This window comes from Protomyctophum parallelum, assembly GCF_964188405.1.
Source record: "Protomyctophum parallelum genome assembly, chromosome: 8".
Taxonomy (NCBI): domain Eukaryota; kingdom Metazoa; phylum Chordata; class Actinopteri; order Myctophiformes; family Myctophidae; genus Protomyctophum; species Protomyctophum parallelum.
The window spans coordinates 15,413,952-15,535,847 of NC_139703.1; the positions used below are offsets into that span (position 1 = coordinate 15,413,952).

General features: G+C 40.2%; 7 protein-coding genes across 10 annotated transcripts in view; 5 read left to right on the forward strand and 2 right to left on the reverse strand.

Moving 5' to 3' along the window:
• The window catches only part of fkbp5 (FKBP prolyl isomerase 5), a 15,565-nt gene extending 889 nt beyond the window's left edge, over positions 1-14,676 (forward strand). The window contains exons 2-11 of the mRNA XM_083771793.1: positions 7,801-7,942; positions 8,125-8,269; positions 8,498-8,640; positions 9,202-9,316; positions 10,081-10,237; positions 12,404-12,494; positions 12,662-12,745; positions 12,853-13,038; positions 13,362-13,601; positions 14,251-14,676. Coding sequence (XP_083627919.1) covers positions 7,838-7,942; positions 8,125-8,269; positions 8,498-8,640; positions 9,202-9,316; positions 10,081-10,237; positions 12,404-12,494; positions 12,662-12,745; positions 12,853-13,038; positions 13,362-13,601; positions 14,251-14,349 — 1,365 coding nt within the window. The 5' untranslated portion in view covers positions 7,801-7,837 and the 3' untranslated portion in view covers positions 14,350-14,676. The remainder of the gene's footprint in view (positions 1-7,800; positions 7,943-8,124; positions 8,270-8,497; positions 8,641-9,201; positions 9,317-10,080; positions 10,238-12,403; positions 12,495-12,661; positions 12,746-12,852; positions 13,039-13,361; positions 13,602-14,250) is intronic.
• Positions 14,677-16,193: 1,517 nt separating this feature from the next.
• slc6a22.1 (solute carrier family 6 member 22, tandem duplicate 1) lies at positions 16,194-34,274 on the reverse strand. 4 transcript variants are annotated; one of them, XM_083771790.1, is made up of 15 exons: positions 34,097-34,274; positions 28,278-28,468; positions 27,814-27,883; positions 26,275-26,318; positions 25,319-25,406; positions 24,703-24,835; positions 23,307-23,441; positions 21,496-21,599; positions 20,745-20,869; positions 20,196-20,308; positions 19,702-19,839; positions 19,503-19,605; positions 19,273-19,373; positions 18,918-19,088; positions 16,194-18,415 (listed from the first exon to the last, which is right to left on the reverse strand). In XM_083771790.1, the coding sequence occupies exons 2-15, from the start codon at positions 28,465-28,467 to the stop codon at positions 18,290-18,292; spliced, it is 1,641 nt and encodes a 546-aa protein (XP_083627916.1). In that variant the 5' UTR covers position 28,468; positions 34,097-34,274; the 3' UTR covers positions 16,194-18,289. The 4 variants fall into 4 exon arrangements, with proteins under 4 accessions (XP_083627916.1, XP_083627917.1, XP_083627915.1 ...); XM_083771791.1 differs by having other exon boundaries at positions 27,814-27,948; XM_083771789.1 differs by having other exon boundaries at positions 26,275-26,415; positions 27,814-27,948.
• A 16,980-nt stretch (positions 34,275-51,254) lies between these two features.
• Positions 51,255-58,939, forward strand: slc6a22.2 (solute carrier family 6 member 22, tandem duplicate 2; the record flags this gene model as incomplete). Its single annotated transcript, XM_083771040.1, has 14 exons — positions 51,255-51,450; positions 52,247-52,381; positions 52,529-52,669; positions 53,202-53,301; positions 53,408-53,540; positions 53,827-53,961; positions 54,536-54,639; positions 54,795-54,919; positions 55,331-55,443; positions 56,901-57,038; positions 57,473-57,575; positions 57,737-57,837; positions 58,136-58,306; positions 58,796-58,939. The coding sequence occupies 14 exons, from the start codon at positions 51,255-51,257 to the stop codon at positions 58,937-58,939; spliced, it is 1,839 nt and encodes a 612-aa protein (XP_083627166.1).
• Positions 58,940-70,630: 11,691 nt separating this feature from the next.
• Positions 70,631-73,213, forward strand: LOC310862920 (green-sensitive opsin-like; the record flags this gene model as incomplete). The annotated part of the gene is made up of 5 exons (XM_083771041.1): positions 70,631-70,994; positions 71,261-71,429; positions 71,531-71,696; positions 71,925-72,164; positions 73,106-73,213. 5 exons carry the CDS (start codon positions 70,631-70,633, stop codon positions 73,211-73,213), a joined length of 1,047 nt encoding a protein of 348 aa, XP_083627167.1.
• A 4,285-nt stretch (positions 73,214-77,498) lies between these two features.
• On the forward strand, positions 77,499-80,205 carry LOC310862921 (green-sensitive opsin-like; the record flags this gene model as incomplete). Its single annotated transcript, XM_083771042.1, has 5 exons — positions 77,499-77,865; positions 78,147-78,315; positions 78,422-78,587; positions 78,737-78,976; positions 80,098-80,205. 5 exons carry the CDS (start codon positions 77,499-77,501, stop codon positions 80,203-80,205), a joined length of 1,050 nt encoding a protein of 349 aa, XP_083627168.1.
• Positions 80,206-90,881: 10,676 nt separating this feature from the next.
• Positions 90,882-93,250, forward strand: LOC310862922 (green-sensitive opsin-like; the record flags this gene model as incomplete). The annotated part of the gene is made up of 5 exons (XM_083771043.1): positions 90,882-91,245; positions 91,530-91,698; positions 91,800-91,965; positions 92,157-92,396; positions 93,152-93,250. 5 exons carry the CDS (start codon positions 90,882-90,884, stop codon positions 93,248-93,250), a joined length of 1,038 nt encoding a protein of 345 aa, XP_083627169.1.
• Positions 93,251-104,719: 11,469 nt separating this feature from the next.
• synprb (synaptoporin b) lies at positions 104,720-107,988 on the reverse strand (the record flags this gene model as incomplete). Its single annotated transcript, XM_083771045.1, has 5 exons — positions 104,720-105,061; positions 105,181-105,372; positions 105,545-105,743; positions 106,821-106,945; positions 107,965-107,988. 5 exons carry the CDS (start codon positions 107,986-107,988, stop codon positions 104,720-104,722), a joined length of 882 nt encoding a protein of 293 aa, XP_083627171.1.
• Positions 107,989-121,896: the final 13,908 nt, after the last annotated feature.

Consider the following 121,896-nt stretch of genomic DNA (forward strand, 5'->3'; position numbering starts at 1 on the left):
TGGACATTTAAGAGGGACTTGAAGTGATCTCAAGCAATCTCAGAGATGGATTAGAAATGGTAAGGGCCATCATTTCATTCATTATATAACCTCTGCCGGAGTACTTTTGGCCAGTATGCCTTCAAATGGGGGGACACTGGACAAAAAGGCAAACCTTTATGTTTTGATATCCCTTAAAATACCCTCAAAATGAACTAGAGACCTAATTTCATTTAAACTCATGTTATCATTATGTTAGTATAATGCACATCCTCAAGGTAAAACATGAGAAATTACTGAGATGTGTTGCTACAAATTTCAGTTTAATGAAGGAGTAGAACTAATAAGCATTAATACGATGTTGCAGCTTCATAGTTACGCCTGTGTTTATCTTCACACTCACTAATTCTAGGCTACAACAAAATTGTCTAGAACACGCATAGTCAGGAGGATAAGAGACAATAGTTATTTCAGACAATGTGTCATTGTCTCTGCCATGCCAGCCTGGTTGTCAGTCTGTTATACACACAGTGTGTCTGAACATTTGCTCACGTGTAGATCATCACTAAAGCATTGACTGGTAATTGAGACGGTGGAAGAACGGAAGTAATTGTGGAGTAACCATGAATGTCGTTTTGTTTAGTTCTGTTCCTGCATTTCATGGTCTATGTCAGGGTAGGGTATTTTAATTCATCTTGTATTGTAAAAATAAATACAAAATAAAGGTAAAAACCTGTAATACACACACACACACACACACACACACACACACACACACACACACACACACACACACACACACACACACACACACACACACACACACACACGTATGTATACGTACTTATTATGTATTATATTTTTTCTCAGTGTAAAAAGACCTATAGATCCCCTGTTGTTTCATATTTAATTTTCATGGCAGTTTTTATAGGGCAAAACCGTCTTATTCTGGAACATTTGTTTTATTTATCATCACAAAATTACTACACTGCCAAAACATGAATATGAATAGAAAGGAACACAGTGAACTTTCATTAAGTTATTAATAATTTAAGAGAATAGTTTATGGGGGTGATATATGTGCTTATTATATACACCAAAGATGCTTGTGTCGTAACTAAGTGGGTTTGAGAATGGTGAACACCATCGGGCTGTGCCAGGAAACGGAACAGAAGGAACACAGTGTTCACACACACACACACACACACACACACACACACACACACACACACACACACACACACACACACACACACACACACACACACACACACACACACACACACACACACACACACGTCACACACACACACACACACACACACACACACACACACACACACACACACACACACACGCACATGCACACGCACATAAATAAATACAATTCTACAAATAACATAGTGCGCCCTATCTAATCGGAAGTTCCATTTATTAATATTTTACTTAATTTAAGTGACAAATATAGAAAAACAGACGTTTTTGCTAAATCAGACTCTGGCAGGGATGCATGGCTCATGGAGATTATATTTAGTACAGCTGAATATACTACATTTAGTTACCGCCAGTCAGTAAGGTGTGTGTGCAACCCTCACCCACGCTGTCTCACGCTATTACAGAAAATACAGTCTTTCTTCACTCAATTTGGTAAATTGAATGCTAAATACCAAGCTCCTATACTCAGTAGAAAATATGTGATTATGCTCTCTGTAACATCATTTTAGTCTTCTGTTATTCTGCTTTGCAAATATACAGTATATATGCACATTATGGCCTACTGTTACACACAATATTCAATAATAAGAAATGCAGCAATTACTATTTCATTTCTTAGTAGTTCTCAGATCTGTCTGTCTGTCTATCTACTGGTTCGTGAACATGGATATTTGGGGTAGCTAGTAGGAGTGTGCTGTGTGTAAACTGCACTTCATGATTCATAGCGACATATTCTAATAAAGGCTTTAGATGCCAAAGATCAGATATTCTTTGGACCTACAAAATCCATCGTGCATTCATTAACTGTATTTGAAATGAGTGACAAAAAGATAATTTGGGTTTTCTTTTCATCAAATTGCTAAACATTTTTCTCAACAGAATATTATATCTGTTGTTCTTTTTACAATTGCAGCGTGGATTTCAAGATTATTATTATTTTTTATGGACAAAGCTGTAAATGTAACCAAATTTGGATACATTTGTACACTCTAAGAGTTAAAGTAACACTCAGTCAGAGCTTTACACTATACCTTTGATAGGCACTAGGCAGACGTGTCATGAAGAATTTCCATGCAGTGCTGTGTATCCATAAAGATGCGTTGCCTAGTTTGCATCTATTGGATTCAGACCAGTCTGAAGTAGAATTTGACAAATGTTGACCAATCATAAATTATATTGATCAGTATACATAAATTGTTATTTTAGACCACATTGTAAGACTTAAGACTGTTCCTCCGTTGGTCCTCTAGTGGTAGTATTGACTTAGTTACCATCTTTCAAATGTTTATGTACGGACTCACTTTCTTTCATGCTACTGTGATAAACAACCATTGTTAACAAAATACTTATTGAACATGTTATGTTGGAATGGAAATGTTCACTGGACTTTAATTTACTGTCCTGTTTTCTCATTCACTGTTTTGGTTACATGTTTCTTGCTAACTTGTTGGCCAGACAAATATTGAATTAGGATTATTAGTAATATGGTATGATATCTGGCCAACATGATAACACCTGTGAGCAGATTTTATACCAATAAGACCTGCTGTCATTGCCCATGGCTAATCAGTAAATGGGTTTTGACAGTATGTTTAACATTGATAGCAGCTAGATTTTTACATTATTTATGATATTAGTATTTCATAGTTTGTCATTATCCATTAAAGTGTGATGTCTATTAATGTACACAGTATCAGGCCCCTGTCAGTGTCAATTTATAGTTTAATAATGAACACAGTTAAGTTCTGCAATTTATGTATTGCTATAATATCCAATTTACATTATATTTGAATGTTCATATAACACGTTGTAAATGTTGTATACAGACTGTAACATGTTATTGTTTATTGTTGTTAGATAATCTCATAGTTATCAGTTTATCTGGATGATTATATCAGTATCTTTAAACACTATTCCTGTGGTTTCGCTTTATTTGATTGGCAGAATTCCAAGAAAAATAGGAGAGTTTGGTTATAGCCTATCATGTGATAAGTGAACAGCCAGATTTGAACCCCTGACATCACAAATATCACATGCACCATAACAGATACTGTACCACACTCATCTACAGTGAAATCATACAATGCTGTTTTGTTTACGCTGTTTGCCAGTGTTCCCAGGCTGACTTTGTGTGTGTGTGTGTGTGTGTGTGTGTGTGTGTGTGCGCGCGCGTGCGTGCGCACTTACATTATGATCCTTGCAAAATAAATGTCTGAGTGTCTATGAAGTATTATAATACTTGGCCGTATAAGCCATTATAAAATGTGTTAAGATTATTGTTATGAAGAATGGTTATCGTTATGGTTATTTATGAATTCTTACTATATTTATACTGTACAATAAGCATATTATAAGTTTAATGCATTATAGACATGGGATACGTAGCAAGTGTAGTTTTTCCAATTTGTTCCAACTTTGAGGAAGACTTGCTTGGAGTGACATATTGTCCCATGTATAGCATATCCTTCCTCACAGTCTCTGTAAAGTCCACACACATCCAATATTTGCCTTCCATGTGCTACTGTACATTCTCCTTTTTGCAATGCACCTCACGAGGTCCCTCATGAGGTGGATCTTTCTAACCATGCTTCAGAAGGTAATGAATATAAACAGGAGAGGTACTTTGCAGGCAAGATGAAATGATTACACTGTATTATTTAGAGCTATTAAATGTCAAACACTATGCTTACCACTGAGTCATCCACAACAACTTGTGTGTCAAGCAAGCGTTTGACCACAGAGCAGTTTTGTAAAATGAACTAGTCGTGTTTTCTTCCACGTGTGGGGGGGGGGGGGGGGGGGGGGGGGGGGCACACGCGCATACACACACACACACACACACACACACACACACACACACACACACACACACACACACACACACTGCCTCACCCCCAGAACTTACTTGACACTCAAGTTCATGCTGCTCACTCCAATCCTGCACTTTGTATTAAGTCGCTCTGAATAAGGCGTCTGATAGATGCCTAAAGTATGAATTGTAACTCAACCACACAATGGAGATTGCTATCTGGCATTACTTGATAGAGCACTTAATGTGCACATGAGAACAATTTGTGGCACCTGTTGCATTAGGAGGTCTGGCCATTAGGGAAAATGTCAACATGCCACAGATTTGGGGACGAGTCCGAGCGACTATACAATCTAATGTGCAGTTATACCACATTTGTAGGCCTGTAGCAAGGAGGCATCACATAATCTAGAGTGGTCCCCAATTTCCCTTTAGAAAGGTGCTAGTTGCCAAAAAGTCCCGACAGTACTCGAATGGTATGCTTTTTTTTCTTGTCAAGTCTGGCTGTGAAATGTTCTACAGTGCAAGAGAAGGCTGCCATGCATTGTCCAAGAAAAGTCGACCCCCAGTGCAGATTTGCCGAATGGTGGTGGTGGTGGGGTGTGTTGTCTAACAACATGCCGGTTCAAAATCTCCCATCTGTCTTCAATTGTATTGAGATCTGGTGACTGCAAAGGCATAGCATATATAATACTCATTAAAGCATTCAGTCAGTGACCCCTTGTGGCCTGTAGAAGGGGTTTTGTCATTCTCTAAGAGATCATTCCCACTGGGATACAAGTGTTTAATCATAGGATAGAGGCAATCACTTTGTATTGATTTGCAGTGACCCAGAGTCTATGGGGACAAGTGGACGCCCCTCCCCCCACCCCAACAGCCCACTTCTCAGGAATATGGTGAAGGATGACTCATCTAATCTAACCATGTTCACTTTTTTCCTCAAATCTCTGCCTACGGTTTTACTGCATTTTTACTATAACATCCCTCTCTTAAGTCCTTGTCAACAGACTGTTGAATCGTATGTCGTAAAATCTAATTATCTTTTCCCCTGGATTCCTTGGGTCATGACGCATCTCCCTATATAGGCCACGCCCATTTCCGTCAGTGTAGATTTTCCGCAATTTTTAATTTTTATTGAAAACACACTTTTCGCTCCTCCTACATATTTTGTACAAATCTCACAGAAATCGGTACACATGATCTCCGGACCTATCCGATTAAAACAATACAGGTAGGCCCAGGCCGTAGCGTAACGGTCTGGGCACCGGACTGGTGATCCAGTCGCGGTGTGCCGCGGGTTCGACTCCCGGACCCGACACGGCCCCTACCGCATGTCATCCCCCATCCCGTTTCCTGTCAGCCTACTTTCTATCCCTTAAAAAATCAATAAAGGCGTAAGCCGCAAAAAAATATCTTAAAAAAACGAACAAAAAAAAACACTACAGGTAGAATTTTGATAGTGCGTATCGTTGGTTAGGCCATAATCGGCTTCCGAATTTAGTGGGATGGGCCTATTTCACAAAAAACGCCACAAATCACGAACGGAATGTCCAGTCCATCCCAAATTTTAATCACCTGTCGCGGGTGGATTAATCAACCCAGAGCCAAAAGCAATTCCATTTTCATCCATAGGGGCGCCGTAAATGCAAAACATTTAACCGTTTGTTGCAGAAAAATGATTTTCGGGGGGATAAAACTTACACATGATCACAGGGGTGACGTGACAATGTAACTGGCTAGCCAGATTTGTGAGAGGGGCCAATATAAGTGATTGCGGCAACCACACTGCAATTTTTCAAAATGTGCGACTTTTCTAGTCTTTTCCACAGATCGAAATAAAGATGACACTTTAGTCACTGTTATTACTTCCTACTAAACAGGAGCAATAACATGACACACTGAGTGGAAGAACAAATGAAATACACTCTACAACCAAATATGCGCATAATCCTGTTTAGGGACATCTGTTTAGGTTTAGGCATGTCAGATGCAACAAGACATGACATCAAACATAAAGTGCCCTGTTGGTAAGCATTTAAAACAGATTGAATGTGTGATCGAGTGAAACATTGTCTGAAAACAGTTACTTAACCTATTAAATCCTCTGTACTATATATATACAATCATACAAATATACAGTATGCATCTGACCTATGTTGGCTCTGTACCCCCCTCTACATCAGTCTTCTTCTTACGTATATCATCAGATGGCCAACTCAGTGTCATACAACCACGCCCTCATCTCCGGTCCGAAGTCGAAAAGGCCAGCTTCTGAGGGTGGACTGTATAGGGGGAAGTCAGTGATTATGTGTTCGGCAGTCTGTTCAGGCTCACCACACTCGCATTCCGCACTGATAGCCCCCACTTCTTCATAGATGACTTAAAGCGTCCAATGCCAGAGCGCAGAAGGTTCAGCGAGGTCCCTAGATGGCGTGGCATGTCTTCTCCTTTAACACCACCTGCTGGGTCCCAGATGTATCGTTGGATGCGGGAGGGTCCAACCGTCTCCCACGACTGTTTCCAGGATGCTGCCAGCCAGGCGTCTCTGGACAAGTCCTCAGGAATAGACTGTAGCATCTCTTGTGCTGCCTTGTTGTAGGGATGGCGAGACTTGAGCCTGCCTGGTGGTGATGCTGTTGTGGTTTTGTGCAGGATGTGCCAGTCGTACTTCTGGGCTTTTCTTGCCAGGGCGGGGGTAGCCGCATCCCGTCGGAGACTGGCTGGGGTGATTCCAGCTAGGACTGGCAGGGTCCAGACAACCAGTTACTATCTGGAGGGCGCTGTTAATGACAGTAACTACCTTGTGCACATGTGGACTTCTGCTTTGGGCAGGGGCACAGTATTCTGCTACGGGTAGGACCCGTGCATATGCGTAGGGTCTGGGGGTGAAACACCCCAAGTCGAATCCACCAGGCGGCGAGACTCTTGTCTGTTGTCTTGGCCTTCACTTCATCCAGGTGTTGCTTGTAGGACAGTGTCAGGTCCAAGCATATGCCAAGGTACTTTGGGACTTGCTGGAAGTTGGAACTCCAGGCGGTTGTTGCCAACATTCACGTCCAGTTCCCTTCTAGCTTCCCGGTTGTTGAGATGGTAAGCAGACACTGTTTTCAGTATTTGCCCATGTTGAGCTGAAGGTGCCACTTCTGGAGGTAGTCTGTCAGGATGCCCATGTCTCGGTTGAGGCCATCTTCCATCGCCTCCCGTGTTTTTGCGTCGAAGCATGATGGCCAAGTTGTCCGCATAGCCGTACTTGGTTGATGTTGTATCCGGCAGGTCCTGAATGTAGATGTTAAACAACATTTGTGAGAAGACGGAGCCTTGTAGGGCACCATTCTTCAATCTTCTGAGTCTACTGGTCTGGCCGTCACTGGTCTGTAGGATGAAACTACGGTCGTCTCCATGATGAACCTCACCATGTGCCAGTCTGACATCAGTCTGATGTTTCGTCATCACCCCTACAAAATAATGGGCACTTCAGAGAGACTACCTAAATAAAATACTGGCACACTCGTCTTTTTCACAGTCAAACAGGTTTGACTCTAAGGAAGACGCAAATGCATTATTTTTGCAGGGGTGACTGACGTTTTGTTACTGCAAAATAATGAATACGTGCAAACCACTCGAGTGCTTCGATATCTTATTTGGTAGTCTCTCCTGAAGTGCCCAGGTATTTTTCTTTCTTATACTGGAATAGCATTCATTCATAGTCTATCTATATGTAACTTGTTAAACGCTTCGTTTACATTGATGCTTACATGACATTAAATACCAACTTGAGTATTTTTCTGTGTTTGCAGATTGCACAGCAGTAGTGTGTGATGCCCAGATGCGGACATGACCACTGATAAAGACTTGTCTATGGATGGCCATGCAGCTGTAGCTGTGTTTTCTGCAAAAGGCGTGGACATAACACCTAATAAAGACCAAGGCGTATTCAAGGTATGTATTCACATATCAGAAAGCAAGTTCTATAGGAAGGGAATATATGCAGTACTATATTGTATTGTGTGTATATTGCACATGCTAACACACACACACACACACACACACACACACACACACACACACACACACACACACACACACACACACACACACACACGTCGTCTCTGACTCTGCAGGTTGTGAAACGTCAGGGTTTGGATGGAGACAGACCTATGATCGGGGACAGGGTGACTGTCCACTACACTGGCAAGCTGCTCAATGGGAAGAAGTTTGACTCCAGTCTAGATCGCAAAGAGCCTTTTTGCTTCAACTTGGGAAAAGGTGGGTATCTGTTTCTACAGCTCATCCTGTGCCACTGATACATTTGATATATTTTCATTTCTTGAACTTTAATAGCTGAAGAATTGCTAAAGAGTTGTTCCATTGTTCTCTGAGCACCATGTCACTGAAGATGTACTGTATATCTATGTAGGCCTATCTATGGTTAATAATACCCACACCCATAACAATCCCTCCAACCATTGAATATCCCTTTTTTATTTTTCACAGGACAAGTCATCAAGGCCTGGGATATGAGTGTGATGTCTATGCAGAGGGGAGAGGTCTGCATGCTACTCTGTAAACCTGAATATGCCTATGGGGCAGCTGGGAACCCCCCCAAAATCCCCCCTAACTCTTCACTACTGTTTGAGGTGGGTATATCATGATGCTGCTGTGTTTTGGGTGAGAATGACATGCATGTCTCTCCCCTTCTCTCTCCCCCTCTTTCCTGTCTATCTTCACTTGATACTATCAATAAAGGCAGAAAAGCCAAAAACAAATCTTTAAAAAAAAGAGAATGACATGACATGACATATCTTTTATGTACACTACTAACTAGGACTAATACACATAATTACTGTACGCTTCTTTTTTAAATTTATTGTTGCTATTATGCTATATTTTTCTAGCACACAGCTAACTCAACAGACTGGCTGAGTAAACAGGCACTAGTCTCTGTCAGGAAATTGACAATTGAAATTGAGAAGTTGTTCAAATTATTAAACAGTTTTAATTAAAATGTGTCTATGATTTTCATGTTGCCATATTTGTAACTGTTCTAGAAAAGCAATAAGCCACGTGAGGTCTCAGTTTACCTCTGTTGTATAATGGCTGACAGCAGGGGCGCTGATTTGTGATTTTGCCGGTGGGTGCTCAACCAAACGATTCCGTATGAATGAAGGCGTGTTCGGTAAATGTATCCTTATCTTCAGGTGGAGCTGCTCAATTTCGAAGGAGAGTTGCTTACAGATGATGGCGGCATCATGAGAAGAATCAAGGTCAGAGGGGATGGTTATTCCAACCCCAATGATGGAGCAACTGTTGAGGGTAACTTCCTCCTTTCCTTATGTTTCTGTGGTTTATTACTGTCTGCCAATGTAATTAATTACTAGAATCTCGCGCTCGTGTCTAACACCAGGTGGTCCGAGTTGTTGTTGTTTCTCCGTGAATATTGTGTGTCCGAGTGAGAGACACACACAAACCGTACATTTTGAACGAAGGCAGACAGCGATGTGTGTTTGACCACAGACCGTGTTCTGTGTTGTTGTTTTTTCTCTGTGAATAAGAGAGAGAAAGAGAGATAATCCAAGTGCGTCCGTGGTGGTGTTGTTTCATCGTAGTTGTGGGAAAGCCCTGCGGTGGCCACTGACCGTCTTTTGTCCGTGCTGGGTACCTTTCCCTTGTTCGATGCGATACAGAAAAGGGCTTTTTACTTTCACTTTCAACACCGAGTGACAGATTGCTGCTTGTAGGAAAGCCTGATTGGCCAGTAGTCGCACACCCACCCAGCTGCGTAGAGGTAACGTCAGTGACGTATCACGGGCAGAAAGCACAGGCATAAATGGCACTTTCGCACATACGTCACGGCCTATGACTTTGCTATCTGAACTGGTGCACAAAGTTGTGCACTCCATGGGCACAACATCGTGGGTGTGGAATTCTCTCAAATGTAATAATAGATTGTGAGAAATAACTGAAATGAGCAGGGATTTGACATTTTGTGAAAATCTGCCCAAAATAGGGATGCCAGGGTTTTTGTGGTTAACTTATGTTCAGTTTTGAAGTTCTATATTGTTCTATGCATATTTCAGTGCACCTGGAGGGCCGCTGTGGGGATCGTTTGTTTGACTCCAGGGATGTCCGTTTCATCGTTGGTGAGGGAGAGGATAAGGGGATTCCTCTGGGAGTTGATCGGGCCATGGAGAAGATGCAGAAAGGAGAGTGCTGCATAATTTACTTAAAATCCAAGTAAGTGTTTTTGCCAATCCTTATGCCAACTCACTTGACAGGGACTACCCCTGTCTTCGATATCCCACGCTGTAGGGGATATCACGAACAGGGACTACCCCTGTCCTCGATATCCCCTACGCTGTAGGCAGTGCAGAAACCCGTCCACCAGTGACATCATCGATGGGGAATCCAAGCAAATAGAAACTGCAGGCTTTCTAGTCCCTTGTTGCAATGCGAAAATGGAAGCCATCGTTAAAAAGATTCTGCCTAACAATGATGTCACTGGTGCTGCAAATGAATATTCCATATTCGAAGGAATATTTGAATATAAAATATAATAGAATAATCAACTTTTTGAAATTAAGGTTTGAACAAAAGAAATATCAATAAAAGTGGAAGGGTTTCTGAACTGCCCACAGCTCTCCTATGAGACACAGACTGAGTAGAATTATTTTTGGCATTTTATCATGTTTATTAATGAGGACCTATTATATGAAGATAGGTTGAAAAGTGGTCCTTTAATAATAGAATGAATTAATACAATTTTATGAATTCTAATTATGCAGCTACTGTATAAACACATTCATGTTGTAGACAGTAACCCAGATGGATCTTCATATAGTCAAGCAGAAGGCTGTTGGCAGTTGGTGAAAACATTTGTGGGCCAAATGGTGACTTCCACACAATGGAGCCCTGAGTGTTCATTTAACTCTGATGTACAAATGGAACCAGTTGGCCCATAGGTGTCCATTTGTTTCCATTTGTACATTCTTGGGAGTTAAAGTAACACTCGGGATTTCACTGTGCATAGGCCAATTTGGCAACTGTTGTTGACGACTACATGGAGTGCAGCAAAAATTTAAATAAAGGGGAAAAAGCCCCTAAAAGACCATGCTGCTTCTTACACTCACTGACTGGATGAAAGTGGTTTGAACCGACATTGCCATCCTTAGAGCTCTGCGGTCTCAGTAGTGGGGCTAAAATTAAAACAAACAAAAAAACATTACATGAAATGTATTTAGATTGTATTGATAGAGCATTGTTCCCCAAACAGTGGGTCAAGACACATCTTTGGGTCGCAGGCCAAATGTTATGGGTCGCGACTCGCGAGTAAATATGCCCTTTATTTTTTCCGTTTCCTACATAACAAAAGTTTAAACAAAAAATCGATTAAAATAAATCCATAAATGTGCTTTATAAATAAAATGTACTTAACTTGAGAATTTCGGGGTAAGCTATATATCGCATTTTCACTCGAGATAGAGTAAAGGTCAAGGGGTCCCCAAAATCAGTAGGGTTCTTTTTTTAACCACAGGGTGGTACTATAGGAAAGGTCATGCAGTTACTCAAATGGTTAAGGTTCATCCCAGGGGGACAGTGAAGCCAATAGTGTCCGAAGCCAGTAGGAAATCCTGACTTCCTGAAAGTTCATATAATGGCCTGTTGTTTGGGCCCAAAAAAACACATAGAGGTCCATGTATTTGGGCCCAACTTCACCTAGAGTCCTAGACTGTATTACCTTAATAAACATGGTCATGAATACTTGAATGCTTCCAGTCACTAGTTTAAAGTCTAATTTCTCATGTCATAATATTCTTTTTGGAAAATGATGGTCCCATTTATTAAAAGAATGACCATAAAGTCGATTATGTTCTGAGTGGCGTGGCTACCTTTACAGTCTATGATCGGGATCCACCCCCCGCTCGAGTCAAAATAAAAACCAACGAAGAAGAAGGAGGGAAGTCCCGCCTCGTTAGAAAGATGGCGATTTACAATTCAAGGACTGACAGGCTTCATCTTACGTCCATATCAGACCCGGATACAGACAAACGCTTTGTCCATATTTCTTTTACAGTCTATGGTTCATCCTCAAATTCAAAATGTATGTCCAGTTCCTGCCATTACATTTTCAGATACCTTGTGTGCAAATGGAGATTTTGGCCCAAACCTTCATGCCCAGGGAGCATGAAGGTGCACAGTAAATTGCATGCCAATTGAGCCTGTAGCGTTTGAGATGTCTAATGTCTTGTGTGAGACCAAAGTATTGGCATGACTGACCGAGGGACCAGCTGATCCACCCTCAGAAAAAACTAAACAAATTAAACATTACTTTTTGTGTTTTGGTGATTCTTGATATCTGTTTGAAAATGCTCATGCTCAGTCACTCGGTCTCTGTTTTTGTAGGTATGGCTTTGGAAAAGAGGGCAAACCAGAGTACAAGATTGGACCAAACACAGAGCTTGTATATGAAGTCACCCTTAAAGATTTTCAGAAGGTGAGTTTCACCTCAGTTTAGAAATTTACAACCCAAATAAAAGATTACTAAGGCTGTTGATAAGCAGCTCAGCTGAAATATAGGAAAAAGTTTCCATGTGTCAGCCTTTCTGAAAATGAAGAAACATAATTTCAAATCTTATGACACTAACTGAATCTTTCCTTAAGGCCAAAGAATCCTGGGAAATGGAATTGAATGAAAAGCTGGATTTGTCTGCTAGAGTTAAGCACAAAGGGAATCAATATTTCAAGGTACATTTGAGTTGACCCTTATCTATTCGCATCCTCTTATCATGTTAAGATAATGAAAACAAGTAGCTGTTAATTAAAGCATGCAATCATTATTGTTTTCCTTCTAGGCAGGACAGTTCTTTCAGGCAGTCATCCAGTACCAACGAATTGTTTCCTGGCTGGAGATGGAGTGTGGCGCTGGGATGGAGCAGCAGAAAAGGATCCAAGAATTACTTCTGATGTCCCAGCTCAATCTAGCTCTGTGTTTCTTGCGACTAAAGGAACTTTCACATGTAGTAGAGAACTGCAACAAGGTTAGTAGCACACACACACATGAGTACACTTACTGTGTATGTGTGATTGTGTGAAAGATACTAAATCTGTAGGCACATAAAGATTTCTAATTCCATGTTTCCACGTTGAGTCAAATGATATTCTGCACCTGCATACTTTTCATAGTGATGTTCTAAGATTCATCCTGGTGGAACATCTGAGAGCCTTTATTCTGCAAATAATAGTGCACTGCTTACCAGTGCAATACATACAGACTGAATGTACATGTTGTATTTGTTCCATTTCTCTGGATGAGTGCATCTGCAACCAGTTACAATGTGTGTACTGTATGTCTGTCTGTCAGGTGATTGAGCTTGATGGGAAGAATGAGAAGGCTTTGTATCGGCGAGGAGAAGCCCATCTCCTTCGAAATGAGTTTAGCCTTGCCATGGCGGACTTTAGGCATGTGCTGCAAGTCAACTCCTCAAACCGAGCAGCCCGTGCTCAGATCTCCATATGCCAGCTCAAAATGAGGGAGCATCATGAACGAGACAAAAGGATCTATGCCAACATGTTCCAGAAATTTGCGGAACATGATGCAAAGGTCTGTAAATTGTGTTGCTTCAACGAACCACTTGAGCCTTATACTTTGTCTTGCATCGCTGAGAAAATCGGTGATCTACAGGCTCACAACATGGTACGGTGCAGCGCGTTATGAGTTTGTAGATCAGCTATTTTCGCAATGTGAGAATATTCTTTAAGGTTTCGTCCATAATGGCATGCCTAAAATACGGATGCCAGGTTGAAAGTTGATTAATGTGTAAAAACATGGAATGTTTCTCAACTGTTATGTGGAAAACTAATTGTGTGATTTCATATTGATCCTATGCATTCGTCATTTGTCTTGTGATCACCATCTTTATTATTATTATTGCACATTACTGTGTTAAAACTGTGTGAATATTCATGATAGAACTCCCTCTCATGTCATAGGTTTTAGATTAACTTGTTGTGATGTCATACTGCCACCTAATGGCCATTGTGTTTATGGCGTCATGCTGGTATCCCTTTAACTTGCATTAAATTATGGCTATTAAAAACTTCTTCATATATAGGTAAACACCAATCATACATTTGTAATGGTTTAATCTATGGAAAGACATTTAGTAAATGTTTCCATACCGATGGTTCACAGTCTATTTCCGAACATTGCATTTCTAAAGTTTGTATTTCATCTCATGGTTGCTATCCAGGTTGGGAAGATGAAGAGGAGAAGGGATGAGAGCTTGAAGAGCAACATGAACGGTGAAGTGGGAATTAAACGACGACGGAGGAGTCAGGATTTTCCCTGATGAAAATGACATCTGAACGGCGGGAAAGGAAGGCAGGCCTCCCTTTGCTTCCAAAACAGACCCCAGGGGTCGAGGCAGGAATGGAGTTGTACAAACCCCACGCACTTATCCAAACCTCATTAGCCCCCCAAGCACTGTTTCTGAAAAAGAAACAGCATGTGAGCAAGGACGATTGCAAGCCAAAAAGCATCGCTTCTGTCACATGGACTGTGCATCAGCCACACAATGCACCTTCAAATACAGCCAGTGCTGCAGCCTGTGTTCTGTTCTTTGTAAAACAGAATGAATCCCAGTGTGATGCGTGATTAAATTATGATAGTTCTGTGATCAGTTTTGGCCACTTCTTTTTGGAAAGATGTCATTACTTCATTTTAGTTCAAAATGAGTGTAATTGGATTTCCAATGTCCTTAGGCTTCTATTCAGAGTGGAACACAGGTAAGCCAGGACAGATGGTATTCAGTTCCAAAAGTGCACATGTTGGTACTGAGACCTCAGAGTTGTCTTTGCTGTAACTTTTTTTTTTCTTTTTTTGTATCCAGACTTGAAATTTAACGTATTTTCATAATGTGCAGTGCAATATCTACTATGGATAAAAGGTGGAATAACTCTTGTGAACCTAGTGGTATTTTGAAGAAAACCCAATAAGAAATCTACTTGTACGTGTGTCAATAAACCAAGACAACTTGACCATAACTAATTTGAATCATTAAATACAATACTCTGAATGTCAGTAAATGTTTCTTCAGTTTATATTATATTTTCCAGATTACACACCACCCCATTTTAGAGCTCTGCACCTGTAAAACAGGACTAAGCATAGTTAACAGTTTGCATGTTGCTTTGTCTGAAGAACACATGGCTTAGGTAAGCCAGCTCTGAATAGGAGCCTAGTTTTCATGCAAAGTACAGCAAAGTAGTGGAGCACAACGTATTATGACTGGCAAAGCAGCTAAGGTTGGCAAAGTCCATCACAGTACTACTGAAGTGAACCGTATAATAACCTCAACCAAATCACCCCATATCACAGCTGTGTATTGGTACTAATTCTTGTATGCTACTCTACACTGTGAGTACCACCCTCTTAAAAACAGGAAGTCAATCACAGGAAAAGTCAATGAAGCTTTAAGTATGAATCATCAAAACAGCTGTCCCCTCTAAATCGTCCCTGTAATCTTTGTATTTTCCACAACATTTTTAGAAAATCTGGTTATGTGACTAAAGCAATTTACTGTTTTTGCTTGCCTTTTTAGTCCAGCAACAGTCAACTCTTTAGGCCACTGAATTTAATTTCTTATGTGTGTTAAATTGTGGACAATAATGCACTTTTGCTAAGATTGTAAAACCACCGCTATTGTCTTTAAACACAGTTTTGTCAAGTAAACCACATCAATCCAAGCCTGGATAAGATCTTGGCTATACATTTTTCATTTTCTTAAACCCTTAGTTGGTTTTCACACCTTTGGTGTCTTACATACTTTGTGTAAAAAGGCCTGTACGTTCAACAACGAATTGTGGTTGTTTGTGTATGGGTGTGTGTGTGCGTGTGTATGGTAACATTTGTCAAAGAATTTAAATATACAGTAGTTTCTGTTGGGAATTGTAAACCTGTATCTTTTTTAAGGGACTATCAATAAGTGTTTTAAATGTTGCTGTAAAATAAGATTCAATACTTTTTTACAGTATGACAATATGTGTGAAATACTTAGCAAAACACATCATTTCACAATTACCGGTACATTTCACCATTCTAAACAGGAATGTTGTATTCATGGTTAAATAATGAATAGCTTGCTTTGTGAGCAGGTTTAAATTAAAAGCCCAATTATGTCACATTCACTCTCACTTTGTCAAAAAAAATATTTATTTGAAAATCAGTCACAAAACATATTAAAATACTAATTACATGTGAACATGTTGATACATCTTTTGAAGGCTGACAACTTTGATCTCATAACAAAAAATAAGTGTGTTCAAATTATTCCATCCAGATCTATGTGGAAAATCCAGTAATAAGCCTTTATTTATGTAAAGCCTAATTTATGCTACTAGAGCGGTGCCGTTAGGCGTTAGGCATTTGGAACAATGCAAGTTGGAAATGAATGCCCCACCCAGTTATTATGTCTGTCCCTTTTATGCCCATATATGGAGTTCTTTGTCAGGCATGCCCAAATATGGAGTCTATGCCGATGTCAGAACAAACATTGTGATGCCAGAACAAGGGTGAACAGGTCCATAGCCCGGGCAGAGGCTTTTGTGCTGGTTCCTGACAAGGCTATACGACAGACTCGACACCAGGCAGGGCACTTGGAACGTGTGTGTCGAATTTGAAGTCTGTGGGGCGAACGGTTCTCAAGTTACGTGGACACACAGACTTGGTGCATTTATAGATAGATGACAAAAAAGGGAGAGACATGTTACTCAAGTTACTTTTTCACTAAAGCATAAATTTGCCTTAGAGCTCTTCACCCATTTATTGCCGTATTTTAGGTAGGGTAAGTGATATTCCTTTGTTAAAATAAGTGCTAAATAACTATATTCTGAGACTAATCATTGCTAGAGTGTTTGTGCAGTAACGGGTCTCCCTGTCTCTCCAGCTCTTAAACAGAACATGTATTTTATACACTATACACTACAGGTTTAATGTTTGTCTTGTCTAGACAAACATAAAAAACGCCATTGACAATGGACAGAGTCTAATGTTTGTTTTGTCACTAACACAAACATTAAATGCCATTAACAATGCACAGCGTTTGTTTTGTCTGTCACTGAGCAAATCGGCATATGATGTTATGTTATGATATCGCGATGATGTAAGATGATAAGTCTTGGTAAAGCTCACTTCACTTCAGAGCTGGAGAGGTGGGTAGACCACCATTATTGAACAAACACTATAGCAATGAATACTATCAGAATATATGCTTTAACCTTTTAACAAATATCACTTACCCTACCTTTAATATAATAGTTCCTCACTAATGTTCATTATGAGATGTCACAATTCCCATCTTCTCACTTAGCATTTCATTGTTGGGCTATGAACAGTTAAGAAACCTGAGTGCCTACCAATGACAACCAATTACTTAATTTTTTCAAGCCAATAGAAACTACAGTTTTTTGTCTAACTGGAAAGTAGCATGATGAAAAAAAAGCTATTGTTATTGCATACAAATATTAAAACAAAATCACCACCAATTACCAAAGAATTAAAATGTTGAACTTGTTTCAACTGTACAAAGACGTCTAAGACACAGAGTGAGTAGATAGGAATTATGCCATCTTATGAGCACCAGTAAGGACCAAATATACTGTAGCCTATATGAAGATAGGTGCTTTAAGAGCCAACGGTATAGTTTATATCCCACGCACACTGTTAAGCTCACATTATTAATGCATTGTGTAGTATTTTCTTGTGGAAAGGAAAGTGATTTGACCATCATTTTATTGCATGTCCCCTCTACATCTGGTCCGAGGACAAAGACTTCAGTGTCAATCAAGCATCAACTGAGTCCCCAGACCTTAAATTCATTGATACTCCTTGGAGACAGGTGATGTGTGTTGATTTAGCCTGATGAAAATAATGTCAGCATTGTTGAGGTACTATGGTGTTTGGTCCCACAGGCTTTCTGTCTTAAACCTAATAGTAGTAAAATATATACGTTGTTCTTTATTAGCTTTAATTCATGTCAGTTAGATTTTAGACACAATTATCACTTTACTGAAAACAAATCCCTTTTAGCCAGGTTATTTTCCAACCTCCAAAAAACTAAAAATGTATTGACAAAAAAAAAACACATCCTGGTCTGGTATCACCGTTCATTCATTTGGCACCTTCACATAATAATCATGTGTTTAAAGATTGTAACTGTACAAAATATCATACCTAAGAATCAATATAAACTTTATCATCAATGGGTTGGCAAGAAACATACACTTGAGGCCTTATGGTTTCAGGGATCCTGTGTCTTTGTGGTTCATCCATACTTCCATTTCATGCTGTTCGAGAGCTTTCTTCTGAGCTTTGGTCAAAGGAAGGTCAATGGCAGGAGTGCACAGGGTTGAGATTCGCTAACAAAGAAGAGAAGGTTTAGATGACCAAAGAGCAGTGGTGTAAAGTTACCAAGTACATTACTCAAGTACTGTACTTAAGTTCAATTTTGAGGTGCTTTTACTACTGTATTCCACTGTATTCCAATATACTTTTTCTTCTACTCCACTACATCTCAGAGACAAATATTGTACTTTTACTCCACTACAATTATTTGAAAACTTTAGTTACTAGTTGCTTTGTTTTTTGATTATTACGGTATTACAAAACATACATTAACCACAGTCCTATTTAAACCTTGAGTTTACCTACTTTTGGTACTTTAAGTACATTTTATTACCAATACTTTTGTACTTTTACTCAAGTAACTTAATTTTACTTTGTAACATATTATTTCTACATTGCAGTATCGATACTTTTACTTAGTAAAAATGTATGTACTTTTTCCACCACTGCCAAAGAGTATTATTTAAAGACGGCATGTTTTAGTTTTTAGTTTTTTACACAAACAGCATACCGTACCTGTCTCAGAGAACCAGGAGTAACAATGACATTGTACAACATCCAAAGAGGAACCATGAGTGTAGAGGAGAGAGTGAACCACCAACCAAGTGTGTAGCCCCACCATGGATATTCAATGGTGTTGTTGAACTTCAGAGGGGTAAATTTGACCAAGGAGAACACAAACGTTGCCTGAAATTAGTTGTGAGAACAACAGTTTAATCCATGAATAATAAAAAAATCTTGTAAAAGATTTTGTATGTTTCCTTAGAGTGTTCACAAGCAATTGTTTGCAATTCAAATTCCTCAAACTGAGGTTTCTATTTTTTTTTATCAAGTGAATTGATTGGTGAATATTTTGACTTAAATTACTCACCATACATATTATTGGAGTTATGTACTTCAAACAGTACTTAATCAAGGGGAACGGACGATATCCAATCATGTCCTCTATGTTATCGTAGAAGCGGTCTGCACCTATGGGATGGATATCGACATTCAGGGAATTCAATGTGATTGATGATTTGAGTGTCATCACAAGTACAGTATTCTCCAGTGAACCATACCATTAACAAAGACACCTACATTCCTTTTTACGTAACTTACCATAAACCCAGCCAATACCCACAGACTGCAGTATAGCAAAGAGGAGGAGGGTCATCCCACTACAGGCATAGTAATCAAACACCTGGAAGATGTACAGTCCACCCTATGTTTGGGAGTAGGTATTAGTTGTATAAGAGATGAGGAACCATTTTGATCATGAATAAAGGATGCAGTATCAGAGTTTGGTACTTGATCTTACTTCTGTAACCATCACCAGGCCTATGAAGAAGCAGAACACACTAATGCCAAGCAGAAGAAGTTTACGTCGATGTCCAACTTGAAAGAACTCAGGATACATGTCGGAAATTGCTGTCATGAGAGCTTCCAGACCTACAAACTGAAACAGTGTCATTTCAGTTTATATGACGACACAGTAAAATCATCAGTGTTAATTTAACTCAGACATGGTAAAGTGGGTGGTTAGATCACAGCATTGAATGGCCGAACTGTTTGATACCACTGACAAGGCAGTAATTTTTACAAAGGTCATAGTATAAAGATTATGATCACACGAGTTACCAGAAATTGGATTGTCTTTCATGGATTGTCTTTGACCACAGAAAGAAGTTACATGATGACACATTCTGAGCTTTTTGATAGTCTAGTCTTGTTATTTTCTTATGTCAAAGTATAAAAATAGATAAATCGTTAACATGTCTTTATTTTGCACATTTAGGAAAAGGGTAAACCTACCTGACTGTCCAAGCCAAGTAAGATGACCATAACGAAGAAGAAGATAGCCCAGATCTGAGGCAGAGGCATCATGGCCACTGCGCGAGGATAAGCGATAAAAGCCAGACCAGGACCTGCATGGATAGAGAGAAAGTAAAGACCACACCAAAGGGTCGAGACAGTTTTAACGTTGTCCCAGCGGTGTGATATGTCCTGTTGCACGTTGATGCACGTTGACGCACGTTGTCCTTAGTGATTCAACGCATGGAATTCAATGGCCCAAACCACACCAAAGGGTCACCATGCAACTCCTCGCAACCGTTTGGACCAAAGGAGTTGCATGGCGACCCTTTGGTGTGGTTAGGGCTTTACACACTGGGAGCGGGACGAATTAACAGAGGTAGAATTTGAGGTACCGGTAATCTTATGTCAACATGGGGTGTAAAATATTCTTAAAAATAAATAATAGAGCTGGACTTTGGTCAACCCATTCCTGGGATATGTGACAATGGTCCAGTGAAGTCACAGTCTAATTACATCAACTGACCTCTTTATTATTCCAATTCTCACCTGACTCAGCCACTTTTGATATGTCCATGTTCTGCTCATAAGCCATGAAACCAAGTGCAGAGAAGATGGCGAAGCCAGCTACAAAACTGGTCCCACTGTTCAGTAGGCATAGGTACACACAGTCCCTAAAAGACACATATTTGGTCACAGTAGTATCGGTTTTGGTTGTGCAAAGTTTCACATAACAGAATTCAAAATGTGTTTCATTAGGAACAATTGCTTGGTATACATGTCTACATGCATAGAACATGATCAATGTTAAACAGTTTCCCTTGAACTGTCCTATAGCTATAATAGATACTCCTAATAAACACTCCTATAGAGTATGTCATATACACTATGGGGAGTTTAGCATGTCTTTAGTTTGTATTTGGAATGATAACCCATCAATCTCAAAATAAGATTGTTATGCAAAGAAAATGTCACATTAGTGTGACACTCAATGTGATACAATAAATGATTCCAGTACAGTAATTGTATTATAATACTGCAGGATGCAAGCCTTTGTAGGTTTTTACATAACATGACACAAATTAAACTTGGTCCTGCTGTCTTTAATAGCGATCAACCTTTTGATTATATAACAATCTTCATCAGTACGATCAGATCAGCTCTAAACGTACAAAGAAATAAATACAAACATCTTAATTCTATGTCTGTCCTGCATCTGTTTACCAGGTCAGATGTGCCCATTGTACATTTTTACAATCCACCAGTCATGCACCTACAGTACAGTACATTGCAGACTTACTTGTAACAGTTGTTGTTGTATTTGTTGTAACTGCCAAGTGCAGTTAAGCAGCCAATACAAATGGCATAGGAATAGAATATTTGTGTCCCAGCATCCATCCACACCTGCAACAGAGAGAGTACAAAGTACTCACATTTCCATTTCTTTATTGGCACACACCAAAAAGGAACGCTTACACATTTTGGCTATGAGGCTTCATCAGAGCCATTTATACAGGGATGTGCTACCTTGGATTTCTTTTTTATTCCTATTTTTTATATGAATACATATATTCATTTATGCGCACGTATGCTCGTATGCACACGTACGTATGAGTATACACACCTTTACTATATAATTAGTAATATGATTAATAAAATAATCATACAATTATAATTCATTACAGTGATGATCTATATTTGATCTAGTTGGTTTTCAGTGACCCTAGGGTCCCTGTTTTATGGGGGGGGGGGGGTGATGACCCCTAACATTGCCGCTTGCTAGGGCTGATTGGCAGGGTGGAGTTGGATCATCAGTGAGATTGGATCCTGAGTCTTTTCTCCTCTCTACTGGTTTGTTTGTTTGTTTGTTTGTGTGTGTGTGCCAATTGGTTTACACCTTACAACATTCCCACTGCACATACTGTACACTCACACGCATGAGTGTTTACACACTGATGATCATTCATATTTACTGACATCTTATATATTTATCTTATATGTTTTTTTATACACTTTTAAGTTAACTGTGCCTGTGTCTCCCTTTTGTTGCAATCCTGAGTCAGGTTTATATGATCTGAATATTTTTGATGGAGTGGCTACATTTTAGTTCGTTATCCAGTTTATTACATAGGTTTACCCCAACTGAATTCGTATCAAATTTCACAGCCTTCTAATACCTTATCATGAGGAAACAAAATAATTGTGTGAAAACTGTTTTGTTTTTCAGTTGGCGCCAGAACAAAAACTAAAACAGAACAAATATAAAACAACTGCATGAGAGCAACAAGAATAATCAGGCCTAGGGACCGAATAGAGAGCAAGGACAGTGAGTATCATGAAAAAAGTGTAGGTAAGATTTCTCTTGTACGTCAGCTGCACTAATTAGGCCATTTGTCCAGTAGTTCATTGCACTAGAGCGGTGCCCGTGGGGCCTCTACAGCGTTAGAGCGGTGCCCGTGGGGCCTCTACAGCGTTAGAGCGGTGCCCGTGGGGCCTCTACAGCGGTGCCCCTTCTGGACAGCAGTGGGTCTAACCGGCTCGACACCTGGCACTGCACTCCCTGCGGTGGTGTGGAACACGTGTGTTGAATTTGAAGTCTTTGGGGCGAACGGTTCTCTAGTTATGTGGATTACACACAGACTTGGAGCATTGATAGATTGATAGATTGATTGATTGATTGATAGATGATAGATTGATAGATTGATAGATTGATAGATTGATAGATTGATAGATTGATAGATTGATAGATTGATAGATTGATAGATATCTTATTATTGACTAATAAATGCCAAGACATTGTGTAGATGATGAACAGGCCATTTCTTGCACTCATATTGGAATAAAGGACGCAACTCAAAATTATTTAAGATAATCATAAACGACCTATTTGTAAGCAAAATGTAAAAAAGAAAATCATTCTGCTTTAAGTAGCATGTGACGGGTCTAACTAGGGGGTTTTCATGATTCTGAATCCATTGCAAGCATTTGTTTTGCACGAAAAACACTCATTGGGCTAAAAACAGAGATGGCTGTCATCACAAATGTGATGAGGCCATTTGTTAGCCCTAGTTTTTTGTGCAAAACAGAAAACACATCAACACATCATCCTACCTGAGGATCAGAAAGGCGGGATGGGTCTGGGTAGAGGTAGAACTTGATTCCATCTATAGCCCCGGGCAACGTGCACCCTCGGACAAGCAACACCACCAGCATCACATATGGGAAAGTAGCAGTGAAGTAAACCACCTATGAGAGAACCAGTGTGCATTAGTTGTCTCTGCATGGAATATTAGTGTTCTTTTTGATATTACCAAGATGTTTTACATATTTCAGTGAGACACTTGCTTTAGGACATTTTGAAGTACCATTTATGACAGATTGACAAATGATGCAAGCTACTACAGTCACCACTGTCTTCATCCTAAATCTTGACAAAATAAATTAAACAATCGATCCCTGAATCCAGTATATTCTCATAAACTGAATTTCCCTTGCGGGATCAATAAAGGTCTTGTGGCCTGGGCCATGGCTCAATGGTCCAGGCACCTTGGCTGGTAATCCAGTCTGGTAGTGTGCCGTGGGTTCGACTCCTGATCCCGACGGCCCCCACCGCATGCCCCCCCCATCCCTCCCCCCACCCCCATAAAATAAAGGCGAAAGCCACAAAAAAAACATTTAAAAAATAAAGGTCTTGTGTTATAAAGAACCCAGCAGTTATAAATATTGAGTAAATTCAATATGACAGTGTCTTGTCTTTGTTACTAACAGAAAGTATACTATTAGTATTAATAAACGAGCTACAATTCTCTGTACGTATGGGACTGGCAGTTGACTGAATTGAGGATAAATTATTTGAAATACCAAATATTACACTTGCGCTCCCATGTTCACACATCATGGTCAGGTTATTTGTGTCCGGGTAGCTCAGTCAGTAGAGCTCTAACCTTTGGACCACAAATTCATGGGTTCGATCCAGGGCACCTCCTACTCTGCATATGAGTAGCACGGCTTGGGTGCGGTAGGTAAGTGGGATCTGATAGTGGTTGTGGTGCTCCACTTCAGCATCTATCTCCCAGGGGACTACCGCATTGTAACAGGGACAGACTCCTGCGTGTTACCGGCTGATACTGTCTCTCAAGTCAGACACTCTTCCACAATCTCTGAATGCTTGCCTGCCAATATTTAGATATTTACTTAAAATCATACTGTGTAGTAGTCTGTTTTAGCAAGTCTAGCTACACACCTGTACTGTATATCTCCACTGTCTTTACAGTGATTGTCTACATGAAAGGAACGCTGAAAAAGGAATGCTGCAAAGAGGATATTTTGGAAAGCTACAACACCTCATCACAAGCTGTAATTATTAATTATAATAAATACAGGGTGCTCAGCTATCTCTGTGGGAGTGCACCCACGGGATCGGCGCATATGACACAATTGACACACTATGTGACTTTAGCACTTGGATATCACAACAACAATGAAAAAAGCAGAGATGGTGTCTTACCTTACCTGTGGACTTCACTCCTTTCCAGACACAAAAGTAACATATAATCCAGGATAATGCCAGACATAATGCCAGCTCCCATCGTACACTGCCCAATTCATCAATGTTTCCAGTTATATTTAAAACTCTTCTCCTGCAAAACAAAATTTCAGTCACAAATCGTACGTTCCAATCCTTTCAGATTATTATATTAGCATTTCCATTTCCTATTCCATAAATTATGGAAAACCTCCCTGTCAATCTGCAAATCTGATTTCCATATTTATAAATACAATATATATTTTAAGCAATTCACTTGACATTTTGATGGCCTATCTTTTATAACTTTGGATAATTTTTGTAAACTGATTTGTATTTATTGTAATGTATATGCGGACTATGCGCACATGCGCGTGAGTGGATGTCAATAGTTTTCTGGTCCATTTGTAGTGACAATAATAGGTATTGTATTTTATGGCTTCTAGTCACCTGCCGCCGACATACATTATGGAAACTAGCTAGTGACTAAATACAAAGCATGTTTTCAGTTTTGATTCATGTATTTTGTATCTGGTCCCCAAAACAACTAAAACAAAACAAATGGCATTTTGAGATAGGCTGCAGTTTGTCTACTCACTCCCAGAATTCCCTTACTGGCGATGTCGCATTTTCTGATACAGTCCAATTGACGAGGTCAGTCTTTCGATGAAACTCCACACAGGTCTCTGTTGAAATAATGAAATACACATAGTATTGTTGATCGAGGCAGCTTTCAAGAACATTCAGGGGTCCTTGAGATGAAAATATTTGAGAACGACTACTTTTTTCCCCCCCTGTTGACATTTTTATGTTTCAATTTCGTATTTGTATTTCTTTGGTCATGTTTGGTCATACATTTGGCCACATATCCCAATTTGAAAATACTGGGATCCGGTATAGACCCACAAGAGGACATTTTCTTTTTAAGTAACAGATCTACATGCTCATAACACGTCACGGTGCAATGTTGTGAACATGTGTTTATCTTCATTAGCATTCTAGACAAAACAAAAAGATAAAACTGAATGCTATGTTTGGGCAATAGGTCAAAGTTTATCCATGGCCTTACTGTAATTGGACAGAAGGTGGTACTATGGGCATTGACATTAACAAGATCGAAAAGCGACTTACCAAATCATCTTTAAACTTGCTACATTTATCGACACTTAACAGTTAATGGGGAATTCTTTCCTGTCCGGTGAGAGGAGGGACTTTGAGTTGTGGTCTTTGTGTGTATATAACACTAACTTGGATTATTTGTGAAGGGGGCTGTCCAACTGAGACTCACATTGGCTCCGGAGACTTGGTTGAATCAGACAACTTTGCGTGTACCTTTCTTACATGCTGCTTTGTAACGATTTCATCTCGTGTTTTACCAAATAAGTGCTGATATTCGGAGAACATTATCACGTGCATCCTCTTTCCTTCCTTTTCCTACACTTCCTTCCGAGGCGACACATCAGGGATTTTAAACCACATTATATATGCTGATGCAACCGTATATGGAAATTCAAAGCATGAATGATCAGTTGTGCATTTAAAACTTCAACGTACCTGTGTTCCAAAAGTTTCTACAACTTGACCAGGGCAGCTCTGAGCTGAAAGAAGAGAAGAGGTAGAAGAACGCCCATGCCAGTATGATGATGTAATAAATACTGGAGTATAACACCACCACCTGACTTCCATAACCGATTCCTGAAAGGAAATAAATAAATCATGTGTTACTCAGTGTTAACCCATTTTGGACTGAGGCCGACTGAAACCCTGACCTAAATCTTCTGAAAAACTTCAACTATTTATATAGCAGCATCAATGTTTTTAAATTTTTTGAATACTGTACATAGGCTACTGTACAGAACCCCAAAAGAGGTTCCCGTCCAGAAGGGTTAAAACACCGAAAGGGGTTCCCGCCCAGAATGGGAATTACACTAATTTACCTAATGTTTCTACAAGGAAAATAAAGTCAATTCAAAAAAAGATTTTGGATTATATCAGTTATTCATCTTGCCCACTATGGTATGGTGAAAATGAAGGACATGAAAGTTAACTTTGTCCAGCTGTTGGAAAAATAACCTCTTTAATTCTTAACTTCTTTTCACCGGACTGGTTGGACGTAGCGTGTGGAAGGAACACATTATTCCAACCAGTTCCATTCCCCTCCATCAGGTGCCTCTGGCCAGGGGGAGGCAGTATAGAGACCAGGATTACTGCATGTTTTTTGTGAGGGTACCTACCCTAGTGGACATGGGGAGAACATGCAAACTCCACACAGAAAGGCCCTTTTGCCAACCCCACCTAGGGGTTTCTTTTTCATTCTGTAACATATTAATTTCAGGGCGACACAGTGTGTTAATATTGTGCACATACTAGGAAAGTTGGAATCTCGTGAGCACAGGTTTGTCAGATAGGAATAACCATTAACTTTTGTAACTCATGCAAACATGTGCCAGGTCACACACAGGAGGGAAAAACACATTAATTATTGCTTTACAACCAACATTTACAATACTAACTTAAAGGGAGTAGTTCACCCTAAAACACCCTAAAACAAATGTTTCTATCAATTACATACGAACATACCCCATGAAGCCTTGAATTCATGGAGATTATTTTGTTTGTGTTGCATTCCTATGCCAATAATTGGTTTAGGAATTGGTGGGGTGAGCACGCAGCAGGCGTTTGGGCAGATTCAATTCTCTCCTGGAAGAATAACGATAGACTTGGTCTGTGCTGGTAGCCATGAGGTTATGCAATGACGCACATGGTTGCTCCACTTGGTCCATAATAACATCCATCCTGAGTACAATACCGCACTGATCCTGAGCCTGCCGTTCACACGGATACTGAATTCTCTTTTTTTCAGTGTATTATACAGTACAGTTACTGTAGATTGTTGATACTGTATCTATATTGTCATTGTACTGAAAATTGCTTTTTTAATGCCTGCGTGCATGCGTGCGTGCATGCATGCCTGCGTCTGTGTGTAATTCTACTGTAAGCTTCATTGGACATAATACCATTTTGTAAATGATCACACCTCATAAGATACTTTGTAATGTATTTTTTAGTTTATAGTGAATAGTAGATGTTTACCTGCAAACAAGGGGCAAAGTTTCTGCCAGCAGGTAATACCTCCCTGTGCAGTGTACTGGCCCATAGACGTCTCCAGGAGAAATAAGGGGATGCCACAGGTAAAGAGGAAGAGGACATAAGGGATGAAGAACACCCCTTAGAAACAAGACAAGTTATTTCTCAACATTTGACAGTAGGCCTACATATGAATTTTACTGGACCCTCATGACCCAGATTCCTGTAAGGATCATTTGAAACCCCTTACATAATCCAGAGTGTACTTGGACCCCACTTTGAGAACCACTGCTATAGAGCCATGGAATAATTAAATCTCCGATATTGAATGGATGTGAACAATACGATATTATTGCAAAACATTTTATAAACAATGTGAAAACTATATGTTGTTTTGGTGCTGCTAAATGCGTTTCATGGTTAGTTCATTTCTCAGTCTATATGCATTTAGTTTTACAGTCTTGACTCACCTCCTCCATTTTTGTAGCACAGATATGGGAATCTCCACACATTTCCGAGGCCTATGATTTGTCCTGCAACAGCAAGGAGGAACTCCAACTTGCTTGACCATTGGTCTCTAGTCACGGTGGTGGGTGGACAATGGACAAGTCCCATGTCCAGTTTGTACTTGACAGCTGGGTCATAGTGTTTGTCCATCATACTGTAGGGAGGGTAGTGCAGAGGTTAATCAAGCAGCTTGGCAACGCCCACCAGTGACTTACTATTGATGGTATGCACACGGCTGCCATCTTGTCAGCAAGGTGCTACCTCGGTGCAACTTCCCATAGACAGCCAGCCTACCATTCATCCAAACAGAACATGTCCTATCTAATTGTATTAACGTCAAACTCACCAACCGTGTTTGTTTAATAAAAATCCACTGTATGCATGTTATGAGCTACTCCCTGTCAAGACATTCCTTGCAGATGATTTTGTTCCAAGTGCTGGAGTTTGGAAGTGCTCGTTGACTATCACTTAACAGCCCATGTGCACCACCTTTAGAATTTGCACATAATGCAGGAGGCAGCAGGAGGTTGCTTTACTGATAACGAGTGGTTCCAAACTCCGACACTTAGAAAAAGAATCATCTGCAAGGAATGTCTTGACAGGAAGTAGCTCATACCATGTGGATTTTTATGAAACAAACATTTTGTAGCTAGTAAGACGATAATTCAAGCTTTTCGTATTGCTGTAATGTTGGTGAGTTTGACGTTATTTAATACAATTAAATAGGACTTTTCTGTTTGGATGAATGGGCTGTCTATGGGAAGTTGCACCTATGGTAGCCCCTTGCTGTCAAGATTGCAGCCGTGTGCATATCATCAATACAGAGCCAGACAGCTCTCATCATACTTAAATACCCACAGTTCTTTAAAAAAGCCTTGTCTTTTCAACCTTGGACTGAGAATTAGTGTGTGCTTGTTATTGGAGCTTGTTATCACAGTTCCTAGAATTACAGACTTAAACTATGTACTTTTAACCAGGGATACACCGATATGGAAATTCTTGGCCGATACCGATGTAAATAACAATTAGCCGATAGTCGATACAAATATTTATTTATTTCGTTTTTGGTCTTATTATTTACACCATTTGTGCCACCAATACACCAACATAGCCAGTGCAACAGAAACAGCCACTACTAGCTACTGCAGCACTGCCATCGGTGAATGTAAACTTTATTTGCCGATGCCGATATTGACCGATAACGCCAAATATCATCTTCTACCAATATGTGGCCAATATTATCGGCGCATCCCTACTTTTAACCATAACAATATTTAAACTAAACTTAAAACATATGGTTATTCACATGTAAACTTAAAATAAATCATAAAAGTGTAACATTTCTCTACAGATGAAACTATTTATATTATGTATGCTATCGATACAACTATTGATTATGTGGGGGTGCCACAAATCCTATCAATCCCATCACTATGCACTGACCATGAGGTGGTCCTTGTAAGTCATACGTTCTATACCAATTCTCACCATGTCTCGCACTCTCTCTGTCCTAGGTTTTTCTCTCTGCATGCACTCTCCTATCTACTGTAAATGAAGCATAAATGCCAAAATAAATCTAAAAAACATATTCCAGTTCCACACTATGCCTGAGGCCTTGTTGCATTAGGGTACTGCTCAGCACTGCCTTGGCAGAAGACTAATTCTGTCATCAATGTTGCCTTTGTGTTGGTGCATGGCATTTACAGTGGGAGTTAAACACACTGGAAAATATGTTTTTCCACTACTATTCATATGAAAACCATTCTCTTCACTGTTTTTGAGTGGTGCAAGCCACTCCTATAGACAGCAATGTGTGTCCCTATGTATGCGTGTCCCACATGTACGTACGTACGTACATGTTACTGTTGCACAGCCTAACACGCACGCATGCACGCACGCACGCACGCACGCACGCACGCACGCACGCACGCACGCACGCACGCACGCACGCACACACACACACACACACACACACACACACACACACACACACACACACACACACACACAGAGGCCAGGGAGGAGGGCTTCTACAGTACAGTAACAGTATAGTACTACAGTACGAGTACAGTACAGCACCACTCACTCCAGACTGGTCTGAAGTGAAGAGAAGTCCAACTGTCCAGAGCAGAACATAAAAATAAAATAAATAAACTTCAATTTATCAATGCCTAAATGTACATAAATACATGTTTTGTTTTATTCATATATTTATTAATTTTCCTGAATAACAATGGCACAATATTACATAATTCAAATGAACGCTAATTGAAAAGCACCATGGACGTCAGTTAATGTTTCTAAACATTCACACTAAAGTTCATGCAAATCCAAAGTGTGGTTGTAGAGTATAGCTTTGCCTGTAGAAATGCATTTTAAGTACCATTTAGATATTTAGCAGATACACTTTTAAAAATGGTTTAAAGTATGTATAAGAGTAGGTATTAATGCAAATTAGAGTTAATTAATGCAACTGCATCTCCTACATATTAAAAGCACTGTTGCTATTTCTGGAACGATAGGGTAGCAGATAAAAAAATAATAAGATAACCAGTAAGATGCACGTACACATCCACCTGGGTGACGCAGACGACAGACTGCTGGGAATTGTAGAGGTTGAGTTCCACAGATAAATATTGTGAAAATAGACGATCTACAAGCTCACAACGCCTTTCATTGCGAGGTGTTGTGAACTTGTAGATCGTCTATTTAAAAAAATATTGCCTATATTATTTGACTATTTGACCAATGTTTGACCAGTTTTTAGTAGCCCTATAGTTTGTTGATGCCCTTTGATGCAGTAATGGTCTTTTATTTTATTTTATTAAAAATAAAGTCCTTAAATTGTCACTTCACTGTGGGGACGGCCAAAATCCTGTGGGGACCCAACTGGGGGTCCCGACCCACAGGTTGAGATTAGAACCACTGGGGTAGAGGGCATTTACAACAACCAAAGTTCTGTACAAGCGAGACAAAACATCAACAAGGAAATAATGCAAATGCAACAACAACAAAGTCACATGTCACATCAATCAGATAGAAAGACATAATGGACTCAATGTGATTAAAAGCTCATGAAAAAAAGGGAATTGTGAATTTGTGAGTAGGGATTTAAAAATCTCAATAGAATGAGCACTTCTAATTTGGGTGGGCAGGCTGTTCAAAGCCTAGGAGCAGCGGAAGGAAAGGCACAGTCACCTCTAGGCCTACTCATCGGTCGGTTTTAGGAACCTCCAGGAGCAACTTGTTGGCAGGGGCCAGCCCGTGCAAAGATTTATAAACAAATAAAAGCTTAAAATGAATTCTAAAATTGACAGGGGCAGTAAGAAGGCTAACAGACACATTTTGCAGCAGCTGCAGGCGCCTGAGTGAAGACTGGTGAATACTGGTGAATAGGGAGTAAAAGCATTATGGAATCTCTGTCTGCAGGGTACGACTGAAACCAGGCCAGAGTGCCAGAGATACCAACGTGACGTTTGTGATAAAGAAAGTTATTATTTTGTCTATAGTCCTACCTGTAACACCAAAGAGAACCCATCTATATAAGAGCCACTGACTGATTCCTGCAGCGCTTCTATTTCTCTATTTTTATGATGTTTGTGATGTCATGCTCTACACCAGGGGTGCCCACACTTTTTAGACTTGAGAGCTAGGCCTACTTTCAAAATGCCCACCAATTTTTAAAAATATTATCCCATTGTTGAAAATAGTTACATAGACAAACGCACTTGGAATGGGAAATAAAGGTGGAAAATGGAAGAGGTAGGTATTTTTGTATGTAACTTTGTAATGCTACTGACGTTTGTGCGAAACATGTTGAAAACAAAGTATTGCATTGTGGGATTGAGGCGAGCTGGGATTGAGTGTAGACTAGTATCTTCACTAGTCTACACAGTATGCTGCTGAAAGATCCAGGAGGACCAGGACTGAGGAGCTGCCAGAATCAGCAGTTAAAAGCAAATCATTAAAAACTCTCAAGAGAGCAGATTCAGTACTGTGCTTAATTCTGGTCTAAATTCATTGACTTCATAGAGTTCATGCCTATACTCTGGTACCTTCTGCTGCCAATCATTTGGCCATTTAAAATTTATATTTTACATTTAAATAGCACTTTTATCCAAGGCGCTTTACAGAGATTATATTCACCCATTCACACACCGATGCCGGAGGAAACCATGCAAGGCACCAACCTGCACATCGGGAGCAATTAGGGGTTCAGAGTCATGCTCAAGGACACTTCGGCAGAATCGGCACTAACTCTCGGGGAGTCCGGGTTCGAACCCTGAGCCTCTGCCACCCCATTTATCACTTATATTAAACACCACACATGATTTGCTTAAAACAGTATGTAATGGCAGACCATGGTCTACCTCTACCTCTACCATGACGCACCATGGCTTTGACTAGAACTGAATTAAAACATGTTAATTGATGTAAAATGAACTATACAGAACTATCAAAACATTCTTATTTAGTGTACTTTCAAGAGGGGGACACGGCATGGAGTCATGGACACACACATTCACGGCATGCACACACACACGCACGCCGAAATCAGCAAATATCAATTCAGCGTAGTGCCATATGTACAATGCTGAATGCACATACACAGATGATATTCTGACAAATACTTGAAAACGGGTCCACCTCGAAAAGGCAATGGACCGTGTCCTGGGCAGACACTTTTCATTCATAAATTGATTGACAGTAGTCTCAATGAAGAGGCTGGCTGTAAACTACAGTATGTGATAACAAACATGGACTAAAGGCAGCTGTACTCAAGTTTAGAGTTATGAAATGAAAATGTAAAGTACACTGCTGTGATAAACAATGCCTTAGGGAAGAGATACAAATTGTTGATTGATTATATGATTGATTAATATTTTGTTATTAATAACAATAAATAATCTTTGGTAATATCCTAATACATCATAGTAGGCTATATCATTTTCATGGTCTTTTTTTTATAGGTGCTTAGGGTGAATCAAGCCTAGATGAGAAGTTCAAGATTTTGTTTAATTGGCTCGTTTGACTCAGGAGCACATTTAGGCTACTGTCTTTATTCTTCTTGTTTATGTCAAACCTCCATGAATTACATTTTTTACTGTAGATATCCTGCTGTACTTCTTTAATATTCGATATCCTGGTTGCTAATTTATTCTCACTTCATATTCTGTACACTCTCCATTGCTGCCTGCTAAAGAGTTTTACCACTATTTCCTTAACCTGTATTATCATATCTTGTTGTATAGGCTACTGTTATAGCACAGTCTCTGCGGCATGTCACATATTTGTTCTGGTTGTACTTGTATGAGTGAGTGGCAAACCCTTTCAATCTTTGAATATTAGTTTGTGTCAAATATATTGTTTTTAAGTGTTTATTACATATACTGTAAGCACACTATCAGCTTTGTTGCTCATTCACTGGTATAAATTGTTTACATATTAACTTATTATTATGCTTATTATTAAGCTATAAAGCCCATGTAATAGCCTAGCTATACCGGTATGCATGCTTCAGAGCCGTCTGATGTGTTAAACAAGAAACAGCCACTCCCATTTGAGCGTTCAGCTTTTAGACAGTAACCTTTGTCCTACATTCAGCAGCCACAAGTACTAAACACCAGTGTGATCACTGAAGCATGTACAGTAGCTATGGGGATGCCCTTATGCTGTTACAGAGATTACAGCCCTCTGTAATCTACACCTACAATCAACACTATAAACAATATTCTACTGATTTAAAGGGAGAACTAAAGGGAGTGGGATGGATAAAGTGTACCTGAGGGAGGAAGTTGCAGGTCAGACGTCTGTGGTTGCTTTACTTTTCCATTTAGCTCTACGTGGAAGACTTTTTCTGGTACTTTTTGGTAAATAACAAGCCTAGCCTAGACACCAAAGTAGTATCTCCTAGCCAAATGTCCTCTCCAGCCACAAGTGAGCCCATGTGGAGAGTTTGAGAGTGCCTTGTGTGTATATGAGAGAGAGAGAGAGAGAGAGAGAGAGAGAGAGAGAGAGAGAGAGAGAGAGAGAGAAAGAGAGAGAGAGAGAGAGCTCCTCTGAATTGAGAGAGAGGGAGAGAGAGTGAGAGAGAGAAAGAGAGAGTGAAAGAGAAAGAGAGAGAGTGGGAGAGCATGTGTCCAGTGAGCAGAGCAGCTTAAGGCGGAGCTTATTAAACAGAATGGTGCCATGGTGAGGGGAAGAGGAGGGGGTTTGTTCAGTGAATACTGCAGGAATGGTTATTAAAAAGAACAGCATGCATTTGTGGAATGGGAAGAGGGGGGAATCGACCCACGAGCAGTTTAACATTACCAAGTTGTTATGCTTACAGCCTAAATAATTATAAAATAAAAGTGTTATTCCTTCAAAGTATACTTACTTTTGACTTACATTGTTAATTCTACAAAGTATTAGGCAACCTACTTATTTTGGTGACCCTATATAGCCTTTCCTCTAGCGCTGCCCAGAGGCCCACATTTCCAAATGCACTCACAACAATATCACAAATAATCTATGGCCAGAAAAGATGCACTCAGGAAGAGTGAACTTTGTGACGCCATGGCCTTTCCTCTTGTACCACCCTTATGCCTAGGCTAAAATTTCAATTTGCAGAACGTTATTTCAGAAAGTTTGGCAGACAGCCATGAAACGTGCTGAGCACATTCATGCTCCGTAGAAGATGAACTTATATAGAGTCAAACTCTTCTCCCTTCTGGCTCCAAAACTATGGAATGCACTTCCCATCACAGTCAGAACTGCAGCCTCACTTCCAATCTTCCGCCGTAGTCTGAAAACCCACCTCTTCAGACTCCACCATGGCCCGTAGCACTTTCCCTAGCCTAGCCCCTTAGATAGCACTTTATGTAGACTTAGATAGTATTTTAAACAGACTTATAGCTTGTTACGAAGACAGCACTAGAATTGCATTTTATGTAGTCATAGCACTTTATAGTACACATGAATAATATATAATATAGTATAGTATGTAATAGTTTACATAGATACTCCAACGTTACGTTCTTAGTTTATACATGATTCATTATAACTATTTTATATATGTGATGTATGCCATGCTTTTGTTTTTGCTTAATGTAAGTCGCTCTGGATTAAGAGCGTCTGCTAAATGCCTAAAAGAAAAGTAATGGGGATCCTATAGCCGGGGAGCCACAGGCCCAAATGGAATAGAGATTAACCTGTGATGTCATGACATACTTTTTATTTGTGTTTTTTCTATTCACTTAGTCATAAGGGCCACAGAATGAGGTCTGCTCTGCCGGAAACATCGCGAAAACGTTATGGACAATTTTGTATACCACACCATAGACAACCAATATAAGGCTGGATTGGGTCAGGTTTATACAATACAAGGGTTGGATTGGGGGTGGGAAGTGAGGACGCTGGCGTCGACTGTTTGCCGCTTCACCTCCCAATGTATGAATGAATGAACCATATTGTAAGCACTTTGAGTAGGCACATAGTGCATAGAAAAGCGCCAAAAAAATGCAATTCATTATTATTATAAGGCATTAATGTTCCAAATTTCATCATACTTTAAGTAGCATGTGACATGTCAAACTAGGGGGTTTTCATGATTCTGAATCCATTCCAAGCATTAGTTTTGCATGAAAAACACTCCTTGGCCTAAATTCTGCCATAGCCCCTTGCCCAAATGTGCCCAAATGTGCTGACTTCATCACATTTGTGGCCAAGGAGTGTTTTTTGTGCAAAACTAATGCTTGGAATGGATTCAGAATCATGAACATTGGGTTGTTTGGGTTATATAGGTTATAGGTTGTCATGGTGTGGTGTACAAAAATGGTAATATTTTCGCGATGTTTCCGGCAGGGCAGACCTCTCATTCTGTGGACCTTAATGACCAAGTGAATAGAAAAATAATCACACTCGTGTGTTAATCACGATTAATTATTTTAATCACAATTAATCACATATTTTTTTATTTTAGCCATTTGGCCTACCTAGTGGTACTCAACATGTGGGACTGAGGTCCCCATGATTAACATACCTCTAAAATGAAAATGTCGTGCAATGAACAAACTATACTTGCGTCAAACATTGGCTACTTAATTGAGTTTGTTTTATTTTGTAGAATCCTGTAGGTTTTTAATTGATTTGCAAAGATAATTAACATACTTTTGCATAAAGCCAGCCCAGCATATTGTTTCACTCTCATGTTAATATGGATATAAAATACTTGACAAATATCCAAGGTACATTGTAAACAGATTAAAATATTTAATCGTCGGACAGCACTCATTTTTATACATTTTGAAAACTTATCTGATGGGATATTTTGCACAATGAGTATAGGCTACTTTTTCTTTTGGTTCTTTCAGTAACAAGGTCAAAAGTATTTCTGTCAAAGTCGAGCTTGACATGACAGTGAATGAAATTGTCTTACCATTGTTCCTCTTCTGAAGTTGGACATGGATAACTTGGAGGGTTTCTCACAGATTCTGTACTGACATTTTCCATATTAAAGAGCTCTCTTTAGTTCAGTGGCAGATTCTTAATGCACATTGCTGACAGACACGCTAAGACAGAGACGGTTAGAAGCAAATCATTATATTTTTGTTAATCAGTTATCCTGTTTTTTGTAATGTTTTTGTATGGTGTACTGTGCATGGCTCTGCAATAATCTTGTTTTTTGTGGTTAGTACAATTATGTCAGACAATGCAGTTTAACGTTTATGCTCCCTCTGGATTGCTATTCTATAATCCAATGTGGCTGTTCAAATGACACTGATGTGATCATTTAGTGGAGGGAGCATATATTTATTGGAGGGCCATGGCTATGGGGCAATGATACGTAACTGTAGCAGCAACTTGTCATCTGTCACTAACGCTGGGGTTTGGCACAATTTGTGGAAGCAGTGTCTGTTGTCCACTTATAGTGTACAATATTCAGGGAATATTCTGAAGGTTGTCAAGAAGGCAGACATGAGTTGATGGGGCAATAATCAAGCAGGTGAGGCACATTCTATGATACTTCAGACTTGGGACTGATTTCAGTGGCTCGGGCTCGTCTCATGTGGCTACTCTCCTCAACGATCCCAGTTTCAATTCTGAGCTGATGGAGATGTTGGTCAGTTGTTTTGAGTTTTGAACAGCTCGCATTCTATATTTCTATTGTCCCTCCCAGGATATCATACTTGTTAGTAATGAAGCCGGTGACCATCAGGGCTGGCTCAAGGAATGTGCTGGCCTGGGTAAAATATCAAAAGTGCCCCCCATGAAATTGAAAATGGAGGACCCTGGTGTAAACAAGTCTTATAGTGCTTTTTATGGTTTTATCCTCGTAGCAAATGTACCAATTCTACATACTGTGAATACAATTCTCAATCAATCAATCAATTAGGCTGCCATAATTTGGTGACATTGTTTTTTTTTTGTAAAAGACCTCCGTGGACAGTGTGAAGTTGGCACCCCATTATTCCCCATATGATGAAAACATGAATAAAATGTCATCATCGATAGGGAATCCAAGCTAATAGAAACGGCAGACTTTCTATTCCTGAAAAGTTGCAATGCGAAAATGGAAGCCATCATTCTCACGATAAAATAGAAATCTAAAAAAACAAATCTGCCTAACGATGACGACGGGTTTCTGAACTGCCCACAGCCCTCCTATACTATGAGACACAGATCAAATAGAAAAATAAATTGTGGTATATTATCATGAACATTAGTGAGGACCAATTACATGAAGATAGGTTGAAAAGTGGTCCTTTAAGTTATGTTTAGAGCAGAGGCGGGCAAAAGATGGAGTGGGCCACTATAGTTCCATACTCACTCCAGGGCCACATTGAACATTACTCTCGTAGCAAAAATAGCCGATCTACAAGCTCAAAGCGCGTCACGAGTCATGTTTGCATGTTTGGAATTGTAACAGCTGTAATATATCAGTATTCTGATATTAACCTGCGGGCCGCATTAAGTGATGGTAGGGGCCGCATGTGGCCCCCGGGCCGCCAGTATGTATGGTTTTAGACTAGAGCTTCCTACTGGCTGCTCTGGTGTACTGGTGCCCCCTATTGGCTAGGCCCCATAATGACAGTATGCATAGTAAATTAGTAACACAATTACACAAAACATAACGTACATGAATTTATATAAAAAAGATCAAAATAGCACAAACTAGAAAAAGGGCAGGTCAGGTTGCGGCCTCCTGGTGGCGCTATAATAGGCCAATGTGAAAAGGGTGACATTTCTTTTTACACCTTGGATGGTAATTGGATGATTTGAGGCATTTTGTTCCAAAAATTGTGTTTTGCAAAAATCTACCTGCTGGTGGCGCTATATCAGGCCAAATGTGAAAAGGGTGGGATATATTCCTCAGCCTAGTAGGAAAGTCTGTGAAAGATTTCACGTAAATTGCACGCTGCTTGCTCATGATTTGAGGCTTTTTGTTCAAAATGGGTCAATCCTGCAAACTTTGAAAGACAATTTTAGCCAATTAGGATGGAATCTGAAATATCGGACAGGTCCGTCTTGAACACATGACTATAGTCATGTGTACAGTATTTTTGGACAGAATCTAGAGGATAATATAAAAAAATGTGTTTTTCAAAAGTCGGCCTCCTGGTGGCGCTATAACAGGCCGTTCTGGAAAATTTAGGGCAGAGGTTCATCGTTGGCATCCAGAGAGTGTGTGTGCAAAATTAACGGTGCCAGAGATTAGCTGGTAAGTGGGAACAGACGGGCGGATGGACGGACACACACCCACACACACACGGACGGCGTGCAAAACATACTCTCCCCATGCCTTCGGCCTGGTGGAGACAGACAATTATGATTTCAACCGCACAAATTAGAGCACAAAAAGCACTAAAGACAATTTGTGTTCAATTTGGACCCAAAACATAAAGAACAGTTGACAAATGTCATCATATGCGAGGGTGCCACTGCCAACTTTGCCAGAAGTCGCCGGTGGTTAATTAATTTTGCTGAGAGTGATGACCCGCACATTTATTTGAGAACCGAACCACTGATGGCTGCGGTTACATGAGGGCTTTTTCATTCAGAATGAAAACTTCAGAATTAATTAATTCAAAAGTACGTTTTTTGCTGCGTGTTTACATGGGAAATGGTCGAATGAGTGTTTACATGGACAATACTTTAAAATCCCATTATTTCATTCCACATCAGGTTTGGGGCTGGGAAGGCTTCTGATTGGATGGGGGGCGGGCGGATATGTTTACGTCCAGTGGTGGAAAGTAAATAAGTACATTTACTTTAGTACTCTACTAAAGTAATACAAATACCTAAAGTACCAAAGGTAAGTAAGGTATGCAGAATGTGTCAATCAAATCATTATGTGTTAAACGTATTTAAAATATTTTGAAAATAGCAGATCTACAAGCACACAACCCGTCACACCAGTAGAAAAATATATCTGAATCTTCCTCCAGCAACCACTTTTCACCGATGTCAATCAAAAACAAATATCATCATATCATCAACTGCATCATTGCAGTTCCCAGGTGGTTTTCACCACCCACCACAAGGTGGCAGTAAATTCTTCAATTCTTTCAGTTACTGCTTCCCAAGAAAGCCCACTCCACAGCAAATGTGCCATGCAACTCCAATTGCAATGAAAGTCTTGCAACCATTATCCCCAATGTTAAGGTCCGGCTCTCAGACCATAACAAAGAAGGGAAACAAGTATGGGATAAATGCAAAAATGTAAAGTTTATTAAATAGTATAATTGATTTTAAAGTAGAAACAACACATTTCCAACAAAAACTTTGCAGGGAAACTAATCTGCCCAACAAACTGAGGACTGAGTCAAACAAACAATATGCCCTGTGTGGCCATGCTCGGGTGTGGCCCAGGTGGACGAGAAAGAACCACAGGCAAGGTGGCTCTTTTATAGTGATTGGAGGCACTGGCCAGCTGCCTCCAATCCTTGATTGCCACCACTCTCCAACCAGGTCCCATCACTGAAATACAGATTAGTATTAGTAAAGCACACATATAAACCATGACATAGGCCCTGGGGCCGTCACACTCCCCCCTTCAAGATAGGGTCCCAACAGGAACCCTGACAAAATTACTGCAGTTTACTGAAAGTATACTTTTAAACATACCAATATAGTTATAGACCACTGTATTCTATAAGATTTGGGAGAAGTTCTTGGACTTCATTAAGCGAGGTGATATTGAGACGCTTTAGATGTATGGTGGTTAATTGGAGTAGTCAGCTGTGGGGTGGGGGTAGGGAACTGTGACGGACATTGTGCATTTGTTTGATTTAACTGTAGGCCTATGTAATGTATGTGTTTTCTTTTGTTATTTGTGTTATAATTTGTTTTTTTTGTTCTGTATTTATGAACATTGCCTGATGTTTCTTCAAAGATTGTGTTTGTATTTGTGCTGCCATGGGGATGTGGGGGGGAAATATATGTAAATAATTGTTTTGAAATTACTTTGTTGTAATGAAAAATCAATAAACATATATTTAAAAAAAGATATATAGTCATAGACCTACTTTCAAATAGCCCAGAACTCAACCTCCCTCTAGCCCCTGCTCACATCTATATTAAGCCGTAGCCCACACCCCTCTCAGCAACAGGTACCAGTTTAAGACAGTGGTGAAAACACAGCAAAAAATAAAACCATGAACCACTAGTCATGGCTTGGGTCAAGGCAAATGTAAACTTTATCTAGACCTCCAATTTTGACTGTGAGTGTTACTAACACGCACACATGAGTTTTTCTTCTCTTTCCAAAATAGTTAGTACGGCACTGAAATTTGGTTTGCACCGGTTGTGCTGGTTGATCAGGCCAAACATGTCCCCCGGCCAAATCATTTCCCAAAATCAGCGTAATGACCTCAATGGGAAAAGCAGAAGACATTCACGTTTACAGAACGCAGAGTGAAGCACACATTTATGCACAGGCACATGGAACTTAGACATGCCCATGCCCAACACTGGAATACAGGAGCCTGTATGAGTCTCCTTGGAGAAAGGCAAAACAGACCCAAGTACAAATGAATGTGTAGAGCCCGTGTCCCGTAAAATGTTCACTGAAACCTTCTCCTTTCTCCCTACCAGAGAGACCTGTCCTGTTGACAGAAATGTCACGTATGACTCAAAACCAGATTTTTGCCTGAGAGGTGATACTTTAGTCTTTAGACCAACAGTAGCACTGGAGATTGGCACAGCTTTGCCGACGGCTTTACTTGGCCATCACTGTGTTTTTTCCTAGCCATGAGCAAGTCACAAGATTTTTTCCAATGGCCTTCCTTGTGGCAGTAGTGGCAAACATTCTCATTGTTACGTGCAGCACGACGGCCCTGTTCTGTAAGATTTGCACCAGAACAGTTAGAGAAATACATCCTGCCAGCAGGATCAGTTTCTCTATCGCCCGTAACCGAATAAGAGTAGGAGTTGCCAACTCTATGAGTCAACATGAAATCATCTGCAAGTGCAGCAGCCTCTGATACAGCTCTGGAACAGAGTTCCTGAATTGTTCCAACACCAACAAGTCATGAAAGTCATTTACCTCTGATGCTGCACACCAACGGTTAAAATGAGTCCCGAGATCACGGGCAAACTCCAGGTAGGACTTTTTACCCCTAGTCCAGGTTCTAAATCTCTGGCGGTATTCCTCGGGTACACGTTCATATATCTTCAGTACTGCAGCCTTAAGCAAGGATGAAATAGAACTTGATTGCCACCACTCTCCAACCAGGTCCCATCACACTGAAATACAGATTAGTATTAGTAAAGCACACACATAAACCATGACATAGGCCCTGCATGGGGCCATCACACCCAATGACAGTTAAGGAATTGCATCGGTGCGGTTGACCTTAAAACTAGTTTTGTTGCATTGGTGTGGTTTGGTTTGAAGAGCAGAATGTGTCCCTTAGCACTGCAGTTATAGCACAGTGGTTCAAACTCTTTAGCTCAAGATCCTAAACAGAAATGTGATGTCTCCCCCCAAACAAGTAACAATTCATGAAATCCTAGAGAAAAATAAAATAAAATGCCTTTTTAATCTATGATTAAACAAAAAAAATGATAATGATTATATGAAAATTATTGCAAACGCAGTGATTGCGAATGCACTGAGCACTAACTATGAGACCCTGCAGATCGTGTCTGTCTGTCTGTCCGTGTGTCTGTGTCTCTGTCTGTCCCGCTGTGACACCACCCGCCCGCCACCAGAGGGCGCAGCTGTAGCACACACACACACACACACACAAACAACCACACACACACACAGTAGAAAACTTAAAAAAATGACTAACTAAAAAGAAAAGAAAAAGTACGTAATTTATTCTAATTGTTGTTATTGCAATTTATGAGCTGCGTTCGCTTCCCGCGTTTGCGCGTCTTACTTGTAATAAATATTGTGAACTTCTGACCCAGTGTTTGGGAAACACTGCAGAATCAGATTCCAACAATTCTACTTTTCCCAAAATATAATTTTGGACAGGTTGAAGGTTTAGAAGGGATGACTCATGAGTCATGACACCTTTTAAAAAGGATGGGAAACTGTAGGCTACTGTCTGCAATAATTCCATCCACTTAAAACACACACGGTATGAAACACATTCTAATAGCTGTCATATCTAAAGCATTGTGAAAATGTATTTTGAAATGTGCTATGTACACTTATATAGCTATATTGTTATGTTATTAGTTTTATTATATCGAGTGGCAGCAATCAGGCCAACACCCTGTGGAGGAAGAAATACTACAAAGGCGATGGATTGGCAACACCCTTCGCAAGCCTGCAACTAGAATCACAAGATACGCCCTGTTCTGGAACCCACAAGGGCGAAGGTAAAGGGGCAGACCAAGAAACACCTGGCGGCGTGACCTAGATGCCGATGTGAAGAGATCTGGCCATACATGGGGACAGCTGGAGAAAATGGCCCAGGACTGGGATGCCTGGAGAGCTCTTGTTCGTGGCCTATGCCCAAGGTTGGGCGATAGGCGTAAGTAAGTAAGATGCCTGGGACAGCTCTCCTGTAGTGAGGGGGCTCTTATCATCCTCACCAACTTCTTACTGACAGTTGAGAGTTGAAAGCCTCCAGGCTATACAACATATCAATGTTTGTGTTTACACTATGACGTAAAATTGTCCATTCATTGTCAATTGGAATTTAATGTTTGTGAACTAAAATTAAAAAAAAAATCTCTCCTGATTACAGTGTTAAAGGACCACTTCACCACTTTTCATGGTCCTAATGTTCATGATAAAATACCACCATTCTTCTACTTTTTGCTGGCTGTGGGCAGTTCAGAAACCCGTCCACCAGTGACAACATCGATGGGAATCCAAGCTAATAGAAACTGCAGGCTTTCTTATTCCTGAAAAGTTGCAATGCGACAATGGAAACCATCTTTCTCACGATAAAAACATCTAAATCTAAAATAAAATACAAATACAAATTAATAAGTTATTAATCCTGAAACAGGATTTAGCTATTGATCCGCTTTTGATTGACCGAGAAGAACTATAGTTCTTCTCTATCAATTATTGACTACAAAAGAAGACACATTTTCATGGAAGCATGTGTGTTCATAACTCCTTTCCCAATGGTGAGAAAAAAAAGACAATTATCCTTGACATTTGACATTAGACAGCGGACAGCTTGATAAGAGAATAAATAAGCCCCTTTATGGAATTCCGGAATTCCAATGTTCTCTGATGACATCCTGTTATCAGGTTAACTAAGCCAGTGGTTCTCAAACCTTCTTTTTATTTTATTTTTTATTTTGTATGTCAATGACATTGTAATGTATTTTGCCACAAACCCCAATCTGAAAAGATTTTGGCTTACACTTGCTATGCATCGTTGCATCCCATGTCTATATTGCATTGTAAGCAATGGCATATATAGGCATACATAATGCATTATAATTTGCTTACTTACTCTTAAATACTCATGAAGACAAACACATTACAAATCCTCTTAAAATGACTCATAAGGTCAAGTATCATAATGCCGCTTAATTAGTGATCACACACAGACTTTCTTTTAGCGACTTTCTTTTAGCGACTTTCTCATAGTGCATTATAATAACTCTTATAATGCAATACAGAACACTTATAAGTCACTCTAAGTGGTCATTGGGTGCTTTAAATAAAGTTAAAAAATCACACCCGTGTGAACCGAGTGGTGCAACTCCCCTCTCTCTCTCTCCCCCCACCCCTCCCTCTCTCTCTCTCTCTCTCTCTCTCTCTCTCTCTCTCTCTCTCTCTCTCTCTTTCTCTCTCTCTCTCTCATTATCAGGCCACAGTGCAGCACTGTCTCTCTCTGTCTGTTTCTGGCAAACAGCGCCCCTACTGGTACTCATTATACTGGTGCTCATTAATGAACACATAAAGCTAAATTCCAATACCCAAAATCTCGGCCACTCGCTCACTCCCACTCGGTCACTCGGGGTCATTCCAGCGTGACCCGGAAATGGTTAACGTTCCAATTGTTAAAGTGCTCCATCGAGGAGGAGAGTGGAGTCGAGTGGAGGAACCGAGTGGGCTCTCCGAGACCTCGGTGGGGTATTTTGTCTCCTAGCAACAGATTTCCGCATCACATGTACATGTTTGGAGATAAGTCCGCCTCCTCCACATGTGGCACAGAAAACACTGCTTGAAACCCGATACTATGCACCCCCCCATCCACTAGCTGCCGGCCGGCTGAGTCGCTGACCCAACACACACATGCACGCACAAACTAAAAAGCTTTGCTGTTTGTTGAAGAGACATTTTCTGCTATGAATGACGGTGACAAAAAATTATTTATATGTGGACTGAACTGAATATGTAAGTCAGAGAGACTATACCTAATTCCTGTTATAGTGTCCGTTATTTGCAAAGACCGTCGGAGGAGGATGACTGTCGGAGGAGGGGGGGTGATTTATACGTGTGCGCATCTGCGCATCCTGGCGCTTATTCACTATTTAAGGAATAAATAGCCTTGCCTTGCACATGTTACCAATACATACACATTGACCTCTGTTACATGCACAAAATGATGAATTGTCTATTCTGTAGACTGTACGGCTCTGTTCGGAGTTCCATGCAGTGATCCAGCTGTGTGACACTGTATTGTTCCACCACTTTTGCTTTGGCAATGTAAACGTATGTTTTCCCATGCCAATAAAGCCCTTTGAATTGAATTGAATTGATACATGTCATTAGTGATTGCGGAATGTGCCGTCGCTTTGAAATGACAGTGTAGTACATTCCGATTCTAGAGGAAAATTCGACCACCACTCTGTCTGTCCTCGCATCGAATCCTCTCCTCCTCCTCTCCTCCTCGCTGGGGGCGGAGCCGAGGAGCGAGTGGAGGACGTGAGGAGAGTGAGCGAGTGTGAAAGTTGCGGTATTGGAATTTAGCTATAGGTGAACACGGACATTGCTGTTCCTTGGAGTGGTTGCACCACTCAATAAATATTATTCTGTAATAAAAGGTTCCGCCTGCAGTTCACGCTCTAACCACTAGGGCCTTGAGTGCTTCAATGCTGGAGAGCCTCCCTGGGGGCTTGCTTGGCGTGAGCATGTGACATCATGTGACATCATCAGATCCCTGATGTCATCAATATTAAGCCCATATGTCAGTCAATTCAATTCAATTCAATTCAAAGGGCTTTATTGGCATGAGAAAACATACGTTTACATTGCCAAAGCAGAAAGAACAATACTACAACAATACAGCAATACAATCAAAACAAAAATTATGTACTTTGTCAGAATCTTCAATAGATCAACTTCTATGTACCAAGATCACTCGATGCAGGTATAGTGCAGGAATATACACAATGATTAGTCTTTATGGTGGTTGTGTTCCATTTGATATCCTTCTCCTATCACAGCAACTCACAAATCTTGCTGCTGTGTTTGCACATTGTTGTACTTCGCCCAGCAGATATGGGAGTTTTTTGTCATTGGTCATGTTTTCAAAATCTCCGTGTGGTTGTAATCTGTGGGAAGTATGTGTCTCTGATGTCTTGGTAGCCTACAATGGACAGATGGTTAGGAAGTGTAGCTCGGTTTCCACTTCATTTAGTGTGCAGTGGGTGCATAGTCTGTCTTCTCTCGGGATACAGGTCTGCCTATGACGGCCTTTCTCGATCGCGAGACTGTGCTCACTGAGTCTGTACCTAGTTAAGATTTTTCTTTGTTTTGGGTCGGTCACAGTGCTCAGGTATTCTGCCACTGTGTATTCTCTGTTTAGGGCCAGATAGCATTCTAGTTTACTCTGCTTTTGTGTTGCTTCTTTCCAGTGTGTCAGATAGTTTTCCTTTTGCTGTTTTATAATTTGGTTTAGTCCAATGGGTTTTCTATCTCGTGGCTCTGTTTGTGTTTGTGCCTGGAGTTCCAGGGCCAGCTGGCTGAGGGGGCATCTCTCTAGAGTTTCACTGTGTGTGAGTGCCTTGTTATGGAGTGCATCTAGGTCACTTTCTTTTAGGTGGTTGTAGAACTTAAGTGCTCTCTTTTTTATTTTGATTATGAGTGGGTATCGTCCTAATTCTGCCCGGCATGCATTATTTGGTGTTTTTCGCTGGGTACGGAGAATGGATTTGCAGAATTCTGTGTGTAGGGTCTCGGTTTGGTGTTTATCCCATTTTTCAAGGTTATGGTTTGCTAATGGTCCCCAGATCTCGCAACCATAGAGGGAAATTGGTTCTATCACAGAGTCCAGTATTTTAAGCCATGTTTTAATTGGGATGTCTATTTTGATGTTTCTTTTGATGGCATAGAATGCCCTTCTTGCCTTGTCTCTCAGGTCCTTTACAGCTTGGTTGTATAGTTCCCTGTGCTGCTGATGTTTAGGCCAAGGTAGGTATAGTTTTTGTTTTATAGTTATAGTTTGTTCTAGTGGGATTGTATTTAGGAAAAATTGGTGGTTTTGGCGGCTTGGCCTTTTTTGAAATATCATGATTTTAGTCTTGGTTAGGTTCACTGTCAGGGCCCATGTCTGGGAGAATTTGTGTAGGAGATCAAGTTGCTGCTGTAGTCCTTCCTTGGTTGGGGACAGCAGCAGCAGGTCATCTGCGTAAAGTAAGCATTTGATTTCTGTGCTTGCCAAGAGGATGCCTGGAGCTGTAGACTGTTCTAACGTTTTTGCTAATTCGTTGATATATATGTTGAAGAGTGTTGGACTCAGGCTGCATCCCTGTCTAACTCCACGGCTTTGGGGGAAAAAGTCTGTGTGCTTTTCGCCTAGTCAGTCACCCAGGCGGATATGTTGATCTGCCCCCCATTCCAAAGCGCCAGCGCTCGCACAGCAGTGTGCTGTCACCCATGCGGATGCGTGCATGTGACCACTCGCCCTCAGGCGTCTTACTGGTGTGTGTGTGTGTGTGTGTGTGTGTGTGTGTGTGTGTGTGTGTGTGTGTGTGTGTGTGTGTGTGCGTGCGTGCAGGCGTGCTTGCGTGCGTGTGTGCATGTGTGTCAGTATCAGGGGGGGTATTGTTTCTAATGTACCCATTCAATAGATGTTTTACCACCCATGGTTTTACCAGTTTTACGTGTGGGGTGGGGTGGAACCGCCCCCTTCATCCTTTCCTTTCAAAAGAATACCTTGTTGGTTTCAATGGGGCATTTTAGCACATGGTCTAACTTTAAGGGAAGAGTTTCACTGCAACTTTAGACAGCCACCATTTAACTGAATGAATGAATAAATAAATATAGCTGTTTTTACCTGAAATCAATATGAGTGGTGTAGTAGTAGTAGTGGTGGTGGTGGTAGTAATAACAGTAGTATAGTCAAAATAATAATAAACTTAAAAACGTGCAAGTCGAATGTTCCTCAATGTGTCTGCGCTGAGCTGTCTTTTTCTGTTTTGTCTTTGTCATAAAATGTAAAAATCAATACAAATATTTTGGAGAAAAAAAGGGGAAAATAGTTGCTGTAAGTATAGTCATTAAAAGTCATCTTGAAGATTCATCCACATCCTTAAATTGCATGCATGTGCAGTAACAAGAAAAGTTGTTGTGGATAGGCAATTCACAACAATAGACCACTACAAGCATTGAGAAATCCAATCCGGTGTTTGCGGGCTTTGTCCATCATGAAATGTAATGCTATGGGGGTGTCAACAACAGAGGAAAACCTGTTTGCTGTCCTTTAACTTCTGCAGTCCCGCAGGGATCTACTAGTGTATTTTCTGTGTTGGCTCTGAATCTATGCATTGTGAGCTTGTCGATATTTTCTGTGAAAGTTTTCCCAGAATATGCTGGGAAGTGGTTAAAGGCATGTGTAAAATTATATGTTTTAAAACAAAAGGTTTTCTTTAAAAAGTTAAAGCTCTATATTGTGATACTAATGGTAAATTATATAGCACTTTTATCCAAATCGCTTTACATCAATTTTCATAGATACATTACATTCACCAATTCATAAACCGATGGCAGAGGAAACCATGCAGAGGCCCATCCCTCGTGGGATTATATGACACCTTTGCATACAGTTACAGTTATTCAAAACCATAATCATTTTGTATAGACTACATTATAGTATGTCATGGATCTTAATAGTTATAGAATAGCAACCAAAGCAATGATTATTATAGAATTAGCAATTATACGACTAAACTGTTAAAAAACAACAAAAAGACACCAAACAACAACTAGAGACCTGCATGTTGTGTAGAATAGAAGCTGTTAAACCCACAGTGATTATCTCCTTTATCTCAGTTAACATAAAAATGTACACTGAGGCACAGAGAGAGGAGAGAGAGTGGGGGGGTGGGGGGTGGGTTCATGGGTTCAAGAGAAGACTAGGGAGGCCTCGATTGCCGCACCTCACAGTGTCCTGGCCAGCCCCCTCACAGCTCAGTCTTGTTAGCTTGGAGTAACTTGTACACCATTTCTGAAGAGGACACACTCCAGTTACATGAGGTAAAGTAAAGACATGTATGTCCGTTTGAGCTGTAATCAAGTTATGAAGTAAAAAGGTTGCTTGCATGCCTAAATATAGGCTTGCATAAGTTGTTCTTTGTATTTATATTCATGACAACGAAGTGTTAAAGAGCACTTACAAACTAGAATTTGCAAGTTCCCTGTGCACATGCAATGTTAAAAACCAAGTGCATAAATGTAGAGAAAAGTAGGAAATTATGTTATGCAAAGTTACAATGATATTAGCTAAACAACATGTGTCTAAGAAGTAACACATTTTTAAAACACACCATGATATTTATTTTCATAGAGGAAATAAGGCCCACATATAACACAATAGTGATATAAAATATTTTGTTTTAATGTAGGTTAGATTTAGGTGGTTTGCTGGTGAAAAGAAGGGCCTTAATATATGGCTACTGATTACTAGGGAAAACAGTGGGGTGAGGGCTTCCAAACTGGCCATCATCATAATAATAAAACATATATTGAAGTAACTAACAAAATGTTTATTAGTGCTATTGATTAGTGCATAGAGTTCAAACAGGCAGATGACTTCTGAAAACGATGGAAATTTAGTAGCTATAATAAACATTTTATTGCATTCATGGAGCTTCCCAATTTTATTTATTACTATATATATACTGTACCAGTGCCACTTTGTAACACTGCTCTAACTACATTCGGTCGAGATGATATGTCAGGAAAATATGAACCCTGTTATGAAACTATGGATTGTGAGTAATGGTACAGTACATGTAGAGAATATACAGTACTGGACACATGTTATGATCAGAATATATGAGAAATGGAAAATTACAGAATGAGTAGGAAAACAACAGATGCATGCATCTCTTATCATTGTGCACAGGCACAATGATAAGAGATGATAAAGCACTATTTGATAAAGCACTTGATGGCCATGGTGTGACATGAAGTGTATCAGTATGTGCTTACTTGGATGAGTAAGCACATGATGAGAGTATTTACTGGTCAAGCAGATAAATTATCTTAAACATAAAATTAGGGATGTCCCGATACACTTTTTTCGCTTCCAATCCGATCCCGATACCTCAATTTCTGTGTTAGCCGATACTGAATACCCATACCAGTGTCGTGATCTCACGTTGTGTTCATAGCTATCTAGCTAATAGCTATATATTTCGTGTTGTGTTTATAGCAGACTCCTCACTCAAATGTGCACTTGCAGTTTGGGCAACTCCAAAGCAAACTCCACATGTCCCAACATTTTATTTGCCTGCCATAGTGTCAACCCCTTACCCCTGTGTCGGATCTGTGGTTAGACTGGCATATTAGCTGATACCGATATGACCCGATACGACAAATAAGGGCTGATCTGATACTTTTCCAGATACCGATACAGTATCGGGACATCTCTACATAAAATCATAACAACCCTACATTCAGGGATATGATAGTGAGGAACGGTCGGATCACGCGGGGGGCTTATATTCCTAGTCTGTTTTATTAAGACGGTGCAGTGTCCCAACAAAGATTGTAGGTCTGATACTGATACCATCATATGAAGGCACAATAGTCTAGTTATATATGCGGGATTCGATAAAATGGTAAATGCAAATTAATTTATATTTGGTTAATGTATGTAAGTATGTGATAATATGTGATGTTGAATTGTTATGAATGGACAGCCCCTCCACTAGAAATAGAAAATAAGTGATTTCTCAAATTGTGATTGCTGCACTATATGGTGTTGAAAGTCTCCCACCTTGCGTGTCTATGAACACTTGGGGTGAACAGATTGATGTCCTGAAGGGGTTGAAGAAGTTCAGGTGGCATGTTTTCTATTTAGATATGTGGCTTGATATGGGAGACAAATCTTTGATTTAGTAACAGAAATATGATTTGTTTCCCTTGTATATGCCCTTTAAATCTCTGTATCATGCATTTGTTTGGTTTAGTTATGTGGTTGTCTGATTGCTTTGTTTTAACCCGTGGAGAACCTTGGGCATGAAAAAAGATGGCAATAAATAAATAATTTATACAAAAACAAAATCCTCCCCTCCAGGCTGACATGGAGAAGATGTATGACTCACAGGTGAGGATGCAGATGATAAACCTTGACAGTGGTGTGGGCCATCCTCAGCCCAAACCTCAGGAGAGAGACCAATGGGCCAATAAAACGGAATTCTACCTGGCAGTAGCTGGACACATTGTTGGTTTGGGAAATGTCTGGAGGTTTCCATATCTTTGCTACAAAAATGGAGGAGGTATGTCACAAAATGTTGGTGAGAATATTATAGATATAGGGTCCTGTATATCGGGGCTGTCTGAAACCAGCTAAGTCCATTTTTCAGGTTTTAGATTTGTTTTTTTCATAAAGCAATGCTATTGAACACCCTTTACGTCTGTGTGTTGGTTGGTTAAAATACTATTGAACCAATGAAAAGTATTAAAAAGTGCTTCTAACAAAACCAACTAACTCCAACTAACATTGGATCCTCAAACTGTCTGCTATAGCAGCTAATTGCACCCCCTCTCCCCCTCTCATGCAAGTACCAATCTGACAATAAAGTCACAATACCAACTTTGATGAGGTAGTATTTGTTTAAAAAATATATGAGGTTTTCTTCATTCCCTGAGCTGTTTTCTGCCTGGCAGCAGAGATGGTATGGCATGATTATTGCCAGTGTCCATTTAAAAATATATATATTTTGTTTATCGTGTTCATACTGTACATCTCTTGTCATACCCATGCTACCTTTGTAACTGTATTAACTCTGACGACCAGGAATAATGAAGTGATACTAGTGGTACTAGATCAGACACTCAACATCTAACTTGCTCTTGGTTCAGGTCTATATTTTGGGTCATCATGAGTCATGACCCACTGGTTGATATAGATGATAAGCAGCATTATAAAACTTGTCACTGTAATGTTTTACTTTTTTGAAAATTGTTTACCAAAGTGACAGATTTAGTTACATTATGGAGTCTGGACTCCAAGTTGAAAGTAGTTACTGAACATCAGCATTTCAACAATATATTTGTAATGTTGTTTCCTAGGTGTTTTCTTCATACCTTATGTTCTGTTCCTGTTCACCTGTGGCATTCCTCTCTTCTTCTTGGAAACATCACTGGGTCAGTACACCAGTCAGGGTGGAATAACATGTTGGAGAAAAATATGCCCACTCTTCGAAGGTAAAATTTCAATCTCTTCAGGGTTATCAATAATATGAATTCAGATGATCCAGAAAAACAATGAGTAATATTTATAGTACATAATTGAACAACTAAATGCCGTGTGAATATGGCCCTGGTTGATATGATATATGTCTTTTCCAATAGGATTGGGATATGGAAGCCAAGTGGTTGTTTTATACACAGGAGTGTATTACATCATCATACTGGCCTGGGCGTTCCTCTACCTCTTTTTCTCCTTCAGTGCCGAGCTGCCTTGGGCAAGCTGCCAGAACAGTTGGAACACAGGTAACTAACCACAATTGATTTAAAACACCGGTTCGCAAGCAGTGGGTCGTGAGTGACCCATTTGTGGGTCCACGGTCCATTTTTATGGGTCACTAGTAAATATCCCCTTTATTGTTTTTAATTAGGCCTATTTATTTCAAAAGATACAAAAAAATCCCCCAAAACATCTACATTTTTCATAATAATTTCATAAATAAATCCCCCAAATCAAGGAAAATCCATAAAAACAAATGCAAACAAAAGTGAAAAGCAGTGAAAATAGTGGATGTACAAGCTCACATACAGTATAGATCTGCTATTTTCACCAGTTTGGGTCATGGGAAAACGTCTAATTTCTCTTTTGGGTCTCGAGCTTATGGGTCTCGTTTGTGAACCACTCATTTAACTGAGAATTCTGGACTGACCATTTTCTTAATCTTCTTAATCTTAATCTGATATCCAAGAACAAGACGGTACAGGTGAAAAATGTCATATAACTTAATCTCGCATGCATGGTGGGTTTAATGGTATATCGTTTGTTTTGTCATGTAAGACAGCTGTTTCGAGACTGGCAAGAATCTATCAGCTACTGAGCACCTCGATGGAAGTACAGCATCTTCACCCAGATCATCTTCTGTCATAGAATTTTGGGAGTAAGTTCAAATAACTGTACTACTAATAAATGTACTTTTTGAGGGCAGTTAACTCTTGTGCACTTCAACTGTTTGGGTTGACATCCTAAAGAGTCTTTTATTGCAGGAGACGAATATTGGGCCTGTCTAGTGGGATTGAAGAAATTGGCAATGTTCGATGGGATTTAGCGCTTTGTCTACTGCTGGCCTGGATAATCTGTTACTTTTGTGTCTGGAAAGGAGTGAAGTCTACAGGAAAGGTAATGCCCTTTCATTGTTTATTATTATTATTATTATTATTATTATTATTATTATTACCCTTATTGTTATTGTTGTTGTTGTTGTTGTTGTTGTTGTTATTACAACCGATATCATGTAATGCAAGCTCTTAGTATATTGTCACACAAATTGGTAATTTGTACAGTGTACGGAATGATGGAATTCTTTCTTTAATATAGAAAAAATTATTTTAGCAATGAGCAAATGACAAAACAATGAAAGGTCTAAATGTGACACAGACATTAAATGAGATGGTGTTTCCCTCAGGTGGTTTACTTCACTGCTACCTTCCCATATGTGATGTTGGTGGTGTTGCTTATCCGTGGGCTCACTTTGCCAGGAGCCAAAGAAGGGATCATTTACTACCTGTACCCTGATCCATCCCGCCTCACTGATCCAGAGGTGGTACAGTTAAACATAGATTTACATTGTGAGTGTGTGTGTGTGTGTGTGTGTGTGTGTGTGTGTGTGTGTGTGTGTGTGTGTGTGTGTGTGTGTGTTTGTGTGTTTGATTGATTGATTGATTGAAATATTTATTAACAGTTTGCAGAATTACAGCATTACACTTGTTTACAACAGGGTCCACCATGTTCAATTCATCAAAACATTTAGAGACGTACAAATAGACACTTCTATATAGTTAAAGAACAGAACAGGAATTCATCATAAAGGAAACAAAAATGGAAAAGAAACATATACAGTGAGGGGGAAAAAGGGGGGGGGGGATTCAGATTTTACAGGGGTTTCGAATTGCAGCCGTCCGTAGGTGCCCTTTGAGAGCGGTGTGTGTGTGTGTGTGTGTGTGTGTGTGTGTGTGTGCGCGCGCGCGCACATGCGCAATTTGAAACAGTCCATGGTTGGAGTGTCTGTAGTCCTTACTAATCATTATTTATATAAATAGAGTATTTTGTCTTGTATTGTGTGCAGTTATCTCCTATACCATTTTTACGAAACTAACTTCTTCCAACATTTCCAGGTATGGATGGATGCTGGTAGCCAGATTTTCTACTCTTTTGGAGTTTGCACAGGGGTTTTGACAGCTTTAGGTAGCTACAACAAATACAGCAACAACTGCTACAGGTATTCCTTTTTTGGCATTATTGTCATGAATTAAATGGTATCGATTGTCTAAATAATTATCATATATCCTTTTCTTAAGTGAAATGTACTAACCTTCAGCTTCCACTTGGTGGACCTTATGGCGATTTACTGTTTGTCTTACTTCTCAATTGCAGAGACTGTGTTTACTTGTGCCTGTTAAACAGTTTAACTAGTTTCATCGCTGGGTTTGCCATATTCTCTGTCCTTGGCTTCATGGCATATGAGCAGGGTATGGATATCTCAATGGTTGCTGAATCAGGTATGATTTGACACTAATACACTATCAGTGGTTTTCAACCTTTTTCATATCAAGGCCCATCATTCATTCAGCATTTGAGCCACGGACCACCAAACATTGATCAAAATAACTACATTCTTCTTTTATATTCTTGAATTGTGTAGACTTCTTCTAAATTAAGTAATGCAGGTGTTTAACAATAATTTAACTCTTGAGAGCGTAAAATGAAACCAAATGGACCTGTACGGTTTCATTTTACGCTCCGTTTTGGTTACCAACTCTCCATCATTTAGATGGTAACCACCTGGAACCCCCTCAAGGGCCACTGGTGGTCCCCGGACCACTGGTTGAAAACCACTATATAAATATATGACAAGCAAGTGGGATACCACTGGCATGGTGTAATGACATAATCTAATCACCCTTTTGCAGGGCCTGGCCTGGCGTTCATTGCCTACCCTCGGGCAGTGGCTTTGATGCCAGTTCCTCAGCTATGGGCAATCTTCTTTTTCATCATGATCATCCTCCTAGGACTAGACAGTGAGGTAAAACTTTTTTTTGTTTGTTATCAAATGTTTTTTATTTTAAGACAAAAATCACAATAATACTTAATACACGTTAACAACATGAATGACAAAACACATATAAAACAACACATAACAGCAAAAGCAAGGAACACAAAAACAAACAATCCCAATGCAATCTTGCTGTAGACATTTCTAGATAAATGATGTCTAGAAAGGTCAAAGCCCATTGGCGAAATGACAATGTATGAGGCGGTTTCCAGTGCGAAGCAACCATCTTCTTTGCGGCCGTTACGCCAGCAAAGAAGACACGAATACGAGTGTTATTTAATGGCAACTGGGATACATCATTTAATAAGAATAGAGATGGGGAGGGTGTGATGTTAACTTGTAGAATAGTCGAAAGGTTAGTAGCAACCAAATTCCAAAATGTGAGGACACTCGGACACTCCCACACCATATGAAAGAATGTACCTATGGTGTTTGACGTGCAGAAAGTGCAGTTGTGATTATTTAAAATCCGCATAGCACACAATCTACGGGGGGTTAAGTATGTCCTATGAACAAAATTTAGATGAATTTGTTGATGATCAGGATTCCTAGAAGACAGGACAACATTAGACCACACTGTAGTGAGGTAAAACTTTTGAATTGAAATTGAAATGTCTAGTTGTTTCCGGTCGCATATTTCGATTGGACAAAAGTCATTCCATGAGTGCTGACTATGCAGTAAAGCAGCACAGGATTGACTGTAATCTATCAGTCTTCTATAGACTAGAGCAGCGGTTCCCAAACCTTTTTGGCCATGCACCCCTTGTTACCCCCTGAGCTAGCTGACGCACCCCCCCACATGGAAATATAAATTGCATAAGCTTATATACATATAAGCATGCCTGACACAGAACAGCATACACATTCCTTAAAGGCACAGGGGCCGTCACAAGGGACATACATTTCCTATTTATCCACTTATATGCACATATATGAACCTGAATATGGCTTATATATGCACCATAGCCATAGGCTATATTCTGCATACTTGCCATATATTGGCATAATATGTTAATATATTTAAAATAAAACCATAGCACCACCATTAGCCTTTTCATGTTGCGTACCACAAGGGGTGCACGCACCACAGTTTGGGAACCACTGGACTAGAGCAACGTACCTGTAATTTAACCATCTGGGTGCTGAACGTTTATACTGCAAGTAACTATACAGCATTTCTTGGTATAGAGTCAATTAAAAAAAGAAAAGAATCAACAAAATCATGAACGTATACGTTAATGCTAAATACTTTTTCACACTTGAGGTTGTGCTGTTGTACTAAATATCGGCATGGCTCTGATTACCTTTGACCGAATCACAGCCTATGCTGATTGGTTCACCAGCTGCTCTCCAGTAATGTGATTGGATATGCATGCATCTGTTATGAAATTGATTTGTAAGCAAAACAACCTCTCTCATTATTACAGTTTGTGTATCATGAGGCTTTGGTCACAGCGATCACCGACATGTATCCATCCTTCTTTAAACCCGGCTACCGACGTAAACTTCTTCTACTTGCTATTAGTGTAGCAAGTTTCCTTATTGGCCTTCTGATGGTGACTGAGGTGAGAACTAAATAATTTGATGTTTATCAACAGAGCCTGTGTACATGCTCTGTCTAAATCCCCCTGTATGTGGGTGTTATTCATTCCCTGTAATTCTACTTGGCTTATAATTTAATTAAAATGTTAATGTTACAGGGAATGAATAGGGACAGAGCCCTGACGCCAATCTATGCTTCAGACATCTATGCTCAATTATGCTCAATACATATATATTTTAAATTCACTCTAAGAGTTGTCTGACTGAAATTACATTGTAATTGTAACGATGGACTCCTAATATGCCATAGTATAATAAATCAGTGTTATTCATATTCCGAAGAAAACCTGGAGACCAATAACATTCAGTATAATGATGATCACAATAAGAGCATTATAATGTTAGATTTGTAGAAGAAATGTTACTGAAAAGTACTCTGCATTTTCTCTCTCTACAGGGTGGACTTTATGTGTTTCAGCTGTTCGACTATTATGCCTGCAGTGGAATGACACTATTGGTTTTTGCCATTTTACAGTCTGCATGTGTGGGATGGGTCTATGGTGAGAAGCAAGATGTTATAATATAACATACCGGTATATTTCATATCATATTATGATATGAAATAATGCCAACATAATGCCAACATACACTATGGTGCTAATGAGAATTGTAATATAACGAGTGCATGAGACTGACAGCATACTTTCATTCTTTCCTCAAGGTGGGGATCGTCACTATGATAATATAAAGGACATGATTGGCTATCGACCATGGCCTTACATGAAATACTGTTGGAAGTACTTCACACCAGCTATCTGCATAGTAAGCAATTTGCATTTTATGTTTAAGCTTGGTTACTCAACAAAACTTCACAATGTATCAGATTAATTAATTACTCTTAATATTATATAAAAGATGTAATGTAATTCTCAGTGCTGAATCTACAAGCTCACAACGTGGTGCGGCAGAAAAACACCTACAAATTGTTGTTAAGTACAGTACTTGAGAACATGCACTTAGTTACTTTCCACCACTGTCACCACCAGCATGTGATTTCATCTTTGCCTCTTGCTCTTACCCTATGTCTGAATCCCTGTCTTATTTTTTGTTATTTCTCCAGTGCACATTTGTGTTTTCTGTGGTCAAATACACCCCTCTCAAATTCAACAACGTTTATGAATACCCCTGGTGGGGCTATGCCATCGGTGGATTCTTCACTCTCTCTTCAACACTTATGGTTCCTGTTTGGATGCTGTACACTATGAGTGTCACCCCAGGGACCCTGCGACAGGTAAAACATTTCATCTGTTTAGTAAAGCGACTTTGAGTATTTCGAAAAGTGCTATATAAATGTCACATAATAATAATAATAATTATTATTATTATTATTAAGTGAATAAAATATGCTGGGTTTTATTTCATGTTCATTCGGTGCCATGATCCAACGGCATTGGAGGTTCCCTTTACAGTAGGAGGATGTTACACATACTGCAATCTGGGAACCCCAAAAATAGTTTGAATTTGCTCAGAGCTAAATCTGTCGTGAGAGATTACATGCTAATACAACAATGAAAATAACTGCATTGCAAATCGTCCTTGATGATTTGTTACAATATACTTTTTCTTATGACAAATTGTGAAAATAGCCGATCTACAAGCATGTAGATGTGTTACTTTCACTATTTCCAAAATATTTTTAAAGAAAGAAAATGAAAGTTTAATTATGGTATAATAATGAATGCAGATGATAATGGGAAAACATCTTACTCTCATTTGACAGAGAGTAGAAGCACTGTGCACTCCAGCAAAGGACCTACCTGATCCATCGAGAAACAAGGAACTCAATCCTGAGGCATTCCACACTTTCACAGAGATGTGTACGCTGCGCATGGCGGAAACTCCAATAGGAAACGGATCACAATGAAAAATTGATAAACTGAGATGCTATTGGAAAAGCAAGTCATTCTGTCATGGTACTGAATTAGTCACACATGCAGGAGAATGCCTGTATGTGAATTGTGAACATAGAACAAGTTACATAGCCTATTGTATTTAATGGAGAAAATGTGTGCGCTTGCCAAATGGAAAATATATACAGTATAAGAAATGATAAAGAAAAAGGATAATTCACAATTTAGGATTTAACAGACACTATTATCCATGAGCGAATTCCAATAAGCAAGGCAAATAGTCACATACTGTACAAGGATGCAGAGGGAGCAGTGTAGTGCCTCAAGAAACCTAAGCATCTGTCTAAACAATATGGTGTCTAAATAACAATATGTACATTGAAACTTTAGGATGGATACCAGGGTAAACAATTGGAACCTGGCATCTGTCTAAAGAACATGCAAAAATGACATTCACATTTATGATTTGTGAAGAACAACCCCTAGAAGCGAAACGTGAGAACAACCAAATAAGTTATGTCTGCATAGTGGCCATATCTTGGTCAGCCGCTAGCATGAATGGCGAGAGAAGGTGGCAAAAAAGGGGCGCAGGAAGCGTGAAGTGCCAGGTCAGGTGGAGTCTGAAGAGATGAGTCTTCAGATTACAGTGGACAATATTGGGAGATGAGTCAGTCTACAGTTCTCACAGCAATGGGGAGTTTTACTGTATTCTACCAATAATGCAACGTCTTAACAAATGTGACTATTGCTTATAGAAAAGTCATATTGCATCATTTTTGCGATATTGCTTCATACTATATGTAATATGAAAACTGTAAAAGATCAGCATGAAAGCAAATGGAAATATTAGTCTGGTTAATACGCATAGCTTGGTTTCTATGTGCAAGAACATGCAACATTTTCTGTTGAAACAGAACTAATAATACTGATATGCATAGTTATACTGTACCTGCATGGGGTAAAGTGTGTGTATGTCAATGTAACAGTATAGTGAAAAGCAGGATTTAAGGCACTTTCATCATTCCCATACATGTTCATGTATGGGAAATCAATGTAACTGAAATAAGTGGCATTACTGTAATACTGTTATATAGTCATCTGATGTTGATGATATTATGGTGTTGTTTTAGAAGTGTGCTTTTAATATATATAAATCACAATCAATTTTAAGCTTTACATGATATGTTTACAAATTTATGAAAGTTAACCTCCTCAGTGACCTCACTCCTATGGGATCTATTTTTGTTATTTAAATAACGGGTTGAATGGTTGGATTGAATGTTTATTTTAAGTTAAGTTTTATAATTTTGTGATAATTTATTTATTTTCATTTTAACTATCCGCAATCAATGTAACATTGATTTTAAGTAAAAATATTCACACGTCAAAGTAGTTTTAACCATTTCAAATGTATTGCAACAAATGGAAGTTAAACTTGGCGTTAATGGCTCTGCTCTTTCAGATGTCCCACATGTATACAAGAGAGCAAGATGGTTAAATATGGAGTGCCACAATTTTTGTATTTGTCCAGTTTTTCATGTGTCTATGAGGTGACAGTTAGGCCTACTTCATTAAACCCCCTTTGTGTGGTTTTTATGTGCAATGGTGTCTTCCCTTTATTTATAGGTAGGCTAATAATTAGTATATTAAGGCCTACTTGTTCATTATAGTCCGTAAGTAAGTGCTTGCTTGTTTCTCAGAATAAAAAATGGACAACACAGTAACACTGCTTCGAAGCTGTAAATGAAAACGTTTTTTATCGTCATTGAAATAAAGCACTGCAAGTGTAGGAATAAGGCTGGACACAAGAGGGCAGTGCAAACAGTCCTAACGTAGCCTTACAGACATGGGCACACTAGCCAACTTAACTTGCCAGCTTGCCAGTCCATGCGGCCCAAGGAAGCTGTCTGCCGGCGTCTCTTCCAGGTTTCTAGACAGCTGGTGGATGGAAATGAAGCTTTACTTTGTTTGAGGACCAGACAGATTCCTATTTATATTCAATCTATCCACACTTTTCCTGGGCTGTGTGTGCTCCAGTTCCTGTAGATTTGATCCAATGAAAGCCAATGAAACTGGTCAGATGACCAATGATATCCAATGAAATCAACAGGAACTGGAGCACACACAGCCCAGGAAAAGTGTGGATATATTGAAAATGTATTTCATTTAGAGCAGGGGTGTCGAACTCAACTTGGGGCGAGGGCCGCATTGGTCAAAAGGTCACTTGATGGGGGCCACAACCAGTTGCGGATGCACGCTCGATGTCTCAGTCAGTCACTGCTATAATATCTATCTATCTCTCACACACACACACACACACACACACACACACACACACACACACACACACACACACACACACACACACACACACACACACACACATAGTGCTCAGACCCAGCCAGCCACACACATAGCTACTGGAGATTGGAGAACCTGATTTGGACATGATCTGATGCAGGACAATGTCACTATGACAGAAAGAGAAGATGGGTCTGGCTAGCCTGGTTAATAAACCAGACCAAATCAGCCGTTGGCAAAAAAAAATTGCCTGCCGGCGGATTACGGTCTGGAGAGGCTCAATTGTACGCCCATTTCCTACACCAGAGAAATGGGGCGGCCAATCGGGACATGGTATGCAATATGGGCGGGCTTTGGTACAGAGACTTTCAATGCTTGAGACCTTTGACTGACAGTAGCTCTGACCAATTGCGTCAAAGAGAAAATGTTTCAACCCGCTCCCCTGGAAATTAAATCCAAGCTGATCCTCCCCAGACTAATATCCCGCAGTCCGTGCGATATTTGTCTGGTTTATTAACCAGGCTAGGGTCTGGCCACATTCATTGTCCCTATAATGTGCACGGGCTACTGGCACCGTTCCACTTCATCATATCACGCAAGAGACGCCACACACCAGTATAGAAGAGAGATAGTCACTTACTCACTTGTTGTAACTTGTAGGGATGCCACAAAGTGACCATCAGCCAAATCGAATAGTCGACAGCTCTGCCGATTAATAATCGATGAATTGAACCCACCCCCCATATTAATCAATATCAGATAAAACGTATAAGATTTTATATTATGCACATGCCATGGTCACATAACCATTATATGTTGAGTGCATGCTTTGATGGTTACAGTTTTATAATCAGTTTTGATGAGTAAACCTTTGTGGAGATCTTCTCAGTTCTCATTGTATGCTAGTTACTGCCATTCAGGATGGAAAATGAAATCCATTTGGATTTGGGGAGAAGTAGTTTCATAAGGGGCTGGTATGAAGTACTTGATATAAAGAGAACATGTTCAGTTCACTAGTCTACACTCTACTCTACACCTGCCTTCATTTCATCTGATTGTCTGTCTGGCAGGCACTTAACAAGCAATCGTTAACTGTGTCTGTTAGAGAGAAGGGCAGAGAAGAGTGGCTTTGCTCAATTTGATTTATACTTATATTCTCCACTCTGATGAAGGTACATGTTCGATATATCAGGCAGCCTTACTTATTAGCCTAATTTTGTTTTTTTGGGCTTGAGGCAGGCGGGCCGCAGAAGACGACGTCGCGAGCCGCATGTGGCCCGCGGATCACCAGTTTGACACCCCTGATTTAGAGGATAGCCCCTTGAGATGCATCATCTCGTTTTAGAGGGGGTCCTCGGGCACAACACATGAATACAGTACATAGAACAATGCATCAAACATGTCATGGCACCCAAGTGACCTTTGCCTAATTATGAACCCTTTGCCTTTATCATTGGTAAATTTGACAAGAGCAGTGGTTGTAGAAAAATGTGAACGGAAACCAGATTGAGATGGAGATAATATATTGAAATTGTTGACGTGTTTGTGATAATCTTTATTTCTAAATACATTATTTTATTTTCATTGTCTTGTTCCACTTTTGCTTTGGCAATGTAAATGTATATTCTCGAGAGAATAATAGAGAGAGAGAGAGAGAGAGAGAGAGAGAGAGAGAGAGAGAGAGAGAGAGAGAGAGAGAGAGAGAGGGGGGGGTGCTTAATCGTCTGGTGCACGAGAGTGTCTACCATGCTCTTGGTGCAGACAGAGATTACACCCAATGGGATCAGAGAAAGCAGAGCAGAGTCAAATTGGGCCAGCTTCTTCATGTAAAAGGTGAAAGTTGTGACTGTTGCTTCTTCAACAACCTTGTAGTAGTAGCCTATTGTCTTTTTCATTCTTCTTTTTGTCCTGCTGCATTTGTAAATCAAGCATATAAGCGTACAGTGCAGTCACTTACAGGTTAATTAATCTGTGAAATTGCTAGCATTGGCACTTATTACACTAGGTCTTATAGGGGAAAATAGCATATCTACTGTGTAAGGTCACAATGTATATAATTTGCCCATGTTGCCTGCACAATGTAATCACTTCACTGTTCACGGTAAAGTGAAAAGAGTAAAAATAAAAGGAGAATACTAATAACGCGCTAATGAATTGTAATAATAAAAAGTCAGGACTTAAATGGCGAGAAAGGTCAAATGTGATGGAATGTGATGGCCAGTATATGTTGTTGGATATTACTGTAATGTGTTCAATCACTTAATGTGTCTCACTGACCTACTAATAACAGATTAGACTTCAGTTCCTGTGCTGTCACAGTTTCACCATACTCTACACAGGACAGTGTTAAGCCCTCGTGTGCTGTAAGTCAAGGCACTAATCCCTATTAACTAGTGGGTGACGTGTGACTTCAGGCACGTGTCAGACATCCTATTGATCTATAGGCTTTTTAGGCCTCTTGTCTGCCCCAGGCATATGCATGCCTCAAATTTGCAATATCAATCCCATTTGGAGCTCAGCTACTGTAGACCAGTACCTTATCTGGATCCATAATATGGAGGGTTCCCACACTTTTTATTTTATTCCAAGACCCCATTTTACGGGGGATTCTTTTTGGTGACAACACACTAGCCTTCATACTGTGGTGCAATTTAAAATGTGGAGAAAGCATCCATTAGTGGCTTCCTTTTGTTCTATAGTTAAAATGCATTTACAGCACAGTGATTCCTGTATGTATTACATGTATGTATTTCAGTAACTTATGTAGTTCAGTAAGTCAGTAGTTCAGTAATTTATTCAGTTGTCAATGTGCGACCCCATGCTCACCTTGCTGTGACCCCACTCGGGGTCCTGATCCATAGAATCTCTACTTTATCTAAAGTTGTGTTTATTGGCTTGTTGTAAAGAACAGATTACAAATGCAGCTTAACACAGTATAGGCACAATAAATAAAGCTATGGTTCAAGGTAAATGTTTAATCATAGAATGGGCAATCCTTGACTGTTATTGTTAAACTATCTGCTCAATGTAACTTTAAAAATTAAATAATCATAAAGGTTCTTGAATACTGACTGTATGTTGTATCATTGTTGATCATAACCTAAGGTAACATATCATAACAGTTATATGTGATATATTTAAATATTGTGAATTTAACATAAACATATTAATGTAATACAATAATACATCTGTACAGACTGTCTATTTCTATAATTATTTGCAAGAACAATCACTACAAAATAATCTATGTAAAACAATAATGATTAATTTACAATTGAGGCTCATACACAGAAAACATTCACATGTACATTCACATTGCCTTAACATTAGATATTTCATGACATTTTATGACAATAATACTGACTTACTTAAAGGTGGCCTTTTTTCAGATACAGCCAAAAGTGCAATATTTGCCTTTGAGGTGTAGTGGAAAGTAAAACAAATTAAATCAAATGAAGTACTGTTCAGTGCAGTGTTTTTAGGCTACTTTACTTGGTTTTTCAATACTTTAGTTAGCTACTAAGTACATTTAGATTATTATCACAAAACATAATATATTAACCAGTTATTTTATTTAGCTATTTACAAATTATACATTTCGTAAACTTGTGCAATGGCACATTACTTTTGTACTTTTACTCAAGTAAATATTGAATTGAATTTACTTGTAAGTTGCAATAGAGTATTTCTACATTGCGGAATTTTATCACAAAACATTTCAGTATATGAACCATTTATTCTATTCGGCTATTAACAAAATATTTTTTAAACTTATGCGATGGGACATTACTTTCGTACTTTTACTCAAGTAAGAGTATTTCTATATTGTGGTATTGTTACTTTAAATGAATAACAAAATGTGAGTACTTCTTCCATCACTGTATTTGAGAGAAACAGGTGTCACCTCCAACAGTCTTGACTCTTAGTTCACATACTCAATGCCTCTGGTTTGCGTAGAAGGTGTGAATCCAATTTGTGAGGATTGAAGATTAGAAAGGGACAAACGCCTCCGGTTCAACGGCTTGTTACTGACCATTTTAGACGCAAAGCGGATAAGCACAAGCTACTTGTTGTGGAAATCCCTCTTGGAGGTATTGACATACTTACAGTACTGTATGAAGAACTGTCATTGGTGAGTTTGTACATCCAGGCCATTTCCATTTCATGTCATGATTAATGATCTATCCTGTGGCCCTGTGTGGGTACTTTTGTTGCATGAAAATAAAGAACATAAAACAGTAGAGGCCATGCCATTCTAACCGAATATTTGTGTGCAGCTAGTAAAATTTAAAACAGCTAGTACTTCATGTGCAGTTTAGTGGTATAAAAATGTCCATTGTGTAATATTACGAATTATCTTTATGTTGCTATAGTTTCAAAACTTTAAACCAAAAATCGTGTACCTTACCTTTAACTCATCTAACAACATGGGAACGGAATCTATGCAGTACAGCATATTACAGAGCTCACATGCACATTTGAGCGCTGACATTTACAGGTGTAAAACAGTAGGTGGAATCTTTGCACAAGCTCCGTCATGGGACCCTCCTCTCCTGTCCTCTGAAACAAACAGGAGAGGAGGGGAGGAGGGAGAAACAGGAGGGGAGGTGGAGGCAAGCCGATCGGGTGTCATGCAGTGTGATTCTGTTGACTGGAGTTGTATGTACGCTCGTACAGAGCATGGGCGCCGCCATTACGGTTACTATTCTAAACACAAAGCGCCCCTCTCGTCCTGTGTTCAGGAGGGGAGGGGAAGAGGCAACTTTTTTTTTGATCAAGTCACCGGAGTGTTGTGGCATGGATCGGGGCTGCTTGATCTATTGTCCGGGTGGGTAGAAAGGTGATTGAAAGTACCGGTAATCAATAAAGAAATGCACTAAACGTAAATCGACGTGTCCCGCATCGGACCATTGAAGTTGAACCACGTAAAAAAAAAAGTTCCGCATTCGGGGTGTTCAATAAACAAAAATAAGGAATCAAAGAATAAATCATGAATAAACAGATGAAGTGTGGAAACCAGTAGTCAGTGGTGTAGTGCGTGTATGCATGAGTGAAGTGTATGTGGGTGCGTGTTGCATGTATTAACCTTAATGTTGAAAAGGGTGCATAGCAGGAGAAGATGCAGGAGGCAAATGAAAAGAACAGAACTGGGGAAGGACTGGGGAAGCAGGCATTTATAGGGCGTCGACACCCGGGCCCAGGTGCGAGCCACTTAGGCTGATCATCATGATTAGGCTCTGCTCCTCAATCCTATTGGGCAAAAGGAGAGCAAAACAAATACACATAACTACATAACCCATCTAAGGTGTGTAGGCCTACTACATATAGCAAATATACACCACATAGGGAACCGTCACAGTGTGTGTGTGTGTGTGTGTGTGTGTGTGTGTGTGTGTGTGTGTGTGTGTGTGTGTGTGTGTGTGTGTGTGTGTGTGTGTGTGTGCGTGTGTGTGTGCGTGTGTGTGTGTGTGTGTGTGTGTGTTAGTAGTAGGCAGACAGACAGGCCTTTAGTATCTAAAGTTCAGAAGCCTATTTGCCTGGTGGAAAATGCTGTACCAGAGTTCGAGGCCTTGAGGCCATGTTTGATATGAAAAATGACATGCACAATTGCACATCCCAGAGTCTATACACCCTTGCACATTATGGTTCCAAGTAAGCCTTGCCGAGAACATAGGGGACATAGGGCAGGAACTATATCTCTTGTTTGTCACTCGATCCTGTAGGTTTACACTCTATAACATACGACAAATTAGACCGTTCCTCACCCAGGAGTCAGCCCAGCTAGTTGTCAAAAGTTGACAATTGTAACTCCCTCCTTACTAGCCTACCGGCACTTGCCCTAGCCCCTTAGATAGCATTTATGTCGACCTATATAGTATTTTAGACAGACTTATAGCTCGTTGCGTAGACAGCACTAGAATTGCATTTTATGTAGTCATAGCACGTTATAGTACACATGTATATTGTATAATATATAATATAGTATAGTATAGTATGTATAGTTGACTCCAAATAGATACTCCACTATTACGTTCTTAGTTTGTGTGTGTTTGTGATGTGATGTGGTGTTTTTGCTTAAATGTAAGTCGCTCTGGATCAAGAGCGTCTGCTAAATGCCTAAATTGGAATTGTAAATTGTTTCCGTAGCGTGAGGCATGTACAAGTACAAGTACAATCCCCTGGACAAGACGCTAGTATTTCGCAGTCTAACCCTTGATGCTAAGGGGCAAGCAGGAAGCCATCCGATTCATCATCATCATCATCACCTTTATTTAAACTCTGAAGTACAATGAAGGGCAAGACCTCATTGTCTGAGAGTATGTTTTGCACTCCGTCCGTGTGTCCGTCCGTGTGTGTCTGTCTGTCCGTCTGTTACCAACGAATCTCCGGCTCCGTTAACCCGGTCGATGCCAAATTTTGCACACACACTCCCTGGATGCCAACGATGAACCTCTGCCCTAAATCTTCTATAACGGCCTCTTATAGCGCCACCAGGAGGCCGACTTTTGAAAAACATTTTTTTTATATTATCCTCCAGCACGGCACCCAGGAGCAGTATGGGTTGGCGCCCCAGCCTGTGTCTTCCGTGAGGAAGAAGCCCAACAAACCCACGGTGAAGCCTTTAGGAGGGCCATTCAAGCCTCAAGTGGAGCCTGCGGCACCACCAAGGGCAAGGTGGAGCCTGCGGAACCGTTGCGGCTTGAGAATCCACCATTCCTGAATAAAGTGCCTGGTGCTGGGAGTCTGGTGCAACGCACAGGGCCTGACCTGGTGAGAGCAGGAGTGGACCTGGTGAGACGTAGGAGGGGCCCGGACAGGAGTCAACCCACAGAGCCTAGTCCTTCCACACGCCAGAATGGTACCTCCCAGTCCCGGCAGAGTAGTTCAGGAGGAACGGATTGTGTGGCCCTGGTTTTTCCCTAATGGGACTGATCGAGGGTAGCTACTGGGACGTAAGTCGGGACTTGATCACCCCGGCTGGGTCACCTGAGTGAGGGGTATGATGTTGGGAGACCCGAAACCCAGATGACCTTGGGATACATCACTGAGGATACGTCCCAGGTGCATCCATGTATGTATGTATTTTGTTATAATTATAGCTTATTTGGGATGCATAGCAAGTGTCACATATTTTTTGACTAGGGAGTCATATTTTGACGGCAGTAACTGCCTGTCAAAATTTCAGCCCATCCCTATCTAAATAATATTGGACAGTATTAGGATGTTGATATTGATTTTGTATTCATCCTTAGCGCCCCAAATCACACCTTAGAAAGCATGAGTGTTTTTTGACTGGGGGGAGTGTAATTGCAATATTACACTCAAGGGGGTGGTTTAACGTCATTAATGCACTTCTGCGTTGCTTCTGCTACACCCCCTCGAGTGTAATATTGCTTAATTCACCTTTATCACCTTTATCACTGCTATGAGTGGCTACTTCGTTTTTGGACCAAATGGTTGTGCAGCTGAGGGCTTCATGGCTACAATGGGAGGTAATGCATACTAGTCTTTCATTCTATATTACCTGTCGAGATATTTTGCCACTTTTTGACACTTTAAACCTTTGTTTGAGTTGCCAAAATAACTGTGAAAGCTCATTCGACCTACACAAATGTATTTTCTATAGGTCAAATTTGTTGCTTTCAGCTGGGTCATGGCCTGTGCCTGTGCTGTCCCTCCACTTGTTGGCTGGTCTAGGTAATGTCAACTGAGAGTCCCGGCATAGATCATCCATCACAGAATGTATAAGTTGTTCCCAGCACTGGGAAACAGAAGTTTCCATTCTGTACCATCACAAAACAAACCGAAAGGTTTACCTCTGCATCACCTTTAATTTAAAACTTTATGTTGCTTTTGATCATGAAAGTAAATATTGTACTGCAACCTTTGACATGTCAGCTATATTCTCATTTCTATAATTTCTGTCACAATCTACTTTAGGCAGCAGCTCAGCAGCAGGACTCAGCATCCACCCAGAAAGCTGAGAAGGAAGTCACACGCATGTGTATCGTAATGGTTTTTGGATTCTTGTTTGCTTGGTCACCATATGCCAGCTATGCTGTCTACCTCTTCGTGAACAAGCTCTGCCTTGGTCAATCCAATTATCTATGTACTGTTTAACAAACAGGTAGGTTATTTTACGTTCACTGACTCAACTATGTTACAGATATTATTAACAGTTATTAAAGGTAGGTTATGATTTTCTTTGGTTACTCTCTAGGACTAGGTCGTCCTCAGACGAGCCCTCCAAAGGTTTTTCCTTGGCCTCTAGGGAGTGTGCATACAAAGTTTTACACTGATCCGTGCAATTAGAGGTAAAAACACGAATTGGCCAGTTTTAACGCCACCATGAGGCTGAGTTGAAAATGTTCCAGTGGCATTTCTTCCTCTGCCTAGTGGGAATGTCAATGTCACAATGTCACACAAATAACACATGTTCATGATTTGCGGCATTTTGTTTGAAACCGTGCGCTCTAGAGAGACTGTGTACCAATTTGCGTGATGTTTGGACAAAATCTGTAGGTGTACTGTCCAATTTTTTTTTGCACAAAGCAGCCTCCTGGTGGCGCTATAAGAGGCCAATGTGAAAACCTTGGGGCAGAGGTTCAGCCTACTGCAAATAGCAGCCTAGTTCCTTATAAACGCCCGTGGTCCAAATCGATTTAGCATATTAACAGCCTGGGCTACTAATTGGTAATATACGGGTATCTAAATATAGAAAACCAAAAATAAAGGGATATTTACTCGCAACCCATACAAATGGGTTGTCCGTTAGAAGAGGGAAACGAACTCCGACCTCCCAGTCTCAGGATCATCGATGGGGAACACAAGCTAATAGAAACTGCAGGCTTTCTAGTCCTGAAAAGTTGCATTGCGAAAATGGAAGCCATCGTTCTCACGATAATCAAAATCTAAACATTTTTGCTAAAACATATTGTTTAAAAAAAAAGAAAACTTGCCTAATGATGATGTTACTGGAGGACGTTTTCTAAACTGCCCACAGCCTTCCTATGAGACACAGACTAAGTAGAAATACATCGTGCCATTTTATCATGATTATTAGTGAGGACCTATTATATGAAGATAGGTTGAAAAGTGGTGAAGTGGTATTTTAAGCCACTGAGCTGTAACTTGACGAGATCCAAGTTAACAGCTGCCTAATTGCATCAATTAGTCCCCTGACTGTTAAGCCATAGAACGCATCCCCTGATGTTGTGAGGTAGGTTAATTTCACAATTAACCTGTCTATTCGAACACCTAATGTAATTATTCAATTTGAAAGCATTGTCCGAAAAGGTATAAAAGTCACAGGTTTTGCGACATCAGTTGCTTTACCAGAGTGGTTTAGCAGAGCACACACTTCTAGTCAAAGTGCACAGTCTGTGACTGCATACGCAACCAAGATGGAGAACGGCACAGAAGGAAATAACTTCTATATTCCCATGAACAACAGGTCTGGGCTTGTGCGGAGTCCTTTTCTTTATCCTCAGTATTACTTGGCAGATCCAATGGCTTTCAAAGTTCTTGCAGCCTACATGTTTTTCCTGATCTGTACTGGCTTCCCCATCAATGGTTTAACATTGGTGGTTACTGCTACGAACAAGAACCTCCGTCAACCTCTTAACTTCATTATCGTAAACGTGGCTGTAGCTGGTATGATCATGGTATGTTTTGGATTCACCATCACCTTTGTCACTTGTATGTGTGGATACTTCATTTTTGGACCAATGGGCTGCGTCTTTGAGGGCTTCATGGCTACAATGGGAGGTAAGTCACATTGATGAAGGCTGGATAGCCAAAATGTTTGTCCTGATGTAGAGAAATAAATTTGATTCTTGTTGTCTGCGACCTCTTCACCTATACTACAATGGGAGCTATAAAATATGACTTGTATAGTACCTGAAGTGTGAATGCATATAGGTATTTAGTTGTGTATTGCCTCAAATTTGTTTGAGGTTGCCATGGCAACTGTGAAAGCTCATTGGACCTAGATGTAATTACTTAAAAAGCATTTCCTTTCTATTCAATTACAGGTCAAATTTCTCTGTGGTCATTGGTGGTGCTGGCTGTTGAAAGATACGTTGTTGTGTGCAAACCAATGGGAAGCTTCAAGTTCACTGCCACTCACGCTGGAGCTGGAGTTGTTTTCGCCTGGCTCATGGCTGCCGCCTGTTCTGTCCCTCCACTTGTTGGCTGGTCCAGGTAAGGTCCACTGAGAGTTACGGCATAGATCATCCATCACAGAATGTATGTAAGTTGTTTTCTAATCACTGCTTTCTATTGACTCAATTGATGATTTTCAGATACATTCCTGAGGGGATGCAGTGCTCCTGTGGACCGGACTACTACACCAGCGCTCCAGGATTCAACAATGAATCATATGTCATGTACATGTTCTGTTTCCACTTCTGTTGCCCAGTTTGCACAATCTTCTTTACCTATGGAAGCCTTGTGATGACAGTCAAAGCAGTAAGACCCATTAATATTATACAATCATGGTAGTTTCTAAACCAATAATATATAGGTCTGTGATACAGGCATTCTGTACCATCACAAAACAAACCGCAAAGTTTACCTCTGCACCATCTTGAATTTAAAACTTGATGTTGCTTTTGATAATGAAAGTTCATATTGTACTGTAGCCTTTGACATGTCAGCTATTCTCATTTCTATCATTTCTGTCACAATCTATTTTAGGCAGCAGCTCAGCAGCAGGACTCAGCATCCACCCAGAAAGCTGAGAAGGAAGTCACACGCATGTGTATTATTATGGTTTTCGGATTCTTGTTTGCTTGGTTACCATATGCCAGCTATGCTGCCTACCTCTTCGTGAACAAGGGAGTTTATTTCAGTGCTGCTTCCATGGCTGTCCCTGCCTTCTTCGCTAAAAGCTCTGCCTTGGTCAATCCAATTATCTATGTACTGTTTAACAAACAGGTACGTTATTTTACATTCACTTACTCAACTATATCTATGTTACAGATATTATTAAAGTTATTAAAGGTAGGGTATTAAGTGATTTTCTTTTGTTACAATAAGTGTTAAATAGCTTGGAGAGCTCATAGCTGAAGAGACTGGGAACAGTCTATAGCAATGATTATTATCATAATATTGCACTTTAACCATTTAACAAAAAACTTTTAGTTTTAACCAAAAAATATCTTACCCTACCTTCAACTTTGGCAATTCCAACTTTGGCAACTCCAATTATTGCATTTATAATTGGCCTGACAAAGACCAGTGGGTGGTCGACACATGTTGGCCTTTAAAACCTTTTGTAACAAATGAAGTATATTGATTTTACGCCCTCTCCTGTTATATTTTGAGTGCTCGGATATAATTCGGAATCCATTCCAAGCATTATAGTTTTTCACGAAAAACACTCCTTGGGCTAAAAACGGCATCACAAATGTGCCCAAATTTAATGAGCTCATCACATTTAGGCACTTTATATTTGGGCAAGAGTCAGAGAGAGAGAGAAGAGGCTATATGGCCGAATTTAGCCCAAGGAGTGTTTTTCGTGCAAAACTAATGCTTGGAATGGATTCAGAATGATGAAAACCCCCTAGTTTGACACGTCACATGCTACTTAAAGCATAATGAAATGTAGAAAATGTTGCCTTACAAATATAGGTTGTTAATGGTGGCCATATGGATCTGTCCACTGTGGTGACCCCGAAGGTCGCCGGCTCGGGCGTCATAGCTGAATCATTAGAGCATGCCCTGGGCTACATCTGTGCAAAACTTGGCGCGAAATCTCTCCTATAAGTTCCTCCACTAGAATGGAAAGGAGTCCTCCTTAGTGTTGTAGTTATTGTATTGTTAATTGTTAAGCAAATGGCTTCACATCTGACTTCCCCCTTTGTTCTCTTTTCCAGTTCCGTAGCTGCATGATGCAGACCATTGGAATGGGTGGCATGGTTGAGGATGAGAGCTCAGTGTCTGCCAGCAAGACAGAAGTGTCCTCTGTGTCCACTGCCGGTTAAGAACAGAGATGTCATGGATGTTATGGACAGTTTCCTTTACATTATCTACTTGATTCTGATCTTCATGGATTGAAAGAAATTTCAGTTTTGGGAAAAAAGGACAAATGCAAATACCTGACCTGATGGACATAGTTATTCACACTTCACCACATGAAAGAGATCAACAGACGAAGCTACGCATTTGCTGTGGGATCCAAAAATATATAAAGTATATCTGGAGAAGTGAAAGTGTATGCTAACACTAAGATCCACACTGATTTAATCCACCATTTAAACAATACGTTTTGAAAATGTTACCAGAGACACTGTAAGGAATTCTCAGGATCAAGATCAAGCATATTAAATTATGTAATCATCTCAAAAATAAAGAAATGTTTCTTTTTAGTTAACAAATGTTTGGATGTGATGAATGGATGAACTTCAGATGTGACTGGAAATGAATCTGTATTTTGATGTCATTGTGGGGCTGGCATATTTGTTGGCCTATGTCAGAACTTTCTGTAAATATTTTATAAATATCAAAATCTAGGATAATAAATGCATGCATGAAAAAACACACTCTTGTTCGTGTTCCCTTACAGCTGAGTCTAAACACCAAAGTATCACCATTTATATTTGAGTAAGGTTCATTTAAGAAATGGTGTCAAGAGATTCTGATTTCTATGATTGTCATGAGGTACAGTGGGTGTGTAATGCATGATGAATTAGATCCCCTCCCCTTTCAATCAACAGGTATTTTATCAATCAACTAATAATGAAGGAAAGGGTATAGTATATGTTGCCATACTGAATAATTCTAAAGAGTTCCTTAGAAACGTCAGGTCGGTCATTCTTGTATGAACCAACCAGCATTGATTTGCGATGCATTGTGAGCTTGTAGATCTGCTATGTTCGCCAGTATCACAGTATCATGGTATACTTTTGAAAATGGTCAGCAATGATGTCAAACTTTGAGTCGCTGACTATGCCAGGCCATATGGTCTTTAAGAGCTAGATTAACATGAGTACGGACAGCTGACTTATACCACTCTGGCATGGCTGTCTCGTCTCTCTCTCTCTGCCTTCAGTTTCACTTCTCATCTTATCTCTTACCCATTCATCCTTGTTTTGCTGAGTTGTGAATGACAGCGGTAGAAACTACAGTAGCGCACTGGTGCCACGTTAAGCAGATCAGATGCCAAGACAGGAAATCGGTGCACAAGCATGGACGTAGCAGGCTGTAACACACATGACTTATACCTCTGCAAGCCAAATGCAGGCGGCCCCCGTCACTAGATACACTGACATGAATATGCTGTGGGTCAAAGGCAACTGCTCCCTCAGTCAAAAAGCCATGCCTGATATTTACTATAACTGACTCTATGTGATGTTTCGTCCTCACAGAGCTTTGATCTGAACTTTAACGTTCAACATGGCATGTGACTGCCTTCACCTGAAGATTCCAGAATGAGTTTGTAGATTAATTGACAGTGGTAAGTGATCTGTAGATTGTATAACCACTAGCCACTAAAGCTTTTCTGCGAAGGGAAACCAAACTTAACCAATTTGAGCTAACTGACAGACACAAAGGTTATGCTTCTTAACCCTAGAACACTAAACATATTTTTTGTTACACCATCACTAAACACGGGTATATTTTACCCAATGTAAAATATTCCATAAAAAATATGTCTCATCAAAATATACTGCAGTACAGCAATACATGGCAACTTGAGGTACTCTTTAATATTTAATTTAAAAAAAAGAGAAATTAAGTTGGGAACTTCTCCTTTGGTCCACCCATTCCTAAGACATGTGAGAATGGTCCAGTGAATACAAATAAAAAAGTCCATTGTGGGTGTATTGGATTTTTCTCTATTACACTATCACTAAAACGGGTGAAATTCACTCTGTAGGGAAAACCTACCTTCTATGATGTCACTGAGCATCACAAAGGTACTGAAAGACATCAGACGTCAGCAACGTTATGAAAATTGCAAAAATATAATCGTCCAGGTGAAAATCACGTAAAACTAGAAAAAGTGCCCTTCCGGGCACAGGTCTCCACCAGGTTATCCACAGATCCGTGCAGTTAGAGGTAAAAACACTTTTCGGCCAGTTATAGCGCCACCTTGAGGCTGAGTTGAAATTGTTCATGTGGCATTTCGTCCTCGGCCTAGTGGGAATGTGGGTGCACAATTTCACGGAAATCACGCGATGTGTTCATGATTTGCAGCATTTTGTTTGAAACTGAGCACTCCTGTGAACTTTGGAAGCCAATCTTAACCAATCAGGATGGAGTCTGATAAATCTGAAAGACCCGTTTCGTTGAATGGCTCTAGAGAGACTGTGTACCAATTTGCGTGATGTTTGGACAAAATCTGTAGGTGTACTGTGCAAAAACTTGTTTTGCACAAAGCGGCCTCCTGGTGGCGCTATAACAGGCCGTTCTGGAAAGTTTGGGGCAGAGGTTCATGGTTGGCATCCAGGGAGTGTGTGTGCAAAATTTGGCATCGACCGGGTTAACGGTGGCCGAGATTAGCTGGTCACGGACACACGGACGGACGGACGGACGGACGGACACACAAACGGACGGACGGAGTGCAAAACATACTCTCCCCACATGCCTTCGGCCTGGTGGAGACAATAATAATAAAAAATAATCATAATTATGGAACAATGAACATTATTGAAAACCTTTTGATATAATAATGATTGAGATCAGTCTTAGAAATGATTTCAAGGTCAGAGATGACATAGTAATCTCCAGCAAAGAAGATATTACATATCTTGCCTGTATTCTTGACAACAAACTGACAAACTGACAAAGCATAATTATGGCAACAAGGGTAATCAAAAAAATAAACCAAAGAACAAGATTTCTGGGCAGAATTTACTCGTTTGTTAACAAAAGTGCTCTCAAGACTCTAGCGGGAGCCCTAATTCAGCCCTACTTTGACTATGCTTGCACCTCTTGGTTCTCAAACATCTCTATGACACTAAAGACCAAGCTACAAACCTCCCAAAACAAACTCATTCGACTACTCCTCGGTCTGGGGCCCATGACCCATCTTTTTGCAACCCATTTTGATAGTCTAGGGTGGTCTGTGTGACTGTACCCTGTACTGAATACATTTCTGCCAATAAAGTATTAAATCAATTAATCAATCAAATCAAATCAATCAATCAATCAATCAATCAATCATATAGACGTTCATTAGGTATTCCGAAATAATAATATTATCTAAATATAGAAAACCAAAAAGAAAGGGATATTTACTCGCAACTAGGGGTTTCCAGATCACGTTTTTTGTATCCCGATCCGATTACGGTCATTTGATTTTGAGACGTACCGATACCGATCTTTCCCGATACGATCTTCATATTTTTACACTTTTATAGCACATATCCTAATGTATGTCACTCTAGTGTAGTCTGTTGTGTTGCCTTTCAATTATTGAAAGGCAAAATGTGAATATACTTTTATTAGAATGGCCGTCATTGTGTTTTTTTTCCTTCTTGAAAGCATGAAATCATAGCAAAATAATGATGTATTGGTTAATTAGACTATAGAGTGAATACAGTTCTACAGCTTATAGAACTGAAGTCAAGTTAAAACTCTTAAAGAGTATCTCTCTCATTCAGAGAGATACTACAGACACCTATGCCATCATGCATAGCGGGGATTGTATTTCCTTTGTTTTCATAATAGGTGTCTTTCACGCCACGACTAGTCTTTGTTTGATGATCTCTGACTGGGACCAGAAGGAAAACAATTAGCATAAACACAATAGTTTTTTATTTATTTTACAAAAGCTCATTGCTTACACATCTTTCTTTGAGATTTACATTAGACAATTAAAAATCTGGTCTTTTGAAAATCATGTGATCGGAGCCAATTTCCGATCACCGGATCCGATCGGGACAACCCTACTCGCAGCCCATACAAAATTTACAAATGGGTTGTCTGTTAAAAGGATGAATGACTGACGACCACTTAAGCCACATGACCACTGAGCTGGAACTGGACTCCAAGTTAACAGATGCCTAATTGCATCAATTAGTCCCCTGACTGTTAAGCCACAGAAAGCATCCGCTGATGGTGAGGTAGGTTAATTTCATCAATTAACCTTTCTATTCTGACAGTCTAGGTTAAGAAAGGTCCGAATTATTTAATTATTCAATTTGAAAGCATTGTCCGAAAGGTATAAAAGTCACAGGTTTTGCGACATCAGTTGCAGAGTGGTTTAGCAGAGCACACACTTCTAGTCAAAGTGCACAGTCTGTGACTGCATACGCAACCAAGATGGAGGTCCACGGCACAGAAGGAAAGAACTTCTATATTCCCATGAGCAACAGGTCTGGGCTTGTGCGGAGTCCTTTCCTTTATCCTCAGTATTACTTGGCAGATCCAATGGCTTTCAAAGTTCTTGCAGCCTACATGTTTTTCCTGATCTGCACTGGCTTCCCCATCAATGGTTTAACATTGGTGGTTACTGCTACGGACAAGAAGCTCCGTCAACCTCTTAACTTCATTATCGTAAACGTGGCTGTAGCTGGTATGATCATGGTATGTTTTGGATTCACCATCACCTTTGTCACTTGTATGTGTGGATACTTCATCTTTGGACCAATGGGCTGCGTCTTTGAGGGCTTCATGGCTACAATGGGAGGTAAGTCACATTGATGAAGGCTGGATAGCCAAAATGTTTGTCCTGATGTAGAGAAATAAAGCTGTTGAAATTTGATTCTTGTTGTCTGCGACCTCTTCACCTATTCTACAATGGGAGCTATAAAATATGACTTGTATAGTACTTGTGAAGTGTGAATGCATACAGGTATTTAATTGTGTATTGCCTCAAAGTTGTTTACGGTTGCCATGGCAACTGTGAAAGCTCATTGGACCTAGATGTAATTACTTAAAGCTAAACATTTCCTTTCTATTCAATTACAGGTCAAATTTCTCTGTGGTCATTGGTGGTGCTGGCTGTTGAAAGATACATTGTTGTGTGCAAACCTATGGGAAGCTTCAAGTTCACTGCTGCTCACGCTGGAGCTGGAGTTGTTTTCGCCTGGCTCATGGCTGCCGCCTGTGCTGTTCCTCCACTTGTTGGCTGGTCCAGGTAAGCTCCACTGAGAGTTCCGGCATAGATCATCCATCACAAAATGTACTGTATGTAAGTTGTTTTCTAATCACTGCTTTCTATTGACTCAATTGATGATTTTCAGATACATTCCTGAGGGGATGCAGTGCTCCTGTGGACCAGACTACTACACCAGCGCTCCAGGATTCAACAATGAATCATATGTCATGTACATGTTCTGTTTCCACTTCTGTTTCCCAGTTTGCACAATCTTCTTTACCTATGGAAGCCTTGTGATGACAGTCAAAGCAGTAAGTAGTTAATATCACAAAACAAACCGCAAAGTTTACCTCTGCACCATCTTGAATTAAAAACTTTATGTTGCTTTTGATAATGAAAGATCATATTGTACTGCCTTTGACATTCTCATTTCCATCATTTCTGTCACAATCCACTTTAGGCAGCAGCTCAGCAGCAGGACTCAGCATCCACCCAGAAAGCTGAGAAGGAAGTCACACGCATGTGTATTATTATGGTTTTCGGATTCTTGTTTGCTTGGTTGCCATATGCCAGCTATGCTGCCTACCTCTTCGTGAACAAGGGAGTTTCTTTCAGTGCTGCTTCCATGGCTGTCCCTGCCTTCTTCGCTAAAAGCTCTGCCTTGGTCAATCCAATTATCTATGTACTGTTTAACAAACAGGTACGTCATTTTACATTCACTTACTCAACTATGTCTATGTTACAGATATTATTAACAGTTATTAAAGGTAGGGTATTAAATGATTTTCTTTGGTTACAATAAGTGTAAAAAAATATATTAATAATAATAAATAGCTCTATATTCTGATACTCATTGCTCAAAGCTGGAGAGACTGGGATACCCCAGTGACTGAACAACAGTCTATAGCAATGATTATTATCATAATATTGCACTTTAACCATTTAAAAAAAAACTTTTAGTTTTAACCAATACATATCTTACCGTACCTTCAACTTTGGCAATTCCCACTTTGGCAACTCCAATTATTGTCTCCACCAGGCCAAAGGCTTGGGGAGAGAGTATGTTTTGCACTCCGTCCGTCCGTCTGTCTGTCCGTGTGTGTGTGTCCGTCCGTGTGTCACTGTCCGCCCGTCCGTCTGTGGACAGCTAATCTCCGGCACCTTTGGCTTGTTCACAGCCATACTCTGCACAAACACTCCCTGAATGCTACAGCTGAACCTCTGCCCCAATATGTGCAAAAAAGATTTGGACAGTACACCTACAGATTTTGTCCAAACATCACGCAAATTGCTACACAGTCTCTCTAGAGCCATTCAACAAAACGGGTCTTTCAGATTTTTCTGACTCCATTCTGATTGGCTAATATTGGCTTCCAAAGTTCGCAGGAGTGCTCAGTTTCAAACAAAATGCCGCAAATCAAAACACATCGTGTGATTTCCGCGAAATTGTGTGCACACATTCCCACTAGGCTGAGGAAGAAATGCCACTGGAACATTTTCAACTCAGCCTCATGGTGGCTACTTAAAGCATAATGAAATGTAGAAAATGTTGCCTTACAAATATAGGTTGTTAATGGTGGCCATATGGATTTGTCCACTGTGGTGACCCCGAAGGTCGCCGGCTCGGGCGTTGTAGCTAAATCATTAGAGCATGCCCTGGGCTACATCTGTGCAAAACTTGGCACAAAATCTCTCCTATAAGTTCCTCCACTAGAATGAAAAGGAGTCCTCCTTAGTGTTGTAGTTATTGTATTGTGGAAAATGTTAAATTGTTAAGCAAATGGCTTCACATCTGACTTCCCCCTTTGTTCTCTTTTCCAGTTCCGTAGCTGCATGATGACTACCATTGGAATGGGTGGCATGGTTGAGGATGAGAGCTCAGTGTCTGCCAGCAAGACAGAAGTGTCCTCTGTGTCCACTGCCGGTTAAGAACAGAGATGTCATGGATGTTATGGACAGTTTCCTTTTCGATATCTACTTGATTCTGATCTTCATGGATTAAAAGAAATTTCAGTTTGGGGGGAAAAAAAGGACAAATGCAAATACCTGACCTCCAATGAGAATGGACATAGTTATTCACACTTCACCACATGAAAGAACCCGGAAAACAAAGCTGTGGGAAGCACAGTGACTGGAAATGAATCTGTGTTTTTATGTCATATTTGGCTGGCATATTTGTTGGCCTATGTCAGAACTTTCTGTATATATTTTATAAATATCAAAATCTAGGATTAGGTTAATAAATGCATGCATGAAAAACACACTGTTGTTCATTTCAGCTGATTCTAAACAAAATATCACCATTTAATTAAGAAATGGTGTCAAGAGATCCTGATTTCTATGCTTGTCATGGTAGGTGTATAATGCATGATGAATTTGTGTGTGTGTGTGTGTGTGTGTGTGTGTGTGTGTGTGTGTGTGTGTGTGTGTGTGTGCATAAGTGCGTGTGCGAATGTAGCAGATGAAACAGTCCATGGTTGGAGTGTCTGTGGTCCTTACTAATGTTATTTATATAAATAGAGTATTGTAACCTGTATCAATTTAAAAAAAAACAATGCACCTTAAGAGCACAAAAAAACAGAAGCTTGTTTCCATTAGAAGCTTGTTTCCATTGTTGTCAATCTCAACATCATTGAGCAGCATAATATATTTTCTTCTTCAAATTGTACACAAATGCTAGTTTCAATTATAGCACTATATTGTCCTGTGTTACCTCTCAAGGCCTATTCATAGTCCAGTTTTCGGTAGTGACCACCGAAAACTACAACATGACGCCACGCGTGGTCACTCTCTGTTTTTACTTCCACCGTTTCGGTGGAAACCTCTTCACCGGAAACTGGAATAGGCCTTCAGTCAGCCCTTGTGCTCTAAGGCTTTAAGGCTTGACTATACAAACATTTGTCATCAAACAGTGCACAGTCTGTAGTCTCTGTACAATGACACGAAGGCAATTTGGAAAAAATGACAAATGCAAAATGCCTGACCTGCAATTTAAGGATATAGTTATTCCCACATGACCACAAGAAAGAGATCAACAGATGAAATGGTGCTTTTGAGGTGCATGGAATCACAAATAATACAATATATTTGAAGAAGTAAGTGTTTGCTAACACTCAGATCCAAACTAATTTAATTCACCACTGAGACAAAACATTTTGAAATTGATAACTCTCTGATACATACATACTGTAAGGAATTATCAGGATCAAGATCTATAGCATGTCAAATTGTTTAAAGGCCAAATGGAAAGCCAACGGATATGATGAATGGACAATGGCCATAGATTTCACTGTGTAGGCTAGTTTATGAATGGAACACATTGATAAAGGTCCCCCCTGCTGTGTTTCCAATTGCTGCGGATGACAGTGTGCAAACCGCAGCAAATTAAATATGCAAGAATCCCAACTTCTCTGCCCATTCGCATCGAGCCTACCGAAGTAATAGGTGGGAATGTGACCTGATTGGCTAACCCCACTCGTCAGCTTAACTTATTGACCAAGCTTCGCATTAATTTGTGCCACAAAGCAGTATAAATGTAATGGGGTCAGCTATTGTGATGGGGGATGTGGGAGAGAGATGAGGAGGAGAGTGCAGGCATGGTGTATGTAACGGATGTAGGGAATTGTGCAGATTTAATTGTGACGGAAGGGTACCAGCAAGAATGAGAGGGAAGATATATTAAACCCACTGCTGTACGGTAGTACGGCACAAATGGGTCCCGACCCGCTGTTTGGGAACTACTGCATAGAGGATCAGCCATGAGTAGAAAGTTTGAGAGGCAAGTTTCAGATGGTTTGGACATGTGAAAAGGAGAGATGAGGGTTACATTGAGAGAAGGATTCTGATGATGGAACTGCCAGGTAAGAAGTCGAAAGCCAAAGATGGGGTTTATGTATGCAGAGAAAGAGACCACATGCAGGTGGCAGGAGTCACAGAGGAAGACGAAGGAAACAGAAACAGATGGAAACAGATGATCCTCTGGGGCGACACCGATATCGTTCCCGACATGCATGGCCCCAAATAGGCCTAGTACTTGTAATGCATTATAATCTGCTTTTACCATAATAGTTATAAGCACTCAATTTAATTCTCATCATACTTTATAATAATAATCATAACACATTATAAACTAAAGCAATTTATAATGAACTAGAAAAAGTGCCCCTCGGGCACATGTCTCCACCAGGCCAGGTCAGGTTGTGGCCTCCTGGTGGCGCTATAATAGGCCAATGTGAAAAGGGTGCCATTTCTTATGCCTTGGATGGCAATTGGATGATTTGAGGCATTTTGTTCCAAAAATGTGTTTGGCAAAAGTCCACCTGTTGGTGGCACTATAACATGCCAATGTGAAAAGGGTGGGATAAATTCCTCAGCTTTTTGTTCAAAACGGGCCAATCCTGCAAACTTTGAAAGCCAATGTTAGCCAATTAGGATGGAATATGAAATACCGGACCGATCCGTCATGAACACAAGACTATAGAGATACTGTGTAACGATTTGCAGGACTTTTGGACAGAATCTGGAGTAGTAATATAAAAAGTCGGCCTCCTGGTGGCGCTAAAACAGGGCGTTCTGGAATGATGCAATACTTAATGATGCAAAATTTGGCATCGACCGGGATAACGGTGCCGGAGATTTTAGGTGTACGCACGCACGCACGCACGCACGCACGCACACACACACACACACACACACACACACACACACACACACACACACACACACACACACACACACACACACACACACAGAGTGCAAAACATACTCTCTCCCCATGCCTTCGGCCTGGTGGAGACAATTATATGATCAAGTGTTATACAGGCAACTCACAGACAAATTTAAAGGACCTATAACATAAAATTCAACTTTTTCAATTTCTTTTGTGTTTTTGGGGCTAGCCTCCCATATGTGTTTTCTATCCCCACAAATAACCAATTTTGAACAATCAGGCTTTCATATCATAGGTGCTTTAATGGAAATTGCTCTCAGGAACAGCTCAACTGATTTTGTCCTCATTGTGATGTCATCAATGTCACCGTCTCTCTAGGTCGTCCTCAGACGAGCCCTCCATCATCGTTTCCAGTCATACCGGTTCTCCATACATCTGGCCAGTTCGTTGGTACTTTGCGCTCCTGCATCGTTCTTGAATACAAGAACTACGCCAGCACTAGTTTGCTGGCTGGCAGCTCTTGGTGTCTTTGGCAGTGTCCTGCTAGTCTCATTCTCCTGGCTGCTATTTTCTGGCTCACCCTTGGCATTCCATCATACAGATTTGTGTTGGTAACATGTGTGCTCTTACTGATGTTGAGTGCTGCACGCAGCATTCTGGTGTAGCACCCATCGAGAGACTTCTGCAGGGTTGGCTTCAGGGTCCAGCATTCACTGCCGTATATAGGAGAACAGACTACCATTGCGTAGAAGAAGCTGAGTTTGGTTTGACGGGGGAGGTTGGAGTTCCATACACTGGTCTGGCCATGCCGTTTAGGGCCCTCCATGCAAGTGCCTTCCTCACTTTCAGGTCTGGTTCGGTTGAGTTGATCCATGAGCCCAGGTACTTGAAGTCCTTGACTTCCTTCAAAGCAGTGCCTCCTGTTGTTGTCAGAGGTGGATGCTCTGATGGGATGTTATAGGTGATAACTTCAGTTTTCTTGGCATTCAGCCGGAGGCCAACCAAGAGCTCCCGAGCTTGTTCCACATGGTCAGAGAGCAGGCTGATGTCGTCCACATAGTCCAAGTCTGTCAGGACTACTGTTGGGTGTCGTTTCAACCTCCCTGGTGTTATGGTGTGGCCAAGGTCCTGCTCTCGTCCATTGATGGCCTTCCTTAACGCGTAGTCCAGGGCTATGACGAAGAGGAAGGGGGCTAGGGTGTCTCCTTGCAGTACCCCTGCCAAGATGTTAAACTCCTCACTGTTGCCATCTGGAGTTAACACCTTGGCCCTTGTTCCTGCATACATGGGTCCTGATTCTTCAAAAACGAAATGCGCCAGAGTGTAACGGTGGCGGAAACAGATATCGTATTTATCCGTCCGATCAAGCTACGTTGAGATGACGTGTTATTCAGAGAGTGGTGTGTACCACAGGTGCGCAGGTGTATCGCAGGTGTATGTCATACTGAATGCAGCGGGTGCAAAGTGATCGGAAAAGCACCCGACAACCTCATCTGCATTGATCCACGCCCAATTTCATACCATAAAAGGCTTCAAGCATGACTCAGCAGACAGCAGTTTGTCTGAGATCACAGCCGCGGTCACTGCTATCGAAGCTTGCAACGGTGCGTGCTCCGCTGAAGCAATATAATTATAATTTATTTAATTAAGTTCGGGACCAAGGCGGGTGCTCTCACACCTATGCAGAGGTAAAACATATCCGATATTTAAAATATCGGATATGTCAATGCAAAAGTCGTCTTTTCAGAGAGAGCGAGAGAGAGAGAGAGACGAGAGAGGGAGGGGGGCTGCATGGGCCCTCGACACTGTTGCGCGATAAAGAACAGTAGCCCATAGCCCCATACATTCATAAGTAAATATATTATAGGCCTACCTCGTAGGCCTGGGATCCTCTTGTCTGAAGAAATTATAATCCAGTGAGTTTATCCAGTGAGTTAAACTATTCTGTGTGTGGCATCCATGTGATCAATATCAATATACATTATTATAAATTCGGTCTGTCTGTCCGTCATGTTCACGAGTGGAGGTGAGCTGGTTTAAAACTGATATGACTGGCCGACTTTCAAACACGCTGCATTCATTAGGCTATAAATGTGGTCTTCTATTTTTTATATAGGGCTAATTAGCCCTATTCATTTTCCAATGTGAATCGGATCGGCAGCACGCTGCTGTCTGCCCCCCCCCCCCCCCCCCCCCACACACACACACACACACACACACACACACACACACCGAAACAACGTTAGATTCGTACAGTGCAAAATGCAGATAAGTGTAGGCCTATGTTCTTATTATAATTGTGAGTTTGTTTTTTAACATGCAGTCCGCGAGAGCCGATCTACAAGCTCACAACGCGTTGCACTGCGAGTAGCCTAGAGAAGGCTGTCCAGTGAGCAGCGCAATCGCGCATGGCATGCTATAGAAATATCCTAATAAATAAATAAAAAGGTGTCGGGGCTTGCAGGGGCAGTTTTTTTATGTGCTGATCGACCAATATGTTGGGGGCACATGCCTACATATTTTATCTGAGATTTGGGGACTATTTATTGATTCAGCATGAAGACTAAAGCCTTCTGAATAAATCTATATGCAAGTGTATGCTTCCGCAAATTTCTCCGCCACCTAAAGAGGTGGCGGAGGATTTAGCGGAGTTTCTGACGAACCAAAGTCAGCGTCAAGTTCACGGCCATTTCCATGAATTCCAAATTAATGTGGGAAATCCACGTAAATGCCTTTCCGCCAGCGTCACGGCAATATATCAGCGGAAACACGTTGAAGAATCAGGCCCATGGTCTCTATTGCCCGGAGTAAGTTGGGAGGGACACCGTAGGCCTTAATATCACCCTACTTTGTATAATTCCTCCTCTTCTTCAGTCTTCAGTTCCAAATTTGCATTTCCACTTTGTTTACAATGTCCACCATTGTTGATTTTCGAAGCTGGCATGGAATGGAAACAAGCCTGTGTTTATCTAGCATCAGTATTATAATGACTCGAATATTAAATAATCTGTATATCAGCACCCCCGCCACCTCAGGACATTGTGGTACTGCAGCTAAAACTACTTTTAAAGTCCAGAAAGAAATGACAAGGCCTGGTTATATCAGAGTGGTGATTGAGGCTCAAACCATTAGAAACTAGAACTGCACTCTGTCGAGTGCATACTTGCTTGTTGCACACTAGTAGGCCATAAATGGCCTACTAGTGCGCAAGCAGAGCGCACAAGTACTTTCAACCGCTACAAACTGTCAAATCTCAGTTTCTCTGTGAAGGAACGTTTGAAATGTTGAATTATTAGGTTTAACTATTTGCTACCTACAGTACCTACTTTATGCATGTAAAAAGGTAGTATTATTAAGTATGGTACAAGTTTCTATCTATAAAAGAAATACAGTTTTATCAATTTAGAACTATTCTGGATCCCTTTTTAGTTTATCAAAGAAAAATAAATCATCGATATCCGATGAAAGAAAAGGTATATAAACTGAAATAGAATATGTTATCACGTATACAGTATGATTATTTAATTATTTATTGTAAATTGTCAATTGTTTTAAATTGATTTAATCTTGGGCTATAGTGATATTAATACTAAATCATGATCAGAGTAATAGGTGTCTCTAACTTCAATTTCTGTAATAATATACTTTCACATTTGTTAAAATATACATGATCTAAAATACTTCCGTAATCTTTAGTTGAATTTGTGATTAATTGTTTAAAGCCTAATCTGGACATGAAGGTCTTTATACTTCCATCTTTCTCACTATACTGGTCATCATTTAAATCTCCAGGTTACTTTGTGCCACTTTTGATGCGTATGCACCGTCCCAGCATATTCGATGCGTATGCACCGTCCCAGCAAATCACGTAATGACTTGTGCCTGATACGGCAGTGGTGCCAGATTACATACATGTATACATATAGGAGCATTACCTTTAATCCTCCCAACACTAAAACATATCGTCATTACGTCACCATCGAAAACCAATTACACTCTGGCATTGGGTCCTTTAATCCACATCTTTATTACGTCATCATTGAGAGCTAGTTATACCAGCTAGTTATACCAGTGCCGGGTGGATTAAAGGAACTGCCTGGCTCTATATATATGTATATGTAATTTGTAAATTGATTAGCGGTATACTGTGGTTACTTTGCGCCGTATGCACCGTCCCAGCATTTTCGATGTGTATGCACCATCCCAGCATTTTCGATGCGTATGCACCGTCCCAGCAAATTACGTAATGAGTAGTTGTGCCTGATCGAACCAATGGTTTTCGATGGTGGTGACGTAATGACGATATGTTATAGTGTCGGGAGGATTAAAGGTAATGCTCCTATGTATACATGTATGTAATCTGGCACCACTGCCGTATCAGGCACAAGTAGTCATTACGTCATTTGCTGGGACGGTGCATACGCATCAAAAGTGCTGGGACGGTGCATATGCATCAAAAGTGCTGGGACGGTGCATACGGGCCCTGGGCGAAACTAGTACTTGCACACTCTGCTTGCGCAAGTAATAACTTTGAGGGACATAGACAATATGATATATACAGGTCGATTATCCAGTTCCAATAATATTACATATCATATTACAGTTTTTAGAGCTGGGGGCGTGTAGAATGTCATATTGCAATTTTGGGCATGTTAAGAAGCGCTTTCGACACCCCGTGGATTGCGCAAAACGGCCTTGAATTAGTCATGGGAGTGTTTAAGGAGTGTTTGAGACGTACCCAATCAACATGTCCGTATTATTCTCTTTACCAGTCAGCTGATGTCACATACGGAATGCACACTTTGGGGATCGTGGTATTACATTTCTTCATGCTGGCACCATAGAAGACATGACATGACTTTGTCACATTTGGGTTAATTATTCCTATTGCACTGCATGCTGTCACCTTTATGCCTCAAAATAATTTGTTTCTATTGAAAAACACCAGTAAAATAACATTTATTATATTTTATTTCATTCAAGTCACGATGAAGGAATGAGTTGAATGGGTGCTGCTTAATGCTGTGCCTGTGGCCCCGATGGTCTTCGCTCGTAGCATTTTATTGAAGAAGACTTGAATTGGGTGTGATACAGCGTATGAAAGAAAACTTCCCAAGGATTATGGAGATGTTTTTATTTTTTTTAAAGGTTGAGAAATGAAAGAATTATGGCCGTTTCTAATCTCAAACATTTTACAAAAAAAGACACAAAAGCACTGTTGCCATGTCTCATAGAAACAAGTAAACAGGTCTATAAAAATAATCCCAAAAGAAGCGCATATAACAGGGGTCTGTATATTTTAAATTAAGTGCCATGTTTTTATTTTCTAGATAGTGAGTCTGCCATATCCAGATTAATTTTAATGACACCACATTAAAATAAAAAAACATATTTTGATTGTCCACAAATATAAAGTTCTTCCTTCTTTTTAAATATGTTCTTGCACATTGTTATAATGATCATTATATATCCCCCTGCAGTCAAGAGTACATAGTTTTAATGAATGAATGTGATGCATTGTGAGCTGGTAGATCTGCTATTTTCAAAAGTAATCTTGGACATTTTTAATTTATGTCTTGGATTAGCCGTCCTTAGTTGGGCAAATGCATTCATCTGGGGATCCTTGACATGGGAATGTGCTGTGTGAGGATCACTGGTTTAAACAACATTAGGAGAAAAGCCCAAATAACCACTTTAGAAACAAGAAAAGCAACCACAACTAGTACTACCAATATGTATATAAGCAACTTTACAGAAAAAGAAGCCGCTTATAATAAACAGACATGGCAACACTCCAGCAGAGTTCAGAGCCGCTCAAGTGTAAAATCAAACAGTGCTTTTTGCATTTATGAGGTGGTCAGACCCACGTCTAATCGTTATGCGCTGAGTATTTTTAGGTCAAGGGGCTTAATAGCAAATTGCGCAAAGCGAAAATAATTAACATATGGACACTCCCACAATGCTAAAATATTCAGGAACGCCGTATGCCATATGTGTGTGCGTTCAACACGGGCCAATATGCCTTTCATAATACGATTGTACGCAGAGCGAGGGCAATTTATGTATTACCCCATTGTAAAACAGACTTTCAAAATCCAGCCCTAAATATTAAAAGCAGTTTTAAAATGCATGTTATTTGCGCTTTAAGGATACAATCCTTAATTCGTATTACAATAGTTGGAATACAATATATTAATTCATAATAATGCATTACAAGGCACGTAGGAAGTCAGTATGCACAGGCACAACACATTCGCATGCATGCAAACACACCCAGAAGCCTGCTGTTTCAATCTTTAATTTATAGCAGTATTTGCCATACTAACAAATACATAGGTACTGTACGTAAACCAACTCCAATTGCTATACGTGCACCCCTTACTTCAACTCTTGAAGCAAATGTGATTTGCTTCAAGTGCCGCTGTTGAGCAGCTTATTGAAATGAAGATCATATAAATAAACTCAACAAAGGCACAGCTCACACACTGTATAAGTACAGTATTAAGTAGCCTACTACTATAAGTAGGCCTACTACAGTATTATAACTACAGTACTACAGTAATAATAACAATAATAATTATAGTATAATGTATTTTAACAGTGGTTATAATGCTTTATAAAAGTAACTGGATCGCTGCCCGTTGGAGCCTCTACAGCGGTGCCCGTGCCTACTTGGAGTGATGCAAGTTGGAAATGCATGCCCCACTCAGATATTATGTCTGTGTCCCTTATATGCCCAAATATGGAGTCTATGCTGACGTCATATAGGCTTGTTGCCAAAATGTCTGCCAGTACTCAGTAATTTTGAAGAATTATAATACTTTACGAGTTTGGTGTAAAGGACAGCCCAAAACTGCGTTGGATGGAGAAGAGCCGTTGATGGCCTATGCTCCACTGGGAGCGACGGGACTAAACCAAACCATAATACTTTACATTATGTCATTATGGAAGGCTTTGAAATTAAAATTGCAGTCAATCAATCAATCAATCAATCAATCAATCAATCAATCAACCAACCAACCAACCAACCAACCAACCAACCAACCAACCAACCAATCAGATTCTATTCTCACAATACAGATACAAGGTACAATTGAAGGAACATTTTATGCAGCATGCTTTCACACAGAGTACTTAATTTAGTGTTATAATCAGATTACAATGCATTTTTATATATAACTTTCTAAATCATCACTAAATTATTTATGATGTGTTATGCTATTATAAAGCATCATGAGTGCTTATACCATAACTATAATTATACAGTGTTTTAAGGATATTATAATGCATTGTATGTTGCATGCATAGCAATTGTTACTACCATAAAATATCATATTTTCTTTTTTTTTTAAGATATTTTTTTGCGGCTTACACCTTTTATTGGTTTTTTGAAGGGACAGACACTAGGCTGACAGGAAACGGGAGAGAGATGGGGGAAGACATCCAGTAAAGGCTGTGTCGGGCTCGGGAGTCGAACCCACGGCACACTGCGACTGGATTACCAGTCGGGTGCCCAGACGGTTACGCCACCGCCTGGGCAAAATATCATATTTAATGTCAGTACTCAGCAGTTACTGTATACTAACATTTAAGCATTAAATCATTAGTACATTATTCTTTTTTTTGCAACTTTTGCAATTCATTCTTTCAAAAATGTTCTATCCCTTGTTTCAGCTGGAAAACTTACTGTAGAACGCCCTATGAAAACACAATGAACTGTGACCCTTCCATCCGGCGTTAGAAGTATTAGAACTAGAGTTGAGCTTGAGATTTGTTCTTAATCCTCCAGTAATCTAATTTAGTCAATTTGAGAGTAACACGCTTAACGGTATAAAACTCACACCGTTGGCAAGGTCAGTTGCAGTCTGCAGAGTGGTTTAGCACCGCACACCCGTCTAGTCAAACAGTGCACAGTCTGTGATCGGAAACCGTCAAGATGGAGAACGGCACAGAAGGCAAAAACTTCTACATTCCCATGAACAACCGGACTGGGCTTGTGCGGAGTCCTTTTCTTTATCCTCAGTATTACTTGGCAGATCCAATTTTTTTCTATATGCTTGCAGGCTACATGTTTTTCCTGATGTGTACTGGCTTCCCCATCAATGGTTTAACAGTGTTGGTTACTGTAACGAACAAGAAGCTCCAGCAACCTCTCAACTTCATTCTCGTAAACTTGGCTGTAGCTGGATTGATCATGGTCTGCTTTGGATTCACCATCACCTTTGTCACTTGTCTAAATGGTTACTTTGTTTTTGGACCAATGGGCTGCGTCTTTGAGGGCTTCATGGCTACAATGGGAGGTAAGTCACATTGATGAAGGCTAGATAGCCAAATCGTTTGTCCTGATGTTGAGAAATAAACCTGTTGAAAATGTATTCTTGGTGTCTGTGACCTCTTCACCTATTCTACAATGGGAGATATAAAATATGACTTGTATAGTACTTGTGAAGTGTGAATGCATACAGGTCTTTAGTTGTGTATTGCCTCAACTTTTGTTTGAGGTTGCCATGGCAACTGTGAAAGCTCATTGGACCTAGATGTAATTACTTAAAAAGCTAAACATTTCCTTTCTATTCAATTACAGGTCAAATTTCTCTGTGGTCATTGGTGGTGCTGGCTGTTGAAAGATACATTGTTGTGTGCAAACCTATGGGAAGCTTCAAGTTCACTGCCGCTCACGCTGGAGCTGGAGTTGCTTTCTCCTGGGTCATGGCTGCCGCCTGTGCTGTTCCTCCACTTGTTGGCTGGTCCAGGTAAGGTCCACTGAGAGTTACGGCATAGATCATCCATCACAGAATGTATGTAAGTTGTTTTCTAATCACTGCTTTCTATTGACTCAATTGATGATTTTCAGATACATTCCTGAGGGGATACAGTCCTCCTGTGGACCAGACTACTACACCAGCGCTCCAGGATTCAACAATGAATCATATGTGATGTACATGTTCAGCTTCCACTTCTGTGTTCCAGTGGTCACGATCTTCTTCACCTATGGAAGCCTTGTGCTGACAGTCAAAGCGGTGAGACTCATTATTACATACAGTAGGCTACAAAATCATGCTAGTTTCTCTAAATCCAAGCAAGCAAATACCAAGCAACACTGAAAATAAACAGGTTTCCTTTTTGATGATGAAAGTTCATATTGTACTGTAGGCGCCTTTGACATGTCAGCTATTCTCATTTCTATCATTTCTGTCACAATCCACTTTAGGCAGCAGCTCAGCAGCAGGACTCAGCATCCACCCAGAAGGCTGAGAAGGAAGTCACACGCATGTGTATCCTTATGGTTTTGGGATTCTTGTTTGCTTGGTCACCATATGCCAGCTATGCTGCCTACCTCTTCTTGAACAAGGGAATTGCTTTCAGTGCTGTTTCCATGGCTATCCCTGCCTTCTTTGCAAAAAGCTCTGCCTTGGTCAATCCAGTTATCTATATTCTGTTTAACAAACAGGTAAGTTATTTTACATTCACTTACTCAACTATGTTATTATATTATTAACAGTTATTAAAGGTAGGGTATAAGTGATTTTCTTTGCTTACGATAAGTAAGTAAGTACTCATTGCTGTAGAGTGTTTGTCACAAAGAAATTAGCAGTTTTTTAAAGAGTTGGATAGACAGGGTGACCCGAGTGCCTGAACAGACATCTATAGCAATGATTACTATCAAAATAATGTAGAACTTTAACCATTTAACAAATAACATTTAGTTTTAACCAATAGATATCATATCACTTACCCTACATTCAATTTAGGCAATTCCCACTTAGGCAACTACAATTACTGCATTTATAATTGCCTTGATGAAGACCAGTTGCTGGTAAAAACACATTGGCTTTTAAAACATTTTGCAATAAATAAAGTATGTTGATTTTACGCCCTCTCCTCCGAGTGCTCGGATCCCTGCTCTTTTTCAAATAGGCTACTGCATTTATGAATTGAAAAACTCAAGCTTCATAGATTATTGCCATTATGGAACCCTTATCATGGAATTAAAATTATGTTTACTCTTCTATGACTATGACTGGTCAGACCATGTAACAGAATAGTTTGATTAATCTCCTCTTATTATTAGTCCATGGGTCCTGAATCTCACAGGAGTGTTGTAGTTATTTTATTGTGGAAAATATTTAATTGTTAAAATGTTAAGAAAATTGCTATAAACAACCTCACTTCACATCTGACTTCCCCCTTTGTTTGCTTTTCCAGTTCCGTGCCTGCATGATGCAGCAGATTGGAATGGGTGGCATGGTTGAGGATGAGAGCTCAGTGTCTGCCAGCAAGACAGAAGTGTCCACCACAGGTTAAGAACAGAGATGCCATCTGTATTATGGACATTTTCCTTCATGATTTCATTCTTGATTCTGAATGATCATCTTCATGGACTGACAACCACATTTCAATTTGGGGGAAAAATGCAAATACCTGACTTGCAATAATGGACATAGTTATTTATAATGGACACTTTATACCACATGACAGAGATCAACAGATGAAGCTATGCATTTGCTGTGGAATCATAATTAATAAAGTATATCTGAAGATGTGAAAGTGTTAAGGCTCAGATCCATACTGCTTCAATCCACCACTGAGACAAAACGCTTTGATACCTGCAGAGACTCTTTTTTTTAGGTCACAAATGTTTGTGATGAATGTATGAACTTCAGATGTGAATGGAAATGAATCTGTATTGTTATGTCATTGGGTTAGCATGTTTGTTGGCCTACTGTATGTCACAATATTCTGTATATATTTTATAAATAACAAAAGTCTAGAAATAGATTAATAAATGCATGCATGAAAAGATTTGTTGCCTACATATTTTATTCTACAAAATACCCCGTCTTTATGAGAGTTTCTAGTCTAAACTAAAGTCCAGCTACATCACATAACTATATATTACATACCACTTGGTGATTTTGTACCAAAGAAAATGTATGAAATAGAAAACTGTGCTCCTCGGAGCACAGGTCTCCATCAGGTTTTTTTTTTTGATTGATTGATTGTTTATTTATTTTCGTGTCATGCACACCTTGTGCCCAACCCTCATGGGTTTATAAGACACCATTTCACATTTGCAATTACAGCATGTTTTACATTACATCATTTATGCATTTTACAGCATGTCTTCATTACATAATTCATTATATTACACCTCAGATGTATACAGAGTAGGCCTACTCTGTCTTCTTTCCCAAGCTTGACAAATAAAATCTGCTACAACGAAAGTCCCTTTGGCAAAACATATCTCTATTTTTACATAGTCATTTAAATCTAGGAAATCCCCACATATAGAAGACATCTTATTAACCAAAATATCCCTTAAGTCATCGTATTTAGAACAGTAAAACAAAAAGTGAACTTCGTTTTCAATTTCATCTAGATCACAGAACAGACAATATCTCTCATCTTCAGGGGTGGCATTAAACCTGCCAGTCTCCAGTGCTAATGGTAATGTTCCTGACCTTATTTGAGCACAAAGAGATTGTTGCCTTTTGTTTAAATTATACTTCACATAAGGTAGTAGAAGTCAATCTTAGCCAATCAGGATGAAAAATGTAAATTTTGGACAAAATCTGTAGGATTGTTTTGCAAACATTGGCCTCCGGACAAGGAAAAAATCATAGTCTTGGCCGCACCTTCGGCCTAGCAGAGACACACAAATGCAAGTTAGTTAATATTTTTGTTTTGTGGCTTATATTATATTCATGACATGTTTTCATATAGATAAGGACATGGAATTAAGTTAGATTTGAATCTTAGAGAATAATACTTCAGTAAAGTACCCCTACCCCAATAAAATACTGCAGGAGCTCTTGACTGGTCTGCACGCATTTATTATTTTAGGGTAAAGTTTCAATTTGCGTCTTCTTCAGTCAGAGTCAATCGTGTTGATCTTCTCAAAGCTTTAGAACTTAAGGGTTTGAATTGGTTGTTATCTTTGACCTTTCAAATCCTCCCTTCAACACAAAATCACAGCATGCCCTATGTTTACAAAGAGCAAGTTAGCTTATAACAGCTAAACTACTTCAGTAGTATAAAGCAGGATAAGTGTAAAGCCAATTTGCAGCGTCAAGCACTAACTACATGTCACAGATTACTTTGTGTGATCTCAAGCAGGGTCGAACTGGAGGCCAAAATCAGGCCGGGAGTCATACACCAGCCAGGCCACCTACATGCATGAGCATAGCGCGCGTGCAAAATTGTTGAATTAATTAATTTATTATGTACCGTCCTATGGGTGTATTTTTGGCACACACACGCGCACACACACACACACACACACACACACACACACACACACACACACGCAGTACGCACACACACACACACACACACACACACACACAAACACACACACACGCGCACACACACACACACAGACAAGCATATAAAACTGTCTGCGACCACATGCAGCACAACCACACTGACAATTATGAAGTAAAAAAAGTTCATGATAATAATTATGTCGAGTGAATGGAAGGAATTATTATAATTTCTCCCAATTGCTGTAATATACTACGAGTGCATAGAAAACGTGTGTGTGTGTGTGTGTGTGTGTGTGTGTGTGTGTGTGTGTGTGTGTGTGTGTGTGTGTGTGTGTGTGTGTGTGCACTGCAATCCACTGTATAGCCCAGCAGGCTATGTATTGTAGTCTCTTAACCAGCAGCACAAATTATATATTTTATTAGCCATATCCAGGCAGTGGCGTGCAGAGACATTTTGAGGGGCAGGTGCTCAAGTGGAAAGAAAAGGGCATCTTGTGTGGCGCGTATGTGGAACCACTGGCTGCTGCTGCCTTAAGTGTGTGAGATTTATACAGGACAGATACACGACTAAATCAATAAATTCTCAATCAGTGAGGGGGTTTCAGGTGGTCCCCAGCTAAATGGTGTTGTTGAACATTTTAATGAAAATTACAAAATTGGGTTTGTGACTGTGGCCTGTCAGGCATGCAATATTAAATGCATTTGTCCACAATACATAAACAATGTCCAGAGTTCTTAAATTAACATATTTAGATTTTACTAGAAAGATAACACCATAATAAATCACTCACAATGAGTGACAGACTTCAACACTTGTCACTTGGCATAGCAGCACACAGCATGCATGCAAACAACATGTTTCTCCAGCAGAGTTCCTAGTGTCTCCATCTCTCTCTGAAAGAGGTTGCACATGCGGCCACACTGAACACAAAATCAACACCACGCTGTTTGTCCAAAACACCCCATTTGTCCTAATGTTATCCTACTAAATAAGACTCCACTTCCACTACTCTCAGCCCACGCACGTTCACATGCCTCCACACTTTCCACCACCATTGATAGCTCTGGTCCATAGCCTTCTACTGCTGCTTCTACGATTCTGCCCTGCAGTATAAGGCTATGGGACTTTCGGTTTTAAATCTCAAATCGAAATCAGACCAGCCTCTCCTCTTTAGCGTAAATAAAAAGAACGTTTTTGCTACTCACCAAAACAAAGGTGGGTTGTGTCATTAGAAAGCCTACTTTCCTTAGTGGATGCACTCTGAGCCCCCCACCACATGTATTAAACGGACCGGTACTTTTAGTTACTCCGCTGCGCCCTCTACCGATATTGCCCAGAGAATTGCCTCATAAAGAATATTTTTCCTCTGGTGAAAATAAATCCCTTTCTGGCCAAAAAGTAATGTTTATACGTGTGGTGGGGGGCTCAGAGTGCGTCCACAAAGGAAAGTAGATTTTCTAATTACACAACCCACCTTTGTTTTGGTGAGTAGCAAAAACGTTCTTTTTATTTACGCTAAAGAGGAGAGGCTGGTCTGATTTCGATTTGAGATTTAAAACCGAAAGTCCCATAGCCTTATACTTCAGGGCAGAATCGTAGAAAACCAGAGCCACACCATTGATAGTATAGTCAGACACAGTTTACGACTTATCATCCTGCCCGCAACATCTACACTTCCATCAAGGAAGATTAGAGAAAGAAGTCGTCACGTGACAGTGCATGCTGTGCCATGACACTTTCATGGGAGTCAAATCTCGCACCGGAAGTTATACATGACATAATTTGTATTCACAAAGCAGTGAATGGAGCAAGCTTGACTAGCTCATAACAAACATTATTTATGAACCATTGAGACCTGTGTCATATAATCGGTTCAGGCCTATAAAAGAAGACATATCACAGTTTGTTTTGTGCAGTACAGTACGGGGCGGCGGTGGCTCAGGGGTAGAGTGCCTGGATGGTAACCGTAAGGTTGCCAGTTCGAACCCGGGCTCCCCCAGAGTTACTGTCGAAGTGTCCTTGAGCAAGACACTGAACCCCTAATTGCTCCCGATGTGCTAGTTGGTGCCTTGTATGGTTTCCGCTGCCATCGGTGTATGAATGGGTGAATGTAATGCACAATCTCTGTAAAGCGCCTTGGATAAAGGCGCTATATAAATGCACCATTTACCATTTTACATCATTTTATTTGAGGATTTAAACAGCAGCAGGTATCGTTTCTGTTCCGGGGGTATCGAGATTTGCTTGCCAGACAGGAAACGGCGGACAGTCTCAACATACTTGGCACGTTCAGACACGTACTTTTTGCTCTTTAGATACCTCTATAATATTACACAGTGTCCGTCCGTTATCAGCTAATCTCCGGCACTGTTGGCCCGATCCATGCCAAACTGTACACTCCCTGTATGCCAACGACGAACCTCTGCCCCTTATGTTAGTCGCACAGATTTCATCCAAATCTCACGCAAATCGGTCCACATGATCTCTGTAGTCATGTGATCAAGATGAGTTTGTTGGATTTCTCACTGATTGGCTTACACTGATTGGCTTATCTCTATAGTCATGTGTTGAAGACAGATCTGTCCGATATATCATTTTCCATCCTAATTGGCTATCATTGGCTTTCAACGTTTGCAGGATTGCCCCGTTTTGAACAAAAAGCCTCAAATCATCCAATTGCCATCCAAGGCAAGAAGAAATGGCACCCTTTTCACATTGGCCTATTATAGCGCCACCAAGAGGCCACAACCTGACCTGCCCTGGTGGAGACCTGTGCTGATGGGTTATTTAAGGTTATTTTTACAGTCAGTTTGTACTTTGTATTGGTGGTGGGGAGGGGGGCGCGAGACATGGCCAAAGCATTTCCGGGGGTCCCCAGCCAAAAACGTTGAGAACCCCTGCAGTATGGTACAGTTAAATACAGTACAGTATGATACAGTACAGTACCGATGTACCGTATGGTACAGTACAGTACAGTATGGTGATGCAACATAAAATTGCACCTCATTACTGTTTCACTGTTCATGTTCATACTAATATCCTCAATGTAATTTCATTTTACTACTATTTAGCGAATTCTTACTCTTTGCTACAAACACTACACACTACATTACAACATGACAATACACAACAAATGCTATCTTATTTCCATCTACTTCCCGTCTGCATTTACACCCTATTCTGTGCATCAATCACACCAAGCAACACCTTCCTTGTTCACTACAAGTACCAGTGCAACATTGCAAGTGTAGCCAGTTGGAGTTGAGCCTCAGAGGCCACCATAGGGGCACTTCCTCATTGACAATCATCAGGTGACTATTTAAATGCCCTGTCTTCTTCCAAGCAGGATTTTGGTAAATGCTGGCTGGGGTGGCCGTGGGTCTTGAGAGACCTGGGTCTGCTGTTGTTTTTATTCATTTTACTGCCAAGGCGAGTAACATTAATGTCATTAATGTATTTTTTGTATGTTTGTTCTGTAATATATTCTAAACTATGTTACAATTCAGGACAGGTTGATGTCCATTAATGTGCCCTGTGCCAAACTCTCATGGGAATGTGTGAGCACAAACGGACAATTAAGCTGTACAAACAAAATAAGTTATAACTTGATGAGATACTTTGTATAGTCTAATGAACTAAATGTTTGTTTTATATCCCGCTCTTAGATCTAGCCACTACTGCTTTGTTAAGGTTGATTGTATTATTATTGTTTCTTTTGAGTATTGAGCCATTTCCATTTGTTTATCTGTTTCTCCCCCACAGTCTACATGTGAGTTAACTGAGTTCAACAGAGCCGAGTGGTGCAGCTGACTGCTACAGGGAGTTCGCTAGGTTTCACTGTAGTCCACATGCAGCCCCAAAGGTTTGCAATATTGGTGTGAGTGCGTGCACCTCTTTTCATTGTGGCACTTCTTCTTTCTGTGTGCTGTGTATGTGTGATTGCTGTGGTTGGCTGGGCATAGTGATCTAACCTACCCTTTAGCTAGCTGCCCCTGTAGAAGTGTTGTCGCCCACTGGCCAGTTGACTCTGGCTAAGCTCTATGGTTCCATCTGTCAATGGGGATGCTTGAAATTAAAATGTTTGAGAACCACAACCACCCTTGTTACATGGAGAGATGGTGCCCTCTGCAGGTACTTTCAGAACCTGTTGCTGTTGTGCCTCTCCTCTCTCTCCAGTATCATGTACAGTATGTACTGTACCTGCATATTGGATGCATATCCTTTGCTGTCGGGAGGAAAACGCCTAACTCCATTTGAGTTTTATTTCTAATCGTAAAGCAGTGCTATTGAACACCCTTTATGTCTGTGTATTGTTTGAACCAATGAAAAGTATAGTAAAGGGCACTTAATTGGGACAAAACCTCTTAACTACTAGTAATTGACATTACATAAATTTAAGTCACTACACCAACTTTGATGAGCCAGTATTGCTTTGTTCTCTAAATATAAGGTTTTCTTGATATCCTGAAAAATGTATATTTTTCATTTCCTGAAAAATTTACATTTTGGAGTTTCTTCAGAGATATTTGTCATGGTTATATTTCTGTTGATGGGTTGGTAAACAAAATACGTAATACTACTAGGCCTACTAGTCTATACTACTCATGGGCTTCTAATTATATTATTAACTTAATAATTTTAGTGTGTTAAAGGGATATTGAATATATTTCCATTCATTGTGCTCTATACTCAACACAATAAGAGATGCATTTCAACTCGGTGAAAACGGGACTCAAGTGCAAGATCCTCTTCTTGTAAAGACAACTGTGTCATGCTCCTTCATGTAACCATGTATTTCCTCTTGATAACCTGACTCTAATTGTTGTGTTGGGCGCACATCCACTGTAATTTCCTTCAAAAGAATTCCAGAGCCCTGGACACCAGCATGTGTTTAACATCTCCGCTGGGAGGATCGGTGAAGTCGCTCCAAAAGCCTTTTTTGTTCATTCTAATTGCCATGGGGACAGAGAAGATGCAGCTTACAGAGATGCTCCACGTACTTCACACTCTATAACCACTTAAAGCCTCCATTCTTATTGGTGAAACCGAACAGAGTTCACAAATGTCTTAATAGCTATAGGGCATAGCATGAATACATGAATAAATGAATGCATTTATGAATGAATTAATGCATTTTATTTTCGTGTCTGGCTGCCTTTCACAGCCCATCCCTTATACAGGATTATTCAGACATAATTTACAATAGGGCCTGTCTGCATTATATTTCCTGTGCCAACACGCTGACACCAAAATAGTAAACACAAATAAATAATGATCACACAATGAATGTACACATAACTCGAGAGTACATTCGAGTAGTCCATTTGTCAAGCTAAAGATTAAAGTGGAGGGCAAGAGAGAGAGAATTAAAAGGAGATAATGGACAGAAGACAGACTTGTTAACTCATTTGATTTCTTGTGTGCACTAAAGCAAATCCAGATGGCAGCTTCTCAAAGCTGAGCTGGCCCTGTGATTGGCTGGCAGAGCGAGCTCACAGCGCCAGACTTACCACTGGTATCGCATCCGTAGTGATTCAGCACCATAGACTTTGAATGGCAATATATGGCAATATACTAAGGCAATTTGAGCTTACCTAGAGACAAACCTCACGCCTTTGAACCACAAATTCATGAGTTCGAATCTGGGTACTGTAGGTGTGGCACTCCGCTCCAGCTCTATAGTCGTAACACATTTTTACGGGGATAGACTCCCACGTGTTACGTGTCGTAAAAAGGACTCACGCTTTCACTTGATATAGTTCATTGATTACTGTTTTTGATATCAAGAAAAGTACACAGATCATAGCATAACTGGGGCTTTGTGTTCCAGCATTGACTCAACCAATTCACAGCGTGGACACATCTAACATGGTTGGCATCAACAGTACAATTACTACTAATATTTTAATAGCTTGATGCACAAAATGTGTAGTTGCTTAGGCCTATTGCTTTTCTGCTTGGTGCCGTCCTATTGCTGCTTGCAGCTATATTTAAGGGACAAAGCCCCAAGGGACTGCTTGGTCCCTTATTGTATTTGTCTGTTTTAAAATGTCTGTCTGTCTGTGTATGTTTGGGGGACGAACAGCTGCAATACAGCTGGGTGACCTAAAGTGGCACTGTCGAGCAGCCTTAAAGGGCCATTCACACTGAGCATTATAACTGCAGCCAGCCAGCTGTGTTGTTGAGCAACCGCACGGCTCAGTTCGCACAGGTTTTATTTTCCTCCAGGGAGAGCTTGATTCGCACCAAGACGTCAGCGCAGGTCTTGATGACCTGGGCCTTGAACCGTCCATAATGCATTCAGATCAGCACTTTCAATTGATGGATGCTTACTTTTGTAATTGTGATTTCTCTTAAACCTTGCCAGACAGAAATTAACATTCTTAGGAGGGATAAAACTATTGAGTCCCTAAACAGATTAAATCATTGGCCCAAACACAAGAGCCACTTATACAGTAGTTAGACTACCGGTAATCCTATCAGGCTCAGTGGGTGATTAGCTGTGCAGTTCATTATCCTCACAACAGTCATCTCTACTTTGTTATTCCCTAAATGACCATAGCTGAATGGTTAGACCCTCCCTGGGAAGCCAAATGTCCCAGGTACGAGGGTCCTTGAGCAAGACAACCTGCCCCCATGGCGCTCACTGCTCCTAGTAGTTATAGGGTGGGGAGATGCAGTGGAGAAATCTCATGTATTTGCAATTGCAAATGTACAGTCTCTCTCTGTGTTTTCATGGTCCATGGATACAATGCAATCAAGTTATTTGATTCATGACTAACGGTTCAATGGTCTGACAGATAAAGATGCACCATGCTATAAACCTCTTGAATTTCTCCCTGATTCTGAGAGCACCAGTCAAACAGGCCCACAATTCCTTTCTACGTGGACTTATACTAGCCTGGTAAACCATCCCTGTCACGTGAATTCACATTATCATGCGTCCAGAGCCAATCAGTGTCTGTCAATCACAGGGCCCTGAGCACAGACGCTGCTGTTTGGTTTCTGCAAAACGCCCACCCAGCGCTTGGGGCCAGACCGGGGCAGAAGACACATGATAATGTAAATTCCTGGCGACAGGAATTGTTTACCAGGCTAGACTTATAGAGCACTTGAAATTTCTCCCCTCATCACAGTCAAATCTTATTTGCCTTACTGCTAGGTAGGGATGGGTGTATCAATACTGGAAAACGTCAATATTTGCCATACAATATTTTCTTTTTGAAAATCAATATCTGCATCTAAGGAAAGGATAAACAATAGCCCAATAGTACCTGAATTATTCAAAACACAAATATGATTTTTGGCTTTCAACATAGGCGCATTACAGTACATATATTAACACACACAAAGGGCTGACACAGGTATACGAGCTAACATTTATTAATTTATTACAACTATTAATACAATTATGCCTTACTGAAGGACAACGTGAAACTATATCAATTATATTATACATATATTTCCTAAATCTATTTGAAAAATAAAAGCGTATAACACAGAGCTATATCCAAAGAATGGCATCTGTTATAACACCACACTGCTATAATAAAATAATTATATTTATATATGTAAATATATGTATAGGAAAACTATGTAACTAATAATTCAGACACACTATTAGCAAAATCAACAAACAACAATACATTGCATAATGACTACAATGCTGTCAAACTGAAAAACACGCACGCATGCACGCTACACCACTCCACTATTACTCTTAAACTTATTTCCTGTCAAGCTCAGAAAATGTTTCATGATTGTAAACTGGCCATGGATAGTACATTTATTGACAAGCTCATATTGGCTAATTGGAATATGCTCCCATGTGCAATAGGCAAGTTTTTTCTTTTCTTTTTTGAGGGGCGCTAGTCCCTCCTATATCCAGCTTTTAGTGTTCGTTCATAAACTTCGTCCTACACAAACATTAAATTCCCATTGACATTGAATGGAGAATTTTTCATCATTGTCTGAGCAAATAGACATGTACTGTCAATTTTACGTCATCATAACCGGACGTTATGCATTCCTACTGCAAAAAACTAGTTTCTGGCCTTGACAGCCCATACATGTACAGTATGTCACTCAATTTGACACTCGATTTGCCAATCAATTTACCCTATAGAAGGCTCTGCATCTAACTTTAATGTATAGCTGCACCACAAGTGGTGTACAATAGGCTTAAAAAAGGAGAAATATTCAGTACACAAAATGGACATGTTGGTTTGTGCATACAATATACAGTAGGCCTACTGTCACTGAACATCACCATCATCCCAGAATAGGGAGACAAGATCATCAGTGTAAAGTACAGTAGAGGGTTAATAAGGAGCCTTTCTCCCACCATACAGCAGACCCATGAAAAACATGTTTTTGCAGCAAACATTTGTAATATTTGTGGCAGCCCCTATGGGTGGGAGTGTGATTTTGGCTTCTCAATGTGTGATTGATTTAGATAGATCAGAGGGTGAATTTGAAAGCTTTGGAAGCAGCCAATCGTGTGAAGTGAAGGGTGCTCTTGTGTCCAGTTTTTGGTGTGTGTGCGCAAACTTTGTCCTACATAAACATTAAATGCTAAATTGCATTTAACCCTATAGAACACTAAACACAGGTGATTTTGACCCGGACAATTATATTTTTGCAAAACACAAACATTGCGTAACACAAATATTGAAGACTAAAGTGAAGACGCAACTTGTGATTGACTGGAATGAGATGATGCGTGATGATGTATGATGATAAGAATGCCCCTCACTTCACACGGGTGTGATTTTTTTTCCTCAATACGTACATTGCTCAGCCAATCAAATCATCACTATTGGGTACACACATAGTTGGGCATAGGAGGCCCTCAAAAACCTGAATGATATATGTTTATCACTGAATGATATAGCGATTTGAAGTCTGTACACAAACTCACAAACACTCACAGACATAATCTCTGCGTCCTGGCCTATAGGCCTCAAGGTCTGGCAGAGGAAAATATCAATATATCTTATTGAGAATAATCATGTTGTATCCTTTGATGTGAAAATGTACTGTATATGTATTATTATACTAACATGTTCATAGCTACTATGGAGTCTGCTGTATGGGGCCGAGACATGGACCATCACAGTACAACAGGAAAATCCCTGGATGGAGTCTACACAAGAATGCTATGAATGGCACTAGGTGTCACATGGACGGACCGCATCAGAAATGTGGACCTCTATGGGGACCTACCACGCGTCACGGACAAAGTCAGAGAGAGAAGGATGTCAGAGAGAGAAGGATGAGGCTGGCATCAGTCACTGCATCAGTCACCCAGAACTTGAGGCAAGTAAATTGATCCTATGGGAGCCAACCCAGGGCAAAGCCAGGAAGGGAAAGAAGCATTGGCTGACTCAAGAACGTGATGTTGGATAGGAAATTGTGGAGGGCAGCGATCCAAGAATCCCGAGTTAGTGTTTGCTAGACCTCGCTCTTGCAGCAACTAACTATACATGAATAAGAATAAGCTGAGATCTAAATCTCCATCATTGTCCCCTTCGAGGTAGTCCTATTCTCCTGGCCATATATGATTGGTGTGCCTAGCTGTGTGTGGGGTAAGGTAAAGCTTCCCAGGGACTGATTGAAGCTACCTAAATGCCCCTCTGACTCAGTGATGCTCTGCTGTCGGTAGGTCTGTTGATCAAAACTTTCACCTTGTTGGTCGAAGCTGCTCTCGCTGTAAAGCCGCTTCCTCATTCCACTTTTGCCTGAAGCACTCCTGGTTGGATATCGATTGCCAGTTTTGTACCAGTCTGTCTCCTTGAAGACAAACCAAATATTGCCCCCCCATAGGATTAGGTTAATGAAACCAAAAACCTAGAGATGGAAAAGGGCAGAGATACAAATTGTATTTCTTGGAGTAAAACAAAATAAATACCGTAAGTTGTTTAAATCAGTGCAGGCCAACATGTTGCATTTGGCTCCTGAATACCTACCACAGATGAATTAAGGCATGTCCAGAGAGGCTCCTGGGTAGCCGTGCATATATTTTCATAAGCTCTGCAAGCCGTGATGAGCAGAAGGACCTTGGTAGGGTCTGTGGCATCCTTAACATCAGAGAGAGCTTTGGCCCATGTACAAGAACTAACCAGCCACATTAATGAGAATATGACTGTAACAACAAAATCCTGTGGGAGAAGACAGTAAGGAGCATTATGAAGAGAGAGTCTGATATTGGATACCATAATTAGAATATTCTACACAAAGAACAATTCCATTTGAACCGATTCACTGAGTACTAATACACCAATACTGTATTTGGAATCTATTCATAACTGATATTTAAATATGTGAACTGACCACGAGTGGGCCTCTGTTGTTCTCTCGGTACTTGTTCTGGTAGAAGATATACACAATCGTTGCCAGCAGGGAGTAAAGGAAGGCAAACACACCCACTGTCACAAAACACTGAGCTGCTGAGGAGAAATCTCCCTGCAGGAAGAAGACCTCCTGTCTGTTCTTCTCACACAAGGGGGCTTTGAAATGCACTTGTTGTAATCTACAAGACAGGAAAGAAATTTATAAAGTTAAATCTTGTCAAGAAAATAATTATGCATGTCACGATAAGGGAATGTCAGTCGGTAGGCAAATTGTCACTGACTGACATCTACTATAAGTGTCAGTGTCAAGATCAGCCTTGAATAGCCAGTAATAATGACACTTGCAGACTGCAGCTGTTGTACTGGGAGCACATACAGAAATAAAACATTATACAATATACATGGTACTCTTCTCTTTTGCATTAACATGCAAAAGAAACTCAACTAATTCAATTCTAATGTTTGAAAATCAGGTGTTAAAATACAAGAGTACTCAGTCACATGGTTCCCATCATAAAACCATAAAAAATAATACCAAACCACACCAAAGGGTTGAGACGGTATGATACTGTATGTCCTGACTCCTGACCCAAGTGATTAAATTAGTTGGAATGTCAATGGTTATTTGCAACTACATGCGTCTACACGCGTCTACTCACAACCGTTTGGTTGCAAGGAGTTGCATGGCGACCCTTTGGTGTGGTTTGGGCTTTACACTAGTTCTACACAAATATTTACATTCAAAAGACCACAATGGAAATATAGTGTTACTACTATAGGCTACTACAAAGCATATTGAAATAAAGCTCAGTATAATCATAAGGTATATTTACAAAGAAGGGTCAGGGGATTCTACAAGGTGTTCAAGGAGTTAAACTATGTTCACTTGTATGTTAACGAGAGGAATTATTTTAAGTTTGCTTTGAACTTGTGCTGGGAGGGAGTTGAGCTCCTTTATAGAATGCATTTTTACCACATTTGTAACTGTTCAACTAGGGAACCCAACACAACTTTTGGAACCCTCTCAAGGAACCATGAGGGTAGCTGGACCACACTTTGAGACCCTGCACTGGTGTAGAGCGTTTCCAGAGAGCCAACATGCACAATATCAGCACCCTGACTCTGTTTGACCAGAATGGAACAGATCCTTAATTGGTATCATTGGTAACATCTATTAATAAGGAAGGAAGATGACAATTTCTTTCCAATAGGCCTACATGCAGAGAATCCATTTGAGAGTAAAACACATACTACACCTGAAAGGATAGACAAAGTCAATGTTGATGCTGAGGTTGCTCTGCCTTCTATCTGCACAGTCCACTTTAACCCGCAGGTGTCCATAGTATCCTCCACATGTTGCAAAAGCACAGATGGCAAAGATCTGTGAAATAACATAATGTTATAATGGGCTAGTACCAGCTATAGGCCTACAGAGACATTTAATTGTTACATCTCTGCTTGAAGCATATATTTGTTTCTCATCTTTGACATTTTCAAAATGATATATGTATAAATAAAATAAACAAACAAACAAACATAATAGCAATAGCTGCCGATATTATATTATTTTTGCAGAATATATGCAACATCTAGTTCTTGAGATAATTCTGTATAAAGGCACTTTCTCATTTGCTAAACAAAAATGCATCAGCTATAGCCTTTCAACCTCAAAATTAATTAAATGCTAGAATGCACTGGTATTATGTATCAACGCTTTAATTATCTATCAAATAATACCTACTGTGATAGTATTAAATATTACATGAATGTCAACACCAACTGCAAATATAGCCACGCCTTACAGAGTCTCTCATGCTTCATTAAATTCAATATCATTTTAAAATACATAACATGAATATTTTAAAGATGGGAAGACAGCAAACAGAGCTGCCTGTTGTGCACTATAGGGTGGTCACAGCAACACAGGGTGACACAACTTTTTGAGTAATTACAGAATTGCTTTTATCTTTTTTCAGAGAGAGAAATCTCTCTCTCTCTCTCTCTCTCTCTCTCTCTCTCTCTCTCTCTCTCTCTCTCTCTCTCTCTCTCTCTCTCTCTCTCTCTCTCTCTTATATATATATATATATATATATATATATATATATATATACACACATGCTATTGATATTTTCCTACAGAAAATGTGTTCACTTACTACATAATCGACATTTGAAAAGAAACTACAGTTCCTCTTCAACTAGTATTTTTAAAGCCATAAATCAATTACTATTGAATATTGATTATGTGATTAAATCATTACAATATAAACACTAGGCTTGACTGAATCAGATTCAGTATTAATTAGCCCTAGCAATACTATCATGAGCCACAATAGATAATACAAATAAAACGAAACAATTGATACAGCAAATATCAACATGCTTAAGAAAATAAGCTTACCGGAGCAAATATAACCATGCACATTTAAAGACCAAAGAGCTCTGGTTCTACTCCACAGGATGTTAGTTGCTTTTTTATCATAATGTAGTAATTCTGCTGTTGTAGACAGCCTTGAGCCTGCCAGTCTTGAGGAGGTTTTGATTAGCCTAGATATTTATATTAGATTATGTAAAAGTATCTCTGCACTGCTCTTCCCAAACATTCCTATCAAAAGCTCTCTACACACTGAGATTAAAGTATACTGTAGCTCTGCACGATGTCCCTTAAGAATTACACAGGCGGCAGGCAGCCATGCACACACATACACCCGCACGCACACACATACGCACGCACACCACAGGTGGCGATTGGCCCAATAACATGTAATTTCAATACATGACATAAAGCCATCATTAATGTCTATTTTTAAATCATCAAATTACATGAGTGTAATATTTTGGACAACTCACCGAAATATCAAAACTTGTTAAACATCAATGAAGCTAAATTATAGATTTTTTTTATTTGACTATGATGATCACTTATCCTGATAATTTGTTGTTCAAAAATGTATGAGCTTGTAGATTGACTATTTTCATGATTAAAATTCAATTGAATACGGAATACAATGTATCAGACGTCAGATCTGATTATAAAACATGTTAAATTATGAATGTTTTGTGCGGATACACACAAAAGATGAAACATACTGTATCTGGAGGGCATGCACAATAGTTCACATTGATGACATTTGCAATATGCAGTGCAATACATCTCATGACCCTGACTTCTTGTGCATGGAGATATTTCATTGAGCACAGAGCAATTTGGCATCATATTCATAATCATAGTAATTGGAGTAACACATGAGGAGTGTTTTTTCTTTCCTTTGTTCAGTATGGGTTACTGGTGAAAAGAAGAAAACATGTGAGGTGATGAATCAGGAGTTGCCATGGTAACTTCAGCAGGAAGTTGTAATGTAATTCACAGCATTGTAATGGTAAAGAATGCAACTTTCTGACTGATGGAAGCCTGCCTGGCTTGTCTGTCTGTCTGTCACGCTGTAACACTACCCGCCCGCCACCAGAGAGCGCAGCTGTATCACGCACACGCGCGCGCACGCACGCGCACACACACACACACACACACACACACACACACACACACACACACACACACACACACACACACACACACACACACACACACACACACACACACACACACACACACACACACACACACACACACACACACACACACACACACACACACATAAATAAATAAAGAAACTTGCCACAACAGCTGTGTTCGCTTCCCGTGTTCACGCATCTTACTTGTAATATGAACAGTAGCCTACTTAATTCTGTGTGATTGTAATTAAAGGTAAGAAAAATTTTAGTAAAAGAAAATTTACTATTTACAATTTAGGCATTTAGCAGACATTCTTAATCCAGAGCGATTTACAGTAAGCAGTAGAGGGCCATGAGGATCCCTCAGGAACTGAAGCTCACATTCATTCGTCAAAAGACCTTTGACCTTTGACCTTTAGACCTTTGACCTTTAGATCTCATGGCCTTTTTTTGGCCATGTCAAAGAAATCACATTTCCATACATGCGAATGGAGTCTGACTCTGGTTTGTATGATGTATGATGATATGAGCGCCCGAAGTGAGGGGCACTCACTTCACACTCACTTCTTTTTGGGCTTGAGCCCGTCTTATAGCTGCTTGCAGCTATATTTTGCTATTGTTTCTGATGTTTTATTGTATTTTTTTTTCTCCATCTAATCACTGTCGTGACAGTGAAATCACAAACGCTTAAAACTTTCCTTTTGATAAAGCTATAGGGCTTACTCAGGCTTGCTCAGTCTTTGTTATGCTAGTATACAGTAGGCTTAGACCAGCGGTTCTCAACCTTTTCTGAATCAAGGCCCACTTTAAAATGTCAAAAGCATTCACAGCCCACAAATCTCACCACTTGAAGCCTCAATTATGCTTGGTTAGCATGCTGGTGTTGCATGCAGTAAATAGCAGATCTAAAAGTTCACCATTTACCGAGAACTACACCGGCACGCAAATCAGTTTAAATGAGCCAAAATTAAGTGCATTAATTCAGAGCATGTACAATATATATATATATAATTTTTACATTATTAATATTATTATATTTTTGAGCGGTAACAAGCGCCCCTGTGTCTGTCTGTATGTCCTATGTCCCTACGTCTGAGTATGACCTATTGGCCCCTGCAGCTAATAGTGTTTGGTCTATTAACCCCAATGAAGCTGTATTGGGGTCACACACGCACGCACGCACGCACACACACAATTACACACACACACACACACACACACACACACACACACACACACACACACACACACACACACACACACACACACACACACACACACACACACACACACGGGTGTGATTTCTTAATATTTAGGTTATCAACAAGCGTTTTACCAATTATTCAGGGGCCCACTTGCAATATCCTCGCAGCCCACAGGTTGAGAATCACTGACTGCTGTAGTTACTGTCCACAACCCCATGTGGTCACCCCAACCGGTCAAAGCAGATGGCTGCCCACCTAGTGCCAGGTTCAGCACAAGGACTCTTCCTGTTGAAGGACTTTTCCTGGCAATTGGACTTGAATCATGGGGGTCTCTGTAAGAATAGGGTTAGGGTGAGGGTCAGTGGTGGACGGCATCAAAGTACAGTTACTTGAGTAATGAGTACTGTACGTTTTTGGAGTGTACGTTTGTTTTTTGCAAGCCTGATGACTTTCCCTCTTGTACTTTTGAAACATAAAAATATGAATTAAATATCGCTTAAGCCATTTTTTCATCATCATCATTTAACCTTTATTTAAACTCGGAGTACAGTTCAATGTATAGCCGAGGTGGTAACAATACAGAACACAATACCTAACAGGTAGAGTCATTATACAGCAATAATTTCAACACACAATTTCATATCCTATATTATAATTGCTTAATCGGCCGGTCAGCCGGTCGCCCAGTGCACAACCTTGGGGCCCCCTGTCTAGTCTATAGTGATTTAATCTGGAGATTGGTGATTTTTTTACATTTCTGGACATTTCTGACGATTACTGGAAATGTACCTAAGTAATTTACAGTATGTATTATGCGTGATATGTTACAAGTTGTGTGTGGAAACACTAATCGATAGTAATGTTTGCAAGGAGCATACGGTATCCCTCTCTCTACTGCGCGCCATGGGGAGAGTGACAGGTTAGAGACACATTGGTTAAATAAGACTTTTTCCAATTGTTCCCACCAGTCATAACCTGAGAGTGAATATACTCATTGGCTGAAGGGTGCTGACTTAGTTTCAGATACTGTAACTGAATAGTTTTCACAAATCTTAACAGCTTTAAATAACATACTGTAAAAGGTTATTGAAAAGCATCTACTGACCTCTGTTGGCAAAATCTCTGTATTACAATGTGAACTAGAATTGAGCAAAACATCTATCAAAAATACTTATTCCAAAGGAATTATCTTAAATATAATTTGGCATCAAGCCTTCCTTGAGGGAATCTTATCGCTGGTCCATTGTAATAAAACTATCAGACCTGTCTGAACTGAGTGGTGCTGTACTGTACTTGTGCAGTAGTAGCCTACTGCACTGTACTGTACTGTACTGTACTGTACTGTACAAGCCCTCCTCCCTGGCCTGTGTGTGTGTGTGTGTGTGTGTGGCTGCGCAGCAGCGACACTTGGTGGTCAACAAACGCTATTTCCGTACTCGGACGGACACAGGGACGTACATACAGGCACACACATGTGGCTATCAGCACTCAAAAAGCTTGTAGTAAATGTAAGAACATTAAATTGTCGCTGCCGGGTGGACCTTTTATAACCTGTTCAGGAAATGGAACAAAGATTGTCATAAAGAGTGAAAAAAGCCCAAATAAAAGCTCAAAATGCTCAAATTGTGAGTTTGTAGATCAGATATCACGCTTTATGATGAAGTAGGGCATTAAATGACAAAGAAAACGAAAGGTTTCTGCCTGACAGCAGACTGGCCACTGTAGTTGCACATGCACATTTCCAAAGAAAGATAATAAAACGGTGTGTGTATTGCTGTGCGTTCTGAAATTAATTTAAACAAAGCACTGTTTAAATTCTAGTATAAACTCTAGTATTGTATTTTTGTTCTAATTTCCAGGTTCAGTTTGTATTAAAATTGAGGCTAGAGATGCAGAATTGTTGCTGTTGCTACTCTGCTGTATGCTGTGTATGAAATGCTAATTTGGTGCTACAGCACATCCTCTGTGTTGTTTTGATTATTGCGACTGTAGGTCGCAGTTTACTATGAAACCCTGCATTTCCCGCCAGTCAGTTGGTCTGTCGGTCACACATCCATATATGGTTACGCCTCATGACATCACGCCTCCATATATGTTCACGCCTCATGACACGTCATGCCACACCATCTCGTCGTCGAAGACTGGATCGTCACCTAGATCTACATACAGTATATGGAGCTCACCTGTTCTGACATTCCATATGTCGATCCTCCCCATCCGTCCTTCCTCTTCAATGTCTCCCTTTTGACTGATTTGACCATTCAAACTCTAGACGGGCCCGCCCCAAAGTAATTAGTGCAGCCGGCGAAAACTAGAGTTCTCAACAGGCCCGAAAATTAAGGCCCGGCCATACCTGGGCCTACAATCAAGACACTGCCACCCTTTGATCTCCATATATTGAGCTGACCTGTTCTGACATTACAGGTGCATATGTTGATCTGACCTCATCAAACCCTGTACACTCAAGACACGCTCCATATATGGCCAGTACATAATTCAGAATCATTCCATATGTTGATGCCAAAGCGCCATGCCCAGCAGTCTGCCGTCACCCAGTGCACGTGACCTCACGGGGGAGGTCACTTCTCGCCCCCCAGAGCTTCTTACTGCTACTATTGTGTGTGTGTGTGTGTGTGTGTGTGTGTGTGTGTGTGTGTGTGTGTGTGTGTGTGTGTGTGTGTGTGTTTGTGAGCGTGCGTCCGTGCGTGCGTGCGTGTGCGAATGCGCGCACTGAGATTTCTCTGGAGGCATGTGGAATCAGCAGAGGAAAAAGCTGCTCAATCACTTCCTCTGACAGGCCTGCTGTAGGACATTTTGCCAGTGAAAATCATTTACATGAGAATGGTATTCAGTAAGCATGATGCTTCCATGCCTCCGAGGAAATCAAGCAGTCAAACAGGAGACATTTCATCACATACGCACATGCATACAAGCTTGCGCTGCTGCTTTCTCTCCCTCCCCCTCTCTCATGACCATACACATGCACTTTCACAACCTGCCCTATGCACGCCACGTGCATTATAAATTAATTCACTAATGATGTCAGACCCATCACCCTCACACACCTCAGCAAGCCTGATGGGTCCAGCCCCATCTTCTCCTGAGGTGCCTGTGTGATCTGAATGCCAGGAGTAGTAGAGTAGTAGAGTTCCATCCGGAGGTCCTAATAAGTATGTATTATTCTGTATTATAGCACCTTCTCCATATGGCATGCCATGTCCTGCATACAACAGCCATGTCCACATATTATAATTTCATAGCCAAAAAAGGCAACCCAGGTCTATAAACAACACCACCCATCTTTCACCCGCCCTTCACTCATCATTCTAGCTGTTTCCATCTGGCCGTTCTCAAGGTCCCAGTAGCCAGCAAATGTGGGACCAAGAAATAGTTTGTGCCCTCTGCTGTGGCCATTCTTTTTACTCATGACATTTTTTCTTAAATGGAACATTTCAACAATTGCACAGGCAACTTTTTTTGTGAACGACTGCTGAATACTAAACAAAAAAGTTAGTTAATAATGTAATTAATACATCCTAGGGCCTATAGGCCTATATCCCCAACATAATTGTTTGGTGCAACAGTCAGCCTAACGTTATCTGTCACAACATGCTTTTGAAAATGAGGAGAAAATAGAAGAAATAAAAAAGAACCCCACTGTCCAAGCAAGCATCTACTATCCATTGTATTACCAGGAGAGGGCAGTACTTAGCCATGCTGATTTGGTAGAAAGTTAGTTCTGCTGTAATGAGTCTTTCTCAGAGCATTGATCAGATGAATCTCATTTACATTGAATATTACACTATTACACTATGCTGCTGTGCTTTTTTATAGCACAAATTGTATCCAATGGGGGAGAACAAGGACCATTTCGTCTGGGTATTCACATCACTGGGGAGTGGGAAGGCTTCAGCCCCTCACTGCATTATTGTCTCCACCAGGCCGAAAGCCATCCGTGTGGCTGTCTGTGAAAGCTAATCTCTGGCACTGTTGGCTTGATCACAGCTAAACTGTTCAGCGCACACTCCCTGGATTCCACAGCTAAACCTCGGGCCTGTTATAGCCACCAGGAGGCCGATTTTAGCAAAACAATATTTTTGACAGTAGCCTACACCTAAAAAAATGCAGGCTATCCGTCTTTCCTTTTACAAACATCATGATGCACACTCCCAGAGGCCAAGGAAAAAAGCCTGGCCTGCATTTTTCTATTCTGCCTTTTTAGAGCGCCATGATGTAGACCAACTTTTGTGATCCTGCCATAATAAATCCTCTACAACACACTACACAGTTCCAGCTACTCTGTAAGTCTTTGTCTATTGGCTATTGCTAAGTTCTAATTTATGATTAGGTGAGTAGGTAATTGTATAAGTCTCATGCCGGCTCACGTTGGGCGGAAGGGTAAAAGTCTTGGGCTAATGAGAGATGCTGTAGAAAAACACCAGCCTGTTTGAGGTCAGAATATCTGTATATTTGCTTTGAATGCTGGTCAAACTGATGTAATGCACAATAAAAAAAGCACTATACTCCATTGACCGGAGTCACCCACAGGTCTATAATATAGGGACCTTCCTTTTTCCCTCAACACCAAGGGCTCCATCTTGCACCACCCTTATCCCTAAACGTATTTGCCATTTTTTACTATTAGACATTGTGAGCTTGTAGATCTTCTATTTGGATTATTTGAAAAGGTTTAGGGATAAGGGTTAAGGGGTGGCACAAGCTATAGCCCCAAATCTCTTTGCACAGAATAGCACACAATACAATCATTACAATGTGACACATTGTGTGAGCTTGTAGATCGGCTATTTTGCCAAATATTTGCCTCAGAATAAGCACACTACCTGGGTCCTTTTTGGTTTAGATGAGATGATGGCTGAGTGTGGTTATCCATTAGGAATAGAATGCGGTATATATGCATAGGCAATTTTTGGTTATTCCAGCAGAGATACTGTATGTTGAGGGTGATGGGAAACAAAGGGGCTGAGCACCTATCTGTTCTCCTGCCCTGTGCCTTGTGGAATTGCACCTCAAAGACAAAGCAAGATTAGAGGAGGGGAGCTGGGATTAGGTCTGAATGAACTGATCTGTTAAATTGTGCCTTTTGGTCATGGAAGCCAAGGACGATAATGAATGATGAAGCACAGTACAGTACAGTACAGTACAGTACAGTACAGTACAGCAGTGTTTCTCAACCTATGTACCGCGGCACTTTACTGTGCCTTTGATATGTCCAGGTGTGCCGCCTGATTTGTCAGAAAGTAACACTAAGTTAGTGTTACTTTCTGTCAAAATCAGGCGGCACACTAACCCTCCCCCGAAAGCAATATTATAGCTACTGGGCTGCAGGCTTCCTATTGTTGCGTTGTCACACGTCTAACCATTAGACGTGCGATAACAACAACACGGAACAATAGACTAACGACGCTCAGCCATTGAAATGTTAATGCTTAGATGCATGCAGAAGACGCTACATTTCGCTCCCTCCCGAAAGACTGGAGCGCGCAGAGCGCATATGCACGTAGACAGCAGACACATAGGGCTGTATTTTGCGTGTCTTAAGTACCAGGTCTTATTCCCTAACTTGAGTAAACTAAAGACCTGGAGGCGTGATCAATGCCATTTGGCTATTCTGAGTGGCCAAAGAGCATTGATCACGCCTCCAGGTCTTTAGTTTACTCAAGTTAGGGAATAAGACCTGGTACTTAAGACACGCAAAATACAGCCCATACAGTCCTACATGTCCCCCGACCCAAACACTGAGAAGGTAAAGTAAACGTGACGTTGTTGTGATTAAACACAATGTGCCACGAAAAATAGCTGTCCATAGATGTCCAAACATGATCGCCTCGTTCGGCCAACTAAATATATCTCCCTCCCTCGACAGAAGCGCAGTGATGCCTGATTTATTCTTCATCGTACACGTGTTATGCTTGCATGCTGAAAATGGCTGATCGACAAGCTCACAACGCGTTGTGAGCTTGTCGATCAGCTATTTTTAGCACGTGGAAATATGCAGGCTGTGAGAACTGAGACCCTTCACAATAAAAGCATGCAGCTTTCACAAGATGGCCCATAATAAAGACAAGGAAAAGGATTAAGAATTAGGTGGCATTTCACATTGCATATGAGCTATTTTTTTCTCCAAAATGTAATATATAATAAGGAATTAATTTGGATAATGGTAATGGAGATATTGTAAAAGTTGTCACTTTATTAATCCAAACACTGTATGTATATATATATATATATATATATATATATACATATATATATATACATATATATATAATGTATGTATATATATATAGATAGGCCTATATACACCGTATGGTGTGCCCCGAGATTGTTAGGCTATGAAAAGTGTGCCCTGGAGCAAAAAAGGTTGAGAAACACTGCAGTACAGTACAGTACAGTACAGTACAGTACAGTACAGTACAGTACAGTACAGTACAGTACAGTACAGTACAGTACAGTACAGTACAGTACAGTACAGTACAGTACAGTATGGTACAGTATGATTACTACAGTACAGTCGAGTAGTACAAGTAGTATACTGTACAGTACGTATAGTTGCACCTCAGTTCACACAGGTGTTTCTTTCTTCTTCTTTTTTTGCCTTTTTGGGGGGGGGGTTTCCATGGCGCTAGAGTGAGATGGGCCAGAGGCCGGTCGAGTAATGCTCAATTTTGGATCATTGTCTAGCCCAAGTTGGACAGTAGTGTAGTGAGTGAGACGCTGTAATCTCAAATATCTCTTCGAGGTTAGAAGCAACCATTCCCAGAGGTTGGCCGCTGGAGACCATTCTCAGAACATAAGTAAATAAGTAGGCCTATATAACAACAACCTTCATAGGACAAATGTTCATGCAACAGAGCTTCCTGTGAGTCAAATACACTTCATGAATAAAGTTATAAAGTATTTGCTGGTGGTCAGGATTTATATTAGGCCATATTTACATATACATTATTCCAATCAAAAGCTACAGTATGTCCAGGTCTGAAATATCAGCCCTCCATAAAGCAGCCAATACCAGGGGACTATACCTTATGTGTGCTGTGAGATAAGAGGCTGGAAACCAGGCCACTTGTCTTGCGCTTCTAGTGTTGTGTAACATGTTATGTGGATTTGGTGCGAGAGGATTTTGCCATGGACCTCCATTAGCATTTAGAGCTCTGTAAAGGAAAAAAAGAAGGAATGTGGCAACTCTATTACAACAACTTTCTCTATGTAGGCTATACATTGACTATTCAAAAATATCAAATGCACAACCTTGTACATCAGTTTGTATAGAGCACCTATTTTAGATTTGTTTTTGTAATCATAAAGAAATATTATCCTTTAACACAAATCTTCTCTTCTGGGGATCCCTGCCACAAAATCCTTTCAGATGGAGGTCCGTGGGCCAAATACATATTAATTTGTAGTCCTTAACATGAAAACATTTGAGAGCCACTGCGCCAGTGTATGAACCCTTTCTCTCTGCAACTAGACAAATGAATCCACCAATCAGTGGGGCTTTATTGGTGTGTATGAGCCCCATGCCACCTTCCATTACAGAAGGAAATTGCTAAACTAGTATACTATGCAGATTAGAATACAGAAGATCTTTAAGATTATAGGCCTATAAGGAGTAGAGATGTACTAGGCTCCAGAGCCCACCAGGACACCTATGCCTCAAACTAAAGCAAGGTCAATAAGTCCAAGTCTAAACTAAATGTATTTGTGCAAGTTAACTTTACTGTCTTTTGTCTTGACACAAAAGGTTAAAGAAAAGTAGTATATAAAAAGATCTCCAAAACCCTGGTGAACTTCACCCAATGTGAAAACAAAATGCACAAAACAAAAATATGACCTACTTTATGCCAGTGTTAAGAAGATTTACAGTTCCATATTTTTTTATTTTAATTTAAAATAAATTGCAAGTTCAATGTTATTAGAAGGGGTAGGATTCCGGCAAATTAACTTGAAGGGTGTCCTATAGGATTATGGTGTTTATTATCGTTTTGGACAATTTGGACATATAATTTAATCTCGCAACCTGACTGCACATTGATATTCTGACAAAAGAGATTTTAAAATATCTAATGAGAGATTTGCAAGTTTTCAGATTTCCATTATCACTCTTTATGAGTTGAGTCTGAGCATTTAACCACGGAGTAGATTTGTTTGAGGGACTTGACTGCTTTGTGGAATCCATTATGACTGGAGGTATTATTGAAAATCTTTGTTTGTCTGTCTGTCTGTCTGTCTGTCTGTCCGTCCGTCCGGACAGACAGACTGTCTGCAGGAGAAATTATTCTAGCCTTGGTCTCCTTGCTTTTTGGAAGTGAAACAAGATTATAACACTCTAATTATGCTCTTCAGAAATTAATTTACCTCAACATTTAGCAAATTGCCTGCAGCGTATCTTCGAATGAAATGTACAAATACCATACTATAGTTATGTCATCGAAAACCATGAAAAACGACATATACTATAGTATGTACAGTATATACTATATTAGTATGTTTTTTTATTTATATATATACCATGAATAAACCATGAATAACAATAGTATGTCGTTTTTCAAGATTTTTGACTATGAAAGAAAATCATGAAAAGCATGAAAAACGACATCTGTCATCGAAACCCATGAAAAACAACATATATTCTTCATCTTTTTTTAAAACAAAATTAGTTTTGTTACCGGTTCACTGGGAGGATTGTGAGAAGGCTGTGTATGTGAGAAGGCTGTGCATGTGTAATAGCTGTGTATTGCTGACCCTATTCCGTCAATCTCAGATTAAAAACACTCCCAGCATTTAAATATTTCAAAGAGCTCCTCAACAACCTCTGCAGACGCTCGCTCAGAGCCTCTGTGTGTGTGTGTGTGTGTGTGTGTGTGTGTGTGTGTGTGTGTGTGTGTGTGTGTGTGTGTGTGTGTGTGTGTGTGTGTGTGTACCGGATTATATGCTGATGTTGAACTTTTAGACCACAGAGCTGTGGATTCAGTTGGCATACACTGAGATGAGGGTTAGACTGTAGACAGCAGACTGAAAGACTGGAGAAACAGAACTTGTGTCTGTTTAATGGACCACTTCACAACTTTTCAACCTATCTTCATATAATTGGTCCTCACAAATGTTCATAATAAAATATCTAAAAACATTTCTACTTGGTCTGTCTCATAGGAGGGCTGTGGGAAGTTCAGAAACCCGTCCACCAGTGACATCATCGTTAGGCCGATTCTTTAAGTATTTATTTTGCAAGCTTTTGGTCTACTGACCTTCTTCAGGCTCATTATCCCTTTGTGACTCCAGCACCTCACTTACGTTTCTTCAGCAGATGAGCGGTGGTTCTTTTTACATTTTTGTCAAACAAGATTGTTTTAGAAATATATTTTGAAATGTATTATCGTGAGAATGATGGCTTCCATTTTTGCATTGCAACTTTTCACGAATAGAAAGCCTGCAGTTTCTATTAGATTGGATTCCCCATCGATTATGTCACTGGTTGACGGGTTTCTGAACTGCCCACAGCCCTCCTATATGAGACACAGACAAAGTAGTCATATCATGATCATTAGTGAGGACCAATTATATCAAGAAAAGTGAAGTGGTCCTTTAAGTTTGCACAGATTCAACTAATCTGCTATTAACATTTCTTTCTTAAAAAATAAAATCTTATTAAAGGGGCATCAAATAAGAAAAACATTAAAGAAAAAAGGATAAATGCATTTTTTTTGTCTTTTTCTTTGATGGTTCTTTTTATTGTAAGTCTCTTGTTTTGTTTGTTTGTTCGTATGCTTCTGCTATTTTTCCAATCTGTAACATACTGGTTAATCATTCTTGAAATGCCCATGTGCACATGTGGTGTCACTAAGAACGATGAAATGAAAATTCCAGCCATACTGTTGCCAATGTCTAACTAAGACAGCTATCTTGGTCCACTATGTCTATGTATTGTAGTACCTTCAAGTACATCAACATTTAATGTGTACACACTCTAGCTGAAGTAGCAGAGAAGAGCAGGGAACATCAGTCAATTATTAATGTTCTGAATGTTCTGAATGCAAGGAGGATTCTGCAGTGAGCATGGGCGCTACAGTGAAAAAGGAGGATCCAAATGTCCATTTGTGACCATCTTTGGACTCTCCGAGCTAAATGAACACTGAGGATTTTACTGTGTGCGGGGGCTTCTCAGCCTTACCTGGCAGTGACAGGTAATCGCCCACTGAGAGCTCTGCAAGAAGAGAACCAACAGGAGCATGAGCAGAGTACATGTTGACACTATATAGTCCATATGGATGAAGTGTGCGAGTTAGAAGCTCCTTCCTTTCCTGAAATGTAACTATGCACTGCATATTAATTTAATGTACTCTACCCTGTTGTGAAATAAACCAATACAAAAAATGAGTAAAAAAATGTGACCATATCATTCTCCTTATACCTCATTCAAAACGGCCATAAAAGAGCAACTGTCTGCAAATGGTAACTCGTCTGATTAACGCACACACACACACACACACACACACACGCACGCACGCACGCACGCGCACGCACGCACGCGCACGCACGCGCACGCACGCACGCACGCACGCACGCACGCAGGAAATATGTCTTTATAAGTCTCATGAATTGATACACAGGACCACAATGGAAATAAGTCCTCAGGGCTTTTTCTGTTATCCTTTTAGCACCATTGTATAATGGTACCTCTGTACTATTTGCATGTATATCTGTGTGTTGAATTGGAATCATATTCTCTGTGGTCAAAAAGCCGAAAAACATTAATGAAACGTATCTTATTTCCTGTTCTTGGACAGTCTCTTGCTTAGATCTTTAAATGTATCCAATGTTAACAGATTTTATTCTACCAAAGTTTTTTGTTTTGAAACTTTTGTTACTTTTCAATTTAGCTTAGATTCTTATTTTTATTAAAAATTTGAGTGGTGCTACGGATCTATGTGTGTGGGTGGGTGGCTGGGTGAGTGGGTGGGTGGGTGCGTCTGAGCACAAAAACAGCATGGTTGATTTTCACCACCTGTGCGCAACCTAACACACACACACACACACACACACACACACACACACACACACACACACACACACACACACACACACACACACACACACACATATTAACTGTATATATGGTGATTTTGAATGTGCCAGTACAGTACAGTGACAGTACAGTACAGTACAGTACAGTACAATACAGTAGAGTAGAGGGTACAGTAGAGGGACCCCCCACGGTAACTATGCCATTTCTCAACCGTTTCGGACGCGGGGTGGCACGCCAGAATCGGGCCGGCACCCTGGGTGCGTTCCTGTGGGTCTGGACCCCCCCCCCCCCCCCGGAGTTGCACCACTCACTTAACACGGGTGTGATGTTTTCAGTTTTGTAAATCCAATGTTTGAAAAATGTACTACTACTACTACTATTTGCAAACTGTTAATAAAGTATTCAATCAATCAATCAATCAATCAATCCAAGGGTGAAACAATGTCTAGTACAAAGTAAGGAACACAGACTTCCTGCTTACTGTTCTTACTGTAGATAACGGCAGGGATTTCAGTTCACTGGTGGTGAGGGGGTGCAGGGAACATCTGGAGGAGGAGCTCATCAGTCCAGC

Bases quoted from the DNA above. Each gene is read 5' to 3' on its own strand.
- slc6a22.1 (XM_083771789.1), bottom strand. From the start codon at position 28,467: ATGATGGACAAACACTATGACCCAGCTGTCAAGTACAAACTGGACATG. The intron at 25,407-26,274 runs GTACGTTGAAGT...TTATTTCAACAG, and splicing joins TAGAAACTTTTGGAACACAG to AGACCTGTGTGGAGTTTCAT. The intron at 19,089-19,272 runs GTGAGTAATTTA...AACTAATTTCAG, and splicing joins TAACTCCAATAATATGTATG to GCAACGTTTGTGTTCTCCTT.